Genomic DNA, 115,974 nt, shown 5'->3' with positions numbered 1-115,974 from the left:
GGTTAAACACTCGTCCCCACTTTACTGGTGAGATATGAGGACACCACATGGCCACCAACGTGCCTTGGGTAGCCCCAGTGCAAGAAATGAGTGGTTGATTTCATTGCATTGTGGCAGAAGCTGTGAAGAAGTGTGAGTGCCCTGCAGAGCATCTCCCAGCTGCTCACAGTGCTGTAACTGGACTGTAGCAAAGGTGAAGGAGAAGCTGCCTTATGTTTCACCCCCACAGAGAGAAGAAAGTGGATCCCCTGACAGATTTTGAAAAAATCTTCATAGCACCCACGACAAGGTCTGTTCATGGCAAACCCAGAGCCACCTCTGAGTGTACATTGCCCTAAGAAGGGGAATTTTGTCTGTAAAACCACTGAAACCCCCCACACCAGTATTTTAAAGATTCATGTTAGTTACAGCAGCCAAACATTCAGGGGCCAAGTGTACCCATGCAGGGCAGAAGCTCCAGCTGCTGTGGGGCACCTTGGCACCCAGCTGATCCTTGCAGGGCTCCCTGCCACCACTGGGCATATCTGAGCTGATGGCTGAGGCTGATGTCCCCTTCTGCCTGTTGTCACTGTCTGCATTGCCTCATGCTGGGATGTCCATGAAAACCACCTGTGGTGACATGCATTTCTCACTCAGCCCTTTTCATTGAGCCAAATCAACGTGTGCCCATAGCCCAGGGATGACCATGTTGCTATAGGGGGCAGTTTCTCAGTCATGTGGTGATCGTGGGGGGCTGCTCCCACCACCACATAGGAAAAAAGAAAAACAACAAAAAAAACCCAACCTTCCCCCCCCCCAGCATCTTAAAACCAGTTTGCAGCCCGCAGGCACCTGGGAGTTGTTTGTTCATCTCCTTTCATTTCGACACCTCATGTGAGAGGTTGGGAGCTGGCATTCACTGTTCCTCTGGTGCCAGCTCTGAGATTGTTTTATTTGATTTGCCAACCAAAATGGGTAGAAGGGTGGAGACTGTATTTTCCCCTTTATTTTTTGTTTTCAAAAAACCCTTCTAGCCCTGGGTGAGGCAGAAGAAGCTGAGTGGTTTCACATCTATCTACTCTGTGACAGTTACCTGCCTACAGCATCAGGGCACAGCCTGGCTCCTTCAAGCAGAAGAACTGGGTGTGGGTGGACAGCCTCCCTGTCTAGGTGGGGAAAGCCCTCAGCCACCTCCCACAGCATTTTTCCCCTCACCAAACACATTGGAAAATCTGTCGTGTGAGCCCCTCCTTCCTTCCTCTGGCCAGCGGATCAAGGGAAAAATTCAGTCACCCCATGGCACTGGGAGAGGATGGGGCAGGCTGTGAACAGCTCAGCAGCAGTGGGGTGATGGCTGCACTCGTTTTGCACAGCTGCAGGGAAGAGGTTTGTCCCTGAAGTGCCCAGGGAAAGCCCTGAGCCATGTGTGGTTGACACCCTGAGGTGCTCTGAGCAAACACTCTCAGAACACCCATCCACATCGAAACGAGTCCCCAGACAGTGACTCTCGGGGATGGGATGCAGTGCATCTGGATTTCTCTGGAGCCTGGCTGTACCCTGTGCTTCCCCAGGTGACTCACAGAGCCTTCACAGCATCTCTGCAAGCAGAGCAGCCCAGGAAGGTTTTCCCATCTAGCTCATGGCTATGAAGAGATGGATGTTCACGTGCATCTTCCAAAAGTTCAGCCACGAGCAAACGATGTGCTGTGCTCTTCTGTGCCCAGCAGCCTGCCAGGTCCACCCTGCCAGCCACAGGCGCATGGTGCTGCCACCAGCCTTTCCTGGCAGCTTGGGCTTGCCCACCCTTCTGGAGCCTCTGAGAGGCCGCGGGGAAAGTAAACGTGCCTGCACCAAAGCCAGGCGCTGCAGGGAGTGAGAAATCCTGCCCGGTGAGCACACACCCTGCCCTGCTCAGCTGGCACCGTGCACTTCCCTCCCTGTTCGCCGTGGTGCTGCCCCTGCAGCCACGACCCGCACCCTGCTAATGAGTCTTTAGTTCCCCTTGAGGTGGAAGATGCCACATCCTCTCTCCCTTTTCAGACTAATTGCACTGAAACAAAAGGGGAGATGCACCTCACCAGGAATGCTACCAAGCCTGTGAGCTCCCCACCCGGCGGGATGAGGTGGGAGCTCCTGATGGCACGGATACAGGAGCCAGCAGCCAGCCTCCCACTCCTCTTGCTCAACTGCTGGCGCCACCAGACAGAAGATAACAAACATCTCTGCTGCTCTTGTGATGGGCCTAGCAGCTAAAGGAAATTTCCAGGTCAGAAGCTCCTGCTGGGTAGCCCGTGCTCCAGGCTGTGGGGAAGAGCTGCAACCCCAATTTGCTCCTACTGTAAACACGGCATAGTACTGGGTACACCCCATATGCTGCACACCCCAGGCACTGCCTTGGGTTCTCCCCTGCTGCCTTCAGACTTCATCTCACGTCCAGCACTTCCACCCTTCCCAAGAAATGACATGGCTCCTGCTAATTCCTTCTAAATACTTGCAGCTTCTAGGGAAAACCGAGTTTCTTTCCAGCTAGATTCTCTGGATGGGCTTCATATCCTGTGAAACATCTCTGTTCTGCTTCCTGGCCATGGGGGCACTACTACAAAAACAACAACAAACAAACTCCAATTTCATTCAGCTCTCTGGTTCCTGGGGCCTCTTCAGACAGCAGCTGGTCACTGCCTGTGTAGGATCCAGGATGCCTTCACCTCCTCACCTGCCCATCTTCGTGTAGCTGCTGGCAACCCTGGCAGGGCTTTCAGTCATCTCCAATTTCCTCACCTCCGAGGCAAGGCTGAAATCATCTGAGACAGCTGCTGCCCATGGTCTGACTGTAACGTACTTGGCTTAGTGGTTACTCACTAATATTTTACCCTTGGGTGAAATGATAAGGTTCTGGGCCAAGTGGGACACGTTCAGCCATCTCTTGTTTGGGGTAAGCTGTTGAAGTTGTGCAAAATCGAGTCTGGGGTTTTGGGACCTGGGTTTTTACTGTGAGCCCTAAACCTCTAATGCACAGCACAATCCTGCCTGCTAATAGCTCCTAAACAACTGACTCCCTCCTGTTCAACGACTAATTAAGCAGCAGGAAAACTAGAATATAAACCATAATAGAAGCAACTGTATTGCTACCCAGTCACTTAAAGCTGGAATAAAACTTTACTCTAAGGAGAGCAAATCACCCTCAGTGGCAGGCAGAAACCACCACAGGCTGCTCCTCCAGCTAAGGGAAGCCCTGCTCAGGGTTTTGAAAGGATGTTGTGGGTTTGAGGCTCAGGCCAGTGCTCAGGGTTGGGTGTTTGCTCAGCATCAGCCTTGAGAGGCCAAATACTGCCCTGAGAGGAGGGCACTGGGCACTGCTCTGGGGCCAGGCTTCTTACACAGGGCACTGCAGCACCTTCCAGGCACAGCCTGGGGGAGGTGATCCATTACCTCCTGTTTCTGTGGAAAACATCCCCATGGAATACTCCTGTTTGCCTTCAGGCCACCAACTCTCTGCAGGCTCAGCAAGGGCTGCTTGACCGTGTCCTTGGAATAAGGAATCAATGCCTTTATCTCGCATTTTGCCACGGCGCGTGGATAATTTGATGCAATTGTGTAGCTGCCCACGCCTTTAATTAATCAAAGAGTTTTTCACACAGCACTGTGCAATATTTTATTTCCTAACATCCCTGCTACAGTGTACTAGGGTCTGTTGTAAGATTTCTTACCCAATTCCAGCACTGAGGGCTATGCAGCCAAGAAGATGGATCACATGTGTGGAAATCTTCAGTGCTGTCTCCAGAGGCAGCTGCCAAGGAATCAGAAGCTGAATTAATCAGAGGCTCACAAAGAGATCTGGGAAAACAAAACAAAAATAAAAAAGAACCAGCCAACAAATTAAAACAACCTCAGGAAGAAAACAGGAAGAAGTCAGCAGATTTCCTGGGGTTTCACTTAGGAATCTCAGGAAGAACTGGACATCAGAATTTCTCCTAAAAAACTGGGAAGCACTTTACAAGAGTTCACTGTTCTAGGAAAGAGCTGAAAATCCCTTCCAAGGGGCCACCACAACATCTTCACCTTCAAACCTTCTTCTACCCGGCTTTATGTTGGTGCTGCTGATGGGACAAAGGGAAGTGCAGGTGAAGCCTGGAGGATGGTTGGGCTGAATGCTGAACACCTGAACAGAAGTGCCTGAAAAACCCCTGTCCACACTTGAGAGCCCTCCCACACCTTTGAGTGCAAATGAGTACTTTTTTCCCAGGCTGCTTGAAAATTGTGGTGACCGCAGCCAGGAGAACTGGGCTGGAACGTGGAGACCGAGGCAGGGGTGAGCAGTGGGGGTGACTTGCTGCCTTGCTGAGAGGTGGCCCCACATGAGCACTGCCCATGACGGCCTGCACAGCACCTTCTCCACCTGCCAGCCAGGGTGCCTGCCATCCTCTCCAGCTCTCCTGGGAGCTGCACACCATCTCCATGGCACAGCCCCGAGTGCACAGGTGCCTGCCCAGCGCTGGGGCTCTTCTCACACTTGGCTCCCCAGAGCAGGACCCACACGTGCCAGGGCGAGCTCTGAAGGACGCGCCGGGGAAGCGAGGCACAGGCAGCTCACACACGGGGCCGGGGCCGGGCTCCCCACCCCGGCGGCCCGAGCTGCCCTGGGACCTCTCTGCAAAACCCCCGCAAGTGTTTTCTCAGCTGGAAGAAGCGATGTGTATCGTTCTGGCAGGGAAAACTTCTGCAGCCAGGGCTCTGTGTGTGTGCGTGAAGGGAAGGTGGAGCACCCCTCCTGCCCTCGGGCAGGGCCCGCTGGGCGCTGGGAGCCCGGGGGCTGGTGCACGCTGCCTTTGGCTGTGGGTGTTGCAGCACGGGGCACCCACGCAGGGTGCTGCCTCCAGTGTGCCTCCTGGGGTGGGCAGGCTCTGGCTCTGCAGGCATCTCTGGGCGGAGGTTCACCAACGGAGGGCACAGCTTCAGGCTTCTTGCACCTAAGGCCTGCCTGGGGCGAGAGCAGTCATCTCTCCTGGTTTGGCAGCTGACGGGTTTTGATCTTCATCTTCTGAATTTCCTGATTGCGCTGCTCTAGGTTGGGATGGACACAACTGCGGGATGCCCTGTGCGCACGGCAAAGGGCAGGAGGGCAGCAGCTTTCCCAAGAGGCAGCCGCAGGAAGATTTGTTTTGGAGCACCAACAAGTAACCGCCCATATGGAATACACAAACAGGAGCCGCCGCCGTGGCAGGCGGGTGCAGGGGTGAGCAGGGGCGGGTGGATAGCCCGGCGCTATGAGCTGTGAGCTCCGGCGGCGGCCGGGGGGACACGCGGGGCCCGGAGCCCAGCCTGCGGTGCCGCGCGGGACCGCCAGGGGGCAGTGGCTGCCCGGCGGCGCTTCGGGCGCTCCCCTCTCTCTTTTTGTGACTTTTGTGCCTTTTTAGTCCCGCAAATCCCCTCGACAGGGAACCCCCGCGGCGGGAGACGACGGGCACGGGAGAGTCCTGACTTCTGTGCAGTCAGATCTCACCTTATTATTATTATTATTATTATTATTATCATCAATTGTTTGGGTTTGTGGGGTGTTTTTTGGTTTTTTTGGGGTTATTTTTTGTTTGTTTGTTTGGGTTTTTTTGGGGGGGTGGGTGGGTTTTTGTTTGGTTTTTGTTTGGTTTGGTTTTTTTAATACAGGTTTGGACCTCTCCCCCCTCTCCCCCTCCCTTTTTTTTTTTTTTTTTGAATACTCCAAGACACTCATTTTGAGACTGCTGGCCGCTGAACAGAAGAGGAAAAGCACCATCTCTTCCCTAGGCCTGCTGATCTGTTTCAATGTTCCCCTTCAGCCCGCAGCAGTTTCTTTGCTGCACACCGCTGTGCCCTGGCGGCGTCTCTCGCAGTGCCGCCACAAGCTTTCAGAAACTCAGAGAAGCCGATTGTACAGACAAAGCTACTCTGCTAAATATTAACAAACAAGCTTAGTCTTCCCTTGGCCTTTATGCAGGCAATAACGAGGCTGCATCTTCCAGGGCAGTGATGATTCAGAGTGGGAATCTAATATGCTCTGAATGGGTCCCCAGGGACTTTCTTGCCGCTGATGATGCAGAGAGCCTAATCTCCTACCCTAGGCTGTTGGGAGACACAATGCAAGCATCTCCCTTGCATGCTGTAATGGTTGGTATCAGCCCAGCTGCTGGTGAGTAATTGCTGAGCGTGCCAGCAAGCACACACCTTCTGTTGGAGCACGTATCCCCATCATCCGGGGAAGTGGCACAGCCAAAAGTGCACAGCCCGCTGGCTGCTGTGCCCACAAAGGCACAGGGCAGTGCACTGCAACAGTGGTGAGAATGTCAGCTGAGTGGTGCTGAGACCCTCACCAAACTACCTTGGAGCACCTGAATTGAAACCCAGTTGTCCATGGGTCTCTTAGGGGTATTGCTGTGGGAGCAAGTGGGGCATGGCACTGCTGTGACTGCAGTCACCAAGGCACAGTCAATGTCCTCAGGTGTAGTAGGGACCCTTCAGGCCTTGGATTCAATGCTACAGGTATGCAGCCACTGTATACCACCCTCAGTGAGGTCTCTCAGTGCTCATCCATGCCCTGGACCTGTAGCTGCAGGCCCCTTATCCTGTCCCAATTCCTGCAGCTCTTGCCCCCTAATCCCAGAAAGCCTTTCCTTCACTCACGTGTGGCCCCAGGCACCTGGCTTATCTCATGGAGGCAGAGCTGATGTTCCTAAGAATAAAACAGACGAACTAGGAGTGTTTGCAAGGGAGTCAGAACATTTTAACAAAACCAGCTAATTCCCCAAACAGTCCCCAAACCCCCACTTTAACCAGTTTGAGCCAAGGAAGTCCAGAGCAATGCTCACCCAGCAGCAGGGCAAGGCTGCAGCGGGCAGCCCTGCAGCATCCACAGGGAGATGGATGGGGTGCAGAGGGGCTCTGACTCCTCACTGAATTAAAGGCACCTACTAACACTAACTGCTGTTGCAGCGCACTTACAAGCAAATCTAAAATCACCTGGTTTCACAGTGCTGATGCTAAGATCACTGGGAAGAAAGCCACATACTGTTGGAGAGGTTGGGCGTGTATAGTTTATGGGGCCCAGATCAGGATAGAAAATCTTAGCAAAGGACAACTATCGTACACCTCTGAATAAAATTTTGGCTCCTTCATCTTAAGGAAGCAAGCTGGGAGAAAGCCACAGCCAGCCCTTGCCAACAGAGCATAAAGATTAGCTTCCTTCCTGTTTATTTGACCTTCATGGCCAGTATCAAATATCAACAATTATAAAAAATAACTCCAGCCACCACCTTTTGCTCAGGAAGACAACTCTGCCATGGGTCACAGAGAGGCAAAACAACTCAGGACCCAGAAACCACCAGCTGGAGCCTGGCAGGCAGACAGAGATGTTTGCCAAATCTCCCTGGCACAGGCACAGCCCACAGGGGCCAGGCAGGGCAGCCCTGCAGGGCTCCCCGCTAACCCCCACCCAGCAAATGGCAAGAGGTACACATTCCACAGCTCAGTAAATCAGAAGGGCAAACAGCCCAAGCTCTGGCATGGTGCAGGGCTGGGCTGCCCACATGGTTTTTCCCATGGAGAAACAACTTGGGAAGAGGCAGAGTAGGAGGCCAGGTCCTGCAATCCTTCCCCCATGGCACAGGCAGCTGCTTTGCCATCAGGAAGGGGGTTTGCTAAGGCACACGGGACCGGAAGAACATGATGAGCAAGACACCCTCCACAGGCTCCACTGGGACACTTGCCAAGCTTTGTTGTATCTGGGTAAGTTTCATTCCAGGGGACTGCTAGCTTCAGCACACTTAGGACTCACACCAGAGAAGGGCATGCACATCTTCAGAGGTCCACCCAGGCTTGAAAACACAGCTGGAAGCTCCTAATGGATCCCTGCCCTGAAAACTTCGTGCTTGTATACAAAGCATCCCAATATCCAAAGGTGAAATTCCAACGGGTATGGGTGGAGGGCAAAAGGAAGAGCAGCAGCTTGGGATTCCTCAGCACTGAAACCCTTGCTGTAACCCAAGTAAAGCAGAGGTTCCTCACTTCAGCAGTGGGTCACAGCAGTCAGAAATTACCAGCAATATTTGAAGCCTACCTGCTCAGTGGAAACTGAAAATTTTATGTGATCCAATTCACTCATCTAGAGGTGCAGGATCCATCAACTGAAACAGCAAATTCTCACAGCTGTTCTAGTAGCAGTTCTCTCTTTTGAGAACAATATACTAATTTTTAATGCCACATTTAGGCAACTCCCACTGGCCAGAGTGCAACCAGGGTGCTGTTACCTCTGGAAACTGGTATCTGGAGTCAACTATTTCTCTAATCATATGGGAAAAGCAACAGTAATCAGAACCAAAGAAATCAGGCAGGCATTCCCTACCTCAATTAAATGACCTCCTAAGGGAGGTTGGGATGGCCTCTTCTTTTAAGATCTTTGTGGGGTTTTCTTTCCACTCTCCCCGTTCCTAAGCATCCTCCCCCCAGCCATAACCCATAAAAACTGTAAGACAGCCACGGGGCCCCTGTCAGAAACCACTGAAGAAGCTGGGCTGTTAATGTGCTGGCCCATGGACAGAATGAAGGCCCCAGCTGCTGGAGGCTGCTCCCATCCCCTTCAGGACAGCCACCCCACCAGCTCTGAGCTGTTTCTTACTTCAAATCGTTGGAAGAAAATTTGAGATGCAAAGGAGAAGGAAATGGCTTTGCTAGGATGCATAGGGTGATGCACAAAGCCTTTGGTGTAAGGCTATTTCCCAAGTGTGGATGTCAAAGGGCAGTACTGACCCTGCCTGCTCCAAGCACTCACTCCCTCCCTCCCTCCCGCAGAACATGGAATGTGGGGCACTAACTGGTGCCCTGCTCAGAAACAAAATAAAGAAATCTGATGAAAGGGCAAAAAGGAGCCTTGCCAAAGGCTGAAGACTTCACAGCTCAGAAAGAGGCTTACGGAGCTGACCTGCTGCATCTGCCAGAAAAGCAGCAGACGGATGTGTGATGTCGCCTTGGACCACACCCTCAAGACACAGATCCTGTGGGGACAGAGAACTGCACCCATGGGCAAAGGTGACACTGCCCCAGCTGCCCAGAGGAGGACATTACCAAGAAGGCGCACAGAGAGGAAAAGAAGTTGTTTCAGAATTCAGTGTAATTTTCAGTTTTGGCTTTTATTTTCATTCACTTCAACAACAAGGTGTTCCAAAACATCGAGGTCTTGGTGTAGGCAACACTGTCATTGCTACAAGCACTGGCAGATTCTCAGCTCAGTAAAGCCATAACACTTTGATGCATCAAAACAAAATCACAGCTCTACAGGGGAGGGCAAAAGCTACAGCAGTTCAGACTCTCTTGCAGATCCCAGTTATGCTCCATAGTGGCATACAGTAGAAAGGTTTTCACAGCATATATTTTAATCATTAGTGATGCAGCAGAAAAGCTCCATCTCGCTTCTGAGTTGAAAAATAGATACTGAAGTTCTTGTACCAACTCCAGGCACAGCATTAACTGCATTAACCTTTATAGTCAGAAGCTCCCTACATCCTAAAAATGACAGTGTCTTTTGCATCAATGTATGTACACAATACTGAAGCAGCTCAGAAGGACTAAACAATGGAGATGCAAAACCTCAGAGGTGAGAAGGGCACAGCCTAATTCACCTCCAGGGATTTGTAAAGTATCTGCACTAACATTTTCCCCACACTAACACTGCCCTGCTGAATTAATCATTGCATCAAGTCAAGAGCAGAATGACTCGCTTCTTTTGTACAATATAGAAAAAAAATAAAAGATACATAGTAAGTTCTCACACTGAGCATGTTAAATACTTTGAAATCTAGGACACTGCTCTTTGAAGTGTTACAAAATAAAATGAATCCACAGGCTCTCAGTAACGTGCTCGCTCCCCCCTCAACTGCAAAGTAACACAGTAATCTCAGTATGAAAAATACAAATATATTCATCCAGTGATTTGTTGTCTCCGGCATAAAAATAATAATTAAAAAACAGAAAAACAAACAACAACATTTTATTCTTGTTCTGTAAGACCTTGTAACCCAAGAGGAAATAAAAACAGTCACGTTACGCAGTAGGAAAACAAAAAATTACACATACAAAAACATATTTATATACAGAATTGACAGTGTAGCCATCTGGCATTACCATTTACAGCTAACCAAAACAGGCTTGCACAGCTACCAAAAGGCAGTCTTTGAATGCAACACAGTCCTGGCATCAGGCACAGATCAGACATCTGGCACAACAGACAGATGGAGGATGCTAACCATATTGGACTTAAATGAAATACGTGACACAGAGCAGGGCCCACAAGCAGCCACTGCATTGAGACAGGAATATTCAGCTGTAGCAAGGTAGGATAACAAGTAATTTAAGCTGCTGTTTTCATCTTCCCCCAGCCAAAAAAATAATAAAAAAAAAAATAAAACAAAAAAAAACCAAACAAAAAAACCCCACCAAAACAAAACAAAAAAACCCCCACCAAATATCAGGCTTACTGTTAAAAAGAGCAAGCCAACTTGAAAGCAGCTGTTCTGAGTTAAGGCCTTAGAGTTCTCGGTACCTTGGCTAACAAAAACATGAAAACACACATTGCTCAGTTATTTGTCCACAGGACCACTGGCAGTCAGAGGAAATGCCTCAGAGCACAACTGTGGTAGAACCAGTAATGAAAAAACCAGAGAAAAATCAATTTCTCATGTAAACATGGCTTATTGAAGTAACAACACCCATAGAACCAGGAAATGATCCTTGATTTAAGGCAGCTTGCGGTTGTTTTCTTAGTATCCACTTTTAGTTGCTTGTCACTTAACTTATAGCAACAAACACAAGAGGTTCCAACCCATTACAGATATATCTAAAGACAAGTCTGGTTTCCTCCCAAGTAAAGTAATCTAGCATGGTCTAAACAAAAGGTTGTCTGAGTTTAGGATAGCTGAAGCCCTACAAACCGACGTGCACCTCTCACTCCTCCATTTAACTGGAGGGCAAATCCTTATGCTAAACTAGCCAGGCTGCATGTGTGGCAAAGCCTAATTCTATAGCTTAAATGTCAGTAGTATTATAGCACAGTAAAAGGTTGGGTAGGGCAGAATTCAAGAGTGACCAGTCGCTTTATTTACACTTCCAAGCCTTAAACGAGCAAACCAGGACATACATAGGAATGTATATCCAAAACAAGAAGACAGCAGGCTTGGTTTTTCCAGAGAAGGCAAGGGAAAAGGAAAAAGTAGGATGCAGGTGCTGTGAGTGCTGGCCTGCCCAGCAAAGTGCATGTGCTGTCTCCGCTGGAGAATATTACACATGAACAGAACACTCAGCTCCATGGGAAGAGGCTGTTTAAGTGCAACGCTCAGCAGACTGATTCCCATTTATTTTTCAGATAAACTGTCACTTCAGAGTTGGGTCGTTTTGGGTTTTTTGCATTTGGTTTTGTTGTCGGGGTAGATTTGGTTGGTTGGGTTGTTTTTGGTTGTTTTTTTTTGGTTTTTTTTTTGCTTTTTAGAATTTTATTTTAACCTTCCTGCTTTTCAAAGTGGGATCGCTGGGTGAGAGAAACATGTTTGCAGGTCAGGGCAGCCACAAAGGTGTGTGAAGATTCAAAAGTCAAGAAAGAAGCCCTCTCCCCAAAGGAAAACTCAGTAACAAGTTGGCCCTCTTAAGAAGGTCAACGGCTGTCAAGGAAATACCACCCACCTTCCCCCTTTGCTCAGCTCTCCCTTGCAAGAGCTGTGGTGGAGGCTGCAGTCCAGGAGCACGACCTAGACAGCACCCAGGGCATGACCCCAGCAGGAGTGTGAGCAAGAAGGTTCCCTCCGCCCTCCGCCCGGGGGTGCAGTACCAAGCAGAAGGAAGGCAAACGAAGGGCTGAGCAGTTCGTGGCCGGGGTGGGGTGGAGGGTGGGCCCCGCGGGTCTCACTCCCCCTCCTCTTTGATGCGCTGCTGTTTGTTGCGCCGGGCGTCCATGTCGAAGTTGAAGTCGTTCCACTCGTCGCGCGGTGGGAAGGAGATGGTCTGGCGCAGCGTGAAGCGCACGGCGTCGATCACCCGCTCCCCGCGCGTCTCGCTCGAGCCCACGCTCACCGTGGAGGCGCCGCTGGGGGTGCGCAGCAGGTGGGGAGGGGAGGAGAAGTCATGGAGCTGCCGGTGGTCCAGGATGCCCTTCCAGATGGCGTGGCGGAACTGCTCCGGGATCTTGAGGCTCACCAGATCCTGCAAGGCAAGGCGCGGGGCTTAGCAAGAGAATGCCGGGGAGAGCTGGGCTCTGGGAGTGAACACAGTCTCTGGGCCACCAAGAACCACCAAAGCTGCTAAAACCCAGGTGGCCACGATGCACAGCAGAAGACAAACCACAGCTCCTGGAAGGGGTGGTTCACTCTGAAACAGGCACGCGTGGCCACGGGGCAGCAAAGGCACAAAGTCCATCTTTAAGTTGCACAGAACACTTGTTCATGCATAAGACGTGGTCACCTAAAGCTAGAAGCTTAACTAGCCTGCAAGACCTCCACGGCAACCTCAGAGAGATCTGCTGGCTGTCAGTGGTGGGGGATGCTGGGCTGCTGAAGGTCAACGGCTTTGAAAATTTCCATGTTTATTTCAAAGCCTGCAAAAGGGTTTTAGAGTCCAAGCCTGAGCTCCAGTATTTGGAGCTCTGGGTGTGACTCTACAGGAACTCTCTTAATTACTTTAACATAACCAAATTTATTAACATAGCCTCAGAAAACTTGTACTTTGAGGTCCCATCATTTCTGGTGCAAAACCTGAGGGTTGCATTACCTAAACTCTGGGACAAACGGTATCAGCTTCTGAAAAAATTAATAACCAACTTCAGTTAATTTGGGTCAGCTTTTCTAATTAGAGCAGCAGCAGAAAGAAGGCAGCCCATGCTAGGGAGCAAAAGCACCACAGTCTCCCAAAGTCTCAGGAGAAAAATATGGGACAGCCAGCTCAGAAGAGAGCAATGGCCCCAGAGAGGAAGCAGCAATCCTGCAGCTAAAGCCATGCAAGAGTAAAAAAGGGAAAACAAACAGGGATGAGATGCTAGTGGCAAGGGAAGATGATTAAGCTAAGGCCAGAAAACAGAAGCAGGGAGGGGAAAATGCAGACCACTTCTGGAGAGCCTACTTGTCTGCAGGGGAGTGAGGTGTAAACTGAAACCGAGCCTTGCAGAATTTACAGGCGCGTGGGCTGGGGCCACTTCGGGGGCTCAGACAGACAGAGGTGGGGAAGGGGAGACACTCCTCTGTGCCAGGCAAGACAGTTACAGTGCTGGCCCCAAGTCCAGCCTCTCTTCACCTCACAACATCTCTTCTCTATGTGCAACAGCCTTTAATCAAACTAATCAGGTAAAAATGAAAGTATACTGAGTCTGATTTCTGACCTGTTCCTAAAGCAGGGCCAAGAGTGCAAACAAAGGAAATGGTGAGGAGTTACTTACATCCATGGAGTAATGCTCAATCTGATAGATGGTGGTCAGCCCCTGGGTCGTGAAATAATCCACACAGGATGAGCAGCCCAACCTCGCTAAGAAGCTGCAGAGGAGGAAGGAAGGAAGGAGAGAGAAAATAGGATCACCCTGGCTGCAACAGCCCAAACCACAGAAAAACCAAACACTCAGCCAATCTGCAGCAACAGGAAACAAAGCTTTCACCCTTGGCTTGACCTCGTCCAAGACATCCCAGGCCAGCAAGCCACAATGCTGCCACATCAAACAAATGAGGGAGTCCTTCAGCTCAACACCAGCAGACAGCCCTCATGGCAGCATCCTGCCTTAGTCAAGAGCTGGTGCTGCACAGCCTGGGTCTTGAGGTAGGAGGGCTCACACAGACCCTCCTGCCAGGTCACGTCACCCAGAAGGTGGCTGAGCCCATGGCAGCCCCATACATGCACAGAGGGCTTCAGCAAGGCGTGGGGTCTAGGGCTCAGACACATCATGCACTGCCAAATCAGCACATTCTTCCCTAAGTGAAAAGGATTCCTCATGTATAGGCAGCATCTTTCAACTGGTTTGACCTCACAAAGGGCAGAGGGGCTTCTGACCCCAGCCATGGCTTGTCAAGTGGCCAGAGGGGAAAAAAGAAAACCAAGAAATGTTTGCAAGACAGCCTGGCACCCTCAAACTCCACCAGACCAACAGATGCTGCATCCCTCAGCTTTTTTGCAGTCCTAACGTCCCTGTTTCTCTCAGCTGCTCAGAGGTGGGGATTTGAGGCTCAATGCCCAGAGGGTGCCAGCCTCGGGGCTGCCAAGGGCCCCGTGGGATCCGGAGCTGCAGGACCATTGAGGCTCCTGCCCCAGGGCTCTGCTCCCGTGGTGTGGGCAGCGTGGGGCAGCGTGCCCCGCTCACCTGACGATGCTGCAGTCTGAGGGGTATGGAGGAGGGGGGGTGCAGTGGGACGTTGAAGGCATGGAGAGGGGAGGAGGCAGCGCCTGTGTGGGGCTGAGGCCATTCATGTCACCGGTCATGGCCATGTGGGTGCCCATCATGGGAACTGCAGGAGAGAAGAAGGAGGAGCACACTGTTACCCAGGCACGCCCAGACCCCGGCTTCGCCCCCAGCATGACACCCAAGGACAGCACCCACAGGTGAAGCAGCCCAAAATTCCCTGCAAAACCCTGCACAGGGTGAGCTCATGGGAAGTTTCAGGCAGGGGTAAGGACCAGATGATACACAGTCCTTCTGGAGCTCTCCCCTTACAGGAGAAAGTGCCACCCTCACGTCACCTTCCCTCCCAGACAGCCTGGATAGAAACCTTGGCTTGTCCTGCCACAGGAGAGGAGCAGGACAGAGCCAGCAGAGTAACCTAATACAGCAGCCAAACAGCTTTGTTTTCAGAGACGGCAAGAGCACCAGAAGGGGCTCAGCAACAGGTGTGGGCAAGAGTCCAGCTGTTTTGAAATAAATTAAAAAAACAAAACACAAACCAAAAAAGCCCCAACAAAACTCATCCCCCACAACCATGTCTGTCATCCTGGATTTACAGGGCTGCTGAGCACACAGCAGCAGCCAGGAGGAACAGAACTGTGACATGCTTCTTTTGAAATTAAGAACTATCTTAATTGAACTGAGGGAAAAAAAAATGTTGCCAACGTTTGCATCTCCTCTGCTGGGAAAGGAAGAAGAAACAAGTCTCGAAAGCCAGAGGACAGTGCAGCCAGCTAGATCTGCAGCAAGAAGCAGCTCTGTTCACCCTGTGAGGCTCTGAGCAGGATGCTGAAGCCTTGCCCCGTGGCACACCAGTGAGCAATATTCATTTGGCTCCGTAGATTTACAGCGAATGACTCCAGGCTCTCCAGGTTAACACCAGCCACGTGGAGATGCCAAGTCTCCTTGTCCAGACTAGCAGGAAGCAGGCAGGGAACAGGAGAAGGAGGAATAAGAGTTTCTTACTGTTGGTTCCCATGCTGTCGGGGATGGTGGTTGGGGTCAGGGCATTGCGCTGCTGGGGGTTGATGAGCTGGCTGACCGAGGGCAGCTTGTTCATGCTGTTCATTTTGCTGAGTGGTGGAGAGTTGGAGCCATAGGAGGACTGTGACTGCATGGAGGTCCTGCAAACCAAGGAGATATTAGGACAGGGATCACAGCAGTTGGTTGTTGAGAGTGTGCACCCAAGAGGCTACACGGCCAGTGAAATCACTGACACTGCAGGAGCATCACAGATAAAGATCACTGGAGAATGAATCAGCAGGAAATAATAGGTTTCCCAGATATTTTCAGCACTTAAAAAAAGCAAAGTACCAAAAAAAGGAAAGCTTAACTTCTGGCTGAAACTTTTTATTTAAGGAGAAGCATCTATGCAGGTTTTTCAGTTGAAAAGACTATATGGAAAGCCAGCAAATATCTGTCAAGATCCGCAGAGTATTTTTAAGTTAAACTCTCCTTGTGGTCAAAGACTTTTTTATAGGAATGAGAACCGAGGAAACCATCTCAAACCATCCTAAATGCCCCTGAAACCTGACTATGGAAATAATTTTCAGATTGGGTCATGCTTATCACCTTGTTTTTTTTCAAGAATTCCTAGTAATTCATATAACCAGGTTCATATGTAACAGCCAGAGGCTCCTTGCTCAAGAGAGATTCCAAGCACCATTCCAGGGACCACTACTGAGGTGGTCAGAGCTGCCTGGGATGTTGACAGGCAGCTTTTCCTAGTGCAAACCTGGTATCCAAATTCTGTGGGCTGCTTGCAAAGAGGATCAGGTTCCTGCTAGCACTCGACAATAGCACTAGCCTCCCTCAAGTCCATCCAGCATATTTGAGGAGTGGGCCAGACAGGCTTGCCAGAGATCCCTGCTGCAATCCTGCCATGGAAGTGATCCAGCCTGCCAAGACTGGGCTGCTTCTGAACGGCAGCCCAGCTCCCAGATCCAGTTACGGCTGTGGAATCCCATCTGGAGTGGGGTCTTATGTGGGATACACAGAAAATTATCATTAGAGCCCATCCAACAGCACAACTGGCACAGCCCTGCCATACCACAAGGGAGCAGGTTTTTCTCTTTTTGACATCAGGGGCATTTGTTGGACTGAGCAAAGATTTGGGAAATGTGCCTGCTCTCCCAGGCACAAGCACCCTCAAGCCATGATCACCCTGCAGAGATCACCAAGCTTGCCACAGAGCCTGGCACTCATATCACACTGACCCCATGGTGAGTGTCCAAGGGCATATTCCCATCTGATTTCCCACTGGGAAACTTGTTCCCATCTGGGTATAACTGGTTACACCAATCCCTGGGAACTGGCTTTTCTTCTATGCAAATAGAATAATTATTACTCCAAATAAGCAAAGTGTAAAAGGAAAAAAAAAAAAAGGCTTATTCCTAGACAATTTATTAAAACCTTCAGCACTCAAGGTCAAGTTCCATACAATTACATTGTCTCCAGCTTCCTGCACTTTCAAGACTAGCAGTGTTGGGTGGAGAAAACATCTATGCTAACAGGCTAGAGTATCTAAGGCCCTGAAGAAATGTTACCTAATTACACAATTATAGGAGGTACAGAAGGGTGTGAACTGTCCTTTGGCAGCGAAGATGCAGTTTAAGATCCAGAAAACTTCACAGACTCAAGGAAGTGGAAAGCACAAGAAGCTTCACAAATTAATATTAACAATGGCTGCAACTCCCAAGGGGAAGTGAAACCAAGCCCTGAAGTTCAGACCCAGCTTTTCAGAGTGAAGGGAATGATTCAGATCTGAGATTTCAATTCCCCAATTATGAAAGTTAAGGCCAGCCATGAAATTCAAGTTGACACGGCCCTTAGCCTAAAAGGGTATAAAAGGCTTCTGGATTTAGAACCAGTGAATATTTCTACTTCATGGGTTCAGGCACTTATCTTAACTTCAGGTGAAATTAATACACACCTGAAGGGTCTCTCATGGCAAAATCTGCATGACCTGCAAGTAAGGAGGTCAATGAACACAGCAAAATTCCAAATCAAATCAACAAAGGCTTCCCAAAAGACACTGAGTTGCATTGTTTGAGGTCAGCAGTGGGCACATCTTTGCCCTCTCCACCACCAATAGTGATCTCAGCAGAGCTAATTAGGAGACTACAAAATACTTTGGCGGTAAAAGAAAAACAAAAAACAATCAAACGCAAGCCAACCCAAAACTTTAGAAAACAAATGTATACTTTAACATATAGCTTAGGGACTCCACTCTTGTCTCATTCATACTCTTAAGAGCCAAGACTAACACAATAAAGTTCAAGGGAATAAAACAGAAAACAAAAGCATCTTTCTTTGTACCCACACTAGTTTCAACTAAGCTATCCCATCACATGAGCAGATGTTTAAAAGGCCTACTGAAAGCCATCTAGCCAAAGAGAAGTCGCAAGATAAACCAAGATGCAAAATTTTATTGAAAATTAATGTCACACATCAATATAGCAAGAGCCTTAGAAACACAAGAAAACATTTTTGGTATTAAGCACAAGGACTACATGATGTTTGAGGAGCCATTTAAAATATATTGCTTTTTTCCCCCCAGTTTTTTAAAACAGATATAAGAATGTCATGCACAGTGATTTTAATTCAAATTGTAGTTATGAAGTCTCAAGAAAGATTAGAAGTCAGAGCATTAACATTTCTTTGATATCAATGCCAATGAAATGCATTTTAATATCAAGGTATAAAGACTTCAATTAAGAGACTATTATGCTCCTTGGAAGAGCCTGATACAAAAGGCACTGACTGAGTCACATTCTGCAACTGAGTTTTCTCTCTTCAAGAGGCTATGTAATTATTTAGCAAATAACATTTGTAGTTATGCAAGCTCATATGAGGGCAATCAGTCTCTCATGCTTCAAGGCATATACTGATCATCTCAAGAGGTCAGGAAGGAACTTCCTTGTCCCATATATGAACAAAGTTCAGTTCACAGGCTACCTCATATAACTCTGCATTTTCCCAGCTCACTGGATACCAGCCCTTCACCAGAGGCATCAAACTGCTGGGACAGACCAAATACTTGATTGAGCAGATCAGAGTCCTTGAGGGCTAGAGGAGCACACAGCCTTAAATGACATCAAAGGGTCAATTAAATGCAATTGGGCAGTTCAGGCTCAGAGTTAAAGATTTCACCCTGTGCCCACAGTTCACTGTCCCTGCAGACCCAGAGGCAGTCAGTGCAGGGACACTCAAGTAGAATCAGAGCTGTCCAGTTCTGTCTGCCCTCCCTTTCAGAAGCCACATCAAGGATCACATCCCAGGTTCACACACAGCCAGTGTGCTCATGGACAATGATTTTTAAGGCAAGCTTTCCCACAGGGCTGCATCACACTGGAGTGTCACTGATCTAGTCTAATAAAGGCACACAGGTGACACAGATGAGGTTTGGTCTCATTCATCTGCTTTGAAAGCCCATGAAGCAGCAGGACACTACAAAGCAGAGGGATGCCCTTGCTCCCCACATCCCAAACTGCTGCTACTATAAAGCAAACAACAGTGCATCTTTTTAATCACTCCAGTGGTTTGAAGGCTTGGTACCTCACTGGGAGCACAGAAAGGAGGAGTTCCAGTAATTACTGGGCAGACAGGAACTGCAGCACAGGGACAGGGGTGGCAACAATGACTCCCCTTAGATTTCAGGTACGGGAATTTCTCAAGGCAGGATGCAATCTGCTCTCCAGGGAATGGAGCTGTAATAAAGGGAGTGGATATATATCAAATAGTTGACACAGACTGATACAACCTGACTACCCGATAAGGCCCAATTAGTCCACTTGGTTATTCCTTGAGAGGAAAAGACTTACATTCCTGAAGACACAGAGATGGCAAAGCAGCAATGAAAAGAGCTGGGAAAAAAGTTTTCATTTTATCTGCAGAGGACAGACTACAAAGCAACTCAAATTGCTTTCAGCTCCAGACATTTGATAAAAGAAAAAAAGAGTAGCACCTTCTAATATAACCACCTGGTAGTTGGAAAGCAAATCAAGTCACCACTAAGATCAGCATCACAATCATCACCTCTTGTAGCCAAGTGGGACAAATCAGAAAAGCTTTCCAGAAAACAGCAGGACCCAAATAATTTACATTCTTGTTTAGTAGAAGTCTGAGATGTTGTATTGCCCTTTACAGTACAAGGCATTTCCTAGACACCACACCAAATGATTAACTGGAACCTTCCAGCGCAGGCTGTGGAATCCTTCTATCTTCTGGCGGGCTGCCTCCTCAAACTTGCTGGTGGACAGGCCCAGGAGCAGTGCTCTAGATACAGATCAGTATTCCCCTGCCACAGAACTTCCATATTGCCATCCAGAAGCAGACAATGCAAAAATCCAGGAATAAACCTTCACTGGAAGAACAGAAAGCAGTGCCAAACATAATACTATGTCTGGGCTGCATTTACAGTTCAGGTTCCCAACTCTCACAGGGAAAGGAATCACACTGCCTTTCTTTTCCCGAATAAAAAGGCACAGAACAATAGTGACCGGTTTTGTGATCTCAAAGAACTTTTTGGAATTTCCAGGCAAGGTAACAAGGCACTTGATTTTGATTAGCTTTATACAAGGAACAACAGTAGAGCTGCAACTGTATGAAACAGGCACTGCTGGTGTTTAATTAGCTGTTATTTATATACTTAATCCCAGTTGGGGGGGCTCTTTTCTATCAGTCCTCCTCCACACTACTGTGGTAGAGCAAATCTTGCTAAGACATTGGAGATAGCAGAGATGGGATATGGCTCCCAAAGGGTCATCACCTGCTCAGATCCCTGCTCTGCTGCCTGGAAGCAGATGATGTGCTGGTGAGAGACAAGCATCTTCCCTGACTCCACCAGGCTTTTTTTCCTTGGTGGGTGGCCAGGAGGCCTGCTCCTTTGGGAGGCACCTTCTCTTCACATTGCCTAACCTCAAGTTGGTCAGAGCTGTGTATCATCGGCCCTAAATGAATCCAGCAGACTACACTGCAGGGCACACAGGTCCCCAGCAAGATTTATACAGCCTCCTGAGCTCCTCAGGAGCTGCTGATCACTGGCATTTGCAACAAATCTCTGCTCCTCAGCCACTGTTCCTGCTGTACCTTCAGTACATTCCTCACATTTCTGTGTCTTGCTGCTGTGAACATTGGAGGGTTCCTCAGAAACAATGCCTGAGAGTGTGGGTTGAAGAACCCTTCTCTCCCAGCATCAGGGGCTGCTGTTCATGTAAAGATGTTTGAGAACCTCTCAGTGGGCAAAATGTCCACTCTCAAATCCCTCCTCCCTCACTGGAAGTATCCACATCTAGTGCCATGCTCAATGTGGCCAGCTTTACTCCATGGCATGGCATTTGCCTGTTGATTGTTCCTCTTTTGTGACAGTCTGGGCTTGACCTCCTAGCCAAGGCCAATATTAACAGCTTTCAGAGATGGAGTTTGATAAAAGCAGGGTGAGAATTTACAAGTCCTTGCTGAGAAAGAGTCTTCTGTGCAGGAGTTGCTAAACCCAGATGCACTTCATGGACACAAAGACCCTCTGGCTGCAGGACTAATGGGCAAGGTGGACACAACCTGAGGCCGCTTGGCTGAGTCAAGTGCAGCATGTGATGGCACTGCTTTCCTTTGAACTATGAGGCCTGGAGAGAAGGGGCAAAAGACAGGAGGGTTGATGAAAATGCTACGGCCACATCTAGTAACTTCTGAGCATCTGTAAAGAAAAGAGCAAGCTCCAACCCTTTTTCACAGGTAGGGCACCAGGGATTTTTGGACACTCTACCCTCTACATCCTGAGCTGCAAAGGGACAGGGACACTGGGCACATGGTATTGCTACAACTCTATGACATGTTCAACTTGTGCATTTCAGCCCACCACTACGATCGAGCCCACAGAGTTGGGAGGAACTCTCTAAGTTCAGTAAAGCTGAATGAATGTCAACAGTGCTGGTGCAAAGTCAAAGTCATATGGCCTTCCTTACAATTTTGATGTACCTTACATCAGACCCTTTAAGGTTGGAAGTAAGTGGAAACTCATGATGTTGAGGTCATTTCTACAGAAAAAAAAATTTGATTTCTTAGCAATGCCAGTTCACATAATTATTACCTCTCCCTGTCCAGCAGTACAAATACATCAGCTACTTACACTATGAGTGCATGACCAGCACTGAAACAGGCCAAACTGACTATCACAGACCATTTAAACACATATCCTCTGCTTCCATCCCCCCTAGTCCATGGACACATTTTTTTAACTTAAACAAGACAAAAGGCATTTTAAAATTGAGACCTGCTCAGAGAAACCCTGCCCAGTTTCACAAATACAGAAGTAAGAAGAGTATGAACGTATTACAAAAACAGGGAAAAAAATGTTACACCAAGACAGAGACATCGTGGTTCCCGACCTCGCAACGCTATGGGCTACAGCTAAGAGGTCTGTAGAAGTGTCTGTTGTTTTTGCCAAGTTTGAGTCCCTTCAGAAGTTTACTCTCACTATTCACTCTGCTGCTATCAGGCTGTGTATTTGCCCCACTGTTCCTAGTCCTGCCAGCTGGGCAAAGTGACCCTGCCAGCTTGGTTTATGGATATATTGATGGGTTTGGGGGGCTGGAATGTTTTAGGATGGCATCGGTCTGTTTGGGAGGGTCTCTCCTTGAGTCCGTGAGTTCACTCCTGAAGCAGGCCGAAAGGAGACTGTAAAGAAGGAACCAGAGAAAAGAAAAAGATGAATGTACAGGACCCTTTGCCAGCCACCAAGAGAGAAACAGTCACTTTCCACCTTCATGATCACAGTATGGGCTTTCAAAGAGGGAAAAATCAGATGTCTTAGCACCTGCAGTGAGGGTATGTAACAGGGAGATATAGGAAGCTGGAAAGCCCCAGGCACAAGTGAGTGCTTGGCAAGGAAAGGAAAACAACCAGTTGATAGGGAAAGCTGATCTGAAATCTGTCCTAGTCTCATGGGTACAAATAAGGCTCCGATAATGTTTCCAGTAACAAATACAGGAAGAACAAAAGCATTCGACCAAAAGGCAAAAGGAGTACCAGCTTCCATTGAGTCCACTTCTACAATCACTTCAAAACCACAAGCTGGTGCTAGAGAGGGAGAACAATGCCCATTGGCCATACTGACTACAGCTCAACTACTCCCTTTTGAAAAGCTGAGAGGGGCCACCAGCTGATGCAGAGGGCACCATATCCTCAGAGCCCACACAGCACTCCTGCTTGGTTCCCTTTATCTTGGCCATTCCGCAGTGAGAACACTATCCAGGTGCCTGGAGTTCACATGCAAGCATGGCAATACAAAACCAAACCAGATCATGCAAAAATCCACTATTAGCTTTCACACCAAAAGCCAGATTAGTAAGGTAGAGGTACAAAGAACACCTTCCCCAGCAGCCCCCTTCCCACAACAGCAAGCACTGGGATCCTTGCAGCTCACAGCTCAGCTGGAGCACTCCAGGCATTGGATAGTTCAGTTCTGTCACAGCTCACTAATGAGAGTAATCCCTTCTCTTTTGGATTATGGGTAGTGCTGCTCACTAGACTGAAAGACAGCCAGTGGGCTTGTAGCTGCAGCCCTGCTGATAGGAAAGAAATGTTTGCTGGGGTACAAGATTCCACCTGGATGTAAGAGCCTTCTTCTTGGCAGCCTTTGGAAGACTTTGTGAAAACTCTTCAATCAGAAGAGTTGGGCTTGGTGATCTCCATGAACTTTATGGGTCCCTTCCAGCTTGAAATATCCTGTGATTCTCTGCTGTAGGAAACTGAAATACAGATAGTTCTGAAAACAGTGCTCAGCAGGGTGAAACTCAGCACACAAAAAAAGTATTTTCTAGTGAAACCCTCAAATATTGTACTGGTAGCTCCCTGAGAACATTGATGGTAAGCATATCTCACAGCAGGGTAATGAGGAAACATTTCCTCCCCAAAGCATGAGCCACCTCTGATAGCTCTCATAGCAATAATCATCTGGCAAATCTGTTTTACACAAATGGTACCAGACTATGAACCCTTTAAAAAAAAAAGTGTGTGCTGCAGTTCAAGTATGGGTCCCAGGAAAAAGGAAGAATAGAAACTGAATTTAAAAAAAAACCAACAACTTCCCACCTATGATCATGAAGGTATTTGGCATAACAGTAAATAGGAGAAAACCATGCACAAAGGAGCAAGCAGAGAGAGGAGATGAGACAGAGAAATATTGTGGTCTGGCACAATGTGGAGCATTGCAGTATTTTGGTCATCAAGTGGGACACACAAGAATTCTAATTGTCACCAGATTTGTCCTTTCTATTCTATAACAGTCAGACAGCTGCATCTGCTGGCCTGTTAAATGCACTGCTGGTCTGCATGTGCACGAGAGGCATTATACAGTTGTTTTCCAAGATGACATTTATACTTGTAAAACTACCTTTCACCATGATCATCTCAACCTTGCTTTTACTACTCTTCAAAGATGAAGCTTTCCAGCTTTCCATGTTGTAGTAGTGACAGGAAAACCTCTTTCCACACCCCTAGATAGCTTTTCTACGTTAAGCAGTGCCCCAAAAAATAAATTGAAGAGTCCAGCAGTTCCTCCACCAAGGTGTGACTCTGGAGCACACATGGATGCTGCTCCATTTCGAGAAGGAAGAGTAAAAGGCAACTTCCAAACACCCCATTCTCACAGAGCCCTGCTGGGACCAACAGCTTCCAACACATTCCACCTTGGTCACAGCACACGCACTTTCCCAGCTCCCATTTTTCACATGTCTGTTGAACTAAAGGTGAACTGGGACCAACATTTTAAAGTACGTCCCTGCATACAAAGTGAAAGGCCAGAACAGATTCAAAACGGAGTCCCTGTGCTCCTGAATTTGGGCCAGTCTGACAAGGAGGCAGTTGGCAAGACATCTCCCAGCAACCTGCTCACCTGCAAGGCTGCTCTTATCTAAACCATTCTGTACAAAGCAGCTGCTCTCCCCATTCTCACACTGAGACCTGAAGCTCCTTCTTTGGGATGCAATTGCATCTTAAGAGTCTCTTCAGCCTAAATATCCCTTTGCCCTGAACATGATTCCTTCAGATACTAAGTCATACAATGGATTATTGAGGAAAAAGCACCAAAATCCAAAGTGCACCTAAGAAACTGTTGCCTGAGTATGCATTTCAGCACAGAGGACCCTGCTTGAAAGCAGGCTGTTGGCAGAGACAACTGCAGCAGCTCTGGACAAACACTAGAAGTTATTTTTCTGCATACTCCTGACACCCTTAAAAGCTCTTAATCTTTCTCCCCTGCATCTGAGCACACTCAGCAACTGAGAAAAATGAGTATACACTTGGACAAGTGCCAGGAGACATGCCAAAAGACGTTTCATTAAATTAAATGGCTGGACTCCTACTTGCTGGTCTTAGAGGCAACACAAATACCAACCTCATTTGCTAGGAACCCATCCTACTGATATAGAAAGAATGAAAAAAATAATTATGGCAAAGCCAACTCTCAGCACCAAGGGAAAGATGTCATCTGCTGCTGTCCATTTCTGCTTACAAAACCATTTCTCAGCTGAAATGGCTGTGGTTCCGGTGAAGCTTTGAAGACAAGCAGCAGAGCACACAGAGGCCACAGTGCCTAGGAGCTAGTAAATACAAGCTGTACTATATACAAACAGTGCAGATGACTGATAAAAGTAAATAATAATAATGAGAATTTTAAGTGCCCCAAAAGAGTCCAGAGCCCCTGGATGCTCCAGACGTTTTGGCAGAAGGCTTTTTTTCACACCTCCACAAGACTCCAGCTGACACTAAAAACACACAGGTCGAAATGTGAACACATGCAGAGAGATCTGGCAGAAAGCTGTGGTATTGCAGAAGTCCTGAGACAAGGCCAAGGCACTGAAATAAATCCCTACAGGCTCAAGTGGGACTTATGTGGTGCCTTGGCTCCATGCTAACCTCTGCAGAGGAATGAGTTCTACCCGCAGCCTCCTGACGCGAGGCTCCCCAGCGGAACGCGGGAGATCCGAAGCACTACCGCTGGCAGCCACCGACAGCCCGGGGCTGCTCTCTGTCACCCGAGACAGCAGGTGAAGCAATGCCCATGAATGACACTGCTCACGGCCGTCTGGGAAGTCATGCTCTGCCCAAGCCTCTGACTGCAAAGCTCTGCAAACCCAGACACCCATTCAGCCTTCCTTCTCCCCATCCTCCTCACACTTAGAGTGCCCAGAGCCATCCCAGTGCAGCCCTGAGTTCAGAAAGGATGGAAAATTTCTCATGAGCAATGCCAAGAGTCATCTGGCAAAGTGCAGTTTTGACAACACTTTAAAAGCGTGTACAGAATCTTTCTCTAAAGAGCCCACCAGCCGCAAAGGAAATTTTTTGTGTTTCAACTTTGCTCTCAACTTTCAGCTGCCTGTTTTATAGCTGAACAACTTGTAGTATTGTTGTAGCACTGAGACGTCAACCCTCCAGTGCATGAGAGAAGCACTGCAGTGGGGCTCAAGCACTTGGTGGAGTCCCAGCTCTATATACTGTTAGCAAGATGGTCAGATGGGTACTCTGGAGAAGGCAGTGGAGATGGTTCCATGTTGGCTGCCATTCCTACGGAGCGATGGGAGAGGAGTGCACCCAGCCTGTGCCCCCCAGCTGGGATGGGCACACACAGCAGGTTTCTGACCACAGGCTGTCAATCTCTCTGCCTCACTGTGCTGGGGGCTCTGGCTGGAAGTCAGAAACAAGGCACTGAGCCCATCCTCATTCACCCTCTAAGGCCAAAAGTTGAAATATGTGGGATGAAAGACTAGAGAGGGACCTTGCAAGCAGTCAGGACATGCACCTGGGGCAGGAGGACTGCTTTGTTCCACTGCTCAGACCTCAACTGAGCACCGTGTCCCTGTGAACAACTGTGCAGAAGCCTTCTGTGTCTCTCTCCTCTCTCCCCACTGCACTGACACTGCAGGCACCCTGGTACTCACTGCTTCTGGAGCAAGTGCTGGTGCTGCTGCTGCTGCTGCTGCCGGTAGGTCTCGATCGTGTGCTGGGGAAGGTACTGCATCAGCTCCAGGGACTCTTTGATCTTCAGGAGCATTTCGTACGTCTCCCGGCCCCTCACCTGCATCACAGGAAAAGGAAAGGGAGTTGGGGGGGAAAGAAAAGCTTGAAAGGACTGCATTTACAGACCTTATTGATAGTCACCTTAGAAAGTTCTAGGTAATGTCAAGGAAACAACCAGAGCAGGATGCAAATACTCTGTTTATACACCGTGCTCACTAGAACTGCTAAACCTTGTTCTAGAGGTGCAGCAAATAATGTTGATGAGTGATAATCTCACACTGCAGGCTGATGAACATCTTGGGGTTGTCATATGGCTCAGCGTGAATCTATGCCAGCCAAAAGCAACATTCTGATCCAACCTATTTAGACAGAAAATGTGTTTACTTGCCTCAGATGTAAGCAGATCTGCTGCTGAATCTTACATGCCCTCAGAAAAGACAGTACATTAATTTAGGAGCTGGGTTTGGGTCTCCTTTCTCCTCCAAGCAGACCATGATTTGTGAATTTATTCAACTAAACATGGCTCATAGGAAGGAGCTAAATGGCCAGTTAGAGATATTTCTTGCCCTTTTCAAGTCTGCACTTAATACAGCCTATTTCACTTCCATCACTGCATTACAATTGCAACACACATAAAAGCCACATAAGCGTCCACCCATCAGTAAGACAACACCCAGTTTTTTAGAAAAGGTCATGTGCCACAGACCCAGAAATGACAGAGGAGGAAACCTAGTTAGATCTCAAAGACAATGTTTTTTTTAATATTTTTTTTTTTGTGGAGTATGTATTTTAAATTTGCAACTCATGGGATTAAAGAAAATAAAAATTATTCTTTCACATTCCAGCCCCATCCTCAGTTCTCTCTGAAGTCTAGGTGAGCCTTGAGTCACCATTGGAGATACTAAACACAGGGTAAGTAAAAATATAGAGAGAACTCACTGGCAAGTACAAGAGCTCGTCATCTGGGGAACGTCTTTTTTTGATAGATGTCATCTGTATGCCATGAGTTCCTTGCCGAAAAGCTGGAAGAGAAAGCCCAAAGATATCCCATTAAAAAAAAAATAAAAATAAAGGAGGGGAGAAGGAGGGGAGGAGCATACAAAGAAAAAGGCAAAAAGAGAGACACAAAAGAGATATATGAAATGCATGACCAGCTCAGATCTGTAGTGCTCTGAAGGGAACTCTGCCTGAGCCACTCCAGAGCTGTCCTTGCAGCTCCTGGCTCCATAAGACAGACACCACTGCAGATGCTGGCTGGCCATGTCACTTGAGAAAACACACCAGCCAAGGAGTGCTGGATGTATGACAAAACTCTGGCAAGCCACACTTAGAACAAGCACTGGCTCTTTACAGAAATGTGACAAAGTTTTGGCATTGCAGGGCTCACAAGCTGTTGGTGAACCAGTGATCCATGAAGGTGAGACCATTGGCAGAGAGCAGAACTCACTGAGAAAACAAAGCCCCACTCCAGTCTGCCTCCCATCATAACCTGTGCCCTGCTGTTCAGCCTGCTGCCTTCACCGAGTACAGGGGAAGCCAAAGGTGGATTTCCATCCTGCATGTCCAGTGAGGACTTGGCTCTCTTCAGAGCACAGAGAGGCCGCTTGCCAGGACACCCCTGATGCACAGCAGGGTTTGCGTGCAGCCTCAGTGGCTGGAAGACACCTGCCACAGCACAGAACACTGGCTAGATGAAGCAAAGAGTAGCAGCATGACCCCAAACAAGCAGTAAAGGTTCAAAAGGTTAGAGATCCAGACATACAATTGGGAGGTGGCAAATAAACACCCCGTCCACCCACCGCTGGCAGGGCTAATCTAACACCAGCGATGCTGCAAGGGAGCCCACTAACCCAGACTGTCAAACACTGCTTTGTGAATTTTTAGGCTGATTCACCCTGGGAGAACAGACATCTACCGCCCTCCTGCCTCCAAGCCCATGCACAGCACCACTCTGTCCCTGTGGCACAAGCACCCACGTGCCATCTGCCCAGCTCTGCCAGCTACTTACGGCGCTTCGTACCGTCACCATTCTTTGTGCTGTCGGACACTTGCTGCTTGCGGATGCTGTCCTCATCGGCCTTGCGGTCTCTGCCCGGGCAAGCACAAATACGGGCTTCGAAACATCGGCGCCCCAACACCTGCCCACTGGGGAGAGAGGGGAGGACAAACATCAGCTGGCATCTTGGATACAGAACAGCAGCTCCCCTCAACTTCACACCCTGTGTGTGTGCACTTTCCACTGCCCAGTCTGGATTTCCCAGGTGCTGGGCAATCCCCACCTGCGAAGATCTAAAACCATATCCTATAGCCACTGGAGCTAAGCTGTTCCTAAGGATATGGAATGCTGCCCTAAGTGGAAGAGCAGCCAGAAGGGTTACACTCATGATGCACAACTTACTCTCTGGTTTCCAGGGTCACAATGATGAGGATGGGGCGGCGGTTCATCCCTCCAACGCAGCTGCTGTTGCACATGAAGTTGTACAGGACTGTTGTGAACTCAGTACCGACCTGGGTGAGACAAAAGTGATGAGCAGAAGAGATGGTGGATGGAAAGCTCTGCTCTTTCCAAGCTCTCCTCTTGTATTTCCCAAGCTGGGCTGCAATTGGACCAGCATGAAAAAGGCCCCCACTACAAAGCCTCCTTAAAAAGAAATTAAGAACCCCTGCTCTCAAGGGATAAGGAGGGTGCTTCACAGCTCATTTCTGACAGAAAGGAAGAAGGGATTCATTGTGATGAAGATAGGGAAAGCCCAAGATCCCAACCCCTTTGACCAGGGTTACAAACCCCACCCCTTGCATGCCACCAGCTGGAGCTCACAACATACCTGGGGTGGCTCGTAGGGGACCAGAACACTCTGCCTCCCGGTGATGGGATCTTCTACATACTGGGCATGGCTGTTCCCTTCCACTCTGATCAGGTGGCTGGGAGGTGCAATCTGCCCTGCAAGGGCAAAGACGGGAAAAACAAGAGACTGTTCAGTGAAGTAAAGTGATGCACAGGGTGGCAAGATCTGCCATCGAGGGAGATGCATGTGGCCCCAGAGGTCCATCAGAGCACACACAGGTGCCTCCCTTCCCAAGATCCCTGCTGCCAGACACCAAAGGCAACACAGGCTCTCTCAGGCTCACTCTGGATATCTGTGGCCAAACCTGAACAAGGACTTCCCAAGATCCCAGAATAAGAGAGCCGAAATGTGAACTGAATGCTCACATTCACAGTTTTTCCAGCAGATAACTCCTGCTGGATTTTCACATCAGCTGAAAGCCTTTATTTTCCTCCTCTAATGCATATACAAAGCAAAGTCCATCAAGTCTCAATTCCTACTCTTTTTCTAATCAATTGCTAGCCCTCTTCTGTTCCTTTCCATCAGTCTTGATCCTTAAAAAAAAAATTCAAGGGGCAAGAGAATTATGCATTTAATTAATGGTCAGCTTGAAAAATCATGTTTGCTTACAGCAGCAGCAGAAGGGAACATGATCTTGGTTCCTAGGCCACTTTCCAATAATCAAAAGCTTCCTTCCTACAAATTTTCTTTGTTTCTACAACATACAACTAAATTCTGAGGAGAGAAGCCTACTATGGGTTCATCTCAATTATTTGTTTTGTGTATTAACTGTTCATTTCTTACTCAAAATACAGCCTATTTCTACAGAAATAATTATTTCAGAATAAGAATTTATTTATTGGGTTTTTTTTTTCCTTTCCTAAAACTCCATTATTGAATGGTGTCAAACCTCAATAAATCCAGTCCTGTCAGAAAAGCCTTTTTTTATATAAAAAACTGTTTTGAAGAACTCAAAGTGGAGTCTCACTCCACTCTGATTTTACATTCCCAAGTCCTTGCTTATTTCTGGTGCTTGTCTAGCTGGCTGCACTGTAACCAGCAATGGGATCCAGGCTCCTAAGTCATCCTGCTAACTGACACCTACCAGTTTTTTTTACAGTAGGAGATAAATAATGTACACAGAATAAAACAGATGCTCATCTGAACTCATGTGAACTTAAGTGGCCAAGGCAAAATGGAACCCAGCCTGTGAGCTTGCAGAAAACCAAAGGAGTTTTAAAAACAGCTGCTACTTCACTAACATGAGGAGAAGCAAGTAAAAGATTAAAACATTAATATGAACTGAGAGTGTTACATGTAAAAGAACATTGCCTGCAGTTGATGCTGGCACTTAGCATTACCCTGCCAGAGATAAACAGCCCCTCTGTCTTTGAGGCGTGGATTAAGGACTGGAGATGATATTGCATCCTGTTACTAGATCCCTGTCCCAGAGACATGGAAGCTCATTCCTCAGCACAAGAACAGCTGCTTCTCATTGCAGGAGCAAAACCAGAGCAGAGGAAGGCTGCCAGAGGGGCAGTGCCTGCCATGGGGACGGACATCCATCCAACCTGGGCAGGCATGAGGTTTATTTCAGTGCTTTCCTCCCAAGGACGAGCTTGCACAGGGACAGCTAAAGCACTGCATGATCCTTCCTGCCAAGCACGGGAAATAAAAAGCTGCACGAGGTCTGCACAAGGTCTGTTTCCAGAAGGTTTGCTCTGAAGCTGCTGTCACATCCCTCAGGGGCCTCTCATCAGCCAAGCAGCTCTGGAGAGGGACTGCCAGCACAGACTGCCCTCCTTACCCTCGTTGAACTCCCGGCTCAGCTCATGGTTCGGGCAGCGTTTGACCACTTCGGTGACGTGTTCCGCTTTCTTGTAGACTGGCATAGCCCTGATGACAGCGCCCTGGGGAGGTGGGGTCATCACTTTGATCTGGATGGGACATGTCTTGGCGATCTGGCAGTACAGCTTTTTCAGCTCAGTGGAATACTGAATGGGGAACAGAGCAGAAGAGAGTCAGAAGTTCAGCTAGGGACAAAGGCACCCCAGGAACATGGAGAAGGCCTTGCACATGTAACTGAAAGCACCAGCCACTGCACAGGCACTGCATTTGTTTGCACAACAGCCACAATTCCAGAAAAGTGACAAGACCCCTAGACCTTTACCTGCTGTAAAATAGCAGAGCATAAATCTACTTCCTAGCTTTCCCAAAGGCAAAAATCTTCAGATAAAGAGCACTTCATTTACTCGAACAAATAAAGCCTTTATTTCTCTTGGGCACACACTCCCTCTTGCAAGGGACACCCATTACCCACCTAACAAAACAGATGGTATTCTTTTCACAGCATCCTGTAATCCTGGAAGTACTCAAAACCACAAACATAAAAATGATTCATCCTGTTTTCTAAGAAGCCCTCCTACCCTTGCAGAGGGATTAAATAAAAACATGAACCTTGGAACTGAACAGTACTTGAAAACAAGACCCTGATAAATTTGGGAGTTACACCAAATCTGGCATTTCAGTCATCTTTGCATTACGTAAAAAAACCCCGGGATTTTTTTTTTTTTTTTTTTTTTTTCAAAGACAGCATTTTCGTGGAGTGTATTCACATCTGGAAACCTTTACTCAGCAAAACATCACGGCTGAAGTTGGTGGTTTCTTCTCAAAACCCCTCACCAAATCAAAGGCTTAGCAGGGAGGATGGCAAGGGAAGTCCCCAGTGGTTAAGTACTGCACAACCTAAGCCTATCTTTCTGGATATCTCACATGAAGGAGATCTCCAGTCCTCCCTGCTTTACAAGGCTGTTCCAGGACACATCAGGTTTTTTTCAGTACCTGAGTCTAGAGGCATTCAGTTTTCTCCTGGTATTCAGACATTCATGAGCACAGAGCTCTCCCCGTAACTCTAACCCACAGGAATTGCTGGTATTTCCCCATCTCTGTGTCCACAGTTCTTGCAGACAAAGAAAAGTGAAAGCCCCAAGGTGGTTGTTTCCTCACAAGGAAAGGTCTCAGCAGCCACAGGCCAATAGAGCCCCACTGGCAGCTGTTCAAACACAGCAGTGACAGGTTCATTCTGGTCAAGAGCACCCTGTGGCCATGGACCCCACTGGACGGGGAGAGCCAGCACATGCACGGGTGGGTGGCAAATGATGCAGCAGCAAAAGGATTAGCTAGTGATAGTCAGGGATTATTTGCATTTCAGAGTGTAGACACTGCTAACGTAGGAAAAAACAAACTTGGAAAAGACACTGGGTAGAAGAGAGGGATTAAACAAAAGCCAAGCCAGTCCCTTCCCTCCTCACTCAACACCATCCTGCCATGTGGCAGGGAAGATGCTACAGGTATTTAAAATACAAAAAAAAAAAAAAAAATCCTTTAAAATGCAAAGGCCAAATTGTGCAATGTATTTTATGTGCCTGCAGGCTAGAGATTAAACCCACAAAGGATTTACACAGCCTGCGGAAACGGGGAACATGCCAAATAATTACAAAAAAAAAAGTTGCGAAACAGATCTAGATGGTGATTTATATTGTACATCTTTTAAAGCTGAATTTCCTTATTGTTTTTTAAGAAAAAAAGCAATTCCTTACTGAAGGTAAGAGTGAGCTCACCATGTTGTCTTTTCATCTCAAGAGGTAGAAAAAGAATCACTTCTATTTGAAAAGGAAGAAAACCTGTAAAGCATTGTTTCCTTCAACACATCAGTTTGCTCATAGCACTGTGAAGGTTTCAAGGACAGAAAGCCTCAAAAATCTCAAAAAGCCAGCTAATCACTTGGATGCCTTAACATCACTGAAGCATTAAGAAATTGGGCACCCAAAGGTGATGGGCTGAAATGCAAGCATAAATATTGAAGAGCAGGGGTGCACAGAGGGCATGGCACATGCCAGGAGGCAACATGTCCAGTGTCTGCAGGCATCTGGGGAAGTGAACAAATGGAAGGAGATACACACCTCCAGTCACTGATCAGGACTCATGGTACTGACTGTAATTTTATGCATAATATCTTCAAAGACAGAAAGCTGGGGTTACAAGAAAGGGGGAAAACATAAATCTCTGCTCTTGGAAGGACTGAGATGTACCCCAAGCCAGCACGAATACTGAGGTTAATAATCAAAGAGCACAGCCCCTTTGTGAGCAGAGAAAGGATCTGCTCTTCATCCACCCTTTGGCACCTCAACCGTTGGACCCCTTTGGCTACAACCAGCAAGGAAGGCATTGGACCCACACCCTAAACTCACTAAAAACAAACAGCCAAGAGCTAATGGATTATGGTGAATAAGCCTATCCAGCAAAGAAACACAAGGCAGACTCAAGAGCTGCAGGTTCTAGCCAACAACTCAAACGTGGCATGTCAGGAAAGGAGGGTAACCAGGAGCCCACCTCTGCCTCAGAGCCCAGTCAGGACATGGGAAGATTTAGTGGCAGCGCCCAGGAAAGTCAAGAGGCAACAGGGGGCTGAGCTGCCTTTTTGTCACCTGACTGCAAGAGGAGTTCAAGCCTCACAGGCACTGCACAGGGCTTGGGGACATGGCATAGAGCCATGATTTCACATCTACCCCAGGCACAGCCGCCTGTGAGCATGTAATCACTGAAGGGACAGTCATTTAACACCGGTGTAAATCTGCCCACGGGGTACCTGCTGTCAGACAGAGAGGGGCTCGAGTTTCCCACCCCGCCAACTTTGCTGCAACCAGGAGTAACCTGATGCACAGCCATTTACTGGCATAAATAGATGCCAACAACTAGGTCATGGTGACTTCGTCCTGGATCAGTGATAATCGCTGTATCCACAGAGCAAGACAGGATATTGTATATAGATTTCAAAGCAAAGGCGCTTCAGAAAGAAAACCCGAGGCAGGAGCTGTTTGTGCACTCAGATAGTGGCCTGCAAGCAAGGATCATCCCCTTGGCACAGGTGCTGCCCCTCAGTGGTCCCAAAGCCCCCCACCCTGCAGGAGGTGACAGTCCCCCTGCTCACCATTTTGCTGTGACACTCACTGTATGAGGGGTTAGATAGGGACCAATTCTCAAAAATCCAAAGCATGACCATTAATCAACACACCTGAGGAGGAAAACTGAATTAATTAGGAGTACAAATATAAAAAATTAGTTAGACCAAACAACCAAGTCTATCAGTTAAGATGACAACCATTATCTAGCAGCAGGAACAAAGGTTGTGCCAACAGCCTGGGGAGTGCAACACCACTTGCACCAGAGTACAGACCTGAAAGCCATTTAAAACAGAAGAGTTGAGCCTGGAAATGTGTTATCTGCTCAAGAGAAAGAAGAAAGACCTTTTGCTCAGAGTTTTCTTTGGAGTTTGACCACTGTCTGTCATGAATTTAGCTTTTTTGCTTAATAATATGTTTTAAAAAGAAAGATGAAAACATTCGAGTGCCTGCAGCTCTGCTCTCCCCACCTGCCTGTGCAGACATACTGTATTACCCACTCTTGGCACCCTGGCTGGTAATACACTATCACAATACACACACCAGCTACCATCAGGCAACACCTGTCTGATTTCTCAGTAAGCCCCTTCTACTCAAGGTGTGTCAACAAAGAGTTGAAAGGCAAAAACAAAACACTTCTTGACTCTCAAACGGAGAATTTTGCTAGAAAGGACTGTAGTCTCCTGAAAGTGCTCAGTGCAATACAAGCCACAATGGCTTTTCACCGAGTACTCAATTCCTTGCAAAACTCTGATGCAGTAAAATCCCCCAAACACTACTTTCAAAATCTACTCTAATATCTGTTCTACCATCTGATCCAGCAGAGGGATTATGGCTTCTAAACCTTTAAAAGGAGTGGGCTTCAGTCAGCTCTACAAATGCTGACGGATGTCAGCTTGAAGGTGATCCCAGAGGTTGGCTTAAGGCATTACAGCTCCCCGAGCCCCTCCTGCTCAGATCAACAGGTCTTTCAAATCTTGTGCAAGCTTCTTTCAAGCAGTCATGTTTTAGTTCAACTCAGCTAACTAGATTCATTTTATTTGATGCTTTCAAAGCTGTCAATCAGCTATGCTTTCTCCCCTACCAAACTAACTCCCTAAAAAGGGGGAAAAAAACAGGTTAGAGGAGTGGAAATGCAGTAGCTACCTGCACCAAAGTATTCACACGTGAAAACAAGGAAAATCACAGAGAAATAGAAAATAATTTGAATATGCTTTAATTATTTAGAAGAACAAAAGGCAGTGGAAAGAAAGGAAGCTACCAACTAAGAACAAAAAAGTGAAATTTACACAAGCACCTTTAAATTTTGTTTGCTATGCTAGACCATGATTTAACTTCTCATTTACAAAAAACTGCTGGGAGTGTGTGGAGGCACATCAAAAACACACACATGCACGTGCACACACACTCTTAGGAACCAACTTGTACCCAGAGGTCACTCAGTGAAGAGGAGCTGTACCAGGAGTGCTGCACACACAGGTATCTACCTCCAGATTTAACCTTCAGCTCAGCATCACTTTAACCCCATGGCTCATGAGCTGACTTGCTGCAGCTTCAGTTTGAAGTCCTCTGCCTCACCAGGCTCCAGAGAAAAGTGGACAGCTTACTGCTAGGGGGCATAGCTGGCGTTCAAACCACGGGCACAGCCAAAAAGTCCAGCGATACAGTTCCACCGGGTGTGGCAACAAGCCCCAGCCTCGCAGCCCGGGGCTCAGGAGAGACAGACACGGCCGTGAGCATCCCCGTCTGCAAGGGAAGGCATCGTGCGATGGCCGGGAGCACCGGAGTGGGAGGGGATGCCGATGCAGCCCCACCAGCGCTTTGCAGGCATTTACCAAATTTCTCCACCCCGGGGCAAAGGAAAAACCATGTCACACTGTTTTCCCTCTTGAGGAAGGGCAGTGAATCACCCAAGGACGTCCGCCTTCACAAAGGCTTAAACTTCATTTTCCCCTGGGGCTCTTCTGCCCCCTTCTCCGTCCCCACCGCCTCGCCAGGCGCTCACGAGTTATTAAAATCCTTCCTCCGAGCGCTTTTCCCCGGGAGCCGCAGCCAAAGGCCGCCTGTTGCCACCTGTCAGTGGCGGGGATTAATTACCTGCGCCGAGCGGGGAGCGGCACATTCCTGCCGGCCTCGCCCGCCGGGATGTTGACATGGGGCAGGTGGGCCCCGCGTCCCCCGGCCGCCCCACGGGTGCGTGGGGAGAGGGACACGGGGGGACACGGCGGGACACGCGGGGAGGGCGGCGCTCCCAGCTGCGCTTTGCAAACCTTAACGAAAAAAGAAATAAATACATGGGGTGCGTGTGTGTGTGTTGACCTGGTTAGGTAAACGGGGAAGGGGAGGGGTGGCGGGGAGGCACAAACGTAGCCCGCGGACAGGGATTCAGGGGCCGCAGCCCCCGGGCTCCTGCGCCGTGCCTCCGCAGGGGAACGAGAGGGGGAACGGCAGCTCTGCCCCTCTGGCAGAGGCACGGCCACCCTCCCGCCCTGGCAGGCTCACAGCTCCGCGTCCCGCCGCCCCGCAGGAGCTCCTGCGCGTCCCTGCGAGCAGCGCTCCCGACCCCACCGCCCGCAAACGCACCCCGACTCGGAGAGTGCCATGGGAAGGGGACACGGGACACGCACACTGGCCATGGTATAGGAGACCCCTGAAATTCCCAAAAATACCGAAGTGAGAGCACCAGCTAGATTCTGACGCCTTTAGGATAATAAAGATAGTTCCCTCCTATGACAGTGTTCAGCATCTCACTCCAGGCTCCCCAGGGTGGGTGGGTAGCTTTAATTCAAAGCTTCCTCCATCAGGATGGATCATCTCTGCTTGACACTGTCAGCAAAGCCACGATAATAACAGAAATAACACGGATAATTTCCCATACTGCTTTTGCACTGTGAAACTATTTTAACTGTGAAAACCTTACGTATGTGGGCTTTCACATTTCAGTTTCATATCACAGACTTACTTCATCAACAACTTAAGACCTCTTGAGGTTCAGCTTGAAAACCATTTTAAAAACAAACAACAACAAAAATCAACTAAAGAGTGTCCTGCATTAAGAGGGAAAAATCTCAAATGGAAAACTTTGGAGGCAAGCTTTACACATTTTTTGGTACAAAGTGATGGGTATAAAGGAAGGCTTAACTCTGCTTTTTTGAGTTAAGTTCTCTTGCTAGTTTATTATCTAAATATTTTTGAAATTAATTTATTTAGAAACCAAAATCATAAGACTCCTGCAGTCAAATGGCCTTAGCTTGTGCAGCCAGCTCACACACTGCCTGTGTATTGTATCCAGTTTCTGACAGTTTCTAAACCAAAACTTTAGCAGTAGCAAACAAGTTTCAGATGCTAACAATGTCTAGTAATTTACATTTCCAACAGATCGCTTTGCAGCAGAAATTTTGTAAGGCAGAAATGAGAGCAAACTATGAAATGAGAGCAAATCTGCTGAAAGGCAAGCTGATCTGATGCTGAACAACATCTTCCTCAATATCTATACTTGTCAGCGACTTCTCCACTATGAATGCACAACAAATAAGCCACCTATTTGCCTACTACAGAAAATATAACATTAAGAAACATACACTATAGAAAGTTCACTTTTATTCTACCCAAACTCACCTACAGGCTATGATGTGTCACATTTCAGCAGAATGGCGAAGGCTGATCAATCTTAGCCTAAATAATTAGTTAAAGTTGGATCTGGAAAATATCCACTTCAATTATTAAGCATTAATTAGTAAGCCAACAAAATTCAACAGCAAAATTTTTAATCATTACAGTGACTGGCAAAGCAGCTTTGTGAATAACTCCACTGCATTTCTTCCCTCCTTCCACAGCCCTATTACTCTTGAAGAATACTTCACATCCTCCTAGCAACAGGATAACCCACTGCTAATGAAAAACTACACTGGAGTTACAAATATTTGCATCTCTATAAAATACACACACCTGCTTGCAAGGTAATGCAAGCAGTGGACAGAACACATACAACCAAACATTAGATTACATGAAACTAAGTTGATTGTATGACCTCAAGGGCCAGGGCAGCTGGACACTGCAACAGTGACATAACCAGCAGTAGTCCTTCCAGGCAGTTCTACTCATTACACCAGAATGTATACTTCAGTGCTGCAGGCAAAAACCTCCAGGACTTGATTTAGCAAAAAAATGTTCAGCATATGCTTAACATTTGGCAGCACTGTTAATCACCACCTGCTCAAGTCAGTGTGCCTCTGTGTAAGGGAATTCATGAACTCAAACCTGAATTTAAGATCTGATTCAACCCACATTTTAATGGAAATCTGATTTCTGTTACAAAGGGCTCCAGAAATGAACTGAAAAGAACATATTCAGGCTCCCAACAGCGAACCCACCCCACCACATTTTGCTCCTGACTCATGTGCCTTGGCCTCTGATACTGAGCACCAGAACCTGTTCTGCTCATGGACTGCTTTAAGCGAAGTCCAGGATGGACATTTCAAACCTCCTCCTAGCTTGATGTGGGGGATTCAGCTTTCTTCCAGTCATCTGTCCCAGGCTCAGCCAAAGAGGAAAGCTGCCGTGTGTTTCCTATTAGCCTCCCAGATCTCACTTGTTTCAAGCTCACATGCTGCAGCATGCTCCATCCTACCAGCCAAACTCCAAAATCTCTACTCAGCTAGAGGAAACATCATCTGGAATAACCAGACACCAATTTTTAGTGCATTGCCCCGTCGCTTTATTCCCCTGCTGAAAGTCAAAGGGTGATGAACTCAACCATGAGGGAAGAAGCACAGGAATACATAAAGGATGCTCAATTAAGACAAAATAAACAGCAAAGCAAAAATCCCAAAGCTCTCTAAAATTAGTCTGCTCCCACCAATTCGAACCTGATTTCAAAAACATGAGTCAGCAGTACAAGTCCCAGACAAGCAGGTCAAATCCTGCAGCCCCATAGAGAGGCTCTGGGTCTTTTGCAATTTGTGACACAGCCATGTGTTCAGGTTGCTCTGTACCAGCTAAAGATCAGGGGAAGAAGCAGGGTACAAGGAAATGACCAATATAAGATATTAGTACAAAACTCCTTTTAATTCCTTCATCTGCAAAAAAGGGGATTTCATTAATAACTCAGAGGAAAGTGAACAAGTCACTTGTGCAGTATCTGTTACACCAGACAGAAGCCAAGCTGGACGAGAGAACACATTAAAAGAAAAAAAAAAACCAACCAACCAACCAAAAAAAAAACAAAAACACCATAACAAAGTTGGTCTGGCAATATAGTCTTTTCAATCAGCAACATCCTAAGCCTGCATATTAGTGGCAGAGTCAGTCCCAGAACTATCAGGCACTCTGCCACAGACTGCACCAGCCATTCAACACCCTGCAAAGCAGGACACTTTACTAGATGGTGACAGATTTCCACCCAAATTCTGGCTCATGCCAAAGGACTGGCCTACTTGTAAATACCACAGGGTCAGCACGTTGCAAGGGTAAGAGTATTTACGTCAAATACTGGCCCATCTGCCTAGCTGGGGCATGGAGAGGCCCATAGGGGATGCCAACCAGGTTTTGCACATTCATTCTGATACAGGAAATAAAGTTCAAGCTATTCAAAGCTAAAACCAGGTTTAATGTCTTGTGGCCTCTCATACTAAACACCTTTGCCCAGATACATTTTCTATCCTCTTTTTCTTGACTTAGGTTTCAGATTCAATGGACTCTACAAAAAGGGCAAATAATCCCTGAAGAACTTCACATATAAATAATTTGTAATTTTTCCTTGCCTTCCTATACAGCACTACTGCTGTTGCACTGTGACCAAGTGCAGGACTGCTCCCTGACTGTTTCTGGAGTGGGGAAAAAAACACAGGGCCAATGCACCCCATGGAGCAGGGCTGCTAGCTAACTGGCAGGCCAAGGGGCTCAGCTGTGAGCTGAAAGAAATCAAGAGGCCACCAACCAGGTCAGTAAATGAGTGCTCTTCTGGATGTGCACTCTCAACAGAGACAGCATGGCTCAGATGGACAAAGGCGGTCCCCCTTTCTCCTACTCATTTTGCTTCCTCTCCTGCGCATTCCACCTGAGGGAAGGTGCAGATACCTCTCCACTTCATCCAATAGACTATTAATCACACCAACAGGAGGCAATGGAAGGGAAGACAGAAAGTATTAAATCTGACAGGCTCTTAAAGTGGCACTGCCAGTGAAATGCATCACTAAGGTGAGTAATTTTCCTGTTTACTTCATAGGCTCTGAGCCCCCCCACTCCTTCCTCCCTGCCTAGATGTGGGCAGGACCCATCAAGGCAAAGCTTTGGAAGCAAACAGCAGCGTCCCCAATTTCTACATAAATGCTGCAGGCCAAAGAGCAAAGGCAAGTTCCAACTGAGTCCTTGACAGTAATCAAGCACTGCGGCGCCTCTGGTCTTGTCTTGTGCATACCTTGCAAGTAGCATCATGTCTTCCCAGGGAGATTTCACTGGCACAGCATGCAAGCGCCTTGCTCCTTGGCTTCTATCTCAGAAAAAGAAAGTCCTGAAAACACACACACACACCCCTGCTTTTCTGCTCCAAGGCAGACTATTTCCCTCTAAATCTTCAGTGTATTGTTAGAAGCCCATTCAGAACAAATTTATGAATTTCTTTTGTTCCTGTGCAGAAAGGATAGTGCCAGACCCTTGCCAAAGTGGCATTGAGTCTTCTCTGTTAATGTCCAGGAAACCATCCTGAGTCAGACCTTATTACATTTTAAACAAAGTGCAAGTACCAGCAAGTCTCCTCCATGATAACAGCCAGGGCCTGTCCCATTTCCTGATCACATTACGCTCAACTTCCAGAATTACATCTATGCAAATATTGTTCTCCTGCTTGCTGAGCATTTCATTGATAATTAAAGTGAAAAGCCAGCAAAGCTTTTTTGACCAAGATGGTGAGCGAGGTGACAAACTCACACACAGACACCAACCAGGGACAAATGTTCTGCCTCTCTATGAAGAGCAGCTGAAAAGGGCTTACTCCTTCTCCTGGACAATAGAGAATCCAAACTGAACCCAACCACTTCTGGAAACATCCCTCTGTTTTCTGGAATTACCGACTCACCGAGGCCACACTCTAGTTCTGAGTCACAGTGAAAACACAAGGATTAGGAAAGACAAAAATTACACCTAACTGAGTAAGTCAAAGTTTTACTGAGAACATAAAGATGCGGTAACTCAGATCTAAGTTAAATCAATAAAGCATGACAGCAGCTCCAGAATACTTAGGATGAATGGTGACTAAGTCAAACCTTTAAACCTTTTATTGATACAATTAAGCTTTGGGGATGAATGGTGAAAAAGTCAGACAAGAACACAGTCAACCAGCTATTACCAGCATTTGCAGGGTTCTGGGATCTGTATTTTACCCAGACCCTTCTCCTTCTCAGCCTTCTCCTTCCATCCTCAATGACCTAGCTAAGCATCGTCCTTGAGTCAACTCATGTGGTTTCACCTGAGCCTACTTTCAAAGTCAAGACATGATTCAGCAAGGTGTTTAAGCAGATGCCTACCTTTAAGGTTGGGAGCAGCCTTGCTGACTCCAACAGAACCCAAGAGATTTCACTGGGAATATTCACGTGCTAGAGGTTATGCACTCAACTCAAGTGCCTTACTGAACGGAGACCTTGATTTTCCTACGTACCGTGGGAAACAATTCATCAAGTTCCATGCTGAGGAACACAGCAGAGCTGCTGCTGCTGCAGCCATCAGGACATTCCCTGCCCAAAAACACAGCACCTCACCCCCAGCCAGCCAGTGAGGTCAAAGCTGCGGCATTTTTTCTGCTAGGAAGATCAACAAGCCCATACCAGGCTTGGGGTGCTCCTTCATTTTGTCTCATACTCCCTGGAGCTGTACAACTGCAGCAAAGGGAAGAAAGCTGTTCGACAGAGCAGCAGCATTTAGAAAGGAAGGAAGGCTTGCAGTGATGAGTTCAGAAAATGTTAGAAGCAGTCCTCCCTGTCCATCAGAGAAACAACAAATCTTCAGTTTTACATCTCCTGCCCCCTAAGAGAAGAATGTAAAACCACATCCCAGTGGACATGCAAGCCAAAGGGAACTGTGAAGCAACATGCCACAGAAGAAATGGAAGGCTTGAACACAGCATAGTCCAGATCTCTCATTTTCAGGCTGCTTTGAAATTTTGGCAAGAAGTGTACAAAGCGAGCTTCCATGGACCTGGACGCACTTCACAGGCAGATCTACAAAAGCCTGCTAGGTAAACTCAAAAGGAATGACTACCCAAATATTCCATGACATCGTAACAGATCCATAAATTATTGGAAATAGATTACACCAGGTCTCTCAATACCTAGCAATTAATTTATTTCACTTGGTAGCAAAGATAATAATGTCATCTGCATGATCCAACTGGAAACATAACAGGAATTAATGTGGACTTAGACGCAAATCCTTGCAACCACAATCTGAAGATGCCTTTCCAAGGAAAACCCCAAACAGCCTTTTTGTCCTTGCAGACCTCACTATTCTGCAACTGCTTCATTTGCAAACTGCAGGCTCTGAAGACCCCAAGCAACAGATGCTTTGTGAGAAGACCTAGCCCATTCAAAGCAAGACTGTTTTCCCAACCAAAAAGCAGTCTTTGTTATGGGATAACAATGAGAACAGCAATAGTTCCCTGGGAAATGTAATTTTAAAGTCAGATTTCCCAACTAACCACACCCAATTAGTAAGTAATGCCATGTTCTTGAGTGATATGGAATCTCAGCAGATTTTTACCAGTTTCAATTTTGTGATTTTCTCTATCATCACAACAATAACAACAAAAAAAGGAAACAAAACCCCTTCATGATCATATACAGGTGGTAGGTAACAAAAGGCAAGCCTCTTCCTCACTAAAAAGGAGTGAAAGAAAATGGAACAAAACAAGACAGAGTTGCAACATCAGAAGTTATTCACTCACACTGTCTGGCACTCCCATTTTCTTTACAGCTCATACCTGGTGCATCAGAGAAAGGTGCAAAGTCTCCATGGGCAGAACAGACTGCTGCCCTGCATGATGCTGTGCAGATGAACTCCTGACCTAGCAGAAAGCAAGCTTTGTTCTGAGATACCTACCATGAATCTCAGAAGCCTGTACCACTGCAAGTGCTATCAAGGGTAGCACTTACAAGCATCCCCTTAGCAGCTCTGAATGTAATGTTATCCAAATGAAAAGGCAGGAGAAGGGTCCAAACGAAAAGGCAGGAGAAGGGCTGGGACTAACACCAGCAAGCCATTTGCAAGTGTTGCCCACTGAACACAATCAACTGGAAGCAAAGAAGTCAAGGACTTGGAACCTGCACAAGTTCACTGCCTCTCTAGAATTTTACCAGTCACTGTGTAGAGGAAGACACCATTAAACAATTGACTCTTTCCATCCACCAGCTTCTCAACTGAACAACAGAAAAAAGTTCACAGGGGAGTAAATACTTATCTCTCCAGTTGCAGACATCAAAGCACAAGGATGCAGAAAAACCCTAAATAGCATCAGAGATACTACAAAACAGACAAGGATGTGACCATGCTACTGCTATTACAGACTGCACTTCATTATTGTGTAAGGTAGAGTGCAAGGCTCCTTTGCACAAAGCACTGGCTTAGAAGGAAAAAAAAAAAGGCAATTTTATGAAGTGTGGAGGCAACAGACTGAAACTCTCCAGAGGGAGGCATGTGGGAAGAAGGAACCTGGTGAGGGAGAAGACCCAGCCACAGCACACCATCTGCCTGACCCTGAAGGACACCAAGGAACAGAGGCCCAGCTAGACTGTAACTGTTGCCATGTATTTCTTATTTAAATGCAATTTGTTTAATCTCAAGTTGGATTCAACCATCAAAGGCTCTCTTCTGTAGCACACTGACAGTTCGCTCCAAATCTCTGCACCTTTAATCCTTTAATTAGCCAAGAAAAATGCAATCTCAACTCTTCCACCAACCTAAGCTAATTTTCTGCATGAAGCTTCCAACTCCTGTAGGTTACAGGTTTTAGCTGCTTGTGTAGCCAAGGGGAAAAATACAAAACAAAACACACACCCCCAACACCCCATTCCCACAGAAGCTGATGTGTTGCTTCTCCAAGGAGCAAGCTCCTTGAAAATTCCTTGCAGAAACAGGAGGGACCCATTTTCCCATTGCAGTAGTGGGCTGGGAGGCATAATTACATCACCCAATTCAGATAAAGAGCCAACAGAGGTTTCTGGGAACAAGGCAATGTTTGCAGGGATACAACTGGAGTGTTAAGCCAATGCTTGGCTAAGAGAGTGTCATTACTGGCTTCAGCCACCTTTCTCAGTGATTTTGGGATGTGAGCTCCTAAGCAAGCAAACAGAACCCCAGATGGTCAATCACTTCAGAAACTCTCCAAAAGAGGATTTCTCCAGAGAGGAGCCCTGCTATTTCTCAAGTGTCACAGCAACCCAGCTCTGAAGGAAGAAATGGAAGACTGCACAAGGCAGAGCATCAGGGCAGAAATCCATTTATGCAGCCTGAAGTACATATCAGGTGCTTCATGCAGCTCCAGCAAGAGCAAACTCAAGGAAAGACAAGAGGACTACCCAAATTCTTCATGTCTGAAGCCCTAAGCACATTGGAGTGAGGTATAATCTGCACCTGAACACAACTCTGATCATCTCTGCGGGTCAGGATGAGCCTTGCAGGGCAAGGCTAAAGCAAACAGTGCCCCTGCTCAAGGCATGGTCACCGAGCACCTGCAGGGACTGCTGGGTGGCCACATGCTGACCCCGTGTGTGACATGCAGGAAAAGAAGTTCAGGCACAGCAATCTGTCTCTGCACAGCCCCTAAACCATCACATCCCAGCTGCAGTGTGCCAGAGCCAAGGACCCTGCCCACTGCTGCAGCACTGCACAGGCACAGCACATCTCTTTCTAGGCACAGCCTGCATGTGCACACAACACTGCACGGAGCCCAAGGCCACAGATAAAAGTGTGTTTATCTGCCAAGTGTGGACAAGCTCTAGGAGGCCTTCCTGGTAGCTGGCCAGGGAACACATGTGAACAGCAGCACCAAGAGTCATCAGGGATTTGACAAAGGCATGAAGACTTGGGAGTAAGAATAACCTCCCCCTGAAGAGCCAGAGCACAGTGGAAGAGCCCTGTAAACATCAAAGGCAGAGGCCAGGCATCTGTGCACCTTGCAGTTCTTTAATTTGCTTCTGTGTTGAGGTCTTGACAAAGATCAGCACATGACCAGGGCTGCCCCGCTTACACAAGCACTTTTGGTGAAGTCACAGTAAGATTTGGTTTGAGAAAAGGAGAGAAAAATACCCAACAGTCTGCTGGTTTTAAGCACTAGCAAAATACTACCCAGGTAATATTATCTCTACCTAGACCAAAGCACTTGGAATGCATGCCCCTTTCCTCTGAAAGGATTTTAGAGGCACTGTGTTCACACTGGCCCCTGACTCAGCCCAAATCTGTTCTCTTGTCTCCTCAGCAAGGAATTCAGCCTACTATAGAAGCAAAAAGATCTGAGTAACAGTTGCTACATTCCACTGACAACAAATCCCGGTCACACACAGTCTGCACCTTCAACACCCACATTAGCTACACGTGCAAACCAGAAATACAGCTGCATGTGCACCTCTGGGGCTGTCTTACAAAAAACAAAACCCAAAACAATGCAGAGCTCAATATGATGATGAGAACCATCAGTGCAATGATAGGAGAACCTCAGCATGAGAGTCTCTGTTGCCAACCTCACCACTCCAGCCACTCCTGAGTCATGTAACTGTTCTCCACTGCCACAGGCCCTCAGAACAAGGCACTTCAAGTGCACAATTAAAGGCAGGCAAATGAGCTCTGCAAGCTGCATTGCAAGATGTTCATGCTACATTCAGTTCCTACAGGACAAAGAGGATGGGAGCAGCTGACAAGGAGCTTTGCAGTGGGAAGCTGCACTCTGGGGTCCAGGCAGCAGCCTGGTAACTGAATCTCTGCACTGTCTTTGATCAAATGTAGTACAGAACATCCTTCCACCAGCAGTCCTCAGGCTGACTACAGAAAACAGCAGTCCTCAGGGTGAGTACAGAAAAGTAGCAAAAACAGTTAGCAGATTTGCTCCAGGTCACAAAGCAAGCTCATCTCACAGAACCAAGAGGAGTAAATTTCTTCTCTCTTCTTTTTTTTTTTTTTTTGTCTTTCTTAAAAGGAAAAATTGTACCGTGCTCTGAAAGTAGCTAATCAGATTATTAAAGTGCTTAAAAGTTTAATGAAGAAATCAAGGCTATTAAGCAAACATTCAGCTTGATGTCTCTTTTCCTTCTTACCCACCCTTCCTCAGTGCATTCAAAACCTCGTTTTGCTATGGTATAACATGTTTGAACAGGTACTGAGATACAAACAAGTCTTGGCCCCATCTCATACAGAATGGATTGGTAGCAGATGTTCTCCTGCAAGCTACATCTTGCCTCCTGCAAGAGCATTCATCTCCAAAACACATCATTTCACCTAGTTTGCCTGAAGCCAAAACTCAAAGGTTATTTAATTTTTAATATTTTTTTTTATTAACTCTAACGTACCTACAGCTGTGCAAGCAAAACCCCATCTGGTTTTTCAAGGCACAAAGAGGTGAGCAACTAGGTTTAGACAAAAGTAACCAAGTTGGGGTCTTTCTAACTATCTTTCTCCTCACCCCTGCAGGAGCCAACAGCAATATCAGGGGTGCAATAAAACAAAACTCTGCTATATTTCAGAGAAGCCCGACATATTTCACTATCTTCTTAGGACAAGTCAGACATGAGCTCATACAGAGACAGGTGAGTCAGTGACAAGTCAGACGAGCTCCTTAATTAAGCTTTAGGGGCAGATGATCCCTCGAAGGTGTAATCAGATTGGTATGGCCAGTGGAAAAAGGGAAAAAGAAAAAAAAAAAAAAGAAAAAAAAAAGAAAAACATTTTAAAAAGCTGAGTGAATTGCTACACCCTTGCTGAGCCATGCTGGGCAGGCTGAAGGCAGCAAGCTACCCAGAGACCCCAGCATGCAGGAATACCCTGGCAGCCAGCACCTGCCTGTGTGCTCAGTTCTGCTCCTCCAGGGAGCAGTGAAATACTGAATTCCCCAGCAAGCAGGTCACACTGGGGTCACACTGTGGACACAGTGCCATCTCGGGTGTCCAGTGGAAGGGGCACTCCAGGAGCACCCGATTCAGAGGCAAGGGTTGCCAACAGCTCTGGCCTGTGTGATGGAGAGGGAAGAAGTCACAAGTCAGTCATTCTCAATCACTAACAGAATCAATCTTGGTGAGGTGATTTATCAACATTTGAGATGCCACCAAGCCATCTCACTTAAGAGAAAGGCCCCATGAATTCTGTGTTTTGGAAGTTTCTCTGAAATAAGCTGCAAAGCATGCATCAGAATATCAGCGCACTGGAACAAAATAGCACCATTCAACACATTTGGATCAGCAGGGTGACTAACAGCATCAGAGCATCTTTGTTCTCTTGACACCAGACCTGCAGCATGGAAATGGTTTTCTTCCAGCACGTGTCCCTGCAAATTCATCCTGGAACTCATCTCGGTGATGTAGCTGCTCTTCCTGTGCTGCAGCGCTCCCTCTGAACGCCAGCAGCATCAGCACAACCCAGCTCTCCCCATCTTTATCTTGCACAATCAGTCTGCTGAAAAACAAGCCCAGAAAGACAGACTCCAACCTCAAGAGGCAAAGGAAACGGGCAAAAATGACTCATCAGAGAAGTCAGCACACAAAGGGAATGCCAAATAAAGGTCAAATTTATAAATTCCTCATAGAAACCGATTGCAAAGTAATCGGTCCACACCCTTTGTCTTTGTCAAACCTTAAAGAACTAATGATTCTGAAGAACACTTCTGAAGATTTTCCTAGGGCATCACCACTTTCTTTTTGAGTGCCAATACTGTAAGAGGTTTTAGTAGATATCTAGAAGTGCACAGACTCCTTTCTGTTAAAGTCCTGTTTGCTCATATGCCCATAAGAACTCATCAAGGATGGGTCTAAAAAAATGACTAAGAATGAGTTGTATGAGAGGTTTGCAGGAGAAGAGATGGGAGACAAGGAACAGATTGCAAAACCAGCCACCACCCTGCTGATTAACGAAGAGGGATCATTCAGTGCTCAGACACTGGACAAACATCTCATGGGAAGGCTCTCTCTCTCCCAGCCACGGTGGTGCTGATGCTCAAATGCAGACAGAGCGGATGCGCTGCCTGCCCCGCTGCCGGCTCTGCAAACACCCTTCAGGCTGGGCACCAAGCCCAGTGGCACCACTCCCAGCCCTTCCCCATGGGAATCCCTTCCAGCCCTGCCTGTTAAGTGAGGGGTGGTCTGAGGAGCTCTGGGTGAGGGTCTCCTAGCAAACCTGGGCTCACTTTTCTCCCACTGTAAGATCAGGAAGGAGGCAGGTCTCAAGCACAGCTCAGAGAGTTGAGCTAATGAGCCCCCAAAAGTGCCAGGGTGAGTTTGTTAAGGCTCAGCACCACAGCTAACACAGCACTGGGACAGCACTGTGCTCTGCCAACAGAACAGGAACAGGCTTCCCTCTTCCCATAGCCCCCAAATGGCCTGTGTGTCAGGAATTTGCACACCTGTCAGGCCCGGTGCTGGTAAAGCTCAATATCTCAAGCAGAGGAAGCAATAACCCAAGCAGTACTCAGGCTTCAAGTTTTAGCCTGAAGACATGCTTCAGTTGCCTCAAAAGTTAGTTTGTAGAAAGACTCTGATGTCCTGTAAACAAAGCAACATAAGAGGCCTGAAAGCTAAAGCCAGTGACAGCACACACAGCAAGCAGCAGTGTCCTGTTGCTGCCCTTGGGCATCTCACATCAGGGGTCTAAGTGTTTTACAGCATGGGATCGAAGTCCTGTATTTGAGGGTGGGTAAGAGGGGGAGCAGGGGCAGAGGGAAGGACTTGCACAGTGTTACCCAGATCACACCTAAATCACAGGGCAGGAGCAGCTCTGAGGCTGGGCTGGGAGCCAAAAGCAGGCAGTGCTGCACCTGAGCAGGGCATCTCCTCTCCCCAAGAGGAGAGCGTGGTGCACCTCAGGGCACAAAACACGCAGGGAGGGGAGCCCCAAGGCAGCGTGGCCATCAAGGCTAATGGGGAAAACAACAGGCCACAAAATAGAGACCCAAGCCTTGTACCATTTGTTTAGGAAAGCCAGGTCAGCCTTCAGGTGGTGTTCTCCTGTTTCCTCTAGCACTTTTTTCACCTTTCCACAAAGCTGAATTTAGATGGACTTCAGCAGCTCACATGTATCAGCAGACCATAAAACACTGCTTCTTATCAGACATGTGATATTTTGCTGTGTTAAGAAAACTCTCAGAGAATACATTTAAAAAGAAATGAAACAAATGAGGGAGAAGTAGCACTCTCCTCCCGAGGCTTCACCAAGGTCTGTTCCAATGTTTATGTGTTATCTTGAACTACTGGAAACAGTAACATTTGTATCAATACTCAGGTCTATTTGCAAGAGGATCTAAGCTCTTACTCGGGTAGTTATCCTGCTGTGTTTACAACAACAAATCTGACACACCTGCACAGAGCAAAATCTCATGAAAAGATTTCCATTGCATAATAAAGTTCATGCTCTTTCTACACAGAAGCCATCCCTACTCAGGATACTTTTTAAAACACAGCAGGAATTTCTTCACAGTATCTGGCCTGCCAAGCACTGCAGCTAAACCCTCAGCACACAGAGCACCACCAATGCAACACAACAGAATTATTCTTGCTTAAGCACACCTCCAAACTGCTGTGTGCTCTGTATAGAGTTGGCAGGGACATAATATCTATGACAAATGTGGTATTTCAGCTGACCTAAAGAAAGGAATTACCATCTCCAAGGGCGGTCTTTGTCTACAGGGTGAGCAATACCTCTTGCACCAACCTCCTTGAAAAAAATTTACCCAAAAGCAACTTATTCAACAGCCACTCAAATAGTTTTTGCACAACTCATTTCAAGAAAAAAAAAAAAAATCTTCTAACAGCACTCAGTTGATGCTGTTTAAGTTACAGAGATCAATGGTATGGGGGAAACTGGCAACCTGTGAGGAAACCCTCCTTGCCCTGGAGCTGCTGCCTCCCTTCCGGGCCAGCAGCCTGACCTTCGGAAAGGTAAGGAGGCAACTGTGCTGATGCCTCTCTCAGCTCTGCCAGGCTGCTTTGCATGCACAGCACTTGTGAAATCCAGGAGAGCTCAGCAGCTTTTACATGCCAGCCCAGAGGCAGTCCCATTGTTGAATGCTACAAGAAAAACCCCAAACAACAAAATAAAACAACCTCCAAAAAAACCAAACCCCAAACAAACAAAAAAATCCCAAAAACCAAAGAGGAAAAAAAAAAAAAAAAAAAAGAAAAGGAAAAAGAAATTCCACTGCAAAAAATGCCGGTTCAGAAACTTTGGCACTTCTGGCACCTCGGTTTCCCTTCTCCAGAATGGTGACTCCACTCCTGATTTGCCTACCAAGCAAAGGTGTTTGCTGATTAGGGAAGTAATGTTTGTGCAGCACTTTGAAGATTTAAAGTACTACATTAATCCCATATGTTGTTCTTAGGAGAAGCCAATTTTTTAACTAAGAGGAGAGAAAAAGAAAGAAAAGCTGATTTAAATAGTGACCCTCCCCTACTTCAAGATGTTCACTCATCTCCCAACATCAGCTATTCTTATCTGTAAATGTTTTTTTAACCCTTCCTTCTCACAGTTCTCAGAAACCACAACTCTCATGCAGCTTTTATTTGAAAAATGGCTTCTTCCCAGGCTGTGGCTGTTTCTTGTAAAGTTAATTCCTTTGGTAATACTGCTGCAGGCTCATTGGTATGTTTGGTGTGTGTATGTACACATATATATTTTCCCCCTTTTCACACGGTGCTGTTTTTATATATGTGTAGTGAAAGATACCTAATCCAGGATTATGATTCTCTTTATTCCTTTCTCATGAAAGTAGGTGGGGCTTTTTTTGTGCAAGTTGCACTGATGAAAATTAAGTTTAATTATGCTTTTTCCTCTCCACATAGACAAAAAAAAGTCTCCTTAAAAACCAGAAAAAATTTCTTGCACCTAATTTTTCCCCTCTGAGTTTTCCTTCAAAAATAGCTAAAACCTTAAATTTTCTGAAGAAAAACAAAATTATGCCAGCAAAACTAGAAATTGCTTGTGCAAAACAGCAGAGGGATCTTCTGCCCCAGTGGGGGATGCAAGCCCTCCCCATCCTATGTTCCAGTGCCTCAGGGTTTTTCACTTGCAGATCCCAGGAGTAGTTTAGGATCCCTGTAGTGAGCTCTAACCCATCTCCAGTTACAGTCAGAGGGAATCAGCCACAAGCATTGCAACCAAGAGGCTAAATCCCAGTGGGGACAGGAGGTCATTCACACCCCCGATGCCTTTCTCCCAGCAGGGCAGGCACGCTGGGTGCCCCACACTGACCGTGCTCTTGGAAGATCAGAGTACACACTCAAAGCAGGAGACACAGATGTTCAGTTCCCAGTGCTGACAAACACCAGTTCACACAGTAAGTAAATAACTTCCCTTCTCATCCCTCCTGGGCACCACTAAGTTGCACGGGGTACAGACTGTCCCTTACAGTGTGGTTCTGTGCCACACTTCAGCTCTGTCACCACGAAAGGCACTGGTATAATACAGCATAAAGCAAAACTCCTGCTCACACAGAGAGGCTACACTGCCTTAGTAAGACTTAAAAAACAATATGGGACAGAAAGGAAAAAAAATGCAAGACAGCTTACATCACAAGGCATTTTCTAGAAACTGCTCCACAGGTCTGTAGAGCTGCTTGTAAGGAGTAACAGAAGACAATAACTGGTAATAAAAAACCAAAATATACATGACAAAGATATTATGGGGAAAAAAACACAATTACATTCTAATGGGAACCTAATGCACTGAGATCTCATTTTACTCAAGCATAAAAACCCAAACAGAAGCCAGCAGTCCCCTCCTGACTCGTTCTCACAGGTGAACTGGTTCTTTTCCCAGCTTTGTGAGCTTGAAAACACCTCCCTGCCGTGAGAAAGGCACCTCCTTCAAAGACAATAAGCCTGGCTCCTCTCTTTCCAGGTAGATGACCTAGGACAAGTTACTTATGCCTGAACAGCCTTGCTGTTAGGCCCTGTAATGTCACACAGAGGCAAACACACCTCAGAAGCTCCTCAAGCAAGAACACACAATTGCCTCCTCTCCCTGCACGAGAGCGAAGGTGGCAATTGACACCCGCCTTGCCTCCCCACCCGCCTGTGCCAAGAGCCCACGCATGCTGGGAGCAGCCTCCTGAGGCAGGCACAGCTGCTGAGGGCTTAAGGAAGCCAAATCGGAGCCACTTTTCACCTGAGACAAATGGCCAAGCACAGCAGCACTGCTGATCTGCCACGAAGGCTCACAGCACTGCATCAGCCAGCCCAACGCCATCACCTCCTCCACTGCCTTCTCCTTCCAGGTTGCTTCTCCCCCTTGGGATTACAGCATCTTTTCCCTTCCTCTCTGCCTGAAACTATCACCAGTGAAATAAACTTTGCTGGGGAGCCTGCTGGGCTGAAGACATTTGCTATCAGAGTGGCGCACAGGTGACAGATCCATCTGCTCGTGGAGGGCTGCAGACCCCCAGCACAAACCAGTCTCTTACAAGGACCCTTCTCACTGCCCTGTGCAAACAGGCAAAGCCCACACCAGTGCTGGCAAGGAGCCTCTGAGGATAAGAAAACCCAAAATCCTGTAACAAGGCCACGTTCAGTCCCCCCTCTCCTGACAGCTTTAAAGGCTGTGTTAAAGGCTGAGAGCGGAAAGCTCAGATTACACCGACCAACACAGCACCGAGGATTCACAGAGCACAGACTGCACAGGAACACTCAGCACAGCCACACACGTACATTCACTGAGAGAGTCACTAGCCTTGAAAAAAAGCTTTCACTGATGATGCTGAGAGATAATCAGCAGTCAGGACATACTGAACACGAACAGAGTTACTGAAATGATGCACTATTTGAGCAGATTATTTAAGAGAACACTGAACACGTAATTAGGAATGGTTGAGTCAAGGCAATGTACACATCTAATTGCCCTCTCACTGCCTCACTATGCTTATGCAGAGTCCTCTAATTCATTTTATAGAGACTGGCAAAAAATGTCCCAGATTTACTACGTGGATCAGAATACAGAATGTATTTGAAATAATAATGGAATGAATCAATCTGAAATAGAAATACTCGGATAGCCCAGCCAAGGAATCTGTTCTCTCAACCACAAAAACCTGTTATTGCTTGTGTGGACTAATTTCAGTACATTCTTTACAGCTTCCTTAAAATGCAGCTTTTCCAAATTCACTAACCCCAGCCAGAACAATCCACTTAGTTGCTTTCATGCACATTGCACACACTATTATCCAGCTTTGCGAGCAAAGAGAGTCTGAAATCTGAGCATTTTCTGATGGCTGTAGGTACAGGTGAGTTTACTGAGAGCAAGAAAATCAGCAAGCCTGCCTGGAACATGGGTTGCAATTTTGGAGAGCTCCATGTTCCATAACAAACCCTGCAAGGACCAACCCAGCTCAGCTACAACCTACTGCAGGGCATGAGAATAAACTACTGAACTCAGGTATTGCCAACACCTGAATTATGCAAGTCTCACAGGGCTTGGTGTCTTTCTTCAGCAGAATCAAAAATTCGCAAATAAATTTCAGTTTCATCTAAAACCTTAAAGCAACTTCTGCCTTCTTGTGACTACCAAGAAAAGTTTTAAAATATTTAGCAGATGCACCCTAAAGGCTCAAAAACCTGGGAGAGAATAAGAAGAACCTGTTTGTCTTTTTAAAAAGAGTCTCATGACTTATAAGGTGGTATCTTGCTTTTGGGGATGGGCGGACCAGATTCATTTTTTGATAGCTTGCATTTGGCAGTAATGTTAACTTTTACTTACCTTGACATACAATTTAAATTTTTACTTTCCTACTGCAATCATGCTTTCCCCCATTTAACAGGTTCTGCTAGTGGCAGGTGATTGCCAAATATTTTTTAGGGAGAAAAGGGAGTGCAGTTATTTATTTATTTGAGCTCTGAGTGGGTGGGGAAGGTCGGCACACAGCTTCCACAAAAAAAAAAAAATAAAATCGGAGGTGGCACACTTTTGGAACGCCTTGTTTTCTTCTGCTGCAGAAAAAGGAGATACTGCAATGCATGGGCATTTGGGAATTCTCCCACAATAAATGAGACACTCTTCTGCTTAAGTTCTTCCTTCACCCAGTTCAGAGGGGGCTTCTCCCTCAACCACCTACTCTGTGTCCCATCATTACAAACAATAACTGCTTGTTCCTTTGCAGCACGGTTTTCAAGAAGGTGTTTTTGTATGGGGGTGGGTGCATGCGAGAAACTTTGCTCAATTTAGACCATAAAGGCTTTTGTTTTCAAACACTTCAATAGAGTTTCAATTGCTAAAGACTTTCCTTCTGAAAAGGCTGATTAACCTGCTTATATTCTTACTTGCGTTCTGAGGTCATTAATTAAAAAAAATAATCAAGGATGCTTATAAAGTCCACTGCAATCCAATCTCAATTTGTCATCATTAATTAGATCAACATTGCATACAAATGAGACCTAACCTGATTAGACAGCATGTTTTACTGGAATTCCTACTTAAGGTCATGAAAGACTTCAGAGAGAAAATTTGCAATATTTTCAAAGTGAACTGCTCATACATATGGAATCACCCTGTCACCTAGCATCTTTGTAATTTTGTCCTTTTTTTTTTCTTCCCCCCACCTCTTTAATTAGGAGCCCATCACAACTTTGAGCAGAGAAGCTGGCACACTCATCTCCCTCCCAACCTATATTACACAAATACTGCTGATTTTTGCAAAGTGTGTCCATTGTCCTAGGACAATAAACTGCCCCCTCTGCAGAATTTGGAAGAGAAAAAACAGTATCAAAAAGTTTTAAGAAAAAAAATGGCTCCAGGTCTGTTTTCAGAAACACAGCATTTAAGTAAGCAGCATGTACACTCTCTACTTTCCTCCACCTCCACCAGAATCCTTGGGATCTACAGGCACAAAGTGACTTAGAAACCTGAAGCACCTTCACATGTCTCCAATCACTCCATGAAAGCAGCTCTTGCTTTTTGGAGAAATAATCCATTCCTCTTACCCAGCTCACTGCCTTCGTTCCCACGACCTGAGTCCCACATGACTCAGCCCAGAAGAGGAGCTCTGGTGAAGCACACTGTCAGCCAGGACAGCAGACCCTCTGCCAGGCACCACCAACCCCTTCCTGGAAGGACAAGATGGGTCAGACTGGCTCATGCCCCCAGAAAGGGGGAAAGTGCAACACAATGGATTTCCTTACTTAATACTGCTATCCGAGAAACTGCAAGAGGGAAAACAGGGAAAAAGAAATAGAAAACTAAACCAAACAAACTAAGAAACAAGGCTTTCAAGTTTTGGACTCTTAATAAGGGTGGGGCCATCAAGTAATTAAACTTTTAATAGGTCACTGCAGTGGAAGAAACTCTTCCAGTTGGGTAAGTTCCTAATCCATCATTAAAATAGACGACAGGCATTAATCAAAGTGTATGAAGTCATGTGGGGGGGAGCAACTCCAAGAACTTGCTCTTGCTGAGAGGATGGGGCAATCACTCCTCCTTTCATCAACATTTCATGCGTGTTTCCACACTTCTCAGGATGACAGTGGGAAGGAGAGCCTTCACGTCCTTCCCCACCCACCCCACTGATAAAGCTGTCGAACACAGATTACCAACTGCTCAAGTGCTCATGTGAAACGAGTTGGTGGATTAATTAGCAAAGGGCAGAGCTCCGAAGATGGATAGATGCTCTACTTTGCAAGGCGTATTGATTGAAGGTCCCCAGCCAGCACCACAATCCACTGTGAACGTACAGCACACACTGCCAGCCCCTGCACCAGCAGCTAAATCTGGGTCACTTGGCTCAGGGCAGGGACACCTGGACCACACTCCCTCCTCCCTAATCACACAACTGTTGAAGAGCCCATTCCTTTAGTAACACACATGGACTTAGAGCTGAACACACTGCAACGTGCACAGGGAATACACCTTCATCTGCTGGTCTACATAAGGGCAATGAAAAATGAGGGAAGGTTTAACGAGCCTTTCCCCAGGCTGCACACATCTGATGACTGTAGTCACTAAATAGTAATTTTATTCCTTTTTCAAAGTCAGCATGTAATCTGAGCTTTGACCACTGCCTAGATCCACATTAAAATTCAGCCCTCACTTCTACCCCAAAAAGCCACTATCACTGAGGTGAAACATCTCATTTAAGCTTGCTAGCAGCTCTCTTGCCTTCATCTCTGCTGGGACAACCTACTACATACGTTCAAACCTCATTTCAAAAGGCTGCTTTTGTAGTTGAAAGAGCAGCATCAAACACTCTGGCTCCTTGCAGCTGCGTTAGATAATTCTTTGTACCATACGTATCAAAAGAGAACGTCTTTTCATATCTCCTTCAAAGGACCCTCTCCAGAACAGCTAGCAAAAATCCAAGCCAGCATTTTCTTGAGAAATGCAAGTAGAAATGCCCTGAGAAATGCAAAGTAGAACTGACCAATAGTTTCCTTACCTAAAGGGAATTGAAAATAAATATTGTGTGTAGTGTAATAGGAGAAACAAGGACATGAAAACAAGTGCAAACTACAGGAGAGCATCACTCCCCAGCCTGATGAGTAAAAAATGTAATTTCAATCTTGCTTAAAAACACCTCACCCTTTTATGCATAAACAAATGAAAATTTGGTTGTGACTGGACTGACATTTTAACCTTATTTAATGCAATTTTCTGAACCAAGTTTTAATGTCAGTTCTAGACAAATTTTACCAGGAAATGCCTTTAAAATATAAGGGATGTAACCTTATAGTGAGTGATCTATGGTTATATGGCATCTTTTTCCAAATGACAGCACAAGGGCTCTGCTGCTTTGCCTGCAGCAGTAGCTGGGAGCTTGTTTTTTAGTTGCACTTGCAGTTAGATTGTATCTGAGATCAAAGCAGTTCCTCAGATTAAAAAGAAAAATAAAAAAGCCCACACTATTTTAATGCTCTTCGTTTTTTTGTAAAAAGTTCTTTTTTTTTTTTTAAGAAAAAAAAGGTAAAGTCCTTGCTTTTATTTGGGTAGCGTGGGGCAGGACATTATTCACTACACCTACTCCAAGTGCCTGCAGGAGAGGAAGGCAAATATTGAACATCTTCAAGATAGCAATAATCTCCATTGTAAACATCTCCACTCTAGAGCCCTAAACCACAACAGCTGGACTTACAGCTCCAGCACTGCTGTGTCCTGAGCCATGAAGTCTCTAGAGCTTGAACAATCAAGCAAGCATCACCAAAGATCAAGAGCTGGCTTCAGGTTTCAAGCTTCTGCATTTTTTTGGTAAGAAAAGTGGTGTTCTGACAGCAAAGTGTAAATAAAAAACCCAAAACACCAAACCAACAACAAAATTCTACAATAAAACAACCCCATCCCCTTCCAACAAAACCCCAAACAACACAGGGCTGACCCGAGCTGGTGGCACACTGGGGTCCCCAGACCACCTGCAAGAGGAAAAGGACACAGAAAATGATAACCTCACTCTCCGTGGGTCTGAGCAAGGAGCACCACCTCCACCCTGCTGGCATGGCCCTGCATGCCAAACCTCACAGAAACCCAGGGGTGTTGAAGAAAGCCAAGGGAAGCTCTGAGGCAATGCTAATGCCCACCTCAGGTTTTACTCCAGTGCTCCTGCTAGGCCCAAAAAGAGAGAGCCACTCATTCATCAGGCATGGTCTCTACGTGACTGGCTTTTTGCAAGGCCTTTTAGTCTCCTGGGATTTAGTGATTATTACTGAGGGTTAAATTCCCACCACACCCTCTCAGAGCAACCAAGATAAATGTCTCCCTTCTGTGTGACACATCACGCTCTGCAGAGGACTTGGGCCACTATGTTCTTGCACAAGTCTGGGTATGTACTACATGAATAAAGTCACTATGGGCAAGGGGACCAAAGCCAGGGAAGAAGTGAAAGGATGCTGCGTCCTTACCGTCCATGTTGCTGACTTTGCTGTGCTGGACTGTTGAAATGATACATCAAAGCTGTGAGGTCCTGGGTAGTCTGTGTTGGAAGGGATGGCTGGGGAGGGAGAGAGGGCGTCAAAAGTGGAGCTGGGCTGGGCGTAGGGCGAGGGGGCTGTGACGCTGTTCTGCGCGTGCTCCGTGTTGTAAGGGCTGGTGGAGGAAGAGCCATTCTGGATCTGCTGGTCCATGCTGTTCAGGAGCCCCAGGTTCGTGTACTGCGGCTGCAGGCAAAGACAGGATGCACAGGAGAGTTAGAGGAGCTGCATCAGCACAGGTTGGCCAGACATGGCACAGCCTCCACCATGCAGGATGCACAGCATCATCTCATCTGTCACACAAAGAGGGAGATTTGCAAAAATCATCCCCCTCTTTATATAGGTGACTGAAACAGAAAGGAGTACAGCTTCTCACAGTCACACACTGGATCAACAGCAGAGCTGGGAAAACAGCCTGTGCATAACCAGGAGGTGATGTGCAAGGCAGAAAACCATCACAGGGAGACAGGCTCACTATGTCTAGCAACACACAGTGAGACCTTTTCAGAGGCACTGCTGTAACCTGATAAAAATCAGCAGGTTCACTACAGTGCAACTAGCTCTAACTTGTACAAGGCTACACCACCTTCAACAGTCTGAAGCTCTGCACAAAGGCTGTGGATCTGATCCCACTACACAGGATGGCATTAGGACCACTAATTCAGGTAGTAACTGTGCTGAAATGTGACTCACTGGAAAAATAGTTATGTGCCTATCTGCACCATGTATTCAACTCCCAGTGAGCAAATACAGATGGTGGTAGAGAACTGAAATTCTGATCAAATAGAATGGAAACAGACAGCATGGAAGGCTTTCTCTCATGCTTAAGAAATATCAGTTGTACAATTAAGTGTAGTTAACTAGTAGCAGTTAAGTGCTACACAGCACTTAAGTAGCCCCAAGTACAAACAATATATGAAACAATTGGAAGGCATCAAAACCAAAAACCTTTGGAAACACAGTACAGAAAAGGAAAAGGTTACATTAAGGAGAGGTTAACAGAAAAAAAATCTAATACCCTAAATTCGATGTTTAGCTGTGGTCCCTCACCTCAAAGAGATGAGAGGGGAACACAGTTTAGAGGAAGGCAACAAGAATAAGCAAATCCTTTTAATGCCATCCTTTAATGTAGCAATAGATGACAACTTTTCAGCCTAGAAAAAAGACTGTGAAGAGAAAGGTGGAACTTGGTATGATAGAAGGGGAAAAATTCCTAGGCAACATGGAAAAAGAGCAAATACAAAATTAATTTTCATTTTTTTTAAAGAGGAGTTGGGGCATAAACAAACATCTTGAGCAGAATTTTGGCTTAAACACACAGTTATTCTTCACAAAACCCACAAATAAGCATGGATTTTTTTTTCCCCCCACAAAATGTCACAATACTAAAAGCCTAAGTTCAAAAAGACCGGAGACAAGTTTTGCTTGAGAAAAATCCATCGAGACAAGTGTACCTGATTTTAAAATTCTGAACTACCAACACTCAGAAGCTGGGAAAGTATTCTGGACAAAGTTACACAACTGCCACATGTTTTTAATCCTCCAAAGGACATGGCACTGGCCAGAGTGACAGGGCAGCAGGCAGGTGGGATTCAGTCAGGTACACTGGATTCACAGCCTCATCCCTGTGTGTGTCCAGAGGGCTCTAACTACGCCCATCTCAGGGCCAGCAGCATCCCAAAGGTTTGTGCTGCCCATTCCCAGCAGCTGTGGGCTCAGCCAAGAACATGCAGCAATAAAGGCACCTGGTTCTGCTGTTAGCTGCTGATAGAGCAGAAGGGACTGAGACTCTCACCCAAGGCTCCAAGCAGCTCATGTCCCTCAACACCCTATAGCCTCAGTCCCACTCAGAGTGATAAAGCTCACCTATCTGTCAGTATTTCAGCTAGTCTGCTCACAACTTCCCTCATCTTGCCAACAGTTATTCTGTTATCAGCCACAAAGCAAAAGCTCCCTGAGTCAGGACACCAACCACAAAGATCAATAACAAAAAGCTTTCTCAATACTGGGCTTTCTCAGCCGCCCTACTGAAGCTTTGAGTAGCACATCACTCCTCCAAAGACTTGAAAGTGAAGGGCACAATCCATCTGCTGAGCTCTCCTGGGAACTTAGAATAAGACATTTAACACCCAGCTTTACCAGTCATTTCAGCCACAGAGGAAAACAGGATGGTCTCTCTGCGAGGATGAAGTGTCTTCCACGTGGCCAAAGATTTCACACTCCCAGCTGTGCTTCCAGAATGGAAGTAGAGAAATTTATACCACCCACTGCTGCTCTTCCTTAAGTTTCTGTTTCACTGGAAGAAGCAAATCTTTTCTGGGGTTTTATTAAACACAGCCTGAGGCTGGTGCTCTGGGATCTTCAGTGGGGCACATGGGACCTTCCAGCGATGGATCAGCTTGCTATTAGGAGCTGTGCTGTGAAGGTCTGAGCGAGGGGGACAGCACAGCAAACTTCATTCTGGAAGCCGGGATAGGCTGCAGAAAGAAGGGAGAGTTGGTTCCCTCCCTTGCTCTGTCAGTGACTTGCTGTGTCCTTGGGCAAGGCACCTCTCCTCCCCCTCCACCCTCACCCTACTGCAGGCAGCAAGGTCTGCAGGGCAGGGATTGCTCCTCACCATGTAAAAAGCCCTGCACTTAATGGGCCTCCTTTGTCTCAGGCCTGCAGGCAGCAGAGTAATAAAAGCAATTACATATTGAGTCCTAATCCTGGGTGAACCAGTGACTCAGGTTAGTAATTTGCCCTCCTTGCCTCAGTTTCCCCCATGGAGCAGTGTGGATGTTATTTAGTGCCCAGCACCCCTGTTAGATGGGAGAGCTCGTATTTAATTGGACTCGGAGCTAAATAGTTGATGGGCAAAAGAGTGATCCAGACTGGTTCTTCTTCTCCAAAAGCAGATTGCAACTTTGGCAACACAGACGACAGTTATGTCTCATCTCCTGCAGGCTATTCACTCAACCAGGACCTACTTAACGGACTTTTGGTAAACGTCTTCCCTTGAGGCTAATTCCATATGGAAAGAGCCAGAATTCTGACATACTGTACCAGGAAGAGTCTTTTACCTGCTCAATAATTTTGCGTTTCATCAAAAAACAACCCTCCTGCCCCAGAATACCCTAGTGAGACCTGAAGACTTCTCAAAAATGTAGAAGCATCACTCAATTGTTTCATTCCTCATGGAGATTATAATCAGACACACTCCCTAACCAGCAAATTATGAGAAGACAGCTGTGATGAAAACAGTCTCCTACACCAGCTCAGACATACAGACAGCGGAACAATAGTGTTTCAGCATTCACTTAAAAACTATTTCTCTAATCCCAGGCCACTTAAGCTAATGTGGAAAGATGGCCAAACGAGTGGTCAGTGTTAACAAGACAGCAAAGCCCAGAAATGCTGAAGGTGCTGTCTGGGATCCGATTAAACCAAAATAATAAAATAAGTGCCCCATTAAAATACAATATACCCTTAAGATATTCCAAGATCCTTTTCATTCCTTTCAGTCCAGGGACCATCTGTCTAAATGTTATCAGCAGAGCAGCCATTCCACTGCATTTATACACTCACATGCCACAGCCGAATGCCGTGTCCCCATTTGCTCTTTAAATAACTATTAATCTCCTTGCACTTATCCTCATGCTGACACAAGCAGCTGTTGGACTCCCCTTCGAGTCGGGCCAGCCTTCCAGCGTCCCCCGGGTCCCGTCCCCAGGCAGGTGCTCCGTGCCGGCGACAAAGCCACCAGGTTTGCACACACCAGCACCAAGCCCGCTCTCGCTGCCATGCCCCAAGGCAGGCGCGGAGTTGTTTGCGCTCAGGGGGTCAACACCTGAACTGCTCGCAAGGTTTTGGAGGAATCTGATAAGGCTTCGGGAGGCACACGCCTTCTGACAACAGGACAATTAGAGGGGCAGGCGGCCCGGGGAAGGCACACGCAGGAATTCAGCCCCCTGGCCCCAGCAGCGCTGGCGATGGGGAGAACAAAGAGAGGCTGCAGACTGTCTGCAAGGTATCGCCCCTCAGGAGGGGGCTGCAGGGCGTGTGTTTGCACACACACCGCCTCCTTTCACCATTCGCACAAAGGAACACAACAGCATTTAATCCAGAAATTAATTCTTGGCAGGTTGGGAGCCCAGACTTTAACACGTGCTCATATTTGGCTGTGGGGTCGTTTTAAATGACTGAAGTGTAGCTCGACCACTGATTCCTGATATAAAGAGAAAGCTATTTGGTGGAAAGAAATGAATTGCATATAAATCTGAAAGAACAGATTATCTAATTTTCAGTGCCTTTGTTTGCTATTTTGTTCCCTCCAAGTTTCTGAAACTATTAGTATCACCGAACCATTACAAAAACCTTCAGGCAAGTCTAACTGCAAATAATTAGAGAGCTACAACCAGATCTTAGACCGTGTATTTCAGAGCATCATTTCAATAATGCATCTTGAACTATCAGTTTCGCTTCCTACATCCCATCAGCTTCACTTTCAGGTTCTCATGCTAACTCATGCTTGTGGATTAGGAGAAACACGGTTCTGCTGGAGGGGTTGCTGAATTAAAACCAGACTGAAAAGTGAAGCTGGTTGAGGCAGGGCTGCCGGGAGGGTGGCTTTTCCCCGGGCACACAGGGGACAGAGTGCAGCCTGTAGCCAGCGGCTCCGGGGCACTTGCCACCAGAGGGCAATGCAAAAGCCGCAGCTCGGCAGAGCCGGGGAAGATGCCCCAGCCCACCCAAACCTCGGCCCTTCTCACCTGCCTGGCAGCAAGAACCCGCCCCGGGCTCTCCGGCTTAAAGCCCGTACTGTTAATTAATAAGGTGATGAGAAAGCGCTGCAAAAAGACCCTCCGTTGGAAAGGAAGTAACTAATGCAAGTCATGAAAAGCTCTGAAGGGGACTTCCACGCCAAAAATCCCCTAAAATACACAGCTCCAGCTATTAACTACTCAGTTAGCAGCATTTCAGAGTTTTGAGAGTTTCTCCACTTGAGAAAATAGACAAAAAAGTTACTATCATCAAGTGTAGAACACTTGGATGCCTCCACCCCTATCAAAACCCTTCTCCCAAATACCAAAAGGACAAGCATTACCATGCACACCTACTGACTGCATCTTGATTTTCACCAGGCTCTATGCAGCTCAAGAGCAGTGTCCAACTACTCAAAAGCCTTGCAAAACACCTCCGTGGTGCTTATTCTCCAAAGATACGAGATGGTGAAACTAACAAACTATCATGGTTATTAGCAACAAGATTTGCACAGCACTTTGGAAATTCTGTGTTTTGTCCTTAAGTGCACCACAGTGATGCACTAAGGCTAACTCTTGTAGGACTAGTAAGTAACTTAGAGCAATATTTCAGTGCTGACCCAGAGAAGCCAGATAGCTGTTCTCCAGCAGCAATCTTAGACACAGCAGGATAAATATGTCCTATCCAAATCAGATGACAGACACTTCAAATATACCCAGAAATACTTAAATTCACCCAAGTTTTCAAACCTTCCTAGCAAAGGGTTTTAGTAGGTGGAATAAGCCCCTTAAGCTCAACAGAAAGGCTTCTATCACAATTATTAACTGCTGACTGCCAGTTGCTCAGAGGGCAGCTGATACAATACCCCGTGTCAGCGTTCTGTCTGTGCTGTGACAGAGCAGTGCCAAGAAATAAAAGGCTCCACCCATGGCCCTCAGCTAAGATCAGGGCTGAAGCAGAGATAGCTCACTCACTGCAATGAAAGCTGTGATTTGGTTTGCCTCTCTAGCCTGTTTCCTCATATAAAAAACCTCAAACAAACAAAACAAAGAAAAAACTCAAAACAAACAAAAAAAAAAAAAAAGAGAGAAGGACTGGAAAATTTGTTTATGAGAAACAAACTCAGTCTGGACACTGCTTTGGTCCCCTCCAAGCAATGAGGGGAAGATGTGCACAACTCATTTCTACACCAGCTCGGCCACACTCCCTCCAGCTCCAGTTCTAAAATGGAAACAAATCCTGTGGATTTATTTTGCAGAGGCTTTTCCACAGAGCAACTGTGCAGCTGAAAACACCAAGCACTTGGAAGCCCTCAGATAAAACGATAACGTGCACCATACACTCAATGTGAAAAGCAAGGGAACAAGTAACTTTGGTTGAACCAAAGATATCAACAGTTACCAAGATTGATTTGTTCTAGTACAGGGCCTGGAAACCTATCTGATTTGAGTAATCCTGCTGTTGGGTCATTGCTTTTTCCAGGAAGAGAGGAGGCTATTTCCCATCCCAGTGGTATAACAGGTTCCCAGTGCAATGGAGAGCATTGCATTAAAAGAAGCCCTGGAGTCAATCACTCCCATCCTGGATATTAGACCTGCTGCAGCACAATCAAACAGGCTCTCCTCAGCTCAATCCCACCTGTAAGCTGAGAGCACAAATATTTCTGCACATTTTCTCCTGTATTATTGAGAAGGGAATCTATTTGAGCTCTACAGGGCTGTGCAATATGTACGACCACTGCAATTTTAAGAAACTAAATGCAATAGTAATGAAGAAAAAAAAAAGTCATTTTTCCGAGAACAAAAACCAAACGCCATGAGGGGCACACACAGTCCTCAGCACAGGTGTTTCATGTTAAGTAGTTAGATAACCCCAGGAGTTGCCTGGACAGCTTCCAACACCACCTAAATACATAAGGAAAGCCTAAGGAAGACACTGCATTTCAATCAGCTGGGGAGGAGAAAAAACCAAACCTCCAAAACTACGCTCTTCCCCTCAAAAAACCCACCATTAAATGACCAATTCTCGTCATACCACTGTGATTCAAGCTGTAACACCTGACTGCTCTGCCCACTTACCCAGAGCATCCCTTCTGTCCCAGCCATCCCAAACAGCTCTACGGCCCATTTGGTGAGCAACACACCACAGAAGCTGAACAGGAGAAATCAGTGCACAGCAGTAATTTGCAATCACACAGAGAATCACACACAAAAAACAATCTGGCTTGTATACTGGAGGAGGCAGAAGAGTCTGTGTCATTTTCACCGGGATGAGCTATTCCAGCAGACACACAGTGCCACATCTACACCCTTTGGGCTCACAGAAGCAGCACAATTTTAAGAGCCATACCCTGTAAAGCTGCAGGTCACATTTCACTGAGCCACAGTCCCACTGAACACAGTAGAACTGCATGTTCAAGTTAAAGTTCACACATGCAAGTATTTGCGCTCCGAGATTGACACAAACTAATGAAAAGCAATGTGAGGGTGAGTTTCTGTTCACCCAAAAGGCCTCTAAGCTTTGGAGCTGTCTTGTTCTCCCCAGCTGTAATAGTTTTCTGTTGTAGCAAAACTTTGAGTTTTGCCCCTTGGTTCATTCATTTAACTCAACAAGAAGTGTTTTTCAGCCAGGAGCAGGGTGTCTAAAAACAAGCAGAGCCCAAAGCAGGAATGCCTGTAATTCCTGACTCCTACCACCTGCCACAGGTACCCGTGAAAGACCTTGTCTAATTCGAGGATTATCAGAATGACAGTGCATCCAACTTCACAGAAATATTAAGGCTGAACACTCTACACTATGTAAGTACTTCTATATATTTTCCAGTGCATATAAAAATAATATCCCTGACTTCCCCAGAGCAGCATTTTAGGCCCTTAAAAAAGAAAAAATTCTCAACTGGGGTCTTGAAAAAAGTTCTACTTGCATAGAAAGCAACAGGTTTCTGAAAGTCAGATCATTTTAGGGTTTTTAGACTAAAGCTTTCATTAAAAAAAAAAAATCCCTTTCATAAGCAAACCACTTTCATTAGAGTATCTCAGCTACGCTCAGTTATTTTGAAAATTCCGACAGTTTAAAACAGGAAAGTCCAAGATCCACCCCCACTGCACACAGTCATTTCTGGACCCTGAGCTTGTGCTCAGCAATTTATTTGACATGTAATTTGAAAACATATAAACAAAAAAGAGAGGAAGGCAGAAAAAAAAAAAAAGGAAGGAAATCATACAATATCACCTCTATGAAATGCATGAAATCACAAGACATTAGAACTCCATGATCTTAAAAGAAATTGATTAATAACCCAAACACTCAGCTTCCTAAAACTGAAAGAGAGGCCAAGAGTTTCCTACGTTCTCCTGTTACCAGCTGGACAACACAATGTCAACAAAGATCTGAAGAGCCATAGACAAATAGGAAAAACACTCCTCACACTCCCAGGAGATGTAAACATAACTGAAGACAAAGACCTGCATCAGAAAAACCAGAAAAAGACTGCAAGATCTCAGTGAGGCTTTTTATGCCCGATCTCAGTGGCTGAGAACAACTGTAGGATCCCAGCTCAGTCAGCCGCCCAGAAATCCTGTGTGCTGAGTTTGAACACAATGCTGAAAAGTTGGATAAAAAATAAAAATAGAACCTTAAACGTTAAGAGGAACCAATTAAATACAAATGGGGAGGTGGGGAGGAGAAGCAGGGGCTGGAGAGGAAAAGTCCAGTAGTTGATTAAAGCTGTCTTGTTTCTTCTTAAACTCTTTACTGGCCGGTAACCACTGATGTTATCAGGCATTTCAGACATGCAGCATTTTATTGTGTTGAAAGGGCAGCTTAGGCTGGACAGGATATCTGTGTGTCATCCCCAGTGAAAGGCTGCAGGCACAGTAACCACCAAAGTATGGCCAAAGAGCACAAGGACAGTGAATAACCAGGGTCGAATAGAGCCAGGAATTGAAGTTAGCTCCCAAATTCATCATTATGCTCAATAAAATCCAAATGCATCATCTTTTAGACACGAAAGTAAAATACTCCAGCTCTGTAGCATTTTAGTCAGAACAAGAAATTCAGATCATCTGCAAGTCAAACACACAGGAAAAAAAAAAGGAAAGAAAAAAAAAAGCCACACACATAAACCCCCCACGCCCACACTTTGAAGCATGGTGCAACTATGGAATATAAGAATTCATAAGAAGAGTTATAGGAGGGCAAAGGGCAGATTAAAACAAGTTAGAGCAAGCAGAGGAAAAGGGTTACATGGCAGCATGAGAGCCCTTATAGATTAAAAGGAAGATCTACTGGATTTTCTAATGTATTTGGCCATTTTTTCTGCAAGAAAAAATGCAAGAAAACTCCTGGATGGTGTTCCCAAAAGCCTGGACACCAAACAGCAGACTGAACAGCTTTCAAGACTGAGGGGGGAATCAAGTGGACTGGATGCCAAATTCTGATTAGATCCCAACTGCAGAGAACAAAAGGAGGCAGGGCTTTGCCTTCCAACACTATTTTTTGTATGAAAGCAGCTCCTGGCCTGCACCAAGCTGGCATTGCCTGAGCCCAAGGATCTGCTGGGATTCAGGAGAGCAGGATAGACACAGCCAGGAGACCCCCTGCCCACCCTGCCTCTGTAGTTCACATCACTACTGCAGCCTACTCAGAGGTGAGCAGGAACTTTTTATGGCGTTTTCCAAAGATGCCAGGCTGTGCATACGTGAAACCCAAAGCCGGCCTTTGAGAGACAGGCCTGAGTACAGAGACACAGAAGCAAAGCCACTGCTTCTTCCACAGTGACTTCACTCCATCAGCTTTACAAACATCAAGCATATTCTCCCCAGCTATTTAAATCATTTCACCACATATTCTGCACGTGCAGGATTTCCAATGGACCCTCTGGTGTGGGGGCTACAGTGTCAACAAACTCCAACAGCAAAACTAAACCCAGTTTTCAGTACTTCCCTCCGTGTCCAATTCTACTGACTTCAGCGAACACCAGGACACTTGGTGCCATGGCCACTTAGGCAAGGCACAGCTTCAGAGATTTACATTTGTGGTATTCAGCTGCATAGACCTTCCCCTGTGCAGACAGAAAGGTGTTCTTCCACATTTTTGAGTAACAATATACCTACTAATTTCCATTGGATACCACATTAAAATCCCTACCCCTCCAACCAGAACATTCACAATTCCTTTCAGACACAAAACAGCACTGACTAAGGCTCATCTCAACAATTTTCCCACTCTAGTATCAAGCAGTAGTTTCCTGTTTCCAGAGTACTGGTGACACCTAGCTAGTGCACATCCTGGTTTCCTTTTAAAGAACTTCACGCGCACTTTCCTGCTGCTGAGAGAAGGTGGAGGGAGATTTACTCATCTATTCAGTTCCAGGCACTCACCACCAGCACTCCTGAGGGAGCAACATGTTCAACTATGGAAGAAATGCAGAGCAAAACTGCAGCAGTGAGAAATCACAGTAGAGGCTTGCCGAGGCTACTGAGAATCACAGAGCATAACTTAAATGTGCGGAATCCAAATTTTACAGAGTACTCAGTCAGAACTTTATTAATTTTTTTGAGCCATCACTCTCCAAAAAAACACTTCTGTGCTTCCCAAAGACACCATGACATTACCTAAAAAAGCCAAAACAAACAAGGAAAATTATTTAATACACTTTTCAGTCACTTCCCATACAGCAGAGAGATCCAGCTGCTGACTCAACACTTCTGTTGGCATCCACCTATTCCTATTGTTCTGTTCCCCTTGGCTCCCGAGGCACCAGGCTCCAGCCCTGTGCATCATCCCCTGACACAGCTGGACCACGGCTCTGCAGCACAGCAATTTCTGCCTCAGCAGCACAGCCCAAAAGCCCAGCACCTCCTCCCCTCTCCCCGAAGTTGGCAAGAATCTTTGTATTTACTTCCTAGATGTGGATTAAAACTGAAAGATTCATATCTGCTGAGACACAATCCATCCCTTTCATTCCCAGACACTACCCCACCATAAAATATTTCCCCTTCCCTCCCTAAACTGGGCGTTTCCTCCCACTTTCTTGCCCTCGGTAAAAACATTCATCTTCTTGCCATCTTGAGGAAGTTGGACTCATCTCAGATTTCACCAGGTCCCCTTGTATAGCGCTTCCCAAAGTCCTTGGGGGGAAGTTTAATCCGGATCCAAACTCTGGAATCAATCCCAAGAGGCTGCTGGGCTCCAATCAATGCATTAATTTTCAAGCGTGCTCAGCCTTGCCACTTGGGTCCACTTCCAAAGTGAGCGGACGACTGAGCACAAGCCCAGAAATACATCCCACCTCAAGCCATCCACTCAGGATTCTAACACACACATCCTGGTTAAAACATTGCTCCTTGAGTTGTTCCACTAATACCCCAGGTGAAACAGCAGCGGCGGGGGATTTGCAAAAATACAAGATATCATTGAGCGTTCTTGGATCAACTCCCAATTGACTCAATCCTGGTACAAATTAAAAAACAAAACCCAACAGACATCCCCCCCACCACGCCCCCCCCCCCCAAAAAAAAAAAGGCAAGCAACCACCAAAAAGCCCCCCCCCGCACATCTCCCCATCTCTCATGTTTTTTTGTTGCTTGCTTGTGCATGGAGCTGATAACAATGGTCAGTAAATTCAACTAAAATCACCAAATTTGAATTCAAGTTCTTGAAGAGGATCCAAGTTTACTCTGTCAGTGCCAAGGACCTAAACCTTTCCTGTGTCTTATCTGAGACTTCCTGAACAGTTGTTTCTTAGTAGGTTTGCTCCTTATATTAGCAGCTTTACAGAAATAAAAACGCCAATCACCTTAAACGTCATCCTGCTCTTTGTTCCTTGCTCAAACAGCTAAGCTAAAACTGGAAAGCCTCTCAGAGGTTCTCCTTTAGAAGAAAGCTGAGATTTTTGCCCAGGACCCAGTGTGTTTATAAGAAATAGTGCAGAGAAACACAGGGGTGAACTTTCTTGTCAGTAGCTCACAGCCAAATCATCCCTTGCAAAGCCTCGTGTGTTCTGGGCTGCTATACAAAAAGCTTTATGCCACAGTCTGCTCCAGCTGAAAAGCAGCTCTTTAACCCATCTGACAATTACAGCCTCTTCTCCCAGCACAGCAAAATTCTGATGGGAAGCTCTGGGAGACTGAAGACTGGAAGATTTCTCAGAAATCATTTACTACTGTAACTGAGGAAGCCAAAACAGAACAGGGAGATTTTTAAGAACAGCAAGTTTATTCATTGGAGAGACCCACCCGCTTGCCTGACCACGGCTGAGCTCATGTGTCACTCTAAAGACCATGGCCTTGGAGAGTAGGCAAGGGACTGCAAGGATTCTGGCACTGAGACAGCAGAGAATCCAGAAAACGCGTGCAAGGGGAAAAAAAAAGTTGAACCTTAACACCCTTGGAGAGAAATTATCTTCCTCTTAATTCTACTTGATACCAAAAGTGACTTAACACTAATCCAGGCCAAGTGGCACAAAGAGCTTTGAGCTCACTTCTCTGCTGGAGAGGATGGAGTGCTGCTGTTAGACTACAAGAAGCTCCTCTCCTTTCTGATGATTTATGCAACCTTGCTTTAAAAGAGTTGCATTCATTTTATTGCCTACTCTGCACATTCTCAAGAGGCGTTGGAGGCAGTGCCAGAAAAATAACAGGGTTTAACAATGTCTAGAACAAATCCATCGGTGCAAGAGCTCCTTTCTGAAGCGTTTCCAGATTTTTTTTTTTCAGTGGGAACATTTTGTAAATAGAATTTAAAATTTGCCTTGAGCCAGGCAACACCCGCTTTTATTCAGCCCTTCACGATAATGAAATAAGTAGTTTCTCCACTAGTTATAACTAATGCCTTCCAGAGGAAAAAGTGCAAAGCAAATGGTTTACACCCTCTCACATCCCACATCCACAGCTTTCCTGTTGCAGATGCCATGTCTTCCTCATAGAACTACTGAAGCCTCTGTCTCACAGTAAGCAGAGCTGCAACTGAAAATAAACCCTTCCATAAGGCATAACTTGACAAATCCAAACCAAAAGGTTGCCACTAGATGGGCTGAAACATAAGGTAGAAGAAGCTCCTTTCTGGTGTTTCTCTGTGCCCAGGGAGAACAAAAGAAAGCAATTTCACTTAACTTAAAGCTATTAGTTATTTAAAGCAAACCAGGCAAAAAGAAAGAAAAATAGCTCCTAAGGGAGCTAGGAATAGGATCTCTAGGCTCAATAGGATCACTAGTTGGAAAAAACCAGAGGAATCAGATGTTGGTGTCACTGCTGAAGATTCAAACCATCAGACCAATAAAAATAACTGCTCAAAACAGCAGTTCTAGTGCCCAAGGGAAAAAACATTTCCAGACTATGTATATATATATAGATATATAGATATATACATATATGTGGATAATTTCATCCTGGCTCAACCAAGGTCAACTTACAGCAAACAAAATGGATCATCAGTTGCAACTACTTGAAGATGTAAAACACCCTGACCACACTGCAATGGCAGCTCTTTTTCATCTTTCACACTGAACAACTGTATTTTCATACTAGAAAATATTTAATGGTTTGTTTTTTTTTTTTTTTTTTTGCCAAATGGAACAAGAAACTGAGAAGATCATCTGTCCCTGATTTCATACTGCTTACTACCCTTCCTTTTGACCATGGAAAATCACAAAATGGAGTCACAATCTCCAATCTGATGTCAAGTGTAGTTGCATGACTGCATAAACTCCAGAGCATGTACTTCACACCCAGAGCTACTTCACACAGAGCCAGACTGTCCTGATTTCTGCACAAGTACTGCACAGTTAAAGCTGTGCAGATGGTCCAACGTCATCAGGTTTCATTTTTGTGTGATAAAGCACACATTTCATTCTTTCCACCCACATGCAGGTTACAACCACTTGTTTCTGAGCTACACCCATAGACTTAGACTGCTGAGGTCCCATCCCTCCACCTAAACAAGGAGAGGATTTCTCCAGGCAAAATCCCCAATTCACTGCTCGACATGGGGGGGTCACATTACCTGTACTAACCACAAAAAAATTTCTGGTACCCTACGATAGAACACAAGGCCATCCATGGCATGACAAACCTGCTGCAGTGAGGGGCTGGATCATTGCTGGAAGCATACTCAACTCTTGCCCTTCCCTGAGTTTCTCCTGCAGCATGATCCCCTTGTTTCAGCCGGGAGGGAGACAGGCACATGGCAAGAGGCAGCTTCCCACTATCCATCTCTCTGATCTACTTAACCCTCTTCACTGACCAACACAAACAGGGCAGTAGCATACACTTAGCCCTGCCAAACAAAAGATCAACGCATTTCCGACCTTAGACTTTCCTAGCTCAGATTAAACCTTTGCAACTGGAAGGCAGTGTGAAAATCTCTTTGAAAAAAAGAACCTGGCTATATAGGGCCTCTACAATCTTGTAGAAGACCTTTGCAGCCCAAGGATAAGACACATGCTTCTCAAGAGTGCACAGATGTCACCATACAACAAAAATTTCAATTCCATAGTGCAATTACAGCAAAATCAAAGGAAGAATGCACAAGAAGCGTAGCTGGAATTGCAGGGATACCATCAAGGAACACAACCTTCAATGGATCTCTCTATTTTTTGCTCCTAATGACAGACTGTGCCCAAACATGTGCAGTGTTGATACCATTTAAATAAAGAGAGGCCACTGGAAGTCATGGAACTCACATCTAAATCCTGCACAGCTCAGGGAGAGGTTTTCTTCCCCAGGGATTGGGAATTGTTTGCCTGCTCAGAGCCAGCAGAACTGCGAGATAGCATCAAAAATAGGAACGCAGGAGAGAAGGTCAGGTTTCGCCAAAACCTTCTTCATTGAGAAAAAAAATGGGCTTTATATAGCACCTATTCAAGTATTTTCACTTGGAGTAGGAGAAGATGTGAGCTTCAGAGGGTACTGCACAGATAATCCTTTCTTCTTGGTACCTCCAGGAAGGAAGCAGGTGGGTACCAGATAGGTACAGGAAATGTTTCTCGCACTGAGGAGATCCAGCTCCCTCAGGACATCCTTCCAGGCCACCCCAGAGCCCTACATGCCTGCTCCTACAAAGAAAGAAGTCACACCCAAAGCACTACAGCTCAGAAACACATATGAATTATTATTTAACAGCTAAGAGGGAAAAGAAAAACAAAACCAAAAATGCATCCTACTGAAGAGGCTATCCTAACCCTCAAAGATATTTGCAGACATATGTACACAGCTTTTCTTAATTTTCAGCGTGAAGGAATGCTGCCAAAAACCCACAAAGCAGTGCACAAGTTCTTTCAGTATAAAACTAGTTTCCCCCCCACCCCTCCCAAAACTATGATAAAAATCTTAACGGAAAGAGATTCTTTAATTTGTCTCCACAAAGAGCAGGAAGATCTTTAGGATGACGGATATAATCAAAAGTCATGGCACATATTTCTTATCAGTGTTTGAACAAGATGTGTTTATTCTTTTGGCAATGATTTAATTTGATTTTAGCAAGCACTCCAAACTCTGCATCATCACTCAGCCAAACTGCAGAGGAACCCAGAGCCCCTAAAGGGAATCTCTACTGCTCTCATCTCCCCTCACAGGAGGGGAGAAATGCAGGAAACTTGGACAAGACCAGACAAACTTGCAAGTACTCTCTTTCACACCCAATTTTGTGCATGCTTCCTCACAAACGTTTGTACACAACACAAAATTCCACATGTGGAGATGAGGCAGGAAGACACAATGACATTCAAAGGGTTCCTGTTCATCAGCATCACATCATCTTATTAATAACCACCCAAAGTCTCTCTCCTTTTCACATCTCCTACTCATAAACACACAAGAACAGATCTCCAGGGTCATCAAGTCCAGCGCTCTACCAACAAAGAGCTCAAACCGTTCTTACAGCTGACCCAGATCAAATGCTGGGATAGATTAAGTTGAAAAAGTGGTTGAAACAGGTTCCACCTCCAGCCTCTCAGGGCTGTGATTCACTTTAACACCCTTCTCCCCTCTCTCAGCTTTTCCCAAGCAGATCTGACCCATTTGGGAGGAACCCATCAGACCGTGGTGCTGGGCACCACGCTCGCAGGCACGGGTGGCCCAGGGCCGTGGGCAATGGTGCGAGCTCACCACCCTGACCACACAGCCTGCACGGGGCTTGTGCAATGGCTGTTCCCAGGCTGGGAATGCGTTCCCAGGCTGGGAACGCATTCCCAGGGCGGAATGCACCGCTCAGCCAGCCTGTGAGGACGGCAGAGCTCGGCATCTGCCAGCATGCAGCCAACATCTTTGGGCGGCAGGGCAAACCACCCCAAGAAATGAGCTTGGGATGAGAGAGGTCGTCATCCCTGACCAGGCTGTCAGCCACAAGAGAGGACCCCATGCTCTTCATTTTAAAACTTGATTTTAATTGAATTACTTAAAAGACTTCCTCTCCTTAAATAAGGTCCATTTCTAAAGCCAGAAGCTAGCCTGTACTAAGTTTTCCATGAGTTGGAATGCCTGCCTTGTGACCAACCCAGCAACAGCTCTAAAATCCGAACTGCAATTACCAGGGACAACAAAGTGCTGCTTCTATTTGCACATTGAGAGCTTTTTATTTTTTCTTCTTTTCTAAGGAAATCATGCCAAAGTCTACTTCTTGTTTGCAAACTTAAGATGGGTGAGGTTCATCATCACCAATATATTTTAATTGAGCATTAACAAGTCTCCCTCTCTTTGAGACAAGCCATTAGCAAGGCTGCTGTTCCTCAGAAACTAAGCCAAGTCAATGCTAATCGAGTTTTCCTTCCCCAGAGTACAACGGATGAACAAAGCCGGTGCACCTCGTTCAAATCCAAGGAGGTAAGTGAGAGAGTGTGTGTGGGGGGAGCGGGGCGGGGGGGGGAAGAAATCAGAGCTAAAGCCTTTTAAAAACCTCCCCTGACAGCAACAGTGACGAGTGGCATTTAAGCGGAGCAAGAACGCTCCTGAGCGCATCGCTTCTGTCAGATGAGCCCAGCCAGTCAACCATAGGGACTCCACAGCCCCACTGCTGCTATTCAGCGAAAGTTGATCAGATAGCAGCAGACAAATAACACCAAGCAAACACTCCAAGAAGTGCTCTATCCACATTTAAGAGTTTATAATTAACCTAGAGAAAAAAAACAAAGAGTCGCCCATTTGCGTCTCCTGCGTGGAGGCGGCAGAGGAGCCACGCGCACACGGGGCTTTGGGCTCCCTGCAGACAGGGACGGGGAGAGCACGCTGGTTTTGGGATACCTCTCGCTCTCCCCGAGTCACAGACCCGCCATCCCAGACATGCAAGCCTCCAGTAAACCTTCAACAGACTTTTCCTCGCCACCTGTCTCATCTCTTAGCTATGCTCTCGGCCTTTCAATTTCTGTTTTGTTTTCTCTTCCAAGTGGCTGAGCTTCTGTCTGCTTTGGGGCTCATACCCCGTGCCCTCCACTTGAAGCCTTTTCTTCAGGAATACACACACGCGCACACACACAGAGCTTTGGCTGCTTTGCCACTCTGGCAAGTGTCAACACAGCTGCTGTCTCCGCTGGAATGTAAACCAATATTGTCGTTAGATCTCCCTCAACCCCTGGTAACTTCCTCCAAGATTTGCACAGCGTGTGGCAATCCTCTCCACTGCCACCTTACAAAAAGCATTGACCCAGCTGGTTAAAAGCAATTAAATAAATAATTTTAAAAAACGAAATCAAAGCTGCACCTGAAGTTTGCGTCCCGCTCAAGCCCATGAAGTGCGAAGGGCTGTGGAAAGCAAAATGTATCCATTGTACACACATTTATCCTCATATAATATGCTTATACAAATACCCTGTGTAAAATACCTTGCTGCTGCAAGTTATGAGGCAAGGTATTAACAGCACTGAGTAAAAGAGGTATTGGTGTGGACGCTAATGCAGCATTTGCAGCTGAGAACCTTTGTTTGCATATTATTTTACTTAAAAAAGTAACCTAAGAGGGGATTTATAACACATTTTTAGTTATTTCCTAGATACTGCCCCCTTTAAATCACAAGCAGCAATTTTGGCAATAAAAGACTCATAAAAGAGTTATAATGCAGACAACACAGCTAGTACTCAGACTGCTACAGGAATGCTCTCTGTGTGCATTGCCCACCATAAACAACTGCCTTGCCTTGCTTCTCCAGTTAAAGAAAATTACACTGGCTGATCAGGGTTCCCAAAACAAATTCACTGTCCCAAACAAAGATTCGAAGTTCACCCTCATTCAGATATTAAGCTCAATGAACTCCGCTTCCCACTGTAAAATGAAAAAGTCTCACAAAAACAAGTGTATATTCTGCACCTAACTTCAGGGGTGAAGAAATCGCACATACTCACTAAAAATAAAGACACCATTAGCGATATCAGAGCTCAAACCTAGAGTCCTTACCTCACTATACTGGGACTGGGCATTGTTTTCCAGGTACAACATGTTAGCAGTCAAATTGATCAACGCTGCTGTTCTTTCTTCTGGCTCCAGGATTTTGACAAACACCTCCCACCCCCTAGAAGACCCTAAAAATATGTGATGCTACTGTGGAGATAACAGGACTCGGAGTGTGCCTCTCTGCATAATTGAAGTTTCCCTTATATACCTAACTATAGGCAAGGAGGAGGAGGTGGGGCTCTCCTGCCTTACCTGTCCAATCTGTCAAAGTGCCACCTGGAGTCCTCCACTCCAATGGAGAGAGGCCTCTCCCAGCTCATTAAGTAGTTAGAATTCCTTATCACCAATCTCTAAAAAGCAAAGGGAAGGGAAGGGGGGGAGAAATGGCCAAAAAAAGAGAAAAGAAAAAAAAAACCAGACAGGCAGGGAGAAGAAAGGAAACAATAACTTTTCTCTGTCAACTTTTCTACAAGTTTGGAAACTCAAAAGAGTGTTATGGAATTGCTCTAAAGGAGCTGCTCCAAGAAACTTCTATTTCTTTTCTGCAAAGATTTCAGGGCTGTTTTTTTTCAGACACAGGCTTTGCTGCTACCAAGCGATCGAGATGCAATGCTCGACATCAGGGGTGCAGTAATGCAGCCAAGTATTTGGCTGCTGCTGCACGCAGATTTGGGACGAAACCCCTAAGGAGCTTTCTGAGAATCAGCCACTGGTTCCATGCACCATAATCCAGCTACATTCTCCGTCACCTGTGTGCTCCCATCCACACTCACAGCCCACAGCTCCTGTGTTTGCAGGGCAGCACTCCAGCTACACTTATCCCCCTTCCTTGCAATTGCTTCAAACTCGCATCACAGTTAAAAAATCAAGTAAAAAAAACCCAACTCGTCCGAAGGAACTCACGGTGTTGAATTAATATATAGGAGAAGTTTTTGGGCGCCGCTCAGTAAAAACCGCGGACAGGATGCCCACGGCAAACTTTTCGAAAGCTAGGAAGAGCACTTAGCCGAGATCTGCAGGAGAGATCCCCACTGTGATTTCACTCCGGACAGGCAGACAGAGCCCCTGTCCTGTCCTGGTGTCGCCCAGGGAGCCCCCGGAGGGTGCCGGGGGAGCGAGGTCAGCGCAGCGCCGGCGGCACCCCGCGCCCCCGCGGGGACCGGCCGGGCCAGCGGGATGGACGCACGGCAGAACAAAAGGCAGCTGCTGCCGAAGCGCCACCGAGCCAGGAGAAACAGAACACCTTTCCAAAGGGCTGGGGAGGGGGGAGAGAGGAAACCAAACATCCAGATCAGAGCGCGGCCCAGCCCGCCCAGCCTCCTGACAGCGCTCCGAACTTTATTTGAGGGCTCTGCCGGAACGCAGAGCACGGACTGCCAGCGCTGCCAGGGAACACCGAACGTCCCGGCCATGGGGCTCCGCAGGGAGGGACGAGGGTCCTGGGCAGGGCTGCCACCCACACACGGCCTCAGCACGTCCCCGCTGTGCCCCGCAGCTGCCGCCGCTCCTGCCACGCCTCGCCGCGGGCATCATTTAACCCCGGGGCTCGCAGGGAGGGACCCGGGCTCACGGGACACGCAAACGGGCCGGGCTGGGCCGGGCTGGGCCGGGCCGCTCAGGGGGCCGGCGGCTCCGGGGCTGCTTCCCGGCACACGGCAGCTCTGCAAATTAAAGGACACGGCGAGCTCACCGGCCTATTCCAGACTGGAGCAGGCAGCACATTCCTAAGGCTGCCACTAATAAGACGCGGCAAAACCATCTTCAGGCAGGAAACGAAACGAGAACAAACACAGAGCAGAGGACTGCAATGTCCCCCTTCCCCCGCAGGAGCCCCTTGCCACAAGAAGCGGGGGGCTGATGCAGCCCTCACCCTGCACGCACAGCTCACCGGAGCTGCGGGGTGCAAGCAAAAGGTTGGAATCATTTCCAGTGCACCTTCCCGAGTCCTCCTCACCGAGCACAGTGCAAGGACGCACTTCCGAGAGCAGGCTGCAGAGAGGAGCACGGAGCCCTCCCCACCTACCACCACCAGCAATATCCCAGCTCAGGTCGGGGCCACACACACCTTCAGTGCTCCTGAGCCACCAGCAAGAGCTGCCGAGCACACAGCCAGTTTGCCACATCACAGGAACAGCTCAACACACCACTGCCACAGCCCCTTGCCCTCCTCTCCATCTTCCCTAGCACCACCTTAGACCAGGGCCTGTGCCCAATGTACCTATCTGATCTCACCCGAAATGGGCACAAGCCAAAAAGCCACACCAGGGCTAATCTGGAGATGCAGGTAGAGTTTGCAGGGAGCAGCCACAGCACCGTTAGCCAAACGGGGCACTTTGCAGCACCACTGCAGAGCTCACACAGAGCTGGGCATGGAGCAAGAATTCATGTCACCCATGGATTTTCTGTTGTCTAACAGTGACAGAACAGTTATGCTGTGCTCAGATGATCATTTTGATCCCTAGATACAGTCAAGTTTTTGATACTGGCCCGTGAGTGCAAAAACTATGGAGGGGAAGCAGAAAGCTGGAGAAGGTACATACATAAATCTCCCAACCTCTGCAGGTCATTGTAAAAACCTCTCTCAGCTGTGCTATGAAACTCAGAAGATCCTTCTTTTCCAGGTCATTAATGCAGCATTGTTGTGTGAGGTATCTGCCATCTTCTGCCCCACAGGTGGCTGGAGGTGGCTGTGGGTGAAGCAACACCCAGATACAGAGAGATATGTGGAAGTTTATCCAAAGAGATCTGCATGTCAAACACAAGGAGAGGTGTATATAGCATGAATAAATTGACATGTCAGCACAAATCCCTGCCCTCTGTACACACAGACCCGACCTGGCTCAGAGTTTCAGATGCATTACCCTGTGCAGTCCCCTTGAAGCAGATGCTGGACAAGTGGCTTTTTGCAAATCCATCAACCACAAGGGACACAAAGGAGGACACCACCAGGCCAGCAGGGGTGGCAGTAGGTAACAAAGCAGGCACCAGACACTGCACACACCAATGCTGCTGCAGCCCAAATGCGTCCCTCTCATCACCCCAGGGACCCAAACTTTGCTTCACTGGCTTCAGATCTAAACGCACTCTCCTCATAAGATGGTCTGTCTCACAGGCTGGTGCCATGCCTTGGCCATTCACACTGGCATCAGTGGCACAAGTGAAAAGTAAAGATTGAACCTTTCTACCTTATCATGAGGAAGAGAAGTTCCCAGACCCTCATTTGATTCTCTCCAAAACTTTCATAGAGATGAGCCTCCAGCAACCTAATGCCAGCCAGGCAGCATCTCTTTGGGATTCTCTCTGATTTCTTGAAATATCATATGCTTAAATGGCTGAGTCATAAAAGCAAAAGGGACCCCCAACCTTCTCACACTGCACATTCACTTTTCAGCTGTGGGACAGTGATGGTAATAATTTGTCTGAGCCTTCTGGACAGCTCTCCAAGGGAATCAACAACTGTAATGGTCTAAAGTCATAGCAAGACTATCTTTGTAAACAGAGATTATGCCTTATCATACCAATTAGCCTAATCAGAAAGAGCAAACAGATTCAGGCAAAGGCCCTCCTTTCACACATTAATAAGAATTACTTCATGCTGAGGCCAGATGAACAAAGTTTAAAACTCTGTTTTTGGAGTCCAACAAGTCTCCCCCACCCCAAAGAGAAAAAGAATAAAGTTGAAAACAAAGCGTCAAGAGAAAAGCCTGGCACTTATGCTCTGGATGCTTAGCTGGATTGAAATTAAAAATGTAGCTCTGCCTCAGGAAAGGAAGTCTCCTCAAAGTAATTTACCTCCAATACTGTAGGAAACTAAAAATAATAATTACTAGTTAGATTTGAAAGTTTCAGCTGCAACCCTCCCAGGTCTGACTCAGATATTCTAGAAAGCTTCTGGCAATGCTTTGTGGCTCCTGCTGGTATGCTGAAGAACAAAATAAAAAGCAAACAAGACCCTTAGGTTTCCAAAATGAGCTGTCAGCCAAGTCAAACTGCTGATTCAGAGTCTTTGTTTGAATGCTCTTTCCCCATGTTGTTACACGGTTCATCCCAGCTCCTCTCACCAGTAAGTGAGGCAAGTTCACAGGCAAGTTCTCAATAACTCTCCCTGGTCGCAAGGCAAGTGCGCAAAATTGTGACGATTAAAAATGTCATTACCACAACTGCAGTGTTAATTGGAGATTGTGTAATTTCTTGTAAAGGGGGGGGGGGGGGGTGTGCATGCACACCTGCCTGCGTGTTAGGCAGTTCATGCAGAATTTCCTGCAGATCAAATAAAAAAAAATCTGCTCAGACCTCTCCACTCATATAAAAATAGCATCTGGATTGACTGCGTCACCACAGACTGTGACATTCACTCAACTCAGCAATGTTTACAAATTAGGACTGAGATAACAGAAGGAGGAGGGAAAAAATAGAACATAGTTTTTGCTGGATTTTTTTTTCTGTTACGTCTGAATAACTGCTGAATGCTCAGAAAACAAGCTTCTGCCAATTGGCTTTGACAGGCTTCCCAGTGCCTATCTTCTAGGGACAGATGTGTACCCTGTGATAGCAGGAAGCCAGGTTAAAGAGCAACAAGAAAAAAACTTGAAAAAGCAAAAATCAACCTGCCTTCTTGAAAACTCACACAGAGCTGATCATTGCTCAAACCACAAGGAAGAGAGGGAAAAACAATGTGGTCCCTGAAACAGGGACTTTCCTCTTTTTTTTTTGCTTTCAATCCAACCATATATGGCAAGACAGAACAAATAAAGAGATGAGGTATAAAAGGCAGCATCCGACTTGCTGCTGACTGGCTACAGCCTTGTGTGCATCCCAGCACCACACGAAACATACACAAGAGAGGGACCGGGCACCTCCAGCTCTCAGAGTAACCTCTCTGCTGCACCTGGGAGCACAAATTTGAACCTCCTGGTTTCCTCACCACTGACCCAGGGACAGCCCTTTGGAAATTCCTTTGAAATGCACTCAAATGTATGAACCTTAACATTAGAAACATGCCTCGTGTGCAAGTGTTTAGCAGGGAGGATCAATCTCTTCTTCCAAGGACTCCTAACTGCGTTTCTCTGCACATTTTGGAAGCAATGGGTAAACAGCCGGACTTGCCAAAGGCAGGAGGAGAGCCCAGCTCTGCCCATGGTGCAGGTCGGCTTCTCCTTCCCAAGGCAATCGCCTGTCACAACAGCCCTGCCCTCCGACCCTGGGTAAACATCTGCGCACGCTGCTTATTTGAGCTCCTACAGTCTCCTTATCTCCTCCAGAACACCCCGAGGGCTAATTAGAGAGGTAATGGCATCGTGTCAAGAGATAACGCTACACGGTGGGGGAGCAGGGAGAGGGAAGGTGGAAAGGAATTGTGAAACAAAACCAGTTCCCTTCACAACCGCTGTGCAATATTGGTTTAGGAAGGGCGCACGCAGCCCCTGGGGCCTCTGCCCTCCGGCTGCCGAGCTCCATTTAATGAGAGCAAGACACTCCTCCACTCCTCCGGAGAGATGCAGCTCTCCAGCCAAGGTGATGCAAGGTCCCCACGCCTTCCCCACTGTCTGCACAAGCGAAAACCCATCAAGGGTCATTCCCACCGAAGTGCCAGCACCGACTCACCTACCACATCTGGTGTATGACATAGGAGGCAGACAAAGCATACAGATCATTTATCAAAAAGCCTTTCTGCTTATTCCTGCTGCTCATTTTATCTAATTTTCCCATTTTTACTGTACCCTAAAGATTCTTTTTAAAGAAAATTGCTTTCACTATGAAAGCTAAGATGTAAAACCAATCTGGACAGAGGTATTTTGGCAAGGCAGCACATAAGCCTGCAAAACTACGAGCCAGCAGACACTTTTGCACTGATGAATGCAAACCCACAGATCAGTAGACGCTCATGCATGTAGATGTGTCCAGGGGACTCTGGGAGTTCAAACCAGGGCAGCTCTTTGGTTGGAGTAACAACCCTCAACATTCAAACTACATTTTTGCCTCATGAGGATCTTTGGATGCTCAGCACAGCGTGATTGCCCACTCCCAAACTCCCATATGTAGAAAACGTTTTTCGAAAGTTAAGAGAGGAAGTTACATAATAAGATCCATGAAAATTGCTCCTAAATGGCATAAACAGCCCCATCCCTCCAGCTGGAGACAGGACAGGGCCATGGCACAAACCTGCACGCCCAAGACCAAGCACTCTAGCCAGGGAAAGGGAGACAGCAACAGATTACAGGGCTTTTGTTTTCAGTTAGAGAAAGGAGTAACTGTTGACAGACCAGGGCTGCTCTTGCACAAGCAGCTGAGGCGAAAGTGTTGTTCTTTCCTTATCTTATATAAACTACAGACGGGTCTCATGAAATGCACAGCTGTTTATAAAGGCACAATCACAGCAGCTCTTTCCAACCGGCCTCTGCTCTGCTGCCAGCTCCCTCCCACCCAAGCCCTTTTACAATACTCCAGTATTTAAGAGAAAGTTACCAGCTTGCAATAATTGGAGAAGAGCCTTCCAAATGCCTGGTTCCACCCTGACCCTGCAACCCATGGCCATTCACACTTCTCCTGTTAACACATCACTGTTATCCGATATTGCCCAGGCAGGAAGCCTGGAAGCCTGTTTATCCCCCTTTTCCTATGAAGAAATGCTGCACTTTGCAGTGCTGGTCTTCCCCAGAAGACTGATCACTTTTGTTTCAGACTTGTGTAATTTTAATCCAATCTGGACATCACCATGAGGTCCACCATACCCATCCATGCTCTCAAGGAGAAATAAAACTGCTTCAGGATACCTTTTCTTTCTGTTTAAACTGGCTGGAGATAGAAGTCCACGCTTTTAGAGTGACAGTTATATTTGTTACTGAAAACTCCTTTGATCTTTCATTAATCTCTGCAAATTCAGCTGCTGATTAGAGACAGTTCAGTCAGCAGTGAGCAAACGAACCCAGGCCACAAACCACTCCTTAAATCTACACTTCACAGAGACAGATTTAATTTTTTGTGATTGCCTGACAATTCACTCCCTCATTAATTTCAGTGCTATCAAATCAGTGACAGTGAGGTGGAAAGCAGATGGTAGAGACATTCAGTAGAAAACATTACCTAGTCCAGAAGTCTCCTCGTGAAATATTGGAGGAAAAAAATAATAGTCATTAAGAGGACTGTGGGCAGGATCTGCAGAACCACAAAGCAACATATATAGTGAGACTTTGGATGCCTAAAACTCTCTTCAAAGCAAGAATCCAAATTAATTCAAGACAGAACTTTTAAAACAAAAGCTACACCCCACAGCTGGCTGCAGCACAGACACTGTGGCTGTGCTGGACAAGGAAGGGGAGCAGGACACTCCCAGGGCTGCACTCCAGGTTTGTCTTAGTCTGGAAGGAGAAACCCCTCCCTGGCATGGTCAGCTCTGCAGCTTGAAACAGCACTCTGAGGTGCTTCCCATCCCCTACCCACCTCACCTCACAAACAGGGGTACCATAAAGCTCCACAAAGTTTTCATTTGGCTGGATATGGACAGCTCAATTCATCACCCTTCCAGGTAACAAGAGAAAAGGACCTTACTTTCCTTCTTCAAACAATTTAGTTTAGAATTAAAACATAACCCAACAAAAACAAACAAAACATCCAGAGGAAGGTGAATTTTGGGGGAAAAAAAGAGGATCCTATCAACTAGATAGAAACAGTAAGTGAAGTTCCCATCAAGACAGCATAAGCCTTAAACTTGCTCCAGAGGCCAAAGTGTCTACAATCTATTGTTTCAAGATCAAGATGCTTTTTAATTAAGTGTTTGTGCAGACCTTTTAAAGATGTAAAATAAGCAGTAATGCATTATTGCTCCATACTTGCTTAAGGAGCACGTGTAGCACCATGGAAACCTTTGGAGGCAGGCCTAGCTGCTTGAGGAAGATGTTTTCTGAAGTTTCTTTTGTTTGGAGGCATTTGCATAAAGGCAGAGGACAGGACTCCAATTACCACACTCTTCCACGGCAGGTGCTCATAGCAGTAGAGTTGGAGAGTTAAAGCCACACCTCCTGAAACACCACATTTCACTGCTCTCCCTGCAGGTTTATGCTTTTCAGCTTAAAATTAGTTTATTCCTTCCCAAGATGAATGTACAGCAAGATGCTGAAAGGGAAGAAATATTTACAGGAATTTTAAATATGCTTCCAAATTGATCACACAGTGGACAGTTCACCCATTAGTTTTCTTCAATAGCATTGAGAATCCTGGGAAGTGACATTAAAAACAAAACACTCAGTGTAAGGATACTACTCATCAACTGGCTGACAAGAAATGCAGCCATCCCTGGTCTGCAGCCAGAACTAGAGCCAAAGAGCACAGGAAAGGGAGCTAGGGAAAAATTTGACAGAAACATAAACATGTCTTTAGAACCCTGGTACACACAAGAAAAGTCTTAAGACTTTGATTTGAACATACAGATACATTCTTTACATTCATTCTGATCTGAAAGAACTGACCATTTCTAGATTTGGATCTGCAGCCCTAAATGTGATGATTAGATCTTTTGGAGGGACCTACACGGCAGAAGATTAAACATCCAGCAGGCTTACAAAGCCAAGCCTAAATTAGGAGAGCTTCTGAGTTCAACTGCAAACAGGAGAGGTGCTGGAGGGAAGCTTCCAATAGAATAATGCCTTTGCTCATTATGGAAATGTCTTTGCATAATCTCAACTTTCTTTGCACAGCTATGGAACGAATAAATAACCACAAAGAAGAGAAACTTGGCAAGCCTCAAGCTCTCTCAAACAAAACCCAGACAGTAATAAAAGCTTTGATCACATCCCTGTGCTGTACAAAGTCCTTCCTTCCTTCTTTTCTATGGTCAGACCTGGAATACTCAGGCATGGAAACGGACAGCCACACAAGCCACTGCGCTGCATCTCCTTGTCAAATCAGCCTCATCCTCCAGGTGCAAAACCATTTCCCAACAAAACACAGGGCTGTGGCAGCTGCCAGAGCCCGTGGCAGCACACATCACGTGTTAGTCAGTCCCTGCACTGCTCACCACATCAGCTCCCCACCCTGCTGTGGGTACACAGGGACAGCCTTCCTATCCCACAGTTCCATCACCCCATAACCAGCTTGCATCTGCTTCTTCAGCCCTTTCCTGGCAACAAGCAGAGTTCTCTTCTCCTGACCCAGAAAAACACTTTTAAGGAGCAATTAACAGAGTTTGGAGCCTGTGTTTTAATATTAAAGCGTTGGATAGGATGCAACAGTTGTGCAGGACTAGAGAGAGGGAGCTTTTTGTCCATCAGATGCACAGTTGATCCTGACTACAGCTCCCACGTGATGTGGACCAGGAATTCAGTGCATGGCCATCAAATGTGAATTACTGATTTACATGGTGCTGAGAGCACACACAAGACAACCAGCACCCACCTTGGGCTAGAACAGCTCCTCTACAGCCCGCTGGGCTGCAGCCTGGGAGTGTATCCTCTACAAGGTGGTTTGATAGCTCTTTCATGAGCCTGCAGCAGATTAAATATGGGAAAGGTTTCTTGTTTCCATTGGGAAGCATCAAATACCAACTCTGAGATGTGTCATTGGTAAAAGGACTGAGGCTGAGAGCCTGAACACCTCCACTTCTTACACAAGATGCATCCAGTCTATCTATCCTACAGCCTACTGTTACCTCCACCTCTATGCACAAAGGAGAACAGCAGAGCCACAGAGCTGAAGCTCTCAGTTTTAAAACTATGAAACACATGTTGTACTTCCAAAATTTTTGTAGTTACCAGGCTTAGGACATCCACAACCCATAAAGCTGTATAACCAAACACAACCCCACACACTCCACCATCCCCAGGGCAGAAACCCACCCCACAGGCTGCTCAGCACTGCTTAATCAAGCCACACTCAGAGCAAATCCCCATGATTATTTACAGAAGGTGAGGGAGAATAAATAAATTTTTAAAAACCAACCAAACAACAACAACAACAAAAAAAAAAGGCAAGGAATTTTCTCTGCCTTTTATAGGGAGGGATGGATCCAGGTTAAGAAAACTCTGACCACGGCAGTGTCTGGGGAGCAGGCATTCCGCTGAACTGGTTAGGCAAGGGGCTGCGGGAGGACGGCTCCCTCAGGGGCATGACAGCAAGGTATGTACAGGAGGAGGGGGATGGAGGCTGCACCATCCCTGGGGACAGCACTCCAGCTCCTGCCAACAAGGTCCCCGGGGCCCTAGCCACACTGCTGGGAGGGATGCTGGTGGCAGAAGACTTACAGGCTCTGCAAATCCCCTCAAATAACACAATTACTAGGATCCTCTTGCTGAGATCCTTAGCTCAAAGCAGCTTTGTTTGGGTCCAGACCAGCATCTCTTAGTGTCAGTGAGCAGTTTACAGGACTTTTGAGAGACAGTAAAAGAAAGAAATTTTGCACCTGGTAGAGCAGGCTGACAGTGCTAAGAGGGCTCCAGGACAATGCAGGGGTTTTATTGCACTTCCACACACCCACTCCTACAGAGAGATCTCCAGACCTCTCCTCCCTGATGTCCCAGGGCATTTAACCAGTCAGACACAAATATAAAACTGCTGTAACATTACCTGATTTCTAGCACTGCAGGATACAGGCTTTGCAATCAGTGTTCATCCTGAATGCAGGGAACTACACATCATCCCACGGCTGCTGGACACATCCTTGACCACAGGAGAGGCTGGGAACCACCTTCTTTGGCACACTAAAGAATGGCAGGAGGCCCACAAGAACACACATGCAGCTTACCTTCCTGGCCATCCGCAGCTCCTTCCCACACCAGGGCCATGGCACAGAGTAAATGCTCTCCACACCCACAGGGACCACCAGCCCTTCTCTCCAGTTATGCAAAAAAGGCAGATCTTTGCTGGGGTTTCCCAGTCTGCCTGTGGTTCACACCAGGGGAAAGGACGGGCCACCCAGGACATTGTGAAAGAGCCAGTCACAAGGCACGAGGCTGGCGAAGGCTGCAGACTGTCTAACGTTATACCAGACCCAAAAACCTCTTCCTGACCCTCTCCAGATCTTTTCAAGCTAAGGCAGTGCAGATCACCAGTTTCTCTCACAGGCACAGGAAGATTATTTCTTCCTTAAAACAAGTGCGTGAGAACTGCAAGGTCTCAGCAAGAGACAGGGCTATAGCCCAGACAAGAGGGGTTTCTGTGTCACCCAATCTTCTTCCCCAGATTTCTCCCCAGAGAGCTGCATTTTTAAGCCAATGAACACAACTGATGGGTATTCAGCAGGGCAGGACTTGTGCTCATTTCCCAGCCCACTTGTGGGACAGTTCCTTCAAGCACTGCAGCTCCTTTCCCACTACTAGTTCTGTTGTGAACAAGTACTTGTACCCCCAAAAGTCAAATAATATTAAAGAAACATAAATAAAAATCACAGATTTCACCAAAACAATCCTTAGGCTCAAGGATGGACAGCTTTTAAGACTGCAAGTTTCATTTTTCAGCCATAAATTGCAAGAAGATGCAGAGGTTATTTTAAAAGCTGATTGAAACTGCTTTTAAGTCCACACAAGGACAATTGCTTTGAAATAAACCTCTCTTAATTGCTCTGCACCCATTTAAATCTCACATGGTGATGCATTTTGGAGACAAACTGGCCTTGCTCTTCTAAGACAAATGTAATACTATAAAGCACTCTGTCTTGATCTCAGTGCTCATCTCCCAGGGCCCCTCTGTTCCTGCTGCATTCCTTTGTGTTTATCTGCCCTCTTCAACCCTTTGCTGCAATCAGCTGCGTGCAGCACCTCGTGTCTAGAAGTGACATGGCTGAGGTTACAGGAGAGACAGGTGCAAGGGAAGCTCATGCCCCGAAGCCATCCAAAGGAAAAGCGAAGCTGGAGGGGAAGAGAGTTGTAAGGTATTTCAGATTAAAGCAAACACCTTGCCCCAGGCTACACATTCTCTGCCAATGAAAGCTGCAGCCGCTGCGAGCCCCAGAAACAGCAAAGCAAACACAGACTTCTCTGCAAGGGGAGTTGTCACCTGTCAGGGATGTTTGCAAATTTATAGGGAGGTGGTGGTGGTGGTAAGGGGAGTAAAAAGAGCTTTCCTCATTTTAAAAGACGGGCTGTTTGCACAGGTTTGCAATGCATATTTTGCTTTGTGAAGGCTTTTGTCCAGCATTCAACTGAGAGAAGGTGCTGTCTTCCACTGAAGACAAACTGGAACATTTATTAATGTACATACATTAATGTACTCCAGGCTGCTGCCTTTATGGTATGGGTGAGGATGGGATGGAATTTCCCCGCTCCCCTTCAGCTTGTCACGTCAGTGAAAAACACTGCTTAAAAAGAAGTCACCCTGCAGCCTGGCCTCTCCAGAAATGCCTCCTGCAAGGCTGGGCTCAAACCATCATCAGCAAGCAGTAATTGCATAGAGAAAGCTTCTTGTCCTCTTCCCAGGCAGCAGCACTCACAACAAGGGGAAGGGACTTTCCATTCATGTTTCACTGCACCACTGACAGACTCTGAACTCACTGTTCAGAGCCCAACAGCCAGCACGGTGCTCTGCAGACAGCTTGGAGGAACAGGATATGGGGAGGTGAGCTTGTGCTCAATGCCACAAATCCAGATTTGAGCATGGAAGGAGAAAAGTTACTGCTAATGATCTTTAAACTGTTGGGGATTGAGCTGTGTCCTCCAAAAAACAAACAGACCATTACAGTCAACACTGAAAATCAGAATCCGCTGTAAACATGGCGAATCTTTTGGACTACTGAAGAGACACCATTTCACTGGAGCTGTGCTAAAATGGTGGGAAAAGCCAAGATCTAGATACTGATGGGAGCTTGCACCCTTTGCTTTTTAACCCTTCACAACCTTCACAGAAAAGGAAGAGCACTGCAGCCTTGCCAGCAGTCACACCAGTGCAGCACTGACAGGCCAAACCTCCTGTCACCAGGGACTGCAGCAAGAAAAACCCAGGTGCTCCTTCCGTGCAGACACAATCCTCCAGGTCACCAACACTCCCAGGACACAGACTGCCAACACACCATCAATGGGCACATGAAAAATTGTGGTTGATCAGCCAGGGAACTAAACGAAAACAAGTTCTCGGGGTGGAAACAATACAACAAGAAAATTTACAGATACCAACACAAATTTCAAACTACACTTTCTTTTTACCCCAAAGTATACAAAACCCAGGAAGAACAGAAACAGGGCATGAGCAACTCAAACTCCTGAAACACCTCCTGCTCCAGCCTGCAAAAAAAGCACCTGGCTTCTTCAGAAGAGCTAGTGCTAAGGAAGAGCCAGTCTGTTAGTGCCAAAGGCAATGAACCAGCAACCACCAGTGCCTCATCTGCATTCCAGTCTTGAGCCATATCCCTGAGACACCCATGGCCAAGAGTCATTACAAACACTGTCTAGTCTGAAGAAACAGGAGGCGAAAAGAACCCAACCACGGTCTGAAAACAAGTTTTCATCCATATATGACCCTCAAGAGAAGACAAACCAGTGAAGAACTTCTGGCTTTGGTCAGCAAAATTGTAACTGTGCCCAGAATCCAAATTATTTTAACCCTGAGGTCAAACTTGCTCTTAAGCAGGGAGAGTGCAGGGATGGTTGAGTAGCCTGTGCAAGAGGCCCCTCAGCTCTCCTGCCAGTTTAGCTGCCTCATCCCTCTCTCCAGCCACTGCTGCTGCAGGAGAAGAGCAGGTGAGAAGCCAGCCAAGGTGGGAAGATGGCCCTGGGGCAATGCAGCTGGAACAGCTCCTGCAAAAACTCCCCTTCTGCCCCCAATGGTTAAGGAAGTTTCTCATTACTCACCCACATTGGGTCATTCAGCTCAGTGTCCTGCACCCGGACACAATCCATGCTGATCTCAATTTTGTTTGTGGAGCCATCCTCAGATGGGCCATCAATGAAGTTTAAATCGATTGGCTGAACCGAGCATATTGGCCTGGAAAGAACACAGCAATAAAGTTAAAAGTGGCCAAAAATCTGTCTTCCACCACCCCACCTTCCTTCCCTTCCCCTGTGCCCACGACCTCAGCATAACCACAAGCCAGTCTCATGACAAAGTAAGGATCACTGAGGAGCAACTAATCAGGTAAAGAATTACTGAGGAACAACTCAGTAACTGAGGAACTATGTCTACAGTGGTGACACTGTAGTACAGCAGCCCCTGAATGGGACAGGGTCCAGAGGGACATTTCAGTTGCTCTGAGGCAGGAGCAGATGAGTGAAAGCACTGAAAGTCAGAACTCATGGAGGATTTATAGCAGTGATTGTTTCAGCATCAGTCAGGACAAGTCAGGAATGGGAACAGAGTCAGTTTTCTTTCAGTCTATGGACTTGACAGGGTGAACTCTGTGCCATCTCCACCTCCTCTCCCTCCCTGGCATCAGCAAGGGGAAAACAAGCAGCCTTGACACAGAGCCATGAGCCCATTTCCTGAGGGGAAGTGCCAGCCATGAGCCTTAGGAGCAGCCAGCTCAGCCACCAGAGGCCTGGCAGAGAATCAGTGTCACTGCTGACCACTGCACTTGGTCCCCACAGCCTGGTGTAGGACCTCTGGAGAGCTCAAGAGCTGTCAGCCACCACAGACTGACACAACCAACCATCACATCCATATCTAATCAACAAGTACAGAAGATTCCAAACTCCCCAGCACCACTCCCCTGAGCAGCTTATTATAGAGACATCCTGTCCTAAAACACCTTCCATATGTTCCACATAAGGGCTACTTACTGTTCCAGGAAGTCCCAGATATGCTGGATTACCTCTGGGCTGAGGAATTCCCTGGGCTGAGAGCTCTGGGACATGGCTGATCGGTAGTAACTCTCCTTCCAGGAGAAGGGGCTCGGAGTTTCTACAAACCTTAAAAAACAAAAGCAAAAAAGAAAAAAAAAGAAAAAGAAAAGAAAAAAAAAAAAGAAAAAAAACACAAACAACAAAAAAACCCAACCAAAAAAATTACAAAACAACACCACACAAAAAGAAAAACACAGAAAGACATGTTGAGTGCATAAGTCCAGCTTGATGAAAACCCCTAAATAGAAGCTATTGTGTGAAAAAGGAGACACGCTGAATGCCTGAGACATTCACAGCTGTACTACACACATTCCACACTGCTGCAGATGCTGTATTTAGATGGGAGAGAATTTGGCCACCCTTCCCAGTAAATGAAATACCTCTCAGAGTCCACTGGGATGCTGTGTCATAAGAATCCCAGAGTGGGGGGAAAATATCCAAAGCACTTTCTATTTCCCTCCAAACAATCAATTTCCCATATGAGGCAGGTAGTCTTTGCAGTGGGTGAAGCAGCTAAGCAATGTGGGATTCCACTGTCCCAGGCTGTTTGCCTGTCTAAATGGCATAAATGGCATACCTTTGAATGATTTAGGTGACTTCTGCACCCAGACACTGCAGCTGAGCTCTTGAACCAAGTATTGGGTTGGGTTTTTTTGTTTGTTTTGGGAGTTTTGGTTGTATTTTCGTTTTTAAAATTTGAATAATAATAATATAATATTTTTTTTCTTTTCCATGGAAATCAGTTCAGTCACTCAGATTTTATCTACTTGTCTACTGCCTTCTCACCTCCACCAATTTCTGAGGCAAACCAACTGATTTCCACCAGATCTGCTAATTACCTTGGCCATTTTTATCCCCTTAAGCTCCTACAAGCCTCACAGAAATAGGTGGGCCCAAGAGGAGCAGTGACAGAGCTGGAGCACTCGTGCCTTCCACAGCTGCACATTCTCATCCCACTGGCCAATTTCTAAATTCAAACACTGCAGCTTTTACACCCATGTCAAAACACTTGACGGCTGCAGGGATGTAAAGAGGGTGGGAGAAATTTCTCCAGTATATTTGCAGTTGACAAAAATTCTCAGTTCAACTTCAGAGTATGAGGCAGGTGACCACCTTTCCTGCTACAGGGTTGGGGGCATCCTGCAAAATTTCCATATGGGAGGTATTTCAGCACAATGCAAGTGAACGACCACATTCTCTGCCAGGGGAATGTCCACGGCAGGAGCCAAGATTATATCCGGATCCCAAAGAGAATTAAACTAACATTTGGTTTGGCACATATTGGTCCTGATTAGCACAAAGGTATAAACAAATTGCATGGAGGACCCTAATCTATTAAGCTGCCAAAATTAAGAAAGAGTGCTTCAGAGGGAGGATCACACTATAGTGCTTTTACTCCACTTTTCCTGAAGTATTTACCTCTGGCTGCTGTCAGAGACTCATCTAGCTCTCTTTACTGTTTTTTCATAGCCTCTTTCATTTTGAGGATCACTCCGGTCTGCAAAAAGCTGGGCTTTCCTCATCTCTGCTGTCCACAGAACTGCAGGCTTTTAGAAAAGAGCAGGCTGCTATTCTATGCTAAAGGAAATCAAATTGGCTTAAATGCTTCCTGGAGCCAGTGCCTTGAAATAGGCAAAAGCATCACTTCAGTTCTTCATCCCTTTTGTGATTAGGAAAAAACCCTCCAGCATAATTTAAAAGTTCATGAACAGCCAGAAACAAAAATGAAATGCAGAAGTGCACGGGTAATAGCTCTGCCTCACAGATGGGAGCACATGCCCACGCTACGTGTGAAAAAAATAATCACAAATCCTCTGAGAACTGCAGTTATCCCACAAAGCACCTGAAATGACTCTTTTCAGCCTTTCAGTCATGTAGGACATTTTCAAGAATGCCATCTTGAAACCCAGAAGAACAGATCTGGCCTAAAGCCTGTCACATAAACTGCAGGTCAATGCCACCACGAGCCTTGGAGGAGCACAGTGGGAAGCTCTGCAACCTCCTCTGCTGCTAAACCCAGACCACAGGCATTGCTCAATACCCTGCACCCAGTCCTGACCACCAGGAATGGGCACAGAAACCCCACAATGGGTTCTCTCAAGCCATCAAAATTCTCATTTTTAACAATTATTTGCCGCTTACCACAACTGCTCTTGATTTGTACACTAAAAATCACTTTTCATTACTACACAGACAGGAATTCAATGAAAAAAAGAGTTATAACCCACTAGACGCCTCTCATAGACCTTTCCTTCAAAAAGTCTCAGTGTGTCAAGGTTCCTGCATGCCATGGCATGCCCCAGCTTTGGTTCACTGCTGGGCAAAGTTCTCAGTCTCAAAAAAGGGCAAAGTGTCCCAGTTCACCCTGCCTGCTCTGGTCCTGTTCAGTTGCTATTCCACAAACCTGCCCCAGCCAAGCAGTGCAGGAGCCATCAGCTGCACAGACTGATAAAGCCAGGTTGGTTACTCTTCACCTTTGCAGCTAACAGAGCTGTTGGAAAGCATTGCACCAGTTAAGGACACAGCTGGTGCATCCCTTTACTAAATACAACTCTAAATTTGTCCAGAGAGAGACATTTTCCAGCTGCATCATATTTATCCCTGTAGCCAGACAGGTTCCTAGCTTACTATTTCCAGGAAAAGCATTACCAGATTTTACCTGGTGGCCAAAAAGGCACATTTCCCCATACCAAGCACAAAGAGTGTCCTGGTTAAGGTTTCCACAGAGACTCCTTCAACACTCTCTGCAACACCTCTACGACCTGTACAGCGCTATTTTCAAAGGAGGCAGCAAGATTAGGCAGTCAGCCTTGGCAAGACAGCTGTGACAAGGCCACAGCATTACAGAGGTGGCCCCAGCACTACAACAAACACTGCTTTTTACTCAGTTTAGTGCACCCTGTTCTCGGGTGGGAAAGAGCTGTCAAAAGACAAGAAAAACAACTTCAGGTCAGCCCAAAGCTGCATGCAAAATAAACCATCTCCTTCCCTGTGGTCTCAATAGAATCTAAACCCAGTGCTATTTTCTGTAACAGCCTTCAACATAGAGGAGAAGCCTGTGTCTACCAAACACATACTTAAATGTCTGAATTTCCACTGGAAAATAACAGCTAAAGGCTCACTAAAATCTGTGCATAAATTTCACTACTTTAGTTAACTGTCTCTTCACACATCAGCAAATGCTCTACTTTCAGTTAAATAATCGCTGAGTGCCTCAAGTTAATCACAAGATTACATTGCTTAAATTGCTTCTAGGAACCAGATGCTTTTTTTATTAACAGACATTTAAAAACCCATCCCTTTTACCCACATCTGCTCATCCCAAAGGCCATCACAGGCAACGGCACTACTGAACACAGCCTCTTACACCGAAATACTGACTTCAGCAGAACAAGGCACGGCAGAAGGCCTTGTCTAGGTTGTCTCTGTTGAAAGTCTACAAGGTAAAGTCTGTGCACCGACTGCTGAACTATGCGGCAGGATGCTTTTCACAATCAGAGAGCGCTAACTGCACCAGGAACTGCAGGGGGATTTACAGCCCCCATCGAACTGCAAGCTGAATAGGCCATTGCCTGCACCAGCCCCTCCTTTAAAAACCACCGGGGATTATTAATAGCAAGTGAAGTCTCCTCACAGAAGCAGCACCTCACCGAGAGCAGCGTTCCCCTGTGCGGTGCTGGGACACTGCTCCTGAGCCACCGAGTCCCGGGACAGGTCTGAGGCAGCCGTGCCCTGCCACTGAGGCCCTATTTATCGGGCTGAAACAAGAGCAGCGCCCAGCCCAGCTGAAGGCACTTCTCCACATTCACCAGGTGGGCTGGAGCCTCAGGCACTGCCCCAGAAGAGATGTGTCCCAGCTGATCCCCCCCGCCGCCGAGTGACATCTCTGCAGAGCACAGCAGTGACAGTGCCCCTGCAGCCGTGCCCACAGCAGGCCACTTCACAAAGAAGAAAAGAAAAGAAAAGAAAAGAAAAGAAAAGAAAAGAAAAGAAAAGAAAAGAAAGGAAAAAGAAAAGAAAAGAAAAGAAAAGAAAGGAAAAGAAAGAAAAGAAAAGAAAAGAAAAGAAAAGAAAAGAAAAGAAAAGAAAAGAAAAGAAAGAAAAGAAAAGAAAAGTCACCCTTCCAAAAACCAACGAGCAAAGCACAGCATTTGCTCCTCATAAACTCAATAGCCACAGTGCGATTGCCCTTCCCTGGAGCTGAGGGTCCCATCCCAGGAGGAAAGGAAGCCCTGGCTGCTTGGCGCAGCGTGACACAGAAGTAGTGGCGACAGAAAACAAGGCCATTTCTGCTCCCACTGGTCACTCCAAGTACATCCTTCCATTCTTCACCACATTACCCCCTTTCCTACCTCCGCATCAAAGAGATTAAAGATAGAGCAAACAAACCACTCTCCACCCCAGGAAACAACGACAGAAAGCTATAGAACTCAACTACTGCAATACAGCAACACTTCTCACCCAAAACACCACCTTTTGCTGCAAACGCTCTTTCTTAGAAAGGGCTCAAACCAAAAGAGGCAAGTTTGACTTACCACTGGGGACAAGCCACGGGCTCTCGAGGAGAGCAAGAGCCAGGCTGGGGACTGAGCATGCACAGCCCGGCCCCTCCTCTGCAGCTTTGGACCTTAAAGGCAGATGCCACCTGCTTGCGCTGATAGAGGGTCACATCTGACACGGGGCGCAGCCCGGCGCCGCTGGTGCATGTGCCAGTCCTTTATTTCGGAGCCTCCCTCCGAAAATAAAGACTGCCACAGCCAGGAGGTGGATGGTTCCCTTAGGGTTTTTTACATCCAAAACGGGCTAGGTGCTTCAACACTATGAAACAACTCCCGGGTTAATAGCATGGTTGATGAGGAAACCAGAAATGAATAAGGTGTTTCAATTAAGCTGCTGTGTTGGGTTTCAAGAGGTCCAAGCTCCTCCATTTCTCCATAACTTCCCCCCAAAACTGGAGCTTGGTTTGGTTTGTGTTTCTCCTGCAGCGTGCAAGTTCTCAGAAATTCTCAGTATGGTTTGTAGGTGCAGAATTTTGTGGCTTGATGTTGGTGTAAAACCACACTGTACAATTTTGTAACCTAAAATCTTTCACAGCAGAGATGAGCAAAATGCTTCTGAGCTTTCTTTCTGCTTGTTACCAAGACTACGGGGTGTTGCTTTCTGCTTCTCCCCTTGAGATGTCTATCAATGGTGTACAGTTTCTTATCACTGAGCCTGTAGTTCTCAGTCGGTGGACATGCAGATGGGGCCAGAGAAGTCTTTCTCTGTAAACTACAAATTTCACAAGTTAAGGTCCCTTAAAGAATATGCTAGTGGAGTACTCAGGAAGCCTTGATGCAGAGAGAACAACTGTTCTTATGAAGAAAGCCTTCCACATTATACAAATGTACCAAACAAATTATTAACAGTGTCTAAATAATGACATCTAATATGCCTCATTTTATTCCTAGTTCTCAAAGTGCTCTGTAAAGGAAGATAGTGTGATTACTCCTGTATTACCTGTGAGAAAACTAAGACACCAGGAGGTCATAGAATTACTTATCATTAGTCAGCAAGCCATAAATACAACCTCGGTCACCCGAATCCCAGCCTGGTGCTTGCTCTAAAAGGAACTCCTGATTTTGGGTGTTCAGACAGAGAAATTCAGAAAGGCCTTAATTTCTTCACGTAGAGTATACAACTGTACCCCCTACACTAAGAAGCTCCCAAATGTCTTTTATTTTCAGACACTGAAAGGCTGATAGTCAGGAATGAAAATCAAGGGGCTGCAGAAATATTGTGGACAGCTTTATGACACACGCAGAGTTCAGGGTGGAAGGAGAATTCTGGCCCAGACTAAAACATAATCCTGAATTTATACAGCATTTAACCCTTTAAAAATCCCTTAATTCATGTGCGTAATTAATAATATATTAGCCCTCAGCCACCACAGAGTGTGAGCTGGACAGAGATTTAAATCACAGAGGAGTCGGCAGCTTCAGCTCCATCAATCCCAATCCACATGCTTCTCTCTGCCTTCTCCAGTTACACCTTGAAGCTCATCAAAAGCCACGGTAAACAAACGATTTTAAAGTTCAGGAGCATTACGCCTAAATGCCTGAATCTTGGTGTCAGTTGTATTTTTAGTTTTTGCGTGGGGAGGGGGCTCCTTTTCAGATCGCACCGTTAAAACTGGAGGAACTTGGCAGCCCTCGTCCTGCTGGAATTCCCCCTGCTCTGCATTGTAACACTGCAGTGATTTGCAGGCATCGGTACCTAATGAAGCTCACAGCTGTGCAAGAGGAGAAGGATGCGGGGTCTGGCAGCACGGGACAAGCGTGCGCCTGGCAGGCGATGTCATCTGCAATTCCCCGGCCTGCGGAGCGCTCTTGTCCCCCGTGCCGGGAGCAGCCACCCTCAGCCAGCAGAGCACACCCTGGGAGCACCCCCTGGTAACCCTTGTCCAAAGGTTAGAGACCTTTGGGAATCAAACAGGTTCGTTGCTATCCCCTAAACAGGGAGGCAAAATGAAAGCCAAATGGGAGACAGGCAGGCTCTCCACCCCCTCGGAGAAGACTGCAGTTGAATTTCATCAACCTGTTACACTTCTTTCTGTGTCTCCTTCATCAACAAGCAGTCTCTCTTCCCAGCATGAATTGCACTGTATTTTCCTGTTCTTTCTTTGCCTGATGCCATATTCCAAGGCCTTAGCTCACATAGGCCCAAAGGGGACTGACTCCCATCCTGGCAGAGGCAGGCTGTGCCAAATTGAGCTCACGAGAGTTTATTTTCCTTTCGATTTTAAGCCAAGCTTTCAGGTTTAGCATTTTAAAATTTAGACTTCCAGCAAGTTCTTTAAACCCTTCAGATTGTCTTCGCACATAATGCTGCTCCTATGTGTCAGTCCTAGAAAATGACTCTGAAAGAATACTGACACATGCATGGGTTAGAAAGGACAAATGTAGGAAATAATGAACACCAGCACAGTATTCTTTTGAGACAGAATATAACTTCCACTTATGGCTCAATTCTTTTCCCAGTTCCCATATTTGTCAGATGTTTCACAGACCTGGTCTCTCACAAAAAACGTGGACAGCAGCACAGGTTACAAAAAGGTCAGCAGTGAGAAGAGTGGTCAAGTCACACAGGGATATGCATAATAAAATGAAAGAAGCTGACTGCCAGAAGGGTGAACCCTGATCTCAGAAGTAGCCAACAACCAAGGAGATGTGGGGGACACATAAAGGAACAGGGAGTGACAGCAGCAAAGGGCTCTCTGTGACACTGCTGGTGTCCTACAGTATCTGCCAAAGACAAAGCTTCTCCTGTTCTCTAGGCAAAGGGTGATTGTCCTGCACACACCCTGTTTCAACTGTGTGCGTATGGTGTGTTCTGCTAGGGTCTACTCTACAGTGCATCCTGATCTCCCTGTGACTTAGATTTGTCTTTTGGAAGCATATGTGTGTGAGATGAATAGAAAGGGGTAGGCAGGGATGGTTCAACTTCCTAGTTGCTCTTTACTCGAGTCTTCAGTGCACAGGCAACGCTGACCTATATCAAAGAAAGTGAAACTGGCTGTACAGAGTAATCCTCCCCATTCACCATGCTGCAAAACACAAGGGGGATTTTTCTTCTTTCATCATCTCTTTTCAGTTAGAGTCATCTTGATTAAGACTGCCCGCAGTCTGCAGCTTCATGATAGCCCCTCAAAGCACATTATATCACTGCAGCCCTATGCTCCACACCAGTGCCCTGCTCCAGTGCTGGCTGCACAACTCCTCTGGGAGAAAAAGACTCTCTCCACATTCCCACTAGGGTTGCCAGAATAAGCACTGCATGGCCTGTTCCTTGCAAACTGCTGGGAATGGCCTCTTGAAGCTGAACAATTTCAGTGCCTCTACAGCCCAGGAACCTACTGCATCTCCTATCAACAGCTGATCTAATCAGCTATCCACATTGTCAGCCTGGCAACAGTCACCATTTTTGCATAACAGAGATTTCATCCTCAGGGCTCCAGGCAGCTCGGCACTCCACTAGCACTTGAGACACTCTCCCCTAACTGTAACCCCTGATTTTTATTTTTTTCCCCTTCTAGGTTTCCTTCAGCATCCTGTGAACTTTCCCAGACGTCTCTTATCTCCCACTCAATTTTTGACACCCCCATCTTACCCTTCCTCAGAAGCTCAGCCACGGACATCCCCTCCTTTCTGCTCAGCCCTGACACCCACTCCCTTTCTCAACCCTGGCCAAGGTGAAGCACTGCCACAGCAATTCCCCCGCTTGCCCACTGCAATTGGTGCTTTCTAGTCTGGAGGACAAACTCACGATCTGCAGAAGACCACCCAACCTGTGTGGAGAAGCCCAGAGTTAGAGTGCAAACCTGGAGCTCAGGATGCCCAAGCTCAACCCCAAGCCCCTGGGGTGACCTGTCCAGCTTTGTTCTTCCATTCCTAAGGTGTAACAGTGTCCCCAAATTGGTAAAGCACATAGAGACCTGTTAATAATCTGCATCTCCAGGGAAACATGGTGCCAATACTTTCCAAATTTAGATAATAAAAGAAAATGGAAACAATCAATTTTAAGAAAGCCTTGAACCCAAAACCAATTAAAAGCATTTGCATTATTTTGTAACTCACTTTTTGAGTCAGTCCCTTTCCCAAACCTACTGTAGTGGTGGTGAGAAGCAGTGCCCATCTGGAGAAGGAAGAATCAGAGCTGCTGGACAGAGATGAAATCTTTTACTGCAGTAAGTGAGAAAATCTTCTCAAAAGCAGCACGAGTGGAAAATCCAGGCCCAACCCTCAAAATTCTGAGGTATTTTTGGTCCAAGTCCAAAAATAAGTGTTGTAAGAAAAACTTTACAGGCAAACTGTAAGAAGAAGCCACAGACCATTTACAAGCCCCTTTAAAAAACAATAAATCACTTTGGTCTAAGTAGTAGATATAACTTCCTCTATTTCAAATACCCAGCTGCGAACGTGAATTTGGGGCTAACTTTCAAAGTTTATACAGGAGTTTTTGTAGCCAGACAGCCCTGGGAGTTTCACAGCAGGATGAACGGAGTGATGTGTCCTCCCCTCAGGGGAGGAGAGGACAAGCACAGCTCTCTGCTGAGTCATCTGCTGATGGGTCACTGCTGCCACCAGCCCTGCTGCCACATGCCAACCTCTGCTGTCCAGCTGCAGCTACAACTGAAGACAACAGAGACCATTTTTTTGTCTCTCTGGGGTCAGTGCCTAACCCAAAATCCCTGCATGGCCAACTCATCCACCATCAATAATCTGCAGCAGGTGCCTGGGGGCACATGGGGAAGTAGGCACCCAGAGATCTCTGCTATTGCATTCTGTGGCACAGTATGGGGAGACCTCTCATCTTTCCTGGAGGAGCAGGATTAAATGCCCAAAGCAGCCTAAACCAGTTAACCATATCCTTTCAGATACTCACATCACAGCAGTGTCAGGGAAGAAATAAAAATAAATAAATCAACAGCCCCAGAAATAAAAGCAGGCAAGGCCATTTTCAAGAGGTGTCAGTCATGAGAAAAATACAGCTATTACAGGTCTTCATCACTACTCTTCTCTAGTGATTTTAGATATTTAATAAGGAAAATTGCACAGTTGTGGAGAGGCAATGGCCAGAAGTCTCATCTTCCTGAGGCTTGCAAAATCAAATTCCCCTCTTTGGAGATTTGGTCATCAGTATTTTTCCTCCTATCACATCATTTACCTGATAAAAATACTTACCTCATTTCACTGCTATTTTTTACAAGGAGATTTCAGTGTTTCCCACAGGAAATGGGACTGTCTTAACTTTAGCAGCGTTGAGTGCAACCAGCATCTCAAAATTTTCATTGGTCTACCTCCATCACACCAATACAGGGACCACAACACAGAATGAAAAATTACTTTATTTATTACAGATAGTAAAATAATTCAGGCAAGCAGATCAGAGCTTCAGAAAGGCAGTCAGGGTGTCCCAAACTTGTTCTAGTTCTACAAGGCTCTGAAAGAGGCCAGAGCCAAGGAAAAAAATTATCCAAATTATCCAAACTTAATAGAAAATTCTACTTGCAGCAGGGGTAGAGTGGCGAGGAGAGTGTAACTTCAGTTACATCCACACTGATGCTCTGGCCAGAGTTCAAGATCTGGTTTTTGTACTATTCCTTGACTACATGCAAGCATGTTTTTGAGACAAGGCCCTGGCCTGAGCTCTGGACTGTCTGGAGAGGAAATGCCCATGGACACAGTTAACCCAAACCTCTAATTTTATGTAGCATAGACAAATTAGGCATAGTCTCAGCTCAACTTCACACAGTCCAGTCCAGTCCACCCCCAAATGTCCTGAACTCATCTCTCCCTAAGAACTGTGCACCCTCAGAGCAAGTGCCAGCTGCAGGCAGTACCTGACCTTAAGAACCTGAGAGAAACCCCCTGATCAAGGGTTCAGCACAAGTATGGCTGGGTCCCCAAACCAGGGACTGCTCTGTGCTGGGTGACTGCCAGGGAGATCTCTGAGCTCCTGGCTGCCCTCCTTGGTAACACAAGTGGAGACTGTGGTGCAAAAAGCCAAAGCCTGTGGCCCCCGTGGCTCACGATGGGGTTTTAGCCCTACAAGATGCTCTAAGCCCTGTTCAAAGTCTGGCACGTTGCCTGCAGCCTCTTCCCCGCCTGCACCGTATCACTATGAGTAACGTTAAGGGTACATGGTCCCCAGGGCACTAACACACTCTGCCAAGAATGGGATTTCTTTTAAACTTGCTGAGATTTGAACTTTTTTGAGAGTCCGATTGTGCTTCTGCCAGGGTTGCCCCAGCAGCTCGTGGGGTTTTTCTGCCCAGGTGCTTGGTGTGCTGCAGCTGCAACCTGCAGGAAGGCACTGGACACCGCTGCACCCTGAGCAGCAGGTGCTGAGCTGCCGTTGTCCCAGTGCATACAGGACAGGCATTTCCCAAATTTGGCCATTGTGAGGAGGCAGCAGGGAGAGGACATGGGCTCAGCATGGACTCAGCATGGATCCACCAAGAAGAAGCAAAGCAAGAGAAATCATGCAGCCCACGCTGATTTTCAGCCCTGGGAAACTATGCATTGCAGGGCATTTAGTCATATAAATATAGTGAGAGAAGAGAGGGACAGACAGGGAGCATGAAACGTGTGCTTCTTTTTTAGAACAGGAGTGTTCTCAGACTGCCTACTGCAAAAGGCTTGTGACATTTTGTGCTGATTCAGGTAAGACACTTGGCTCCCTAAGGTACCTACTCTTACAAAAGCTGCTTCTGTCTTTATTTACAAATACTCCTTATGAACTGCTTGGGGGACTTATAAAGTCCTTCTCACAGGTTTTCTCTCAAAGGTTGAATTTTTTTAAAATATCAAATAAATCATCATGATAATACAGAAAGTCCCCAGAACTCTTTAGAAGCAGGAAACTGTAAACAGCAACATCCTGAGTTTCAGTAAATAATTAAAATGCAAACCAGAAATACCAGCAAAGCAGATGTTAGGTGCAGATTCCTGTAATATGAATTTGGTTGAAGCTTCCCAAACTTGTTACCCGCCCAGACAACCTGTGAAATCTGGTGTGTTTTGGATAGTAAACATTAACTCCCACTCCTCACCATTGCCACCAGTGGTACTCCTACAGGAAAAGGAGCTCTCTTGCTAAATACCATGGGGGCTGCGTTTTTCAGCGTGTAGCAACTCTGTGGCAGGGCAGCTATTCCTAAGCCCAAGGGCAGAGAATCCTTCTCTCAAAAATAAGAGCACTTACAAAAACCTTTCTGTGTGTTGCAAAACAGCTCCAAGACAGGGCAGAAGAAGGACAAAGAATTAAGAGCCGATTATAGTCCTGGAAGACAGGAACAAATGGACTGTTTGTCAGGATCACTGCTGGTGTGTAAGGGAATGCTTCCTGGAGCGCTCACAGGATCTGTGCTTTTGTAACTCTGCCGGGTGCTAAGAAATTACAGGGTTGGCTCCCTATAATTTTATCAATACATTGCCACACCTAATGTGATTTATGATTTTTGCTTGTGATAATCTTAAAGCTGTAGCTGCTGTAGTGCTATGTATACATACAGCATCACCCTTTTCATCAAAGATGAAAATTCATAGATATGAACAACTGAACTTAGAAAACCGTGTAAAGGAATTTGGTTGTTTTATATGGAAAGTTTTAACCCTGTAATATTTGACCACCGAATGCCCATGTTAACTCTCAGGGCCAGTTGAACTACAGTTTCACATCTGTCACAGCCACCTCATATGCCCCACTGACAGCAATGCCAGTCATCCCATTGTTGTTCCCCTCCAACTCCTGCTCCCCAGACACTGCTGGAAATACACAGCTGAGCCACTGCTGCTTGCAGCATCTAACTCACCAGCACACTTCAAGCTTCTTTCCATGCATTTGTTCAGCCTGCAGTCACTTTTGTGCCTATCAAGATTACTAAACCACACAGGCACTGAATCTCCCAGGGCAAGGTTTTGTAAGCAGGCTTATTTTTATGTTGCAAAGAAGCTGAAGCCCTGATCACTTACTGCAGGGTTTCCCCCTTCTCACTTGGGGAGGTGGCTGTTCTCTTTATAGCTCCATGCACTAACTGAATTCCCCTTGCTTATGTGTACTGGTATTTATCACATCAGACCACCTGTGGCATTCAAACACCTGATTGGAAATGACTCAGCAGCAGAATCCTGTGGGGAGCTGATCTGCACAGGAGTGATTGTAAACAGGCACCAAAAACTCCCAAGTAAGAGCTAAGAACAGACACAGATGTTTTCATGAAGCTATCTGCTGTAGATGTTATGTATCATCAGAGCTAGTCAAACCTCAGAAATCTATTAGAGCAAAACATTTTCCTTCTGATTATTTCAATGTTGATCATAGGCTACAACATTTTGAGGTAAGAAGAAGTCAAAATTTGGCAGTATAACCACTGGCTCTCACCCCCATGTCCATGTTCCCAGGAAGGTTTTCACGTAAGTGCAAAACTAGCTTAGAGCCAGGCACCAAACTGAAAGCCAAGTTTTCTTGATCTTCCTCATCCAAGAACCTCCTTCCTCCCCATAACTTATTGCTCCTATTGATTTTTTTTATAAGGAAAGCTTCAATACTGTTTTGGACATGTGTTGAAGAGCAGAGGGTTTTATTTTTCCCCAAACTGAAGCTGAGCCCTTTTGCTTTGTATCAGGCCAGAAATCCTGGTGTTGAGAGGACCTTTTGCAAATTAACTTGTAGCAGAAGGTAAAAAGTAAATCAGCATGGAATTATAACTTAGAACATGTACCATGAGCACCCTAAACACCTCTGAACAGATGAACTATTAAGAACTTGCTTCTTTAATTTCTTCAGGATTTTTGGAAATTGGGCAAGGCACTGTGAATCAGGTATCCTCTCCTTACAGTACAAAGGACCCCATGAAAGATTTCACATATTCTCCTTGCAGTCCTTTGGGATCTGAGAAGAGAAATGGTTGGTTTGTTTCCACTTTAATCTTTTAAGCAGCACTAAAAGGACCTCCAAGCAGACAAAAATTTTCTTGAGAAGCCTATACTGTTTTGAAGAGGAAAAAGTGCTGTCCTTGTCAGTGACTGTGGAGTAAACAGGTCCAGCAGGGACAGAATGGAGGAGGGCAGCAGGGATAAGCAGACTTCAGGGGCTCTGCCAGGAAGAGAGAACTGGAGAGGGATTAATGTGCAACTCTTGAGCGCTGTTTTGCAAAGATTCTCTCTTTTAAACCCTGATCTCTTCTGATGAGATTGCAGTACAAGAACAGGACAATGACCAAAGAACACACCTCAAGGATGAGATAAATAGCCTCCCCTCCTCACCACCAGCAGCACACATCCTTGATGAGGTGCTGGAGGCAGCTGAGGGGTCCCATGCTGGCAGCATTTCCACTGCAGAGCTGTCCTGCAAAACCCTCCTGCCAAGGAGGCCACTCTTCAAGAGTTGTTTTGGCACATGGAATGCTGTCCTCTCACGTGTATCTGGCTTCAGCTGTGGTCCTTCTCCCGTGGGATTTTTACCAGGAGAGGCAGCATAGCTGTGAATGTGACCAGCACTCCACAGGAGAGCTCACAAAGGCCAGGAACAAAAGCACATTTCCACCTCTCCTTCCTGCCTGGAGGCAATTCTGTTCCTTCAGGAGTCACCAGCTGCTCAGAACAATTTCTGGGCCCTCTCTGAGTCTCTGGAAAGTACCTGCCCTATCACTGGCTGTTTCTGCAAATAGATCTGTAGCAAGTCATGTGTCTTACTTTACTTGACTTCAGGTCTTTCTGCCAACACAGCAAATTTGGGCTCCTGTTGCATAGGTGAAGGCAATTGAAATTTGTCCACCCTGTCATAGCAGGAGTCCAGTTATTCCTCACTAAAGCATGAGGAAAGAAAAAATATATGCAGTTGCCCAAATGCAAGGATTCTGCAGAGCCTGCAGGTGGGATGAGATGCTCCTGTGGGACACAGCCCTTTGACAGCTTGAGCAAATCTCTGTCACAATGTCACCCAGCTGATACCCGAGTGAAAGGAGAGCTGATTGCTGCAGCACTGATTCACAGCCATGCACAACGCAGCACTCTGCTGCCTGCAGCCAGCATGTTTTGTCTGGTTGTGTCCCCTCCCAGCCCAAGAGAGAGAAAGCTGCAGTCAGTCCCATTAGTGCTGTTGGCAGTGAGGAGCAGTGAGGGTACAGTGTCTCCACCTCTGTGCTGTATTGCAGCATTGACCTTGGCCAGACTCCTATCTGATAACTGCAGTCCGTTCACCAGCCCTGCTTGATGCATGTGGGAACCCATGAGGGAAGGTGAAGTGACACATGCAATGCTTCTGAAAGATCTCTTTGAACCCGGGAGCTCTGGCTGGCTGGAACTAGGCCCTGCTCCCCAAAATCCATCCAGATACAGCATCCAATAGATGATGTTTCCGTGGCCCAAACACTCCACTCCTTTCCAAATAATTTCTAATACCCTTCTTAAGTTTTCCTCAGTGTTTTCTAAAAATAGATTTTTTTTTTCTTTTCTACATACTTGGCTGGGGAGTTTTGTTTGATTTTTTAGTTTTAGCAATCTCCTCAAAACTTAGGACCATGTCTGAGAAATCACGTTTCCAGCACAGATGCTGCAGAGACCAGAGGATTTCAGGGTTGTTCCTCTGTTATTAGTGAGAATTGGGAGGCTGGACTGTATCACATTGTGCTGAGAATACAAAGTGAGAAATGAAAGGAGAAAGAGCAGCTTGTGTGAGAGCCCTTTCATTCAAAAGGGAGGAGTGAGCCATGGTGAACACCTTCAACACAGCAACGATGTGAGATCCTGAGCCCACCAATTAGCCTGGGCACAGGGAGAGGGAGGAGCAGAGCAAGCAGGACTATAGCCCAGTGCACCAGCAGGTGCATTCCCAACAGCCCCCAAAGAGGAGGGCTCCTGGGTAAAACACAGCCTAATGACCATTATTTCCAAGAACACAAGTAACTTATCTGTAAACATCACTCCCCCAACCAGGCATTAGCTGAAAAAAAAAGCAGCTTTGGGGAGAGATACTAATTACATAGCTCTCAACAGCTGGACTTTGATCATAATTACAGTGCCTTCTTCATCTTACATTAGTGGCTTTCAGCTGCAGCTAGGTGGGCACTTCTTGGAAGGTGGAAATTCCGCCTGTTTGAGATAATCAGCTCTTTTTATGACTCAGAGCCGACCTGGGTTTTCTGCACTGCAGGATGAGCTCCCACAGTATCATCCAAGCCAGTAATTCATGGGGGGTCAGTGGCCTGGCACTTCAGGGCAGGTGCTTCTGTCATTACAGCAGCATTTCCCAAGTCCCAGGAGCCAGAGCACTGAGTGTGAATATTCCTGGTTTTCAAGTATTTCCCTTTGCAAGGAAAGTAAAAGGAGAAAGACTTTGAGGTCTGCTGAATTTTAGCATCTCTCAGCTCTTTCTGTTTAAGAAGATGAAAGATGGGCAGACTCAGGATACACCTGTCCAAACAACCTCACTTCAGTCAAGTTACATTTGCATCCTTCACTTCTGCAAAAGGATGCACATCCCCGTCAGCACCCACTGTTCCTCTGGCCCTCTGTCAGCTGGGCTGCAGCTCCAGCACACAGCAATGAGTGGCCTTGTGAGGGAGGAGGCTACTGCCCTGGTACCCAGCTGAGCTCCCTGTGATTTTTTGTGATACCCACATTTACAAAGAATTTAGTAGGCGAAATGGGGCAGCTGGGCTGTTCAGACAGAGGCTGGAGTGGCCTAAACAATTACACATAGCACAGGGTCTGGGCACTCAGATATTTCTCCTCATCTGTGGCACTGAATTACTGTATTGTCTGGATATATCATTTGGCAGTGACCTGTGAAATGACAGGCACAAAGCATATGAGCATCATAAAGGCACACTCCATGTGCTCTATATTCACCTCTTGACAGAGGAAATGTTTTAGCTGCCTCCCACATCTCCTGCCTCCTGGACACCCCCAAACTGAATAGATAAATAGATGAAGCAACAGCAGAGGGTAAATCAAAGCCACAAATCTTAGAGTTAACTGGGATTTATAACTGCTTCACCCTCCACGCTAAACTACAGGGAAATCTGTGTGACATGCATACCCTCCCACCAGTTTAACAGGGTTTAAAACACTTTCCACTATTGGTTTTTTGCCAGCATACCTCAGCTCAACATTATCAGTTTGCTGGTTAGATAATTACTAGATGTAATTTTCAGGTTGCAAAGAAGCACAATAGTATTAGCTAAATAAAGTATTTTGACCACATCAAAGCAGAAGCATTTCAAACTGTGTAAAATAAATGCAATTCTGAAACTGTTGAATTTTGTTAAAGCAGTCAGAGAAATGCCACATAACACATCGTGAATATGCAACAACTGGGGCTTAAAGATGAAGACCATTTATGTCTCAGACTGAGAAAAGTATCAGCTTTGAGCTGATTTTGACCTGTGGCAGAGCACAGTCACTAATAATTGAACAAATGCCACTCTTGGCTCATGTAAACAGACATGCATAACAGCTGAGACATGTTGTTCCTCTAAGCTGCATCTCAAACAGGTTTTATGACTGAGGGGTGTCACAAATTCTATCTGTCCTGAGGGTTCCCACACTGCAATGGTCACTTAAAAACTGATCATGCTGCTAAGGCACGTGGTGAGGAGCAACATTTCTGCTGTAAGGCCTGACTTGCTGGATGAGGCAGATTTTTAAGGGTGAAAGGCTTATTTTAAAAGTTCCACCAAATTCAGCAATGATTTATTTTTCTTTTTAATTCATGCTCCAGCTGTATTTTTTGCCTGAGCCACAGCACCAATTTATGGAACCTGTTATTTGACATGAGATGGGATACCAACTGGCAGGAGTTCATGGGCTGGGAAGCTGTCCCAGAGCTCAGGTACACTTCCCAGTGCACCTTCACGCTTTCCAATGTCAGGTTCTTTCCCCTTTTTTTTCCTTTTTCTTCATTTTCAGTTTTGGAATTCAGAATTTGGGGATCCAGCCATGGAAGCATTAACGTGCTAAAGACTCCACCGCTGCCAGCCCAAATCCACCTTGCTGGGCAGGCACTGCTCCTGTACTCAGGGTCAGCGGCGCTGAGTGGCTTTGCAGGAGATCAGAGCGTGGCTGCATGTGCCTGGCCAGCCCTGGGCTCATGTTGTGGAAGGTCTCCTTGGGGAATCCAATACCCCGGGCTTCATTCCACCTTCCTGTGCCACGGCAGCTCGGCCAAGGACCGTGTGCTATTTCCCAGCCTCTCTCCTTTCCCTTTGCTGGCCCCAGCCGCGGCCCCTCCTCGCTCTCAGGTCTCCACTCTTCTCCCCAGGACCTTCACACAGCAGGGGCACCAAATACCCGGATTTACGGGGGGTAAAAGGCCCCATAAACCTTGTAACAAAGTACAGCAGTGAGGAAAAAAACCCCCAGAGATCACAAAGCTGCCTGCAATGCCACGGGCTGGGTGATGGTGGCCAAGCCCTTTCTCCAACACAGAGCTATGCGGCAGGGTTGCCTTCCCCAGCACCCTGCAGAGGATGCAGAGTTAATAGTTAACTCCTCCAGGGATTAATGCCTCCGTGAGACACCAGCCAGGGCTTTTACAGAACACAGACAGAAACCAGTCTTATGAAGGAGCTCAACAAGTGACTGTGCCCAGAGGATTTCACCTCTCCGAACTTTACGACTGGAAAAATACCATCTACATGTCATTTGCATGCTTAAATATAGTATCTTCTATTGGGAGAAACAAACAAACCGACAATGTGATACTGTGACACCTCGTGTGGACATGCTCTTTTATCTGCTGGAAAGTTATAAAACTCGGCGTAACAACAAAGCTAAAATAAGAGTGGTTGTCAGGCTCTGACGCTGGCTGTTAGACAGAAGGAAAAAATATTCCTGGAAAATTGCTCTCTTAGAAGGCAGTTTTTTCTTCTCTGAATCTTTTAAATTAATTATCTATACTTTAAATTCCAAAATCTCAGGGCTTAATAGTTCGGCTCATATTATTCCCAGGAGTTTTTTCACTTAAAGAAACAAGCACACACACAACAGAAAGCTAAAGCCATTCCTCTACTACCCAAAGCACAGTGTAACCTTCTGCTCCAAAACACCAGGAGAGAGATACTATCAGCTTTTGTCTTATTTATCATATATTTTTTTTCCCCTCTAATGCCAAAGAGGAAAAAGAGGATATCTTAAACGGATGCCTATAATTAAACAGTAACCTGTTAGAAAGCCAAAAATAATAATAAGCTCCACTGAGCATGAAGAGAGCGGCACATTTTTTCCGCGTGCAGCCCAGCTGCCGGCGGCCGATAGCAGGGAAGTTAACAATTACACAGCAGGCTCTGATCACACCTGAGATAGGAGGGTTACGTCACACTCACACTCACCGCTGGATGCAGGGATCAGGGTAGTACGGCAAGGTGCTGAAAGGTGCTGCTTCAAAATTCATTTCCTTCGAGCCCCTCCTCGGGGACAAACCGAAATAAAATAAATAAATAGATATAAAGCCAGCAGGCTAAAAGCAATAAGGTCAAGTGGTACACGAGGTACAACTTTAGAGATTTATTTTACACTTGCGGATGGGTGGGATCTGCCGGGGACTTGGCCAATGGGATTCACCCAGTTACCCGAGCATCACCACCACTCCCTCCTCGCCAGCTGGGCATCTTCTGCACAGATATTTTCCCCTCCTCTCAACATCCTTAATAAACTTTGGTGTACGCCGGCCACACTTGTTGTTGGGAGCTCATCTGGGGCTTCTCTGAACTTCTGATCTCGCCGGTCATTGGTTGCCTTCCCGCCTGACTTCACCGTTTAATTTTGGCAGCTCTTGCAATTTTACAGACTGCTGTGGCCGCTGGTCATCCTCCTCTCCAGATGGCCGGAGTTTCCTCTGCTGGGTGCAGTGCCCGTGCTGAATCTCATCGTACTTTAAAATCTTTCCTTGTCAACTCTGGGGTTAGTACCTGCTTATAGTTGCCTGGGGAATTTTTCAGTCTCTCTCACACCACAGCTCAAACAGTCTGTTGTGGTCACAGTTTCAAAACCTGAATGACAAAATATGGGGAAATTCCTCAATTAAAATTAACTCTGAACTTTTGCTCCTCTGCCTCCCCTTCCTGCCCTCCTCCCTGCAAGAAAACTATCAGATATATTTAATGTTTCCCTTTATAGCTTTTCACCTTTTTTTCCAAAACAATTTAGATTATACAGAAATCTTGCATTGTTCTGGTGTTTGGTAAATAACATATACATTATCTGCTTTAAATAAAACATAGTATTTTCAATTTTCTTGAGAAGAAAGTAGAAGTAAGAAAATAGAAATCACATCTTTTTCATACACTAAAGCCTAGGGAAACAAGAGTAAAGTCCACCAAAACAAACTACCAAGGATGAAAAGCAGATCTGATTTTCCTGAAGTAACATGAAAGCAAGAAAAGATGGCTTTAATTCTCTCCCCACCACCTCTTTTTTTTTCCTTCTCTCTTTTGAGTCACAGAGAAAATCATTCAGGAAAGCAACCTGTTTTGTTCCCCTGTTTTTTCCCCCTCCATGATTTATCCAAATAGTACAGACTGTAAACCTATCCTGGTTTTGTGGGTTTGGAGAATGAATGAAATATGAATCAGGAGCTAAATTAAAATGGATTCCAGCAGGAAAAAAATAGCACCCACATATCTGTGCACCAGAGGGATTGCATCTGCAAGCAGACCTATATGTTTATGTGGATGAGGAGAAGTGTAAGGGACTGCCTTATAGCTCACCTATAGTGCATATTTTGTGCCAATATCAGCACTAATTCCAGCCACCCCTGAGCGAAAGTCAGGAGCCCTCTGAGATGGCAGCAACTGCCTCTTATTTTTCCCCTCTGTGTTTTCCTTGTAGGAAATGTTGGTTCGAAGAATGTCACGTGGAAAGATTTTCTTTGCTGCCTGTGCCAGGGTGGCAGGAGAGCTATTTCAGACTTGACATTCTCCACCCACACTCAGCCTGATAGTTCCTAACATCTGTGAATTGTGAATCCTGTAAACTCGCAGGGCTGATCCCCAGCCAAGTCCAAGCAGCTTTCACTAAGTGGCACTTACCAAGGAAGAGAGGCTGGAAGTGAAGGATGTGTTTATTAATTGGAGTTAAGGGCTCCCCACTGCTGGGCACTGCTTCCCCTGCCTGGCCCGTGGAAGAACAGTCACATCAAACACCTTTTCTCCCTTAGGCTGAACCCTGGAATAAACAGCAAACCTTTTAGCTTATGTTAATAGGGAAGAGATATAGGAATCTCCAAATCTGCTAGGGAGCAAAGAGGAAGATTCACAGCAGGGTTTGCACACACACAAAGCAGCACAGAGAGAGCTTCGGAGCAGCTGCATCCTCTTCTGCTGCTGAAATCAGGGCTGTGGGCAAATATCTCCAGGGAATGGGCAAGGAGGGCCACACCAACTCGTGGTCCACACTGCCAGCCTGGGTCTGGTCTAGGCCTTGAGCATCCACCCTTAACCAAAGACACAGCAAGGAAGTGCTCTCCCTGCCCAGACCATTTGAAAGAGCTCGGGTTCGTGCTCTCTTGCTCCAGGACGTGGTTTCAATCTGCACCCATGGATGTGGGTATGTATAACCAGCCACACACACAGGCACCAGGCTGGGCTCTGGGCACACTGCTGAGACCTCCTGATTGCTCCTAGAGAACACCAGAAGCTGGTTGGATTTGGTCTATCATGCCCATGGTGGGGTTAGCTGTTACCTCCTTAAGCTTGACTTCATGGAAGAGTGGTCATGCATTGTGTGCCCTCCAAACAGTCTGGAAAAGTTTGTCTCCCCTCATAGATTTCAACCTAAAAGGTAAAAGAAATGTCATGAGAAAAGTGCTGTTCTTGTGAAACCCTGCTCTACCTACTTCTTCATGGGAGCTGAAGCAGAGTCTTTTCCAGAATGGCCTGGGTGCAATGGCCAATGCACTGGGAGCAGGGAATAACTCCCACCTGGAGACAGACCCTCTCCTGGTTTTGGCCACTCCTCACCTGGCACATGCCCAGATTACACGTCCCAAGGACTTTGTGAAGTAAAACTGGTAATTCCTGACACTGCTGCTGCTGGTCTGAGGGTGAACCTGGCCTCTGGTTTTACACTGCCTTTAGCTCTGCACAGCCTTGGTACCTCAGGCACAGTAAATACAAGTCTGTTACAGCCCAAACCCCCTGTCCTGTGGTTCCTATTTGTAGTGCTGCAGATAAGGAGTGGTAGTCTCCAGCTAGAAATTCACACCAAAAGAATAACTTCTCTTAAAAAATTAATTAAAAAAAGCAGCACCACAGAATTCTGATGAGAAATAGTGGCTTGTAGCAGGGCTCTCTTCTCACTCACAAGGCACTGATGAGAGACGTTTCTAGCAAGGACATTTCCACAAAAACTTCAAAAGGGCCCATCAACTGCCTAAGACCTGTACCACCCCTCATGCCAGGGGTTGGGGAAATGCAAATTGCTCATGGTTTGGTTTGCTTTGGCAGTGCACTCAGCAGCTGCCTGCTTTTCCCAGAGAACTGGGCATTTTCAGCCTCCCACAAAGATCTGGACATGTTCTGAGGTAGCTCAGAATGTCTGTATTTTACTTTTCCCAGGTGGAAAACAGAGCCATGGAAACACACTGGCAGTAGTGTCTAAAAGCCCCCTGCAAAAGCCAGCAAGTGTCCTAATTTCTCTCTTGCAACCCAAACTTCCTCCCTCCTGCTCACAGCCAACATTTAGCTGTGGGTTGATCGACCAGGAATTTGGGCAGAGATACTCACCAGTGCAGCGAGGTTGCACCCAGCTCCTCTCAGCTGCAAGGCACGTTGCATAGCAGAGTGGGCAGTGGAAACACAAGCACAGGGTGTGTGCCTGTGTGAATTGCCAGTGCCCATGCATAGCTGGGAGGCTCTCGAGGCTCAGTGGTATTTGGCCAAGTTCATTTGCACTTCCTTAAATGAAACCTACTGGGAGATGGAGGCCAAGACTTTTGAGAGTTGGGGATTTCAGAGGGAGGTCTGAGTGAGTACAAGAGGACTAGCAAATTTCATTTAGGAAGGAATTCTTTATTTAGGGAGAAATTCTTTACTTTAAGAAGAAATTCTTTGCTGTGAGGGTGGTGAGGCAGTGGAACAGGTTGCCCAGAGAAGCTGTGGACAGCCCATCCCTGCAAAGTGTCCAAGGCCAGGCAGGACGGAGCTCTGAGCAACCTGTTCAGTGGAAGGTGTCTTCTCTCCACAGCAAGGGGCTTGGAACTGGATGATCTTTAATGTCCCTTCCACCCCAGACCAGTCCACGATTCTGTGGTCCTGGGAGAAACTTTCAGTGGCAGATCTCAGGAGGAAAGGCAGCTAGTGACACTCCCGGCGCTCACTGCCCTTCGCAGGAGGCTTTCCCTGCCGGTGCCGAGCGTGAGGCTGATGGGGCGGCTCCAGTGTCCCGCAGGAAGCCGGGCTGTCGGGGCCGTGTCTGGCCGGCGGATTTACAGCCCAGCCCGCGGTGCTGGCGGCAGGCAGCGCAGGGAGAGAAGCATGTGTGTAGGTGGGCAGGAATGCGGCGCTGCGCTCCGCCGCTTCCCCGTCTGCGGGACGCGAGCACCCGGAGACAGCTGTGGGAAACGCTCCCCTTACCCCTCCGTGCGCCCTCGCTAGACTTAAGCTGTCGCTGAAATGGCCAGGAGATTATCTTTTAGCAGAGGCAAACATTTATATCCCCGGGAGGAGACTGCTGGGGATTTATAATGGTCTCCGCACCGGCAGCCGAGGTCAGGGCCAGGGTCCCTGCGATCAGCCCCAGTCCTGAAAAGGGCACAAGGGAGAGGCAGTGACATCCCTGTGCCTCCGGTCCCGTTCCATGGCTCCGGGCACCTCCGAACCACTTGGAGCTGGAGAAGACAGGAAGATGCCGGCTTTGCTCTGAGCCACCTTTGCAACTGCTGGCTCCAGGATTTGCCTGAAATCAGACCCACCCTTTGCGCCAGGGGATGAAACGATTCATTCACAGCTCGGGGTTTCCAGGGGAGTGGTTGTGGTCGTTTGTTGGTTTGTTGGGTTTTTTTTAAAGTTGAAATTAATTTCTTTTAAGAGCAAGGAGTCTGTGGGATATTTGGGGATATTTTTTTTTTTTTGTTAGAAAAAGTTAAAGAGAAGGAAATAATTCCCTCCTACCAGCAATAAAATGTTTTTTGCTTAGATATCCAAGGGAACAGAAAGCCACATCAGCATGCCTTTTGAGCACATTTTTCAGTTTTAACTAAATATTAGGGATGTTCAAAGGTTTCAAAGGAATTAAGGTTTTAGGAGTTTCATGAACAGAAGTAAGTAAAGACAGCTCTTCAGTAACCCCAGTGAAGCGAAAGAGGAAACAGGAGTATGACCCTCACAGGATTCAGAGGATCTATCCAAATGCTGTGATGGTGGGAAAAGCTTCTTTAAGAATTCAGATTTTGCCTTCCGCTAATTTCTGATCCCCCTGCTCCAGAAGTGTCAAATTTTTGGCTTTTGGTTCATCCAAGCCTTCCCCCCTCCTGCACCTCCCATATTGAGAGACAAGGGACGGGGAGGAGAGCAAAGTTAAAAAAATAAATTGATAAATAAACCCACCACAATTCTACACATGATCCTGCCCATTCCCCCCAGCACCTTTTGTCCCTAGTGCAAACGCAAAGCAGTAAAGAAGGGCACTCATACCCCAGACCCCCCATGGTGTCACTGCCCCGCCTGGGTTAGCACAGACCTGCTGGTGGGGCTGAGGCAGCATCTCCTCACATCTGTGCAACATCTGTGCAGGTCCTGCTTGGTCACTGATGGCCAAGTGTGGGCCCAGGACTGATGACAATCCAGTGAGCAAACAATCCAGCACAACCCTACAGGCACATCTGAAGAGAAGATGGCAAAGGTGTCTTAATGTATCACTCCTCACATCCTTCTCCAGCTAAACTTGAACATCTCAGTGCCAACAACTGAGGACTTTAAAATACACACCAGCTTCAAGCTGCCATCTCCATGTGAGTACCACACACCTGGAGCTCTGCACAATCCTCATGCCAGCCACCAACTGCTTAGGCAGAGTTAGGAAGAAACAAAGCACAGGGCACTGTTCCAGCCCTGCTCAACAAGACAGTGGGAACTGCTTTCAGAGCTGTCTGGTTGCCTTTTGTGTCTCCTGTGTCACATCTGTAGTGTCAGAGCATCACCCACTCACAGCAAAGGTCAGTATCGTTTATACAGTCAGTATATATATCCTTTGCAGGGATAACAGATGTTTTCACTGAGGCACAAACC

General features: G+C 46.6%; 1 protein-coding gene across 4 annotated transcripts; it reads right to left on the bottom strand.

Moving 5' to 3' along the window:
* Nucleotides 1-10,525: 10,525 nt before the first annotated feature.
* On the bottom strand, nt 10,526-110,207 carry TP63 (tumor protein p63). Of its 4 annotated transcripts, XM_066325977.1 has the most exons (14): nt 110,080-110,207; nt 91,143-91,271; nt 90,219-90,351; nt 58,256-58,510; nt 31,052-31,238; nt 29,245-29,360; nt 28,818-28,927; nt 28,428-28,564; nt 27,359-27,441; nt 26,341-26,477; nt 15,371-15,528; nt 14,327-14,471; nt 13,418-13,511; nt 10,526-12,192 (listed from the first exon to the last, which is right to left on the bottom strand). In XM_066325977.1, the coding sequence occupies exons 1-14, from the start codon at nt 110,139-110,141 to the stop codon at nt 11,896-11,898; spliced, it is 2,043 nt and encodes a 680-aa protein (XP_066182074.1). In that variant the 5' UTR covers nt 110,142-110,207; the 3' UTR covers nt 10,526-11,895. The 4 variants fall into 4 exon arrangements, with proteins under 4 accessions (XP_066182074.1, XP_066182071.1, XP_066182072.1 ...); XM_066325974.1 differs by lacking the exon at nt 110,080-110,207 and having other exon boundaries at nt 91,143-91,307; XM_066325975.1 differs by lacking the exon at nt 110,080-110,207 and having other exon boundaries at nt 28,440-28,564; nt 91,143-91,307.
* Between the last annotated feature and the right edge of the window lie 5,767 nt (nt 110,208-115,974).

The sequence above is a fragment of the Sylvia atricapilla genome, chromosome 10, assembly GCF_009819655.1.
Source record: "Sylvia atricapilla isolate bSylAtr1 chromosome 10, bSylAtr1.pri, whole genome shotgun sequence".
NCBI classification, from domain to species: Eukaryota; Metazoa; Chordata; class Aves; order Passeriformes; family Sylviidae; genus Sylvia; species Sylvia atricapilla.
This window is presented reverse-complemented; position numbering and strand designations above follow the sequence as displayed.

Bases quoted from the DNA above. Each gene is read 5' to 3' on its own strand.
- TP63 (XM_066325977.1), bottom strand. From the start codon at position 110,141: ATGAATTTTGAAGCAGCACCTTTCAGCACCTTGCCGTACTACCCTGAT. The intron at 90,352-91,142 runs GTAAGTAGCCCT...TGTTCTTTCCAG, and splicing joins ATCTGGGACTTCCTGGAACA to GCCAATATGCTCGGTTCAGC. The intron at 31,239-58,255 runs GTAAGGACGCAG...TTCCCCATTCAG, and splicing joins CAAAGTCAGCAACATGGACG to TATTCCACTGAGCTGAAAAA.